At 38.2% G+C, this 140,446-nt stretch overlaps 2 protein-coding genes, 1 long non-coding RNA gene and 1 pseudogene across 3 annotated transcripts; 1 reads left to right on the forward strand and 3 right to left on the reverse strand.

The window, feature by feature from the left end:
* Nucleotides 1-13,905: 13,905 nt before the first annotated feature.
* NKX2-4 (NK2 homeobox 4) lies at nucleotides 13,906-15,282 on the forward strand. Its single transcript, XM_037812348.1, has 2 exons — nucleotides 13,906-14,368; nucleotides 14,660-15,282. The coding sequence occupies exons 1-2, from the start codon at nucleotides 13,906-13,908 to the stop codon at nucleotides 15,280-15,282; spliced, it is 1,086 nt and encodes a 361-aa protein (XP_037668276.1).
* A 6,056-nt stretch (nucleotides 15,283-21,338) lies between these two features.
* On the reverse strand, nucleotides 21,339-117,278 carry XRN2 (5'-3' exoribonuclease 2). The gene is made up of 30 exons (XM_037811376.1): nucleotides 117,102-117,278; nucleotides 98,629-98,756; nucleotides 98,434-98,545; nucleotides 97,348-97,459; nucleotides 95,832-95,890; nucleotides 95,666-95,755; nucleotides 94,767-94,839; nucleotides 94,578-94,628; nucleotides 93,963-94,120; nucleotides 92,963-93,037; nucleotides 92,743-92,876; nucleotides 92,586-92,643; nucleotides 92,395-92,502; nucleotides 87,995-88,039; nucleotides 79,060-79,191; nucleotides 75,431-75,549; nucleotides 69,461-69,596; nucleotides 67,995-68,102; nucleotides 67,815-67,904; nucleotides 67,078-67,150; nucleotides 53,051-53,134; nucleotides 52,004-52,101; nucleotides 51,842-51,921; nucleotides 49,835-49,891; nucleotides 42,569-42,637; nucleotides 42,348-42,479; nucleotides 40,594-40,721; nucleotides 29,149-29,212; nucleotides 24,202-24,340; nucleotides 21,339-21,905 (listed from the first exon to the last, which is right to left on the reverse strand). The coding sequence occupies exons 1-30, from the start codon at nucleotides 117,174-117,176 to the stop codon at nucleotides 21,840-21,842; spliced, it is 2,853 nt and encodes a 950-aa protein (XP_037667304.1). The 5' UTR covers nucleotides 117,177-117,278; the 3' UTR covers nucleotides 21,339-21,839.
* Nucleotides 117,279-131,895: 14,617 nt separating this feature from the next.
* On the reverse strand, nucleotides 131,896-132,229 carry LOC119515425 (annotated as a pseudogene).
* A 2,090-nt stretch (nucleotides 132,230-134,319) lies between these two features.
* Nucleotides 134,320-137,433, reverse strand: LOC119515426. Its single transcript, XR_005213034.1, has 3 exons — nucleotides 136,321-137,433; nucleotides 136,135-136,219; nucleotides 134,320-135,627 (listed from the first exon to the last, which is right to left on the reverse strand). It is a non-coding gene; the product is annotated as an uncharacterized LOC119515426 (long non-coding RNA).
* Nucleotides 137,434-140,446: the final 3,013 nt, after the last annotated feature.

A 140,446-nucleotide genomic window follows, 5' to 3' on the forward strand; every position in this document is an offset into this window, starting at 1 on the left:
AAAGATACAGATGAATTTTGGCAGTTAAGGGAAGTGTTCTAGATCTTGATTGTGGTGGTGGTTACATGACTGTATGCATTTGTCAAAACTCACAGAATTGAACACTGAAAAGGGTGAATTTTAATATATGTAAATTAAACCTTGATTTAAAAATTTAAAATTATGTGTTAAGAAAGGATCAGTTTTCACAAACCCCATCAACTCTGCCACTAACCATAAAATGTGACTTTGGCAAAGCCTAACTTTTCTGTGCTTAACTCTTTAACAAGCAAACTGAAGTCAAATAATGGTTCCCGGAATGTATAAAAATATATTCATGACCATTATCTTGGAGTGCTTAGAATAATGAAAACTCTGAATTGCATAAAATTCAGAAACATTATTTCAAAATGTTATTTCCTAGCCCTTGAAAACAACTTTTAAAAGATTTTTTAACCTTTGGAATATAAATGTTACTTCAAAATAAAACAGTAAGATGTAAAATAACCAACCAAGGTCTTTTCCTTTTCTTTTATCATTAACAATAAAACTTTTAGTGCAAAAGCAAGGCAAAGTAACCATATTGCACACAGGGTTTGTGTTTTCAGCAAGCTTGCTATATACAGCAGTTTCCTGGCAATGGATGTGAATTCTAAGACATCCTGAGCCTTTCTTTACCCTGCACTAAAGTTCCTACAGAAAGGGGAAGTCAGCCTCACAGGAGCTCGTGCACAGGCATATCCTCTCCCCTGCACCCCACAGGCATACCTGTGAGCAATGCCACTATGGCCCAGCACTACACATTTACACATCCTGCTCTAAGGGAGTTCCATGCCTCCCCCTTAGCTGCAGACCTAAAATGGGGTTCAGGACACTGTAAGTCAGTCTCCTCAAAGGCCATTACCATTATAAATGGGTAAATGAATTTAAACTTTATTAGATAAAATTCAGAAGACAAGGACTTTATATTTTTCTGGAGATTTAAAAGACACACTGTGAGAGTCAAAGAATCTCCACATTGGAAGTTATATAATCCCACCTATCATCCAAAGTAGCTTATCCTTTGTCATAAATACCTGAGGAGTTGTCTTTTAGATATACTCACTCAAGGGAACACACTACTTCAGATGTTCATGAAAAACTTAGTGGCATTCTTAGGCCAACTTCCAATTAAGAATGGATTTTCAAATTCATAGAGTACTACCTATACATCCAACAATGTTCAATAATTTTGCTTGAAGGTTCTTACTTTACATAAAGATCTGCCCACATATAATTTTCATTGATGGATCTTTTGATGCCATAGCAAATTCAATCTTTCACATGATAATTCTCTATTTGAAAACAACTTTAATTTTCCACTTAAACTGTTTTTTAATAAACTGACAATTCCCAAAACAAAAAAAATGAAGTTCTTGAACAAATACACAAAATTCTGTCTAATCAATAGTTTATTCAATGGCTACAAAATGCTCAGCACATTTCAGCTGCACCATGCAAAGAGCTTGGAAGTTGTTGCTCTCATCCTTACAACAAGAAAAAGCTGAAAAATCAAGACTTTTCTTGGACCCATTAGAGAACTGAGGAGACAAGGCAAACTAGCACCCTGAAATCTGGAGAGATGAACCCAGAAAATTATAGCTAAGATCTCCTCAATAGGAGCAGTTACTGCTAGAACCATAGACTAGTAGGAACATTTAAATGGTAAATTTAATGAATTGCTGGAGGCTTAGTGTGGAATAGTATCAGAGTAAGAATCTCCTGGAGGGTCACCCACACTTTTGTGGGTTTTTCTTCCAGAATCTCACAGTAAAGAGCCAAGAAAGGTCTCCTCAAGGAGACCTGGCAAGGGAAGGGGAATAGTAACCACTGTGAAATATACCCAGTGAAGTGTATATGTGTGGAGGTGGGGGTGGGGGTGCATATGTTGGAGTTCTCTGTATGGGTTTATATTATTTTTGTAACTGTCCTGTAAGCTTGAAATTATTTCAAAATAAAAAGTTTAAAAATGGGAATTAAAAGAAAGAAAAGGATAACATACTACCCCATATACTTCTTAGGGTTGAAATTCAAACAAAATAACAGTACTAAAAGTGTTAAAGGGGGATAAGGGAAAGATGATGACTCCTAGTTTTCCAGACCTGTCAGTCTATCTCACCTCTTGAATATCTTTCACATCTGTCCTTTCTTCTCCATTCCTGTAGCTGCTGCTTTAGCTCAGGCCCTCATCATTTCTTGCGTGGATTTTAATAAAAGCATCCTAATTGGATGTCATGCCTCCAGCACTAGTATTCCTAAATTCATTCTCTATTTTGATGTCAGTATGATTTTCTGAAATGTAAATCCAGTCTTGTTGCTCTCAATAGAGAAAGTCCAAATTATTTAGCAGGGTATACAGGTCCTCCCTGATCTGAATCCTGCCTAACTTTCCAGTCTCACCTCCCACTGATTCCCAATTTGTATCTCATGCTGCAGTCACATGTAACAACTTGCCATTCTCTAAACATTCCTTGCTTTCTTGGGATTGACACACAGTAGACATTCACTAAATACTCATTGACTTAAAATGCTTCTGTGCCCTTGAGCAGGCTCTTTGGTCTGGAATACCATTCCCACCTTCCATCTCCCTGATCTATAAAATTCATCCCAAATACTGCATCAGCCAGGTCACCTTCTTTGATGCTCCACAACCCACTTCCTCTCCTCAGACTGGGTCCCTCCTTTGTACTTCAAGAGCCCCTCATGCATAACTGTCATAGCATTTTGAAAATACATTGTAAATATCAATTTACTTATCTTTCTCTCCCTCCCCTCTCCCTGATTCTACTAAGGGGACTTCATTGAGGTGGGAGCCTGTCTTTTTCTCCGTATCCCTCATTGCTATGCTTTGTATATGGTGAGCAATCCACAAATGCTTATTGGATGAGTGACTGAATTAGAGTACATATTCATGTAGTGTTTTCTCCAAAGGTTAAAAACCATCCTATGTCTAGACATACATTCTGCACTTGTTAGTTTAGTAACCAAAAGGTACTGGATAAACCTATATGCAAAATATTGTGCAGCTTACAAAGATATCCTTAAGAAGCATACATTAATATTGTGGAGTCCCCATTTAGGGTTTTCCAAGACATTACCCTCAAAGTGTTTCTACCTTGGCATAGAACTTCCCTAAGACAGACTATCTGTGTAAGAAGCTTTTCTGTTGGTCACCACTTTTCTGCTGTGGCAAATTCCAGGGTTATCCGGTTGATTTTCTTCCAGAGAGGAAAGAGAAAGGTATTCCTTTTGCCTGAAATTCATGTTTTCCCAACAAAGAGGATAATATTATTTAACAGTTAGCTTTAGAATGCCATGTGACAAGAGGAGGTTAACAGAAGGGGAGCTATGAGATGGTGAGAAGAAGACTCAGCCCTCAAAGGAATAAATGTTTCTCTCTCCAGGTCCAGATTCATTATTCACTTAAGTCACTTCTCAGATATCTCCTTTGACATATTGTAGTTTGCCAACTTCTGCAATAAAACATGGTTAATTTAGGAAATATGCCTTTTTCTTGTTCTGGTAAAGAAAAGAGTGAGTGAGAGCAAAAGGAAGGAAGAAATAAATAAAGCTAATATTTATGAAACTGCTATGACAAGTGCTTTCACCTATCACTTAAACCTATTTAATCCAAACTTCACAATTTTTACAGGTGAGAAAACAGATTCAGAAGGGTTAAATAAAACTTGCCACCAAATTTTGTAGTTTGGTAGAGTGGGTTTCAATTGAGGTCTGTCTAATTCTAGAGCATAACTGCTTTTTACTATGCCATACTCCTCTCGAAGAAAAAAGGATGAAAATGCAAATAGATTAGATTCCTAGGCCAAATTTTTTAGCTTGAATACTTATTTAAGAATGTTATTTCAGGGGACTCCCCCTTCATACTTTGTGTATTTGTGCATGGTTAATTTTCTCTTCATTTTGGTTTTTTAAAGAGCACATAGTAATTTTGTAAATAGAACATTAGAGAGATACTAAAGTATTTATGTAATACCAAACTAGACTTAGACTAGTAAAACATGTATTTTTAATGAATATATAATGTTGGTGAGATATGTGGGGAGAAAAGGTCGCATAGTATACTGGTGATGTGTAAGTTGATATGGCCTTTTTGGGGGGCAATTTGGCAACCTCTGCCAAAATGTATACTATATTTACCTTCTGGTTCACTAATTTTACTTCTAGAAGTCTATCTAATGGAAATACTTGTACCAAAACACAAAGATCTGCATGTATATTCACTGCAGCAATATTTGTAATAGAAAAAAAGAAAAAAGAAACAATCTAAACATTTCATTAATAAGGGACTGGTTAAATAACTTACAGTAAAACCACATTATGGAATACAATATGGTCATTAGAAAGAAAGAAGATCTATATTTACTGCCATGAAAACATATAGTTGTACTGATAGGGAACATATGTATAGGACTGATGTGGAAATGGAAACTGAATGAAGAAAGGAAATCCAAGTATATATATATATATATATATATATATATAGTAATGCCTTCATGAAAAAACAACCCTGTGAATATATGTTCTAGATCAATAAAGAATAAACTGATACAAAATATTTATATATGTAGACATAAATAGAAAAACAGAATTGGAAAGGCACACAGAAAACACTTAATCATGATTACTTCTGGCGACCCGTATGGATTGGGTGCGTGTGAAGGCAACTTTCATTTTTACTCTAGTAGGGGTCAACAAACATTTTCCGTAAAGTGAGTAATATTTTAGGCTGTGGGCCATAGAGTCTCTGCTAAAACTACTCAACTCTGTGGCTATAGTGTGAAAGCAGCCATTGACAAAGGAGTGCTTCTGTGTCTCATAACATTTTATTTATGAACACTGAAATTTGAATTTCACATCCTTCTTATGTGTTCCAAAATAGTAATAATTATTTGAACTTTTCCAATCATTTCAAAATGTAAAAACCATTCTCAGCTCTTGAGCTGTACAAAAACAGGACAGGATTTGGCCTGTAGGCCATAGTTTCCTGACCCCTGCTCTGGAGCTACCCTGCTTAATATAATAACCATAAGCTACATATTATTACTAACCATAAGAAATGTGGCTAATCCAAATTGAAATGTGCAGGGAATGTAAAATTACAAAGATTTAATATTTTTAAAACAGTGTGAAATATCTCCTTAATAAATTTTATGTTGTTTCCATATTGAAATGGTAATATTTGGGATATATGAGGTTAAAGAAAATACATTAAAATTAATTTCACTTGTTTCTTTTTACTTTTTTAAATGTGGCTACTAGAAAACTTAAAATTATATATGTGGCCCACATATTTCTATTGGACAGCACTGCTCTGTATACTGCCATATTACATGACTTGCTTTGCAACAAGCTTCTGTTTATTACTTCTGTAATTTTAATAAAATTGAGCTGATATCACTAATTAATGCCAATGGTTTAAAAATAAAATAGTTAAAACTCACTGTAATCTGAAAAGTTTTATTTTCCCTAAGGAAATTATTTTATTACTGTAGTTAACTACTATGGGAAAGAAACCCTTTTATCACTGCTCCATTAGCTCTTCTTACAGCCACTTGAAACTTCCAAACTTCTTGGTGTGCTTATAAAGAAAATGTATACAAAACAAATATGCAGTTGATTAGTAAGTTTGCAAACTTTGTCTAGATAGCCACCAAAAGAGTCTGACCATATAAGAATAGTCTATTAACAAAAGCTACTCAAAGATCATGTAAATCTTGATCTATCATCCTTGTAGAGATGCAGGAAAGCATCATAAACAAGTTTCTGAGATCTCTTTTCCACTCCTATTTTCCCATATTTTTTCATTTGAATTCACTGTCAGTGTCAATCACACTTTAAGTTCCTTTCAATTGTACCAATTAAATGAGATAAACACATAAAGCTCATAAAAGTGCCTTCCAGATTAGAAGACCAATAAATATCAGTGGTTTGTTAACATTTTAGCCTAATCTCCACCTTACAAATTGGATGTGTTCGAAAAAGTTCATTTGTAAATCGTTTAGAACCTAGCAAGCCTTTTCTTTAAGACAAATGTATTTACAGAAGTATATGCGTATACATTTGCACGCATATGTATAGATGTATGTAGACATGCATACATACAAATAATTTAATTTCAAAGTACTTTTTCAACGTCAGGATATGGATGCCAAGAGTAAGGTGCCTCTCTGTTAGTAGAAGAGGGGCTCCCTTCCCAGTTTTCTAAAGCAAACACACACTTAGTAACTTGATAAATTCTTGGTTAACACAATTGTATATCTTCACTCCAGATCTTTTTGCTCTGGGAGATTATTAATATGAAAAGGAAAAAACACCCAGGACTGAACTAGGATCAATATCTGCAAATTACAGGTAACATATTCTGCCTCAGTACAAGGACTTTCAATAACTAAACTATTCAAGAATGCTGTGGTTTTTATTCAGTTCATTCCTGGACTATCAGAAAGCTATATACCTGCTTCTTCCTCCCAAGAACTGCATTAATTATTGGTTTGGTGTTGAAGTCTCAAAATTGTTCTGAAGAATCGCTACTATATAACAAGCCTACTTTAAAAAGTAAGAACTCGATTTGCTATAGAATTTTATTAAGATTTTATTGATTTTATTAGGAACTTTATATCTAGTGGCCATGATATGAAGCCATCCTCCCACGGGAAATTTCTTTTAGAGCTAAGTTGTCAGGAAATGCTTAGCTTTGTGGGAACTGATTTTTTTTTCTTCCTAAAAATAAGGAAAATGTAACCGGCTTTTTCAGTTGGCCAATAGGAATCTTACAGCCAAGTTTGAGGTTCAACTATAGTAAGTTGGTAAGTTTTATAGCCTGTAACAATGATAAATTTTTAACCCATGTTAAATTTTTTTTACCTTCCTACTCTTTTATTAGTTCCTGATCTATGAGGTCCTGACTCTTACTAAATGTTTAAATTAAACAAATATATATGAAAACTGCCTCACATCCTTTAAGAATCAAGGCAGAGAAAGAACGAATGTATAATTACAATTTTTTTGCTTCACATAATTCCTTCTGAGTCTCTTATCTCCAAAACCTATGTGACACAGTTACAACTTAACTTGCTTAAAAATATGGAAATGTGGCAATCTATGTAGAGAAAGCTAAGGACAATTCATGATTAGACTAAGGTATGAGAAGTGCTTGATTTTCATGAGTGTTTACTTTTATTCATTTATTGCCTATGCAGTTAAATGCAACCACATATATGTTGAATATGCAAAATATTCTCCATTTCTCCTCTTGAGATGGGTATTCAATAGACATCTTAATTTATTCCTTTATGATACAGAACCAATTAATCTCGTTATGCCACATAAACATATATATATATATATATATATATATTTTTTTTTTTTTTTCCCTGAGCAGAGCACTTAAGACACACTTGTAACTACTAAGCCTGGGTTTTATGTGAAAATAATTTCAGAGGGCACTGGAAACCCCAGGTTTCTCTTCAAACCTCCAATGTCTTTAGAAAGCAATTTCAAAGCCACCATTTCCACTACCTTTTTAATCTCTGCAAATTGTTGGTAAGAGCTGCAAAAGGCAGTCTGCCATCAATTATCTTCATCAATTATGCTCAATCACATATACACAACCACTGATTATCCTAAAGAAATGCTGCATTTAAGAGAATGAGCTTCAGAAATATGATATATACCAGACTATTGGTAGAAAAATGAAACTTCAGATGTGAAACACTTTTATCATTCAGATCTTTCAGAGTATTTTATATATTTATAATGGTAAGCATATAAGAAATCACAAAATATTAAGACAATTATAAATTATTACATTACCTAAATCCTAGAACAACTTATGTACAACATTCAACCTTAATATACCCTTCATGGTTCAAGGTTTATATATCCCACTGAAAAGTGAAATTTAAATAATTATAAATAAGATCTATTTTTAACTGTATAATTTTTAAAAAGCATTCACCTGTTGCAGTTCACCATTTATTCTTATGGTTAAGTTAGTTTTGCTTTGTTTTTTTTTTTTTTTGGAAGAGACAATCTAGCCCAAATGTTACATACTTCTTCTATTAGATAATTTTTAAAGGCATACTGCATACCAATGATAAGTTGCTTTCATTTAACTAATTTTCTCAAGTAATTCTCAGTTCTCTAACTTGGTATTTTTGGTCAAATTCCAACCTTGTGAAATTTCCATTATTTCTAAAAGCGCAAAAACAGTTTGAATCATCTTTTCAGTATTATCCCTACATAATTCTCTCCACAGTGACAAGGTCAAAAACGTAAATCTAGTGTTTACTAGATTTATTGAAGAGCCTGATCCCATTATTAATTTGCTTTATAAGCTAGATATTTGAGGGGAAACAATTAATAATTTTCAAGACCATATAACAGGGTTGTTGTGATTTAAGATTCTCATTTTACTTTTTTTTTTTTTTTTTTTAAGGAAATCTTATGAGGCAACTTTTATCCATCTAGTACTCCTTATGGCACTCATTGCCTGAATAAAGTAGATTACTAAAACTACTTTGCATTAAGCTTTTTAATGCAAATTATTGAACCAATAAACAAATTGCTTAAAATCTACCAAAACTGGTAATGGTTCATGAGGTGAACACTAGCCTATTTCTTCCTTCTAAGCACAATTCTCTACCTAGAACTCAGATAGATACATACAAATATCTGTTAAATATCTCCTTGACATGAGAGTACACAGAACAAAAAAGGACCAAATTGGGCAAATAATTCTCTAGTCACATTAGTCATAGTTATTTCCTCTGCAATATGTATTAGAAGTAAAACTTTATTAACAAATGCAACAGTCTAATAATTAATTTAGCAAAATGTCAAAAATTGGAGTTTCTACTTCAGGAAAGTGGTGGCAACATATAACCCAATAACCTGGCTCAGGTGTAAGACTGATACCTTCTTTGATAATTAACAATCGGTAATTTTAAATGTAAGGTTTACAAATCTTCAATGGGATTTGCAGGAGAGAAAAAGAATACATTAAATTCACTGAAAATCTTAGCTTTGGAAAAACTGAGGTCATGTGAGAAAAAAGTTTTAAAAGCATAGCATTTTACTTAAAATAAAAAAGCTGGCTGTATTCAATCTAATCAGGTATGTGCAAAGACTTGGTAGACCCTTTAGAATGACTAGCTCCTCACACAAAATAATAAATGGAAATATACTTTTGCTCAAAATTCAAAGGATTCTTTTTTCCTATAAAAGTGCCATTTAATGGCCTTCCAAAACATGAAAAATAATCTAAAAATGTCAGAGATGTTGTTCAATGGAAATGCCATTATAGTGTAAAGGTTTAAATTTTCTATATTAAAAGTAAACTTGATTTTCAGAATTAAAAGTCATATTTTTAATATTGCCATTGTTTTCCACATATCATACTATCTAAAATTTTAATTTTAAAAAACAGAAAAATTTAAATTTCTAGCTCAAGCTCACCACCATAGGTTGAGAAAATTGCAACATATCAGTTGATTTTCATATTTTTACTCCACTGTTGTAGCCTAATGTTATTCTCTACAGTAACTGTAAAAACTGGTGTTATAACTAGGCCCTAGAAGGCAAGGCTTCTTGTTAAATCTTTTTATAGGAAGCACTCAACTGGACTTTATTATTATGATGATTTCAACAACAACATTTCAACACCTATTATCCATTCTCACATTTTACTAATAGTCATTTTAACATAAAAGGTATCTCTGAGCTGATTTCTTTGGTCAGAATTAGCATTGGTCAGAAAACTATTTTCAATCTTAACTGAATTTCAAGGAAGGGTGAGTTAAAGACATTTAAGACTGTAGTTTTCTGCATTTTTGTGCAAAAAATGTTTATGAAAGGATTTCAGTGTCACATAGAAATAACGAAGTCACATAAATATAAGTACACAAGTATCATAAGAGATTTAAAACATCTGAAATGAACATTTAAAACAAAAAGCTTTTAGGAGGACTAGAAGAACAATAAAATGAACCAGATTTCAGGATCTGATGAAATCAATAAAATTTTAAAAATTAAAATAAACTTCAACTTTCATCTCTATAGCAGTTTTTTTCTTTATAATCTCGAATTTTGCTGCAAAATATTAGTACCCATGACATATCTCTTTATTCCTTCCCAACTGCAATGATGGTATTTTAAAGCTACTTCCATAAATGAGAATTTATTAATCAAATTCTTTCACAAGTATTCTAAACTAACCACAAAGGTAGGAAGCATCTCATTCCTGAAAACTTAAGTGCCCAAGCATAAAGCAGGAAGTTACATTTTCAAACACAGCTTGTTTTTATGAGGAGATCCAGGGCACATTAGAAATCTGTCACCCTAGAAAAACAACAAAATTTCCCTCTAAGCACTGACTGGAACCCCACTTCAACCTGGGTATTCCAGAAAAGGTTTCTCTATATCTCTCAGTTCCCTGTCTCTGAGGCTGTCTGACAAGAGCAAATCCCAACTCTGGGAAAGACTGCTAGTCCAGAATTTTTTTGCTAAATATTTTTGGCCCTAAGGTTAACTAACACATCAGAGATTTTCAGTGAATATCACAATTTTGTCAGAACGCCAAGAGATCCTACTGGAAAGCTCCATATACCTGGCATCTACGAATCATTTGTCTAGGAAAATTTTCTGTCCACCAGTCTATTCGTTAAGTTTTCAATATTAAGTCTGATGTGTGAAACTAAAAAAACAAAAAAACAAAAAAACATTAAACTATGAAAAAAGCAAGATTCAGAACACCATATACAGCATGTACCCCTAGTGTGTTAAATGGCAGACACTTCAAGATCACTATCCCAGATGAACAGGTAACAGTGATTGCCTCAGAGGAAGCGAGCTGAGAGGCTGCAGGATGGGAGTGGGAGTGACATCTCTTCACCGTATTCCCTTTGACAGCATTTGCATTTTTGGTGGAGTGTCAGCATTGTTTTTAAGGAAAACAAAAGCCCAACGATAAAACATTCCTGAGAAATACATTTCCTGTGAAACCCAATTTACTCAAAATTATTTAAGAATCTACTGAGTATAAATTCCCACACATAATTTGGGCAGACAACAATCTGATGGCATGAATTTGATGACAAGCTTCAATGGAATATCAGCTGGATAATTTTAATTTGTGCATGTACATAAATGTAGATAACCACCCTCCAGATTACACCTATTTTCAGAAGCTTCTATACACATCCACACAGTATTTTCAGCATTTGAACATGTGATTTCTAGAATGTGTTGCAAACAATTGATAGGAGAAACATGGAAGATTGTGGGTTTTTTTTCAGAACTGTTCACTCCTAAGCAGTCAGAAAATGACTCTCTGCAGACAACCTCCAGATATGATTAAGTGCTCTTTTATTTAAAGATAGGAGCCTTCCAGATGTAAATGCACTTGTAGCAGGATCCAATACAATTGAAAAACAAAATAAGCAACAATTCATAGTATAACCACTTGATCTGAATTGCTGTACAAAGTTCTGTGGACAAAATTAGACAAGATGACATGTATAGCTTGAAAACAGGGCAAATAATCATCAGGAAAAAAATTACTATATTTTCAGTTTGGACAACATATCAACATGGTTTCATTTCTGAAATATGTTTGAACTTGAAAAATAAAATGTAATTATTCACAACTGACTTCTATAACCAAAGATATTATAACGCAACTGTTATCACTTACCCTGTTGTCTGAGGAAAGTTTGAAATGCCAAGGCTTTCTACTATTTTCATATATGCTAATAAGTACATTTAACAATACAATTTGAAATTGAACAAAAACCTTAAAAGCCAAACTGCAGTTCTGAGAAAGATCCCAGCAACTATTTAAACGCATATATAAATGCTCCTTTGTACTGTTAATTTAAAATAAAATAAAATAAAATAAAAAAGAGTAGGCAATTCCAGTGCAGGTGAAGATGAAGACCTAGCCCAAGTGTTTCAAGTTCAGAAGAGACCTGTAAAAGTAGCATCATTAAAATTATAGCAATACTAGTCTTGCTAAGTAAAAAACTAATGTCTGCAAACAATTCCTTTAACCTTGCATTTTATTCTTTCAGTATTTAAAAATGCTACTCTACAAACTTGCCTGTTTCTCACTTTCTCCCCATGCTGCCCCTATTTTCCCCCAAAAAGGGGGCAGATTCTTTAGAAAATTACACTGAGATGTACAAAACCATGATTTAAAAAGTAAGAGCAAAACCACAGAGGAATTTCCAACCAAAGAACTGAGCCAAGCAGGAAAAGGAATAGGTAATACTGTTCTCACTTTCAAGACATTTTTTAACACACTCTTTTCCTCCTTTAAAAAAAAATCTTGCTTAAGAAAGTACCCTCATTTTTCTTTCTTCTGCCACCAGTCTCCAGGAAAACCTAAATATTGTTGTATCGTCATTTCTAGTTATCATTTTTTTCTTAACTGCAAGATTGTTTTCAAAATTTAGTCCGTATGCTTTACACACTACTTTTGTCTTATTCTTTGTCCTGTTCAGCATTTGGTGGAGGATTTACCATGTCTAAATTATTCTTGGCTATGAAGGGAAATTTGCAAATCAAAAGATGACCAACTTTTAAAAACATCAGTTTATCGATGGTTTTGTATTTTTCAAGAGGAAGCTACCATTTTCTCTTGATTTCTGCATCAATTTCATATTCCTTGAACAGATTAGATTAGTCTGACAACAAAAAGACCCATGGCAAACAGCTAGAAATATTTTGGGTTTTCAAGGCTTTCTTCTCTCTCTTCTTTTTGACCAGGATAGTGATAGGAGAATGAACCCTAAGTTGATTTTTAATTAGGAAAGGAAAGAGAAAGAAGAGAAAGAGAGGGAGAGGGAGAAATGGAGAAAGAGGGGTAAAGAAGGAAAGAAAGCGGAAGGAAGGAAAGGAAGGAGGGAGGGAGGGGAAGGAAGGGAAAGGAAAAACAAAGGAAAAGGAGAGCAGTAAATAATTTTACAGGTGCAAATTGAACAAGAAACATTTTAGCAAATAAAAATGCACCCTCTATCCCGTTTCCAATTTCCATTCCCACAGAGTAAAAGCAGAATACTTACGAGTTAGCATCTGAGTATTTGAGAGTGTCTCCCTGTGTGTTTTCTCTCTTCTTTGGATTTGGATACTTTGAGCTAATTTGGAAGTGCCCGTTAGGTTGCCCACAAAATGATTCTTAAGGGTCTAAAGATGCATAAATTAGGGAGCGCTACAATGGCAGAGGACGGTCATTGTACCTCCTCTCTTTAGGCGCTCTTAGGACCCAAGAGCCTTTTTTTTTTTTTTTCCTTTTTAACACTTTAGATGATGGACCGAATGAGGGGCTTGTAGCTGGAGAGGATAAGGCGAGCCCTGCAAACCAACCCCCCAACTTAGTAGCACTGCCGGATATCTACAGCACTGGACTTTGCTACGGGGTCACTGCAGGAAAACGGGTGTAGGGATGGGGAGAAGCGCGGAGTCCTTCACTCCAAGCCTAGACGCCCTCCTCCTGGTTTCTATTTCTGGGGCTAGAGGGCTGGGGTGAATGCCTGGGCTAAAGGCGAGAAGGATGGAGTAAGCAAAGGAGAGTAGTCTTTTCACGAAAAACCCAACTGCCCCCTTTACCGTTTTTGCCTCCATTACGGGAAGGGGGTGGCGGGGAGTAGAGGGAAAAAGATGTCAATGACCATTGTTTGCTCGTTTGGGATGTTGCTCCGCCCCTCGAGTCTGTCGTAAATCTGGCGCGGGACTAAAATAAACCCCAGATCCCGCAGCTCCGGGGGCTCGCCGCGCCGCCGCCGCCTAGTCACAAGCGCTGCCGCCGCGGCCGAGGTGGCGGCGACGGGCGCCCGCCCCGGGCCCCCCTACCTGGCCGTCCGCCGAGCCATGTCGTTGAGCCCCAAGCACACGACGCCCTTCTCCGTGTCCGACATCCTGAGCCCCATCGAGGAGACCTACAAGAAGTTCGGCGGCGCCATGGACGGCGCGCCGCCCGGCCTGGGGGCGCCCCTGGGGGCCGCGGCCGCAGCCGCCGCCGCCGCCTACCGCGCGCCGCCGCCCGGCCCCTCCTCGCAGGCCGCGGCCGTGGCGGGCATGCAGCCACCCCACGCCATGGCGGGCCACAACGCGGCGGCGGCTGCGGCGGCGGCAGCGGCAGCGGCGGCGGCAGCCGCCACCTACCACATGCCACCAGGCGTCTCGCAGTTCCCGCACGGCGCCATGGGCGGCTACTGCAACGGCGGCTTGGGCAACATGGGCGAGCTGCCGGCGTACTCGGACGGCATGCGGGGCGGCGCGGCCGCGGCTACCGGATGGTACGGCGCCAACCCGGACCCGCGCTACTCGTCAAGTGAGCGGGGCCGGCGGGCGGCGCAGGCTTTTCCCGCCACAACCCGAAGCACGCGAGGGGAGGGGGTGGGCCCGGCCCGGGGCGCGCGGGGCGTGTCGGGTCCCAGGGCGCGCGGTGGGTGCCGGGCCCGGGGCGCGCGGGGTGTCCTGGGACCCGGCCCATGGGGCGCAGGGGTTGCTGGGGCCAGGCCCGGGCGCTGCCCGTCGCGGGTGTGAGGAAAGCGGAGCGGCGGGAGCGGGCTCCCAGCACCCTGGCGCTCACCGGCCGCCCCCCTTCGGGCCCCCTCCCCAGTCTCCAGGTTCATGGGGCCGTCGGCGGGCGTGAACATGGCCGGCATGGGGTCATTGACGGGCATCGCCGACGCCGCCAAGTCGCTGGCGCCGCTGCACGCGGCGGCGGCGGTGGCAGCGCCACGAAGGAAGCGCCGCGTGCTCTTCTCGCAGGCGCAGGTCTACGAGCTGGAGCGGCGCTTCAAGCAGCAGAAGTACCTGTCGGCACCCGAGCGCGAGCACCTGGCCAGCATGATTCACCTGACGCCGACGCAGGTCAAGATCTGGTTCCAGAACCATCGCTATAAGATGAAGCGGCAGGCCAAGGACAAGGCGGCGCAGCAGCTGCAGCAGGAGGGCGGCCTGGGCCCGCCGCCGCCGCCGCCGTCGCCGCGCCGCGTGGCCGTGCCGGTGCTGGTCAAGGACGGCAAGCCGTGCCAGAACGGCGCGGGCACCCCGACGCCCGGCCCCGCCGGCCCGCAGCCGCCCGCCTCGACGCCGGCGCCCGAGCTCGAGGAGCTGTCGCCCAGCCCGCCCGCGCTGCACGGCCCGGGGGGCGGCCTGGCGGCCTTGGATGCAGCCGCCGGAGACTACGGCGGCGGCGGCGTGCTCGGCGCCAACCTGCTCTATGGCAGGACTTGGTGACCGTGCGGGTCCCCCGGGGCGAGGTCCTGCCTGCGGCCTGATGGTGTGCGAGGAACTGCGAGAACAGATAAGGAAACGTGCGGTAACCGACTTGTGTACCTGGCGATCTAAAACGAACCGGCCATGGAGAGGCGCGTGCTCCGAACCTGAACCCGGGGGTAGGGCTCAGCGACAGTCCCAGGGACCGAACCTCACGCCACGGGGCTTTCAGTTGCAGAGTCCTTGTTCCAGAATTTCTTAAATTATGCGAAGAGCTGGCTGAGTCCACGTCCACCACGTTCCTAACCAAAGCTCTTAGAGTTTTAAAAGTTGGAAACTTTGTTGGTGTTTGTAGCTCTAAATATCAACCCAGCTTTAACAATGAATCCTTTTGCAAGTGGAACTTATCTCGGAAGACTGATTTTCGAAGCACTGCCCCCCACCAAGTGCAATTTCATTAATGTTTGATTGAAAGTAAATTGAATTGTAGCTCAAGGTGGATCATGCACATAGCACCATTATTGCAGAAGAATTATTGCCGTTTAGGTAATAGAAAAATAGAGTAAAATAATCAAAAATACCGATTTTATTGATTGACATAGCTTTTTAAATGTAATGCAGATTACAAAATGTTTTGATCATTATTGGGCAAATGAGTGTTTGTTTATTACCCTCAAAGAGAATTTTTTTTCCTAAGATGCTGTTCATTATAAGGAAAATGAGTTGTAAACTCTTTATACGGAATCGGGTCTCCCCAAAATCAACCAAGAAATAAATACACCCCATCCTTCTGTAGACATGTTATTTACACTGCTGAAATATTTTCTTGTTTGAATTTGAATACCTTGATAAAGTACTAGAGCAAGCAAATAAAATGGATACCAGTTAATGAATTTATATTTGAAAGCACAGTCAAGACGAAGAGAGATGATTTATTGAATTGTAATCATGATGTAAAGAATAAGTAACTAAAATGTTCATAATTTTCCATCATATTTAGAACTTAATGGAGGGTGCACACCGATTTTGTTGGTGTTTTATTGTACAATGTATTTACTCTTTATTATGCCAATTTATATTTCTTATGTTTCAAATCGATCTTTAAATGTGACTTAACAGAACCTTAAGTACTTTTTTCCCAAAAGTCAAGTGGCCATTTCTTTATCATTATAGGGGTGTGTGTGTGTTTTATTACACCAGGTGGCATGATGTGACACAGCCCAGTTTACTCGTAATTTAAATAATCGGCATTGGAGTAAAAAAACTTAAAAGGAACTCTAGAACTTGAGCTCATAAAATTATGTAGTTAAAGAAATCGGCTGGATAAAAGGTGATTTATAAATGATCATAACTAGTTACTAGAAACCCCAAGCCTCTTTTACATTTGAGGTTTTAGAATTACAGCTCTAGCTGAAACATTTTATTTTACTTTGTTGTTGCAGTGTTTTTTTGAAAGTGCAAAGTGAATCCTTAGGAAGTTAAACTATCATTTTCTCTAAGCTGTATTTTTAAATGGTAAATGTTTTATAAAAATAACTCCAGTCCCCTTAAAGAATCAAGGGTTTGCCCTTTCTCAAGGGGGCTATAAATGCATTTTTGGGAAATGAGGTCTAATTTTTAAAACATTTCACATAAGAAGAAATAATATGGACAGAAAAATCGAATGATGTAATACTTCTACAGACTATTCTTCCAACTTGGATTTTTGCATATAAATGGGATTGACATTAGAAATGTTATCCAAGCCAGCAAACTATTACTAGTGCCACATTTAAAAATGCTTGTTTATGTCGATTTGATTCCCTTGTGTTAGTACCAGAATTCTGAAACTTTACTTCTAGAAAATGTGTTCTAAAAGTACACTTGGATTGCAGTAAGTTTTTTGTTTGTTTGTTTTTTGTTTTTACAGCCCAACACCTACAAAAACAATAATAGCTCATGGACCAAGGGCTCCAGGTAACATATTTAAAGAAAATGAATCTTCGTGGACAGGTTTTCCTTGATAATTTATTTGCAGAATGAAGAACTACTAGACTGATGAATGCTATTAAAAATAAATGTTGATCATTAAATAGAAATGATCTTTTTTTATACATTATTTTCTCAAAGTGTATTTGGTATAGGCATATCTTCCCCTTGCAACATTAATAGCAGTAAAAGACCCAAGCCAAAAGTAATTGCTGCAGAGGGCTTAACATTCTGCACTCAGAGAAGTACTGAGTTTGTATATGTACATCCCAAAATTAGGAAAAGGTTTGTATTCCTGCAACATGAAAATAGAAGATGTTTTTACTGTAGAATTCCAGAATTACTGCAAAATGAGAGCTTTTTTCTTTTTTTCTTGTTTTGCAATTAGTGCTTTGCAGATCTTTTATAAAAACACAAATAGTCAGACTAGGTGAAACTCATTAACTGAAGAGGATGATAAGTGTCTTCACAACCAAAAAGGACTGGCCACAGGGTCTGAGTGGAACAAAGCCCCCTCAAAGTTTAGCAGAGGCCACAGCAAAACTCGGCTTCAGAAATGCTAACTCTGCAGATGTGACATTTTCCTAAGGGTTTTGAGGTTTTGCAACAATCTAATTTATCTTTTCCATTGAGGAGCGGAAACCAAAACCCAGACTCAAAGTTGCAGTGAGGAACGGCAGGGATCGCAGGTACTTTTCTGTAATCTGTGTTGGGATGTGAATTGAAGTAAAGTGTGTGTGTGTGTGTGTGTGTGTGTGTGATTTTGAAGGACACAAGGGTGCCTTTGTATATGAAAGGGTGGGGGTGTAACCCAGTTGTCTTCTATTTAAGGCTTTGCTTAGAACTAAAACCTAATGGCCAGTACAAGTAGTCAATCTGACTTCTCTCAACACAGATGTTGTGCTCAAACTCCATTCCACTAGCAACTGTTTACTTTCAATTTAAAGCGAGTACCTTCCCTAGGCTTGCTTTGTTAACTGCATTGAAGTCTGATTATTTAGAAAGACTTTCAGAATACATTTGGGAACTAAAATTATACATTGAAGTCTGATTATTTAGAAAGGCTTTCAGAATACATTTGGGAACCAAAATTATACATCGATTGGATTTTTAGGTATGAATTTTTGCATTGGAAAAAGTCATGCATTATGTGGTGGCAACATAAATTTCAGATGCCATTGGCTGTTTAGCATAACACTGAAATGTTTGGATGAAACGCTGTATGTTAATTGAGTCCAGTGTTTCAAAACACTTCTACTTTCCATCCCCAAATGCAGTGGGACAGGAACTGAGATACATTTTATGAAAATAAATTAATAGCCTTTTGCTATTAGTGAGAACTGGTGATCATCTGGGGAAGATTTAAAGAAGATGCCCAGGCATGGGAATACCATCCATTCAGGAATTCACTCTATCCAGTAAGTATTGAGATAATTTTGTAATGTTAAGATCTCTTATTATTTTCAAGTTTAGAGGTAATAGAAGCTTCTGGGAGAGGTTTTTGTTTTTTTATTGTTTTGTTTTGTTTTTGCTTTAGAATGCTTACTGCAATTGTATGAAATGCCTTTTATTTCCGCTTAAAAAAAAAAAAACTCCATGTAACCTATTTCAGTGATTATTTCAGTGACTGCTAATAAAAGTTTATCCACTAAAATTGCCTAAATCTAAATTGTGCAGACTGCTTCGCAGTAATGACTTCCCATTTCACACACGAAAACCAAAGCTTTTTTTTTTTTTTTTTTGGCCCTCATTCCATAAAAAAGCTATGGGGAAAACAAGCAACACAGACATTCAGCTTCACCCAGAATGGAGGAATAATCCATCGAGAATGGGGCATTTGTTATTTTATGAGTTCATCGGCCTTTCTCCTGGAGAAATAGGAATGCTCTCAGCTCCATTACCCTTTTAAGGTGGGTAGGAGGAGACGTCGGACCAGTGGCTTGGGACTAGACTGCCACTCCGCCGTCTGGGAATAGGGAATCCGAGTTGACTTCTAACAATGTCCAGCTATTAGATGTCTAAGCATAGCTAAACTTGATTGCAATCAGAGCTCAGAACGTAAAACAGCAGCCTCGGAAAAAGGAACCTTTCCGCAATTTTTTCAGGTTCGGCTTTTGCAGGCGTTGAGATGAGCCTGGGCAGGTGGAGAAGCTGCAGCACGGCACCCCGGGGCCCGGGCGTGATGACACGGGACTGCAGGCTGGGTCTGGTGGCCCCGCGGCGTGCAGCCATCCGAGGGCCGGAGGTCGGCGACTCCCGCTCGCTGGGCTCCCGGGTCCGCACGCGGGCGCTCAGGGTTGAGCGCTTCCGGACCCCGCAGAGGAGATGGTGGCCGGGGACCCAGGACCTTGAATCTGTCCCCGGCGCGCTGCCTTAGGCCCGCGGCTCCCGCCCTCCGCCCTCGCCCCCAGCTGCGAAGTCACCGCGCGGGGGTCCCGGCCAGGCCGGGCGGAGGCGCACCCGAACTCCAAGGCGGTCGCGAAGAAACGCGAGCTCGGGACCGCCAGTCCCGCCCCGCGTCATCGCGCGAAAACATTAACTTACCGGTCATTACACCTAATTTGCTTCTGTAAAGCTAAATGGCAATCTAATACCGGTTTGTGGGCGGCTATGTGGTTAACCAAGTGCTTTAACACACAATACCTCATTTGATCTTTAAAAGGAAGACAACGGCTCATTAGGGGCCATTAGCGCCACCATAAAGTCAGGCTGTTTTCAGGTGCTGAGATTTTTAAATATCTTAGTAGGATACCCCGAAAATCTGTGCCCTATTTCAAGATAACATAATGGAAAACAATTACTTAAAATTGGCCCGTTGATTTTATTTTTACATCAGAATAGGAGAGAACATTTTATAAAGCAGTACATGTTGAAGTAACAGGGCATTTCTTTGAAAGTTCCAAGTGGGGGCAAGTTGAAAAAGCAATGGAAAAGGAATGATGAAAGAAGCAAGGGTGAAGGAACCGAGCAGCCCTGAAGTGAGGGTGCAGGCCCAGAAGGGCAGGCAGCTAGCTGGCAGTCAGAATTTCAAAACATCACTTTAAACATTCATGGGATTGTGGAAAAGCCAAGCCAAAAAATGAATTTATTTTAGGCAGTCTTATAATAGTTTAAAACAAAACAAAACAAAACCAAAACTAAAGACTGAGAAAATATAAAGGGTAGAAGTGTCAATTTGGGGTACCTATGAAGCAATGCACAGAAAGACATTTATGTCTTTGGAATTTACAATACTTTATTTAGGTGGCTATCCATTAATACTTGGGAGATAAACTACAGAGAAATTTTAACAGCAGAAGGCATTTATCACTTTAATGTGAGGTTAAAGTAATACATAATGCTGTGTTGTTAATTTCTAGTGGAGAAACGGTGTCAACAATAAAGGATCCTGCTCTACTCACCCATCACTTGCAATGAACTCAACAGCTTCAAAATAACTTCCTCTTTAAGGTTAATGATAGGATTTTTTCCATGTAACCAAGATTAGCAATTGTGCCTTAGCTGATAATTAAAGGAAAAATGTCCTACACTAGATCAAAGAGAAACCTTTACTTACAATCTTAGGCTAAGATGGAAAAATGGAAACAAAGCAGTGTGTCTGAATTTGTTTTGACAATCAAATGAGAATGCATATCAAATTGCTGTATGTGAACTCCAAACATAAATTTAAGGAATCATGGAATGCTTGGGGTGGGGGTGAGGGGTGGGAGTACAAATTGAAGTCTATTATGAAATAATGCAAAAAATAGGGTAAACAACATGGACCATTAAGCTATGAGTTAAAATTTTCAACTTTTTCTTAAAGATTTAAAACAAGTGCTTAAACTGGAGTACAAGTATACATGAAATATGTAAAAACGTAAATAACTTATTATCACAAAGATGATACAGTTAGCCAAATCATTAGCTGACATACTAATATATATAAAAAAAGCTTTTGTCGGGTTGTCTTACTAACTACATCCTCTTAAAATCTACCTCTTCATTTATCTGCTTTTGACATCCAATTGTAGAAATGAATTGTTTTCTGCAAAAGTTGATTTAACAAACATACTTGGCCAAGATTTTTAAAGTTTAAATGCTACTAAAAAAATAACACGAGACCAGGGTTAAAAGTTTAAATTTTTTTTTTTTTTACTAAAGTCCAGAAAGTTTCATGAGACAAGTACATTAATGAAATGTTTCCAAAGAAATACTGAACAAGTTTGTCTTAAACATATACAGTCCAGCTGGCTGAGGACTCCAGCTCAAGAGTTCATACCTAATTCTTGTGCATTAAAAATAACCATGGATCTTAGACGATCTAGAATACACTGTGTTTTGAAATCCACAGCTGGTTTGATTTTTAACCATAATGAAAAGCCAGTACTCCAACTTCATCAAATGTCTTTTACAAGCAATATTTCAGATCCACTGTATTATGCAGCACACATCTTTGGAAATAAACATAAAACAGTGAGATCAGATCAGTAGAAATATACACATTTAAAAGAAATACACAAAGTACTGTGATTTTATTAAAAACTACTACTTGAGAAAGAACTCTCCTTTCCACAAATAGCATAAAACTGTAGAACGATGAAAAGGATTTGGGAAAGCTTTACAAAAGCCTAATTCCAATTGTATCTTCCTGAGGGAGGTGGCAAAGGGTATTTCCTTCCTTCTCTGGGATATCCCTGAAAATAAACAAAACAAAGAGTTTATTTTCTGGATTAACACACTTGCAAAGAAATTGATTTTCTCTATGGAAAAACACATGAGAAAGAAGCTAACTATGTCTTAAAAGTACAGCACATGGAAGGTCTCCATAAGGAAGCACTTTTGATCCAAAGCTTTTACAACACTTGATTCAAAGTTGGACACCAGCACAAATGCCATCACTGGAAACTGACCAAACAAAACAATTTTAAACCACCATTCAAGAAATTTCCAAAAATGCACACACATGAAATAGTTGAATGCTTTGTGCCAACAACATATATAGACAGCAGTGGTTCTAATCCTCCCCACCACTCCCAGCAGTAATTCAAGTCATATGATGGTAAGGTACCCATATCCTATTTAGACATTATATACGGAAAGTCACTCTGCTTAACCAAGGCAAGAGCTTGCTAATAAATAAGTTAGGGCCTTACGAGCAATTAGTTGTAGGGGTTTTTTATTTAGCAATATACAGTAACACACTAGGTTATTACATAATCAATTACTGGTGATATTCATAACATATCCCAGTATGTTGGCAAATAATATTTTTGTACAACACAATATCAGTGCATCAGCCCTCCCATCATAATTTCCTTCCTAGGCCACTAGGGTTCTACAATGAGCACCCTGCAAACACCCCCCCTCCCCTCATTTTGCCACTCAGAGTACTGAAATAGTTTAAATTATAATATGAATATGTGCAGACCTCAAGGCCACAAAGTAGGCTAAGGCCTTATTTATTCATATAAACTTCACTAAAAATATAGTGAAGTCATAATTCTGTTTTTAACCATGCACGTTTGCAATTTAACAGTGCTTCCAACATTGTGATTTAATACAAAGTATTTCAGTAGAAAAGACACAGAAAAAAAGAAATACATTTTCAAAAGGTCCTGAAAGAATTAAATATTTACCAGTTGGTTTATATCTTCTAAGTAAATAAGGATTTTACTTCCCATCACAGCAGAGTTCCTTTAAGGGAAGCTTTCTTCCTCCGAAAGAGGCAGTAAAGCACAACGAGCTGGGCTAGCATCCAGGGCAGTCAAAGCCCCTCCCCAGCACTGCTGCCAAACTGGATGAAGGTGAGGGTTTCAGTTCCTGACTTAGAAAATGCAGTGGCTGGATTCATATTCTCCAAGGTTTCTTCCAGACATGAAATGTCATCATTTCAAAAAATATATATATATATTCTATTTAAATTGCCTAGTCTCATCTCAACTCTAGTGGCAAAAACAGTCTTGACCTAGTGACAGGATTTTTTGAGGTCTTAGGCTGACAGTATTGAAACCAAAATTCTATGAACTTATTTTAAAGAAATGTAACAAAATCCTCTTAAAAGGTATTAACTAGTTGCAACTAAGGTGACTATTTTCTTGTAAGGTGGACAGAGACTTGCAAGAATACACCAAAAGGTATAGGTCTTTAACTACTAGAAGAGAGGAACAGAATTAGAGGTCTTACACAGAGGCAAGAACTCAAAATTAGCATGCAAAGAGGCCTGTAGGCAATACCAGGTAAGTGATTTAAAAAACACTTCACCATCACTGCAGGTGCCAAACTCCACAGAAACACACACACTGAATCACAGCAATCCAATCCTGTTCTCTGGCAAGTATTCAATTAAAGAGGACACAAATAGTGGCCAGGGTGTCAAGCTGCTGGGGACATTCAGGCAAACAGATCTCGGTTTTAAATGTTGTTGGATGCTACAAAGGGAGGGAAATGAACTAAACAGCAAAGCTCAATTCAGCTACATTTACCTAGGAAATATTATGCTCATTCAATGGTACAAGCTGTTTAAATATGGTAGAGAAATATGTGAAAAATTATCAAGGAGACAGTTCTTTCTATGAGGGATGTCAGCTGAATCAAGGAGAGTTCAAAGATGAATAAAGACAACAGCTGAAAAGGTATTCTTACTTTCAGCTTCCACAAAATCATCAACTATTTTGGGGGATCTATTAAAACAACAATATCCTTAAAGGGAAAAAAAAAACGTGTTTGGGAGACTGACCATGTTTGTGCTAAATTATCACTGACTGCCATGATGAAAAGAGCTTTTGGGGTGGAAACTCTCCAGATCTTCAAGGTATACCCTATTTTGTGAGGCGGGTATTCACCCTATATACATTTTTAATAATGGACCCAAGTTCAGCTGAGCTACTCTATCAGTATCTTATCCATAAATGTTTGTAAGGAAATCCAGGATCCTGAGAGGCATGTTTAATTACAAAATGAGCTTTTCATTCCATGATTACAATTTATTACCTGTCTTCCTCCACGATCATCACGTCTGGGTGGATAGCCACCAGGCCCAGCTAGAAGCTGGTACTGGTTTGGCGGGAAGGCTGCGTTTTGAGCTTGGAGCATACGATTCCACGGGAGCAGAGGTTCAGCCCCGGGACCTCTGTGGAAAAACATCATGTTTGCATTAGAAGTCAAACCTGCTATACAGCAAGAAGCCTGAAATTGGCAGGCATCATCTCCAAATTTTAGGACAATGTAATTTGCCCAGAATTGTTGTAGGGGTTATACAGTAACAAAATGGCCTTTATGTCTCTCATATCCAGTGTAATGTCTCCTACATCCAGGAATGTGACATGTTTTGTAAAGTATCAGCATTTGTTTAAAAAGGGTATTTAAACTCAGCTGAACCGAAGGTCTGACTTTTAACAATTTTGTTCATTTTCAATTATGAAATTTCCTTTTTAAGCCACTTAAAGATTTGGACCCAAGATCACCAAGTGGGCTACATTTAAGGTGCTGTCTATACAAAGAGTAAACATGTCCAACGCAGGAGAATGAGGCTTTATGTTCTAAAATGTCCAGACTTGTTCTTGGAGTCCATTCTTTCTAGTTAATTGCAGGTTGCAAATGAATTCTTACTGCTGAGTATTTTGAATCCAGGGTAGGGGACTTGGCTGTTTTTTCCCATCCATTATTCTGCTCAATATGTCGGAAGGTCTGATAGGGAGGAAACCTTTTCAAGTTCTATTGATGCAGCTTTCAATTGACCACGGTGACCTAGCAACACGAGCACTAATTGGCATGGGCTGACTGGCATTTGGTGTACAGTTTACATGGGAACACAGATTCAACAGCTATTGTAACCCAGTTTGCTGTCCCAGATTACTCATCCAAAGAAATGTTTTAATTGTCTTCAAGTGCCTATTTTAACTTTGCAGATACAAAGCAACAGGTATAATGTATTAAATCATAACTTAATTAAAAATCATACCATAAACAATGTAGCAAAGACATTATCTTCTAAAGGCAATGACTTAAGATACAACTTTTTCCTAGAGGCATTTTCCTTCATTTCCATATTATAAAACAATCATTACAAAGAATAAACAGGGAAAATTTTCTCCAGTATATTTTAACATTAGAAGCTTGAGGCCATTAAAAGATGTTAGGAGAGACTGTAATAATACTTAAAATCTGCTAAAGTACTGACCAGTTGCTATTAGCTACAACCATATCAGCATACAAATTTCACTTCCTAGGTCTTAGGGTAAAAAAAGCCCGAAAGTTGGGCTCATTGGGTAATGCATTCTTCTCAAAGCTATTCAACAAGCCCGAATCCATCTTCTCTATCCCCCACTCTCCTCTCTTCATTGGAGCTCGCCCTTTTTCTAAAACCACCAAAGATAATTATTTCTGTGTGATGGTGTTTAAAGATATGAACAATTCTCTGAAGCACTCTGGAAAGGCCAATGCTGTTCTTCACAGTTAGTGGCTGAAACCAGAGCTCTAATAATATAATTTACTGTTAAGTGATTTAAAATAAAATTAAATATATGTCTGTATCTCAGAAAGCAAATCCATACATTTAAGTCTTCTGGTATTAATACAAATACATTTTAGCAAAAATGCTTCATCTGTTTTAGCCAGACATGAGGAGACAGGAATGGTCTCTTCCAGTCCCTGAAGAAGCCAGGGGTAAAGGCTGTGCTGTGACCAAGGAGGCACATCAAACTGGGGCCATTAATGCAAAACTGACAAGCCAAAGATGCAAATCACACGTGGTATTAGCCGATCAGTTTCTCTTTTTGATTTTACAATGATCAAACTCACTCAACTGAGTTTCAGGAAAATCTGCTAGTATAAATAATACACATTATAAATGTGATCTGAAAATGTTTTATGTTTTAACAATAAGTTAGGAACAAAGCTGCAGTTTAAAAACATGGTTCTTTTCATTTGAAATTACTTAGGTTTTTGGCAAAGATAATTTTTATGATAAAAATTATTAATAATTAAAACTAAACAGAAAGACTGAGATAAGAAGGATGTGTACTACCTCTTCGTCTTTATTTTCCACAAGTTTATCATATTTCTATACTAATTACATTAATTTGCAAATAATTACAAAATGAAATTTGCCTAGGAAAATACATTTTAAAATTTTGGATGGAAACACTGAGGTTGACTCATCTGAACTTAATAAAAATTAATATACCTACTTATTATTTGAGGCATTTGGTATCAAGGATGCCAACAATATTCTTAAGTCTCCAATTCACTGTTTTGGAAAGCAGCTGGCAAGGTGAAAAAACTACTACTAATGTAGATTACTTTTAATTTTACATATGGCAAATTGGAGGTTTTAAAAGATTTTCCAAGACTAACTAAGCATAACACCTATAAATTAAAAAAATATGGTTCCCTTGCATATGGCTGGAAAAGAGAAGCCTCCACTGGCAGAAACAAGACAATGGAACAGAACTCAAGTGACCCAGGGGACTCAAAACCGGCCACCTCTGCTTAGTATCACCAACACTTTTCATACTAGGGTGACTTTGTGTGGGGGTGAGGGAGGGAGCAAAAGGTGTTTCTTTTGTATTTTTAAATCAAATGAATACATGGGTTATAAATACTATCACAAAGTAGGAAATAATTTTAAAAACACACTGTAGCTTAAGAAAAAAGCACACTTGAGATTCTCTTTTCTAACCAAGTTTTCAACCAAATACTCAAGATGGCACACCAGAAAAGTACTGAACTGAGACTCGGTAAAACCTGGTTCTAGTAAGAATGCCACTACTTACGAGCTGTGACATCTCAGCAGAGTCAAAATGACTTACTGCAAGCTTATATTTTCTCCTCTGTTTCCTTAAGGTCTGAATGGTTGGACTGACAAGTGGTACACATCTGAGTGATGTAATAATTTCCTTGGCAGACTACTGGAAAATTTTAGGATGGGTGCATTCAAAATTTGTTTTTTCTTAGAAATAAAATGGTATATTTCTTAAATAACCATGATTCAAGACTAACTGGTTAGAATTCTGCTATGCTCCACATTTAATTTTTGCTTAAAGGCCTGATTTTAAGTATCTAACTAAAACTAAATCTAAACCCCGTCCCACCCCCCAACTTGTCCCTATTCTGCTGGGTTCACAAAGTCAGTCAGGTTAATACCAGTGCTCGGCTAGGGCAGAATAAGAACAAAATGACGGGCGCCAGGGCAAGGGAAGGGACAATGACAATGATCCTAGAAAAACTTTTTATGTGTACAGAGGGAAGCAAGGAAAATAGCTGTTGGGACTGAAGAAAAAGAGTGCTGCAGAAGCAGGAAGTAGATCCTTCGCTGCCTTTGTTTTCCCTCTGGCTTTATGATATTATGCTCAGAATAAGTATTAAGAATGGTGTGGAAGAGTGACCTCAGGGAAGCTACTGAACTTCCGTGTGTCTCTCCATTTCCTCATCTGTAAAAATGCAAAGTAACAGCATCTACTTCAAAGGGCCGAAGGGAGGATAAATGAAGGACTGTTGGTAAGAGCACATTAGCCCAGTGCTGACACTTCATAAGCAAACAATAAATATCAGCTATTATTAATATGGGAAAGAAATGAGCAAGATGGGGAAAGCAAGTCTTACAACCACACTTGACAAAAGCAATGCAGTACAACAGTTATTTAAAATGCATCACTAATCTGGTAGTATATAATTTAGAAAAAAGTTAGCTCTTACTCATTTAATTGCTATTTCAAAAAAGGGATACTGTGAAGATGATGAAATAACTTCAGGGCTCTGAGCAGTTTTATTGAAAACAAAACATAAACACAGGCAATGCCAGTCATATTACATTCAAAAACACAGATTGCACTAAATAGCTGATATTATTAATGAACATTTAAACAAAATGATTCATCTTCTTGGAGAAAACAAAATGAAGTTTTGCAGTCTGAAGAATTTCAGAATTTTCTTAAAAGAGTAGTAGTATTTATAACCCTGTTTTTTTTTTTTTTAAAGTTATTCATTTTCATTTCAGATATGAACATATCAGAGATTGCTAAAATGGCAGAGGAGAGAAGAACAGAACAGATTAGAACTGAGAAGGCAAAAAAGGAAGTCTTACTCTGATGGGGTTCAATTCATTTTAGCATTTACTGATACCGGCAAAACCAGCATGAAATGATACATTTTAAAGCCGTCCTTTAAAAATTAGTCTACAGATATTAATGTGATTATTCATAACATGCCTAGCAGTATTGTCGTGTCGAGTCCATCTGACTAAGAAGCACACAACTTATCAATGAAGGAACACATGTAAAACATCCCTTATTATTAAACCATGTCACATTCTTTCTATTCCATGATACTTATTAGACTGCAGATCCCATAATCCTCTTCTGAGTCCCTTCTGCATTTAATTCAGTTCAGTCTTAAGTAGTTAAAGAAACTGTTTTCAGTGGCAACTAATAACTACTGACCTACAGTGACACTGCCCTACAATAGGCTTGTCAGCCCTGAAAAAGTTGTACCAAAGAAGCTGATTAGGACTTCAAGAGGTCTGTAGCAAGAATCAATGGTTGGTCTGTACTAATGCTGCATTGCCAGCACAGAAATGATAAAAGTGGAACACCATTAGTTATGCCTCATTAATCTGCACAACTCTTCTAAAAAGAAATTTGTTTAGCCTGTCCAAAACCTAATACAGTTTTAAGCTCTCTGTGTTGCATTTTTCAGGGTATCTCAAAAGCTTTAACAAAACAAAGGCCAAGAACCAAGAAAAGTAGGAAAGTATATAAACATGAGTCTCTTAATTCCAAGTGTTAACCATCTATTTTCTTAAAGGATAGATGCAAGAGAAATTTAGGGGGGGGGAGGGAGAATATCTCAAACTATGGAGATTTTTGTTTCTTAAAAGTCCTTAAACCCCAAATGTTAAAGTGTGGAAATATTTAAAAATCAGGTTTGCTTTAAAATTACCTGTCGAATCTTTGCTGCTGGAAAAGGGGAGGAGGGCCGCGCCAGGATTCCTGGGGCCTCATATCTGGAAAAGAAACAGGGAAGGAGTAAACAGGAGATTTTAAAAAGTAATCACTATTCAGCTACTACCACCCCCCCCCATTTTTTATAATTAGAAGGTCTTGGGGGAAAAACAAAAACTGAGGCAGAATGTAAACCAAATAAACTAGCAACATAACTATCCACACCCCAAATGAAACAAGATAAAACCATGAATTTTTTTTAGTTTTATTATTTTCCCTTTGATAACAAAACATGGTTTTGGTACCCTTAGCCATTACATTTTCACATTCTTGTGCGTGTCTGTGTGCATGGTGAGGTACACACATATTTTACATTTATATTTTAAATGCTATGCAAAAGGAAGGGATTTAGGTTTTTTCATCAACACAAACGGAATGAATATTATTAACCTTAATAAAGATGCTGAAATTTTTCTTTGAACCATGTAAACTGGAAAGGAGCACCGACTTCTCCAGCTCTCCTGCCATCGAGTGGAGAGCGCACACTTTCCAACACAGGCCAGGAAGACATGTTAATAAAGGGACCACCCACTTTTCTATTGTTCTCTGATGGTCAAACCACCCCTTAACGCAGAGCTGAACCAGCAACATCATCTAACTACAAGAAACAATTACATGGCTGTTGTTTTTCTAAATAAATGAATGGGTGAACAGGATGAAAGGAACACCCAACCAAGAGCAGTGCCAGTATGGTCAGCGCCCCCAGCAAGTCCGGCCCACTCCACCCTCCCATCACCTCGGACGCCATTCAGTGGGGGCTGAGTGTGACCTCATCTCAACAGCTGGTTCCAGAAGTTGTCTAATGAGGACACTGCGAACCGACAGCAACCTCCTTCCAGACTTCTGAGATCCAAGGACATATATTCTGAGATCCATACATATACTACCATAATGTATTCAGGCTCACATTTTAATGGAAACCCAAACTAGAAACATCCTTTCCAAAATTACTTTCTTAAAGGACAGAAGAAACAAAAGCTTATCACTGGTTAGAAACAACAACAAAAAAGGCAATCTGGGTTTACCCACAAATTTTTTTTCTAAAAGCAGAATTGTGCTTTTACTGCCACCCCCTCCCTGCCCCCGGAGACCTTGGAAAAGTGAGGTTGCAGGGTGCTCACACATCTGCCTCCTCACAATGGCTCCTGGGGAAACGCCTGGCTCCCACTCTGGGGTTCCTTTCCATTGCCACTGCGGGAAGGGCAGGCTGGCCCCAAGAAAGCTTTCCAAACATGGACAAGCCATCCACGCTGCAGCTGTGTGGCCAGCCCAGCCCACCACACTGCTCTCTGGCTCCCAGTCTGCCCCCAGCCCATCCCCACACTCCTCCCTTCCTCCATCTACAGGAGCACACCGAGTTACGGAAGCCCTTCCCGGGAAGAAGTGGAAAGCCCTTTGTAGACCATCACTTCCAAGCAGAATCCAATTTTGAAGTGAAGATGGGGGGTACCTCTAGTCTATTCAAATTAATTCTTTATCTTTTAAAAACTGAACTACAAGTGGTCAAACTAAGTAACAATACTGAGGAGGTTTCACATGCCTGCGGACCTGCAATGAGTATCTGAAACCTGAATGGAATGGCAGGAAGCCAGCTACCACACAATCCACAAACAACGGGAAAGAAAATTCCCTACTCTAGGCTAGAGTAACTTTTGAATATACAACTATACACTATCAGAAAATCACAATTAGAAGAGGTAAAACCAGAGATGCTTATAAGAATATCAATCATTTATTTCATCACTTAGTTCATTTCTACTGAAAAATTTAAGATACATTTATAACACATTATTTTCAATGAGTTATCGCTTATGAGAATGTAATCTACTGACAAAATCAGCATTTAAGTCATTTTTTTCTGATCATTTGGTTTGTTAAACTTGAAGTTCAATGGTTTATTTGGACAATGTAAAAATATTTTAGAAAGGATTGATAAAAATGTTCCCAGAAGTTTTTCATTTTAGTGCCTTTCTATATACAAAATTAGCTAATATAACAAAAGTCAAAAGAAATACACAAATTTCACTCAGACCTCCATCTAGTTCTGTACTTCACATGCCCCAGAATCACAGTGATCACCCTGGAAACATACCCCTTTCACCACAAAGACTTAATTCTGTGATTCTGGTTCCATGTTGTCTCTTTATACATGGTATTATCACAGAATACACACTCTCCTTGGTACTTACAAAAGCTTCCACACTGGATCCCTACTAAATTTAAAATCGAATGAAGATGATAAAATATAAAGACACAGCTACATTAAGAAAATCCTCCAGAAGCACTTTTTCCAACGCTTCTCGAACAATAAAGGCGGAAAAAGTGTTTGTCTCTTTTTTCCTAGAAACAGTACAAAAGGAGGGAAATTTCCTATCACCACCAGTAATGCATATTCATGAGACTCAAATATGCTGTGTTAGATTAAGCACAACAATCATTCTAAGTAGAACTTGAACATAAAGTTCATTAAGTATAAATGCGTTTGTTAGCGAGGGGGGAGCCTATTCAATAAGCTACCTATACACCTCAAAGCGTCATGGAAAAACGGCAAAAGTTCCTATTCCATGACTTCCAGATCGCCAAGTGCATCACCTCTTTATTGTACTTTTACTATTTCTTCTCTGGAACAATTTTTTTTTCACATATACTCAGTACATACAACGAACTATAATTTTGCATTAAAACCTAAGCAAATTTTCTAAGGCTTAAAAAAAAAAAAATTCTGTCACACAATTATTTAAATATACCTTGCCTTCAAAAGTGAAGGAAACAAACAAACAAAAAGGTCAAAGAAAAAATTCCAGGCCACCTTTCAACAAATCTCTTCATGTACCTCTGAGCAATATATAGATAGCCCTTAAGTAGTCATAAAGCAGAAATGTTTCCTAGCTTTGTAAGTAATGAAGTAGAAGGTAAAACAAACTTATTATCATTCATTTGTACGGCTCTAACAGCAGATGTATTTGAGAGAGAGGAAAAAATTCTGAGATAGTGAATTGCACTTCAGAAAGGTACAGGAGAGAAGAAAAAAAATGAGCTATTTTTTTCCTTTGGTCTTTAAAAACTTAGTCCTTTTCTAGAACGCTAAGGCCATGTAAACCAAGGCTTCTCCAATAGTTCCTTGAGTGACAATTTACCTAATCAGCGTGGCAATCACAGCAAAGACTTTATGTTTATTGATTGCATTAATCAAAAATCACTTTTCAAATGCAGCTAAATGACAAGTTTATTGAATGAAATGAAGAGAAGTCACATATCAGGTTCTCTGGGTTACAGAAACCAAATGCTTTATTCACAGTGAGTACTCTAGGGCTGCACTTGACTCCATCAAGTTATCAGTACATGGACAATTACTCATCAGCCAAAAATGGACATATCAAAGACAAATCAAAGACCAACAGTAAGGAACACCCACAGCAGACGCTTGACAGAGAGCTGACAGTTTGACCAAATGGTCCTTCTTGAGTATAATTTTATACTGCATGAAGAAACTAGGTATGACATTAAAGACATTTTAAAAGACTGATTAAATGGATTAGATCTCAATTTTACTAAAACACAACTGTATTTCTGACCAAATCTTTAAGTTCAAAATTCTGTAAAGAGGAAAGCTGATTTTTTATCCTTTATTTAATGCTTTAATACTACTTACTATGTGGCAGGTACTGTTCTAAGTGCTTAACAACTTAAACTCATATAATCTGGTAACAGTCCTGTGAGGTAGGTGTTCTTGGTACCATTTTAGAGATAAGGAAACTGAGGCACTGATATAAACCTTGCCCAAGCAATTCCACTCCTAGGTATATAACCCAAAGAACTGGAAACAGGGACTCACACAGATACCTGTATGCAAATGTTCATAGCAGTATTATTACCAAAAGCCAATAGACAGAAACAACCAAATGTCAATTGATAGAAGAATGAGCAAACAAAATGTGGTATATACATACAAAGGAATATAATTCAGCCATCAAAAGAAATGATGACCTGATACAAGCAAAAACACGGGTGAACCTTGAAAACACAATGCTGAGTGAAATAAGCCTGACACAAAAGGACAGATATTGTATGCTTCCACTCAAATGAAATATTTAGAATAAGCAAATTAATATCATAGAGACAGAAAGTAGATTAGAAGTAACCAGGGGCTGGTGGGGAAAGGAAGTGGAAACTTATTGCTTAATGCAGACAAGAGTTTCTTTTTGGGTGATGAAAGTTTTGGTAATGGATGACATTATTGGTAGCAGAACACTGTAAATGGAATCAAGGCCGGTGAACTGTACAGTTAAAAAATGGTTAAAATGGCAAATCGAAGTTACCTCAAAAAAACAAAAAACAAAACCTGCCTGAAGTCATGCGGCTGTGAGGGGCAGAGTGAAAGCCAGGCAGCCATGTGCTCTTAACCACTACAGTGCACTTTCTCCAAGTTTTACACGCACGTGTGCTTTTGGCTGAGGTGACACTTCATGTTATTTTATTTCAGAAGGACCAGAGGAGAACCACCAATGATATCTGTGTTTCTCAATCAGGAGGCTCTGCAAATTCAGGGGTTCAAGAGGGCAAGATTAGGGATTTGAAAACTTACTTTCAACATTTTTAGAAAGATTAGGATTGACATTGTTACACGCATCTAATTAGGACAGGGAGGAAAAATAAACAGTACTTAACACATGCCCTTTGAGAGTAAGTATCTTTACAAACATGGCACTCATAGGGAGAAAATAAGAAAAGGGCTTGGTTAAAATATGTGTACCGCACTATGGCTCTTTTTAAAAGGATACCATTACCCAAAAAGATTTAATATTCAAAAGAAATTATAAACAGAAGGGGTCAGATAAAAATTAGAAGACAATATAGCTATATGGAGAGATAGAAAGGAAAGAAAGAATGAAGCAGTCTAAAAGTAGAGCTCTCAAAGAAATAATTTCTCCAATACAAAATGGCAGGATTAGTTTCTAAATAAATATGAAATCTAGAGGTCACAAGAGACCACAAAATAAATATGCCAGAAAAATCTTAATAGTAAACTAAAATAAAGTGAAAACCAAATCAAATGCTGAGTTATGTGTAAAGAGTACTGGGGAAAACATTACAGAACATGAGATTTCCTTTGCTGGGCTTATCCTACAACTGTGATCAAATTACTATTCTTCAATGAACACTCTAGACTGGGCCAACTTTTTACCCTACACATCTCTTACAAAAGGATCACGGAATGATTTACGAAATGACATGGCTGCCTTCTAGGATGTCCAACCTCACAACCACAAGCTTCTCTAGGTTCTCTTATAACCAAGGACAAACAAAACTCACTAACCTATCCAAATCCTTCTTAAACTTTTACATTTCCGGCTTAACTGCTGATGATTCCCAATTTTTCTCTCCAACTCGGTCCTCTCTCTCTTGGGCAAGTACCAGGCCTATATTTCTAACTACCAACAGATGACTTCAAAGTCTTTCAGGCACTTGAACCTCGACAAAAATCAGACTCATTATGTTATTCTACATTCCTCCACTCCCTTGGGTTTCCAAATTCTGTTAAGGGCCTCATTAGTCACCCGGGTGTCCACAGTAGCAACATGAAACTCATCTTGATTCTTCTCTCTCCTTCATTTTGCACATTCAATTATTCAGCCTTACAACCCCTTCCCATCTTCTCTACTTTAAATCTGCTTTGCCACAGACTAATTTAGACCTTCATCATCTCACCCCAAGTGTCTTCCACAATCAACAGAGCCCATGGTTCTAGAAAGAAGATGTAATTGGTTCACTCTTATGTTTAAGAAGAGCTTTCAAAAGTTCTTACAAAAAAAAGAGAAAGACTTGCACCCAAATTAATAAATCAGCAAGGGGCTAGAACAGCCAATTTATGAAAGAAACACTGGTCAGTAAAAGTATGGTCAAAAAGCAGTGATTTAAAAAAATATTAAAACAAAGATATATTATTTCTTGCTTATCAAATTGGAAAGAACTTTTACACAATGATAACACCTAGTATTGACAGGAGTTGGGATATCAGACTTTCTCAAATGCTGCTGCAAGAAGTGTGAATTGGTATCATCTTATCTGGTGGGTAATGTTGTGATATTAGCCAAAAGCCTAGGAATTCAGCAAACATTTTTTAACAATATCATTTTTAAAAATTCAGCCTAAAGTAGAAGTAAGTTAGAAATAAATTTTTAGAGGATTGGTAGAAAAGCTCTGCATGTCTGAAAAGCAAGCAATACACTTCTAAATAATCCATGAATACAAAATAAAATATAATGGCAATCAGAAAATATTATGAACTTGATAAGGAAATACAACACAAACATGGGATAAAGCTAAAGTTGTGATTAGAGGGAAATCTATAGCAGTGAAATAAATGCATATATTAAAAAAGGAAGACTACAAATAAATTACCTAAGTCTCCATCTCAAAAAAATTAGAAAAATACCAATTAACCTGAAGAAAGCAGAAATCAATTTAAAAAGCAGAAATCAATTAAACAGAAAATAAACATATAATGGGGGGGGGTCAATAAAGCCAGTAATTGGTTCATTCAAAAAAAAATAATAAAATTAAACAGGCCTCAGTAAGACTAATTGAGGAAAAAAAAGTGACACTATAAATGATAAATATCAGGAATTAATTTTGTTGTTAGTAATAACCAATGGAATTTTACTAGTGTAAAATTCGTTTTGAACTCTAAGTGACAAAACATTCAAAAGTACAAAAGGGTAAAACAATGAATAGTCGATCTTTCTCACCCCTTATCTACAGTTTCCCTCCCTTGAGGGCTATCACTTAATGTCTCTTGTGTTCTTCCACAAAACTTCTCTGTATTTAAGATCATATGTTTTCAAGTTAAAAAACTATCTATTAGGTTAGTCTTTATTTAGGAAGTTTCTTGTAAAATTAGATGAATCAGCGTTCTTATTTAAGCCCTGCATATTTTAAGGTTCAACTGATGACAATGCACAGATTGTAATACAACGAAAATAACTGAATTTAACACATAATTAAGTGAACTTTCTCCATATAAATTGTGAACCTAGACAAACTCAAGATAATCTAAGGCCTGGCTCCCCCTGTGCCACACCTCTGCAGGCCCGTCCTTCTGGGTAGCAGCAGAAGTGAACTGACAACCACATTGTGACTCCATGTGGCTGCTCCCCTGCTTCCGGGACTGTTTCATGCCCCCCTTTATCACCTCCTCTGTATGTCTTCTGTCACCTGTCCCCTAGCCTCATGCTATCCCTGAATTTCTTGGGTGCAAAGCCCCTATATCTCTAGGACTGGCACTCAATAGATGTGATAAATATGCTTTAATTTGAATACTGACATATTTTTCTGACCTTTTTTTTTTATTGTGGTGAAATATACAGAACATAAAAACCATTTAAAAGTGAACAATTCCGTGACATTAAGGACACTGACAATATTGTGTGACTTTAACTACTATCCATTTCCAGAACATTTTCATCATCTCAAACAGAAACTCATATCCATTAAGCAATAACTTCTTGTTTCTCCTCCAACCACCCCCGGTAATCACTATTCTGCTTTCAGTCTCTATACATTTGTTTATTCTAAGTATTCTATATAAGAGAAACCCATATAATATTTTTCTTTTTGTGCCTGGCTTATTTCTCACAACATGATGTCTTTGAAGTTCATCTATGTTGTGGTACATAATAGCACATCATTCTTTTTACGGCTGAATAATATTCCATTATTTGTATTTACTACATTTTGCTTATCCATTCATCTGTTCATGGATATTTAGGTTGCTTCCACTATCAGGAATTAATTTTATACTCTGATATTAAAAAGATAGTAAATGCCAGCATCCATAGTAGCATTATTTACAACAGCTAACAGGAAGAAACAACCCAAGGGTCCATCAAAAGAATTGATGAACAAAATATGGTATATACATACAATGGAATATCATTCAGCTGTAAAAAAAGAATGAAGTTCTGACACATGTTACAGCATGGATGAACCCTGAAGACATCATATTGAATGAAACAAGTCAGACACAAAAGGACAAATATTGTATGACATCAGTTATATGAAATACCTAAAATAAGCAAATTCATAGTCAGAAACTAGAATACAGGTTACCAGGGGCTGGGGAGAGTGTTGAGGGGCATGGAAAGTTACTGCTTAATGGATACAAAGTTTCTGTGATGAAAAAGTTTACGTAATGGATGGTGGTGATGGTAGCTTAACATTATGAATGTAATTGATATCATTGAATTGTACACTTAAAATGACAAATTTTATGTTATGTTACCACAATTTTTTTTAATTTAGGAAGATATTATGAATAATTTCTGGCAGTAAATCTGTAAATTCAGAATAAACGGATACAGTCCTACATAAAAAGCAGCAGCTTCCTCCCCTCTACATGGGATCTGACTCCCAGGGATGTAAATCTCCCTGGCAACATGGGAGGATCAACCAGAGGATCAATCAGGACCCAAGATTGTGGGATTGAGAACATCTTCTTGACCAAAAGGGGGAAGTGAAATGAAACAAAATAAAGTTTCAGTGGCTGAGAGATTCCAAATGAAGTTGAGAGGTCACTCTGGCAGGCATTCTTATGCACTATATAGATAAACTAAATGAAAAATAGGGTGGGAGGGGGATGTTTTGGCTGTTCTTTACTTTTATTTTTTATTCTTATTTTCAATTTTTCTGGTACAAGGAAAATGTTCAAAAAATAGACTGGGGTGATGAATGCACAACTGTATGATGGTACCGTGATTGTACTGATTGTACACTTCGGATGACTGTATGGCATTTGAATATATCTCAATAAAATTGAATAATAAAAAAAAAGAAGTAGCTGACCAAAACCAACACCAGAAGTGACAAAAAATCTGAATAACCTCCATCTACTAAAGAAGTTGAAATGTAATTAAAAACCTCATAAAGATAACTCTAGATCCAAATGGCTTCACCACTGAGTTCCTCTATACATTAAGAAATGACAGCAATCTTACAAAAAGTCTTACAAAGAACAGAAATGTAGGTAAGAAACACTTTTTAATTTGCTTCATGAGGTCAGAAAAACCTTATCTTAAAACCTGAAAAGAAAGTTAAACTACTTTTTTATTATACACAGATAAAAAAGTCCCCCATGAAATACTGGCAGACAGAAGGGACATACGAAAAGAATGTCATATCAGACTAAATTAAGCTTATCCCAGGAATTCTAGGTTGATTTAATAATTGAAAATCCATTGGCTTAATTCACCACATAACAGAAAAAAGTTAAAAACCATTACCATCTCAAAAGATGCAAGAAAAGCTTTTGATACAACTCAATACCTATTAGAAACAAGGAATAGAAGAGAACTTAATCTGTTAAAAGTTATCTACCCACCCCCTAAAACAAACTACAGCAAACATCTTATTTAATCGTGAACTATTAAACATTTCCCCACTGAGACCGGGAATGAAACAAGGATGCCCACTATAACTGTTTCTATTCAATTATGCTAGAGCCAGTGCAATAAAGAAAAAACACCAAAAGGCATTAAAATCAGAAAACGAAGAAATAAGACCGTCACTACTTACAGATGATATGCAAACCCCCCCCAAAAAAAACCCAATATGCAAAAAACCCAAAAGAATGTATCCAAAAAACCCAAAAAACTATACAGAGAAACTATTAGAATAAGTGAATTTAGTAAGGTTGACAGATATAAACAAAGTCAACATTCAAAGGGCCACTGTATTTCTATATACTATAAGCAAACAATCTGAAAATGAAATTTTAAATATTATTTTAAAAACATCAAATATCTAGGAATAGTTCATTTTGTCCTAAATTTTTTTACTGTGACAAATTCAGATCTACAGAAAAGTTACAAGAAGAGTACAAAGAATTCAGAGATGCCCTTTACTCAGATTTCTCCAAATATTAGTTTAAACCTCTGTTTCAATGCTTCCTTGTAAAAATCTCTGTTTTACAACACCAAAGAGTGAAAAGGCAAGCTACCAAGTAGAAAAAGATATTTCAGGACAAAAAAAAAAACTCACATCCCAATATAAAATAACTCATACAAGGCAGAAAGAAAAAGATCACCCAATAAAAAATGGACAAAAGACATGAACAGGTATATATGATACACAAAAAAAGATACCCAAATGGTCAATAAACATATGAAAAACTGCTCAACTTAGTCATCAAGAAAACGCTAATTAAAACCTCAGTGAGATACCACTGCCCACCTAGTAGAACGGCTAAAATTGACAAGACTGACAATACACCAAGAGTTGGGGAGAATGTAGAGCAACTGGAACTGTCATACACTGGTACGCTGATAGGAATGAAAACTGGTATGCACTAAATGTAATCTGGGAAACATGTCAGGCATTTTTATTTGCCAAAGCTGAACAAACACAGAAACCCATGACCTTGCAATTCCACTTTCTAGTATATACCCATCCGAAATTTTTATATTACATATGCGCACCAAAAATTGTTAAGTATGTTCACAGCAGCACTCTTCTAGGAGCCCCAAACCGATGACCAATCCAAATGCTATCCCTACAGAATAGATAAATAAACGATGATACAGTCATACAATGGAACACTATATACCAATGAAGTGACAGATTTTGCTACAAACCACAACATGGATCAATCTCAGAACAAAAAGTGGCAAAATCTTAAAAGGGTAATAAGTCAGAAGAAAGTGGTTTTGAGAACTTGGCATATGACTTACACTTCTTTGATAAACGGGCATAGCCATGGAGCTCAAAAGTAACGTTAAACAATGCAAAATCTAAGAAATCTAACATTCAATTATTTTCTCCCTTTGCCACTGCAATTCAAATGCCATGTAAATACCGTCACGGTTAAAATTTCTCAATGTCCACCAAAAGAGGTATAAGGGGGGTCAGGGAAAGGCTATGGGATCAAAGGTTCAATCCTACCCAAAGCAATGCCTGACTTTACCTTAGGTAATACTGAGATACAATTTGAATCCAAAAAGGGTAGTGATACATCTTCCAAGTAAAAAAGTGGGGGTAATGCTATATTTATTGCCACGGATGTAATTATCAAATTATTTGTATTAATGGAGGAAGCAGCAATTAATTCCCCATATCTCTTTCTGCATACACTTGACTGAGAAGCAGATTTTTAAGTGAAGATAAAGAAGAAACCCAATTCACCTTACTGAATTAATTATAAACAGTCAAGATAAAAACATTTGAAAGATTTTCGCATGAAGTATTCTTTTACAACTCTTCTAAATCCTTTTTAAGCCCACTACCTCTGCCACGGATACAATAAAATCTTTTTAAGCAATGAAGATTGGAAACCAACCTTTGTTGTAATACTTAATTCAGTATGTAAAATAACCAACTGGTAAAAACTTACTTGACATCAGTTTTGGAATCTGGGCTTGTCCTCTCAGCAATGGCCTGTATAAGTTCCCCTGGTATGTCGCAGGTGGTGGTGCAGCATTGCTATAAACACCAGTTCCTGAGCCTCTTGGCATAACGTGGCTGTAGCAGGACAATCCACCCCAGAAAAATATTATATATAGTTATATGCATCATAATACAACCGATACAAATTAAACAATGCTACTAGCTGTCTCTTTACTAGAAGACCTACTCAATATAACTGAAAAAGAAAAGTTATAATTAACAAAGTTCAAAACTATACACACAACAGTAATGGTGACAGAAACTGTTCACTGTCACACCAAGATTCCTAATTAATGACCATTTAAATATTTACGAATTATTTTATACAAAAATAATTTGAGTCTAATTTTATTTCTCTGCATTATATGAGCATTATATTTCACATTATAATATATTTTATATTCTATTTCAAACATACTTTATGCTTTCAAGGACCCTGCTGTTGCTATCACTACATGTCCTACTACCGTACATATTGTTATTTTCAAATTACTATACCCAAGATTTCCCTATAGCTTTCTTTAATTTCCATAATCATAATATATACATGAATAGACTACTTCACCATATTGGTATCTCACAGTTTACTAATCCAGTCCCCTCATTAAACACATTTAAAACATTTCATATTTTTTGCTATTACAGATTACTATGCACTACTTAAATTTGTATTTCTTTAAATATTACTAAGAATGAAGGCTTTCCAAAACAACAATAGCTAACATTTACACAGAGTTTAGGAACTATTCTAAGCCCTTCACACACATAAAGCTCACGAAGTTCTAACAACTTCTTGAGGTAGATGTAATTATTAACTCTATTTTACACTTAAGGAAACTGAAGCACAGAGTGGTCAGTAATTTGCATAAATTATTAAGTCGTAGACAAGGCATCTGAATCTATATGTTTACGTTCCAAAGCCCATGCTCTTATCCAGTATGCCACACTGTCCCTCTTACTGAGTGTGTAAAGTATATACCAACACTGATCTTCTGTCTACGTTGCTTTTTAGATCTTAAGATTTTTCTATGGCTTGAAAATACCTATGTATGAATTATCATTAATTTATCAACAATTCACAAATTTTTCCCTGAGTCTGCTGCTCTTTTGATCCCAGATTTACCTGTTATTGTTTCAAAGTGCCCTCTCTATATATATATTTCCCTCAATACCTAGGAAAAAGACAACTCAGTAGCTAATATGGGCAAAGGTTCAAAATCAGAAATTCACAGGAGAGAAAATACAATTGACCATAATAAACGATACTCAATCTTATTAACAAGCAAGGAAATACAAATTGAAGCAGCAATGAGATACCATGTTCAAGCACTCAGTAAACAAAATTTTAAGAGACTGTTGGTTTTGGGTATTTATGTATTGGTTAATTCTTTAAACAAATTTTTTGTCATACATCAATTCAGCAAAAACTTGAGGGGTAAAAAAATATTTTCTTCCTTGGAAATAACTGTCATCTCGTAAAGAGAGAAAAGAATGTAACTTTCTTTTAACCCACAAAGAAATACACAAACCAAAGAAGCAGAGAAGTGAATTTTAAAATAAAAAAAGTGCAAATAAGCATCAAAAACATTAAAATACCCAAAAAACCCAGTTGTCTTTTGGTCGTTTTCGTAGTATGCTCACTGCTTTGTGGGATGAATTAGTAAAAGCAAAGCATACAAAGGGAAAGAACCCAAGACTCACCCCAAAGTCCTGAAAGCCGCCTGATCCAGGTGGACAGGCCGCCGGTCGCGGTTGAAGCCAAGCTGCGGCTTCCATTGCCGCCCATTGCTGGATTTTTCCCAGTCACTAGGTTTCAGCACTGGTGCTGGTTTTCTGACCATTGAAAATACAACAATTTGGTTATAAGGGTCATGGAAAATAAGTCTAGACTGCTTATTGTTTTATAAGTATATTGCTGTTACCTTGCTCCTGGAAGCATTACGGCTTTAAAAATGTAATCGTCAGCAAATTGTGGGTCCTTAAAATTAATACTGGAAAAGAACAATAAACAACTTAATGATTTTTATTAGCTCTTATTAGCTTATTAGCTCTGCTTAACTAAATGTAAAGTGAGGTACTTTTCAGACTTAATCACAATAACTAAAATTCAAAAGACTTCTCCCAAAATTATTTTAGCCGATAGATTTTCCTAATTGCCTATATTACCTTTCCTCACAAAACTGCCGTTAATTCCTAGAACACAGCATTCATGGAACTTTCTCTGTGGGAAGAATCGTGTTCTAGCTCACTGCGGGTGATTACCGAGAAATAGAAGACATTGCTCCAGCTATTGACAAATTCCAATGTAATAATGGAGGCAGGTCAAAGATGTTTATAACAAGCACAACCTATTTGAAAATGCCTTTCATTTTGTTTTTTAATCCATGGCTTTTGTCTCTCCCTCTAATATCTTCGTGAGACTTAGTTTTTCTGGCAACAAGGAAAAGATTCACATGCGAACAGAGACATTGGTAAGATTAAAAAAAAAAAAATGCATACAAATGGCTAAGAATCTATGAAAACAAAAAACCAACCTAACTTCTCCGGGTAGAACCCTGTACCCTGGCTCTACTACTAAGTGCCTCTTGGATAATGAAACAAGTACCATCTGAAAACAATGCAAATGCCAATTTTAGAAGGTTGTACACTCAGAGTTTGAATATAAGTGGGATTAAACTGTCATCTGGCAGGTTGTGTTTGTGTGTGTGTGTGCAACTATTTCACAGCTTGATACGTATGTAAGTCTGACACAGCAATGCCTCTTTGAGGACTCTGGATGTCTGCCATATTTATACTTAATACATCATTATTCATAATACCAAAAAACTAAAAACTAAGTCTATTTAAAGTAGTGGACTGACTAAACAAACTATAGTTCTTCCTAAAAACAGAATCCTCAGATGACATTTTAAAAAATCTACTAACAGAATGCTTACCAACATGGGAAAAACATATATACAACAGACTAGATGTATCATCATCAAAATATTAGTGATTTTCTCTGTACGATCATTTTTACCTTTCCTTCTTTGTGCTCTTTTTATATTTTCCAAATTTCCTCCAATGATTACAGATTAGGGTTGCAATCAGTTAAAAAAGTTATTACTGAAAAGGTTTTACTGGAAGGTTGACATTTTTAGATAGCTAATTTTTTCTTCTCAAATACTTCCACTCTAAACAATTAGGGTCCCACTCAAATTTCACTGCAGTAGCATTTAACTGTATATCTGAAGTACAGAAAAACAGCTTCGCTTATTAAAAAATAATCACAAGCTCAAGAAGAGCTGAACAACGCTTCATTTACACAATCTCTTTCTCTTAAAACCCACTCTTCACCGGCAAAATCTCCTCTACGGGGCAAGGTGGCGCAGGGGAGGGCAAGATGGGACCACCAGTGATCAAAGGCTTAAGAGGATAACAGAGAAAACAATAATTAAGTATTGAGGCTTGTCAGGGCTTTGCAAATACAAAATAAACAGAAAAAAATTGGTAATAAAGCAATACTTTAAACTAAAGCATCTCAAAGCAAACATCTTTGTGTCAGCAGAGCTTTTCAAGATTTCCCAACAAACTTTGAGTGCTCACTGCATCCGTGGTATCATCGTGGGAGTGGGGTACAAGCACTGACCAGGCATCAAGCCTGCCTCCCCTTCTAATACGGGGAGTTAGTGTTTAATGACAGTTTTACGAGGAAGAAAGTGGGAAAAGCAACAAAAGGCACAGAAAAGATGCTGAATCAAAACTCTCCTGTTTTTATGAGTATAGATTAAAAGGAGGCATGTGTATGGGGACCAAGGAAAGCATCATCCAAGAGGCTGTAGTTCACAGCAGGCCTTGAAGGGCGGGATTGGTTTCAAGGCTGACAGAGGAAAACAATGGAACAAAGACACAGAAGAGGGTCCCAGGGACCAAGGAGTAGTTCGGTTTAATTGGAACAGCCCTTCTCAAGGAGAATCTGGGAGAGAGTTAAGACCTACAAAAAAAATGTTTTGAGTGACTATGTTCTCAGTTCTCCCAAGGAAAACAGAGAGGTAGAACCATTCTAGATGCACAGGAAACAAACTGATTCATTACATACAACAAACGTCTTAAGACTTCAAGCCTCAATTATCTTAATTTTCTCTTAATTTTCACCTTATCCTTCTGAGAAGAGCTGGGTTGGAAGGAAAAAAGTATGTGGACAGAAGTGGGGAGTGAGACAGGCTGGCTGAATTGGGTTACTATTGTGGAAAGCTTGCCTGACCACAGTGTGAAGCCATTCTGTATTGTCAACAGGGAAGTAAAGATATCAAAGCTGCATTTCAAAAGGCTCAATCTGGCAGCAGTGTGTAGGAGAGCAAAGGGGGAGACCCATAAGGAGGTTACCAAAATAGTCAGGGCAAGAGCCTTCCCTCATGAGTTTGAGGTGGGAACGTTGAGCAAGCAACTGGAATGGCAGGGCTAGAACTGGAACGAGATCAGATTCAGGACAGGGTTAGAGAGATGAAGGGCTGCAAGTCACACACATAAAAAGGTGAAACTATGGAAACGAAGGAGAGAACGGAAGTAATACTGCCATGGTGAAGAGAAAAGGGTCACAGGGATAATCTCTCCTGAAGGTAAATGGGTGTAACAAGAGATTTAAAAAGGAGAGCTGAAACTAATGTTTGGGGGGAAAGTCATTTTTTAAATGTGCAGTTTATTACATGTCAATTATTCGTCAATAACTATCTAAAAAATCCCTTATTCATGCTCATGCTCTGAAAGGGAAATTTCCAAGCCAATAGGGAAACAATCTCCAAGATCCCCCTTATGAACCACACTTAACAAAAATGGTACAAACCATTAGAAGACAGAAAAGCAGTATCTAAAAATAAGTTTCAAAGTCCCCAAAAAAAGGGGACAACTATACACTACAAAGTCAAAAGTTAAAGCATTCTTTTCCCTGGTTCTTTGGAAACAACTTGAAGACACACTCTCACAAAAAATGAGTTAAGCTTAGAGATGTTTAGTATTTTAATTTGTTCCCAAAAAGCTATACTAAAATCTATTATGTTTTCAGAAATTAAAGTACAAAAGAAGGCTAAAGCATAACTCAATGTTAAAAAACCAGCCATGTCTTAAAACAAACATCCCAAATGTGAAACAAGCCAAAAAAGAAGTAAACAGAGAGACAAGGCAGGAACCCATTATTCACCCCAAAGGGTAACTTTTATATCAATTATTTATTTGGATCCAAACTTCCCTTCACTTTTTTCTGGTTTACGTAATTTAAATTCTTACAGGTAAAGACTTAAAGGAAAAACAATACAAATTACCCTTTGACCGACTTCTCCCATCAGAAATAAAAAGGGATTAATTGTTCAGAGTTTGTCTGGGGAAGGAAAACTCTGAGATAAGGAGAGAAGCACTTTTGTCTCTGAGAAGTACAGGGAGAAAATGAGTTGACAGAGAGTCTATGGGCACAAGAGGCTGCTCAGCTGAGGGAAGAGAACTTATTTCCCTTTATAATGTCCCATCTAATTCTGTAAACAGAAGAGGTAGTTAATAAAAAAGACATTAATATTCTAAGGACATTACATATGAATGAATATAAATTTCATTCTTATATATATATTATATTTTTACATAAAATACAAAATTAAATGGCACACAACTCCTGCATCCGGGGCAGAAGTTGCCCACAGGGGTCTACTTCTGAGCCATGCAGCTCCCCCAGCAGAAGCTTCTACCCACCAGACCAGTTATGACCCACGAGTAGCAGGATGGATCCCCTATTATTATTCTAATCACCTGACTGTCTTTATAAACACTTCAAGGCCCAAATAACCTAAAATCTAAAACCCAAGCAGGGTTGAAAATAAGGAAACTGAACAGAGCTTTCATTTGTATCACAAGTGGCACTTTAACTACTATTAGTAAGAGTAAATACTATGGCAAAGTCTTAAAAGGAAAGGAATGGAATGTACACCACCTTTTACTGATTCAATTCACTTTAAGAATTACCCTTAGAAATGCTATTTTAAGTACTATTATTGTTTGAGAGTGCTAGCACACTTCACAAAGAAAGCCAAAATCTCCAAATATCGAGCTTCATTTTTACTCTACTTTTCACTGACACATTCCATAATAAATGCTAAATCAGCATACCAATGCCAACTGCTCTTGCAGGGGAAATTTTGATTCATATTACTGATATTTTAAAAACACTTAAAGAGTTTATAGGACTTACGATGTTTTTTCTGACATTCTATCAGAAGAAGATAACCAGTTCAGTGTCATGTAAAGCATTATAGGCGGCAAAAACTTACACCCTCAAGGGTTTTCTACCATCAAGTTTGTTACCGATTGCACATACTTCACTTCCTTCAGGCTTTCGAGTTCGAGTTATCTGCTTGCCAACCATAAGCCTTACAGACACTGCAGTAACAATTACATTAAACCATTGAGAAGTCCATCAGGACACACATTCACGTTTTAAAAAATCTCCTTGAAGAGATGAAACATTCTATCCCCTGCCTGATCCCAAAGGTGAATATGAAGTTCGAGAAACACTACTCTGGAGAAGATTTTGGCAAACACTGTTTCTATGAACAAATGAGCATTATATGGGTTTAGAACTATGCAGACTGCTGTGAGAGAAAAAGAAAAATCTAACAATGCCACTGCTAAAATAAAACACAAAAACTATATAAACTGTAAATTATGTTTTAGAGGCAAAGAAAAGCAATGAAGGGTAGGCCACAGGCAGGCAGAGAAAAGGGAAGAGCATTCCAAGCAGTGGGGAAGAATGTGTCGAGGTTAATAAAATCCTGAGGGGACCAGCCTGGACAGACAGGAGGACATGTCTTTGTCAAACTGGGGGTGATTTGGGCACAGAACTATGGCTCTGCCAAATTATGACAGGTCTTGAAAAAGCAAAGGAGTGTGATTCCACATACACCACAGAGTAACCAAAGATTTCTGAGGGGCAGTGGTATATAAGAAAGATTAGCCTTAGATCATATGCCAATGGACTCAGTGGGAAGTTAACTGGAATCAAAGATATCAACTGGGAGGACTACTACAGTAATCCAGGAGAAGAGACTACAGAAAAGTTCAGTGGAGAGAGCCAGAGATGAAAAAATATCTGAAGAGCAAAAAAATAAAAAAAATTCCAGAAAAGCAGAGGTAACAGGGAGTAATGGAGAGTGAGAGGCCAAAGCAAATAATGGGCTCTTAAACCCAAGGGACTGGAGAAACAGGAGGCCCAGAGTCAGAGAGGGGAGACAAGGAAGGAGAACTGGTGATAGGTGTAGGACAAACAAGTCTGCTTTGGAAGACTGAGTCTGAGGAGTGGGTATCTTGTGTGTACATATCTCTTCAGATGAATAGAAAATTGTACCGCTTCACTGGGGATAACTTTTCTTTAATTTTAAAATTGCATGCAGAAGGTTTTATATATTTAAAGTCAACAAAGAAGTACTCTAAGCTCTGTAATACACTTTCGCAGCACTACAGACAAGACCTAATGCAATGAGAACAACCCAATAAACTCAGCTTTTCTCAAATATGTAATGGAATACTGTATATATCCAAATAGACAAGAAAGAACAATGCCAGGAGTCAAAATAGAGTGAAATAACTAGGATGTGGCTCTCAAGACTGCATTTTCAGACCTTTGTCTATAAAGCAAATACAACACTAAGATGTACAACAAACACTAAAGCAAACAAATTGTCATAAACTAGATCTCAGCCTCCAGAGAAAACAATGATCTCCGTTTCAAGAGAAAACATTGAATATTACTTCATAATAAAGTAAAAGTAAACTCTGGTCTTCCACAAATCTCTAGGAAGTTAACTCAAATTTTATTCTGAATTTATTTTCAACATACACCTGAAAATGCACCTAGTTCTGGGATTCGTTTTTCTAATTTCATTAAAGTGTGAAGAGAGTAGATGCCAAATAATCGAAGGCTCCTTTGGGATCAGAAATAAACAAACCACATCATCAACATATAAACAAAAATTCCAGGATCAGTCAATTATGTAGTAACCTTCTCTAAAGAATCCTGAAAGAAATTAAAATCTCTAAAAATTAGAATTAATATTCTAGAGGGCTGGACAGGAAGGTCTTCAAAAAATTTAAGGAACACAAGAGCAAATACATGACAATCCAAATAGAGACCCAGTGGAATGAGGTGGCCTGGCATGCTACAGCAGGTCAAGGAGAGGGAGAGTTAACACATGCAGTGTCCTCACTGCTTGGGTCAGAATCCAGCTATGCCTTCAATTCTGTAATTCACCCTTAATAGAAGCGCAAAAGGCCAGTTCAAATAATGTGTAAAGATAAAACAAAAGCAACTAGGAAGATTTTCTGAACTCCCGACAGTTTTCTTTAAGTAAAAGCCTTTCCAGAATAGCACTCAGTTGCTATCTAAATCCATTAAAGACAGGAAAATAAGCATGCTTATACTTCACAACAATTAATCTAAGTAAAATCTCAGATACTTTCCGAGAGTGAGAGAAATAATAAAAATGGGTGGAAAGGGAGGATTCAAGAATGGCCTTCTCAAGCAGGCTTTTACCAAATTCTTGAATACCTGTATTTGTTTTAGTCTTATCTGAAGATTGAAGAAACTCTGTCATCAAGACTGGTAATTATATACAACTATTATTTTTATTCTAAACAGATTACATCTTGTATTACTTATACCCAATAGAAAATGCTGTCGTTACTGAAGAAATTAATAAATTTTCCAGATAACAGAAATTAGCCCTTTTATGTTTATAATAATAGTTGATAAAAACTTCCACATATTCATTCCATGTATCTCATCTTAACTAAAACACATTATATTATATAATATTTATTTTTGAACTCTACAGGGCAAAAATTATAAATATAATTAAAATAATCTGTTATAATACAGTGAACCTGTGTGGGCCTCTGGGGTACAGAGGTCTTATATATATTCCTACACAGAAAACTGCTCCTAGAAACTCCTACTTTACTAATCCAGGAAGAATGAGAGATTGTTGGAGGAAACCAGAAAATAGATAAGTAAGCTTGTTACATCAGAACCCTTAACAATATATGTAATCCAAAATCAAGAGACTGCTCTGAGTTCTGTAATATCAGGGTTCTCCAATCTCAAAGCACTTTTGGAATAACAGCGGCCATTTCCTTGTGAACTGAAGCAATGCCATGAATTTTGGAAAACTTACCTGATTGCAAGGTTCTGCGTCAGATCCCGTAACATGGGAACAGGAGAACAAACTATTCTAAAGGGAAAAAAAAGGATCATGTATTTGTAAACTGTATCCTTTTATGTAAGTCAAAGTGAAGATGCTGCTATATTAGGCTTTAGAGCAGCAACAAGTCTCTCATAAACTGTCACTGGGTTTAGAATAGTATAACCACTTTGGAAAACCACCTGATATTGTTTGGAAAAGTTGAGGATATACATCCTTTATGATCAGCAATCCTATTTCTGGATATACACCGATGAGCAGTAGTTCTCAAACACTAGTCTCAGGAACCCTTTACACTCTTGAAAATTACTGAGGACTCCAAAGAACTTTCGTTTATGTTGGCTATACCTAACAATATTTACTTAATTAATATTACCTATTAATACTTAATTAAAACAAAAATTTTTGAAACACTAATTTAAAGATAACAAACCGATTACATGCTAACATCAATAATGTTTTTACAAAAAATTTAATTTTCCAAAAAAGAGAGAGAGAGGAGTGTCACGGTTTTATATTTTTGCATCTCTTTAATAGCTGGCTTAGTATCTATTCAAGTAACTGGATTCTGATTTGATCTCTTGAAATATCATCCTTCATTTACTCTCTGGAAGACCCCACTGAATGCTCAAAGAGAAAGAGAATGAAAAATGCAAATAACATCTTAACATTATTATGATAATAATTTTGATCTCGTGGATCCCCTGGAAGGTTTTTAGGGACCCCTTCTCCCAGAACTCCCCAGATCATACTTTGAGAACCACTGCCCTGGAGAAACCCCTTCTTATGTGCACCAGCAAACTCATTCAAGAATGTCCATAGCAACATTTTTCACAATAACCCTAACATGGAAATAACCTAACAGCCTTCAACAGGAGAATGATAATGAAAGATAATGATTAGTGATGAATCTATCCAACAGAATATTATACAGAAATGAAAATGAACAAACTACTACTTGCATCAACATTAATAAGTGTTATGAACATAAGATTAAGTCATAGAAGCCAGACACAGAAGAATATATTCAACATGATTCCATTTACATGAAGTTCAAAACCAGCGAAAACAAATCTATATTATTTAGGGACATATAACAAGTGAAAAAACCATAAAGAAAAGCAAAGAAACGGTTATCACAAAAATCAGGACACTGTTTAGCTCTGGGTGTACAAGGCCGGCCGTACTCTGCTTGCTGACCTGGGTGGAGGTTATATGATCATTCCAACTACTTGTGAAGTTTGTGTGTTTGTACCTATAAATTGTGTGTGCACATAATACACCCATAAATATGTCTTATTTGTGTATGAACAATACTTTTTCTGTAAGTATTTCGAAAGAAAAATGTTTTTAAAATAAAACATTTAATATGTGCTTTAAAATTCAGCCAACTTAAAATGCAGTAAAATTTGATAAATATATCTCTGAGTCTTGATAATTCAATTTACAAACTGAACCTTCTTAAACTACAATACCTAGAAGTCTACCTGAGGACAGCTGAATGTACTAGTCAATTTATCATACAAGCTTTTAATTCAAATTTTGTACTGCTGAATAGAAAGTGAGATGGATCACACTTTAGGATGGATGGATGTCATGAGATGGGATGGACAGATCTCAGGAAATTTCACATACAACATCTCATTTAACACTTACATTATCATTTCTATTGTGCAGGTAAGAAAGCTGATTTATAGTAGTACTATTAAAATAGTTTTGACTGCACAGATTGCCTGAAACAGTTTAGGGTCCCCCTACCCCCATCCCAGGGCTCTATGCAGGAGTAACACAACTACTATGTTGAAGAGCTGTGCTTTGAACACAAGCCTTTTTTAGTCCAGCATGTTGTTTGTCTTAATTATATAATTTTCTTACTAGTACTAGAAAATAAAACATTTAGAGAACAAGTGAAAAATGCTAAATAAACTTCTTCCAGGTCACCTCCGCTCATCCACAAACCACACACAAATGAATGCTTACTGATTTGGAAGAACAGCCTCTTCATCCAAGGAAAACTTGCCTTGAATCCCATGACATAGTTCAGGTGGTACATCCACTGGCTGTGTAAAAAAACATAGTTGATGAAATAATCAAATGATTCACACGGTCAGAAAACACTTCATGGTGGAAGAATAGCCATACCTCTGTGGAACCCGTCTGGTACAGCTCCAAAATGAAGTCATGGAGTGAGTGAGGCTTCCCCACAAACAAGACATCTCCTCCAAGACTGTTTCTTCTAGCTGGGAAAAAAGAAAGATAAGTGACCGATTTTTATGAGACAAGACCAACTTTTATGAGAATAAAACCAGAGGAAAAAAACCCAATTTTTAAAAATTGAATTACAACATCTACTAAAAACAACTTAAAAGTGACAGAACTAAAAGCATGATGTGCCTCTGTGGAAGAAAAAATATTCTGAAAATATGGTTTCAAAGATCAATGATTATCAAAAAATCATATCACTGAAATATCTGAATAAAGTATTATAAGGAGTATGTTTTTTATTATAACTAAATTTCTGAGTTTAAGAAATATATAAACACTCCCTGAGGAAACACAATCAATCATATGATGGCAAAGATTATTCTAAAAAGTTGACAGAGAAATTATTTCTATAGTTTTATTACACTGGTATTAAAGAAATTTTCCAAAGGAGTCCAGTTTTTCAATTTCCCAATATGTATAATTTAACTGTCAGTTCTAGTGACAAAATGCTACTTTTTGTGAAAAGTAACATTTCAAGTTAGCACTCTGAGGGCAAATGCTTTTGTTTCCCTCTAACCATTCAAGCAGTTATTTTTTGGGGGGTGGGAGAGAGGGGGTTGCATGGGGAGAAAGGAGATGGAGGATATGACTAATAACCTCCCAATATATAAACACACTTCTGTGAGTACATCATATATGAATCAAAAAAAAAAAGGATATTCTTGAAGTACGCTTTTTATTAAATTTGACAAACACTTTTCAAACAAATGTATTTAATTACTAACTGCTTAATTTACAGATAATCAATTAAGAAGTAAAGTTAACTTTTGATTTTATAAAGAAGTACAATCATCCGCCCCTGTCCCATTTATGGTAAATTTGATAAACGGGGAAAATGCAAAGAACCAGGTCTAATTTTATTCCAAAATGTAAAGTCTACATTAGTCAGACTCAAGATTGACCAAGTGGAAGCATAATTCTTACTCTCTTCTGGAGTGAGGTCGGGATATACCTCTTCTAGAGCAGCTCGCAGCCTCCGCTCATCCACAAACGGCAGCAGAGCAACACCTAGGGAAACACGCATCGATTGTCCTGGCTATTAGGATCATCTAATTCCAACTTGCTGATTCAAATACAAGTTTATAATAAATACCTCTGCTCATGTAAAACTATTTGGATCTGAACTCTACTGTGTCATTTAGCTAAAATGCAGATGTAAATATTTCCCACCTGGTAGCAGAAAAAATTGCACATATTTTCCATATTTAAAATGGCTCATATGGAAATTTTCTAAATTTTAGCTCTGATGAATTAAGTGAACACTAGCCACTGGACACTACTCTATGTTCTCATATAGTGTGCCCTCAGGCAAGTCAGTTAATCTTCCTAAGAACTGACTGTCTTCTTTTGTAAAATGAAGTTACTCGATGAAAATACCTGGAAAGTCTCTCCAAGCCCAAAACTTGCACAGTATTCTGTTCCCATTTAAAAATCTACAAATTTTTATTTATTTATTTATTTATTACAAAAAACTTTAGCATCTTGCTTAAATAACTCTGGGAAGGAGTAGAACAGAAGCTGTTCGTTCTCTAGCTGGCAATGCTTCTCTAGAGTGTGCTGGAAGTCAATGTAACTTTATCTTGGAAAAGTATGCTTTACTTAGGCCTAACATGCATAATTTTCAAAGAAATATGTCAGTAATACAATATCTCACTAGAAAAATGTACAAAGTTGTTGAAGCAGATATACATTCTGCTGTATACAGTATAAACTGCATGCTGGCTAAATAAAGATTTTAAGATCAATAGCAAAGAGAGCTATGCCAAAGAGAGCTAAATAATTTTCAAACTACTGCCACTCAAAATTACCATATTTGTGATTAATTCCTTAAAAATTATGAGAAATGAAAAGATTCCCAAAGTTGTCTTTCATTATTTAGCTACCATATTTTTACAGTTAGGAAGCATGTTCAATTTTACTACCTAGTAGAAGAATATATATATATTTTTAAAGTTAAAAAGAAATGAAGTTCTAGTATGAATTTGGAAGTGCCTAAAAATATGATTTCAAGGATGTCAGTATCTATCACCTGCGTCAGGCTACTTCAAGTACCGGTGAACACTTATATTGAAAAAACCAAGGGAGGTACTGAAGTTTGATTTAGTTACACACTTTAGAGAAATATGTCAATGAGAAACTACAGTATTATCTCGTTTTTGTTTTCCACCTACTACATTTAGGATCTAAGAAAATTATCTCCTACAATACCAGTTCCAGAAGCTAAATCACATTAATAAGCAACCTGCAGAGCTATAGACAGCAATAAATTTACAAATCAACCCTACTAGCCAGGGTAGAAAGGAATGCCTCAATGCAGATGTGACAATGGGGGTGTTTGCGAGTGACAATAAAACCAAAATTAGCAGCTACCCTTTTCTGAGCACTTAATATGTCACATGCATTACCTCCTTTACCCTTCTCAACAACACAGAGGTAGCCCAAGTAGAAATATTACTTAGGTAAACACCATCTTTTCAAATGTGAGCTCTCTGGATTCAGATCTTGGGTCTGTGACTGTGTGACTTTGATCAAATTAAATTCTCTGTTTATACATTTGAAATGACCGCTATATTACTTTCATACTCTAAGCAAATATTATATATACACATTACTATTATTAAATATATGGTTGAAAAGTGCAAACACACAATAAATATTGGAAAATACCTAGGTAAATTTTATCTTCTATCATTTTAAGATGTATTCAACCCAGGCAAGGACTTAACTAAGTATTATCATTACTTTCACTAGGTAAGGTTTAAAAAGATAAATGGGAACAACTGTATTTCCTAACAGTACTAAATTTTACCTTAAGAAAGATGTGCTCTTGCTACAGAGCCTAACAGATGAAAATACTAATATGAAATATTATATAAAGTTATTAAAAGGTCTGGCTTTAATTGACTGGTTTGTTCAAGGTGCGGCTAATGAATTACCTTACAATCTATATTATTAACAATCACCCAAATCAATGCTACAACCCAAACTACCAGAAGTGTTTAATATTACTATTTTCTCTGTATTATATGATGTCAAATATAAGGGTATTCATAGATTCACAGAGTCAGTGTAACTTTATCTTGGAAAAGTATTCTTAAAACACTGAAAATGATTCCCTTTTAAATTTATCTGTATGTCTTTTCACCTTAACTTCTGCCTATAATTTTATGAAGAAATACTCATACATTACTAAAGTGGAAAAAACAATCTACAAATTTTAATACAAGCTTTTGATTTTCATATTTCCACCTCCCTCCCCTGCTTATATGTACGGCCAGGCTGAATGATGTCCTGAAGGTAGTAGTCTCCTGTCTCAGCATGGACAGAGGCTGGCATCAGAATCCAGCATCCTGACTGCACTTCTATTATCATTTATCAAAGGGCTGGTCAACAATTCTATAGAGATACTTCACTTCAGAATGAGAGCAAATTTCAGTCTGCCTCCACTTTACGGTTATTTCTCCTTAAGTTATACCAAAAACATCCCTTAGTGTTAGAAACACATGAATGATTTACAGTACAATGATCTAGTTGGCAAGTCATCTGCATGTTACCCTTACATATTTTCTTATTAAACAGTTACATAAAGCTACAGTGTGCCAGATTCTAAGAACTTTAGAAACATTAACTTCTCAAGGCCTCCTATTAACACTGTAAGGATTATCTATTTTACAGAAGGGGAAACTGTGGCACACAAAGAAACTAAGGAGGTCAGCCAGGATCACATAGCCTCTAAGTGGCTAAGCCACAGCTGACAGCCTGGCCCCAGAACTGAGGCACTGGGCCATCTGCTGTGCTGTGGAGCCAGAGACAACGGAGGAGAGAGGGGCTGACCACAGCAGCTCAGCCTGTTTTGCCAGACAGAAAATGTTTTCTAAGTGAGCAGAACAGAGAAAGAGGGACAGCCACTCTCAGACACAGAACATTCACGAGGGAGAAAGGAATAGCAACCTTCTTAAAAATGTCCACAGAAGGCAACATCTGGCTCAGGTGACACTCAAGGCTACGTCCAGATGACTGAGAAACTCCTGGCCCCTCCTAGGCAGAAATCTGTCTTCCACTCTTGCCCATCCTGCCCACCCTGGAATTTTCCCGCTTTCTTCCTTTCTCACTCACTGGCCTGTGATGTATGCTAACTACAGAACAGCAAATGCCAGCTTCATTAAGTCCGTTCAGGTTCACAGAGCACTAGCTCCTGCTTAGACAATGTCTACAAACCACCTGCTTTCCAAGTTGACAGATGAACTTAGAGGGAAGAAGTCTGGTATGCTGATTAAGAAATGGTGATAAAGGCAAACAAACTAATTTAAAACTTGTGTCTAATTACACACAGTAAGGGCTAAATTAATAGGAGTTACTGTTTTCACATTTATAACTTAATCTGATGATAAGGCCATTTTCAAAAGGGTAAGTCAGCAACTAGTAGTAACATCTGTGATTTTAAAGTAGAATAAGATTGTATTTTAAAGAGTTTTAAATCAAATATAAGCAGAATTCCTTTTTCTAATTATATCAAATAATTGAGATACAATCCTGATATACAAATACACTGAAGAACAAAAATGCTGCTTAACTTTGAATAAACTCTTTAAAGGAAGGAAACAAAAAGCCGATGACAGTATCCCAGGATCCAGTGGAACCCCTGCATCTCTCAGTTTCTCATCGTAAGTATCAAATCATGTCTCCCAAAGGATGTAAACTCTGTATGAAGCCTGATAAAACCTGATTAATCTGTAAAATGTTGACCCATCCTCCAAAGAATTAGAAAACGCTTCTACTGTTTTAACCTTTAAAATAAAATATGAGATCACATTTTAAATAAAACCTCAAAAAGACTATCTCTGCTGCCTTACCTCTGGCAAATTCTCCTGTGTCTCCTTTGCGTGTGCTCTAATCAAAAACATCCTCCGCAAAGGACCTTCGAAAACAACCTAAGGCAGGAGGATTGTGGGAAGATGGCAGAGTAGGAGCTGCACGAATCAGTCCCTCCATCAAAACAACTATTGAACTGGCAGAAACTGTCTGAATCAACTATTTTGAAACAGTAGAACACTGTAGCATCCAGGGAAGAGATGGAGGAAGAGGCTGGTAAACAGCAGTGAATGAATACCAGTGAATTTTACCTCTGAGTGGCAGCTATCAATGCCCCCCCTCGCCCCCGTCCTCCATCTCCCACCCCCAGTCACATGGCAGCAGCAGTGGGAACTGCAGTTCAGGTGCCTAGTGCAGCTTCCAGGTACCAGGGTGGGATATAAAGATTCGGTCCTCCAAATCCCAGATGTGTGGTCTGGTATCTAATCACTGCTTCAGATCACCTACTTCAGACTGCTATGGGGCCAGCTCTCATTGTTGCACCCCCCTCAGGCAAAAGCCATAGAGGAGTCTTAAAGAGGCAGTACCTTTTCCTCCTCTTTTCTGTTTCCATTCCCCATTTGGGAGCAAACAGAGTTTGGGAAAGTCACAAGCTCTCACAATAACAACAACAATAAAACTTAGCAATCTCAGAGTAGTGGGAGCACTAGATTTCCAGAGTTACAACAACATAATACTCAAGACTGTCCAGTTCTCAACAAAAAATTGCAAAACAAACAAAGATACAGAAAGTATGGCCTATTCACAGGGGAAAAAAAAAGAATTTGCCAGAAACCTTCCCTGAGGAAACTCATACATTGCAAATATAAGCCAAAGACTTTAAATCAACTATCGTAAATGTGTTTAATAAGCTAAAGGAAGCAATATACGAAGACCTAAAGAAAATTTCTAGGAAAACATTCTCTGAATAAGAGACAGAAATTATAGAAAGGAACCAAACAAATTTTTAGAGCTGCAAAGAACAGCAATTGAAATGAAAAACTCATTAGATGGATTCAACAGCAGATGTGAACTGAAGGATCAATGAACTTGGAGACAAGAGCACTGCAATTACCCAGTACAAGGAGCAGAAAGAAAAAATAAAAGAAAAATGAACAGAGACTGACGGTCCTGTAAGATACCAACAAGCATACCAATATGGGCATATCTTGTTATTGTTATTGTGCTTCATTTTATTGCACTTTGCAGATATTGCATTTTTTGCTTGTTTGTTTGTTTTAACAAATTGAAGGTTTGTGGCAACCCTGTGTCGAGCAAGGCTATCAGTGCCATTTTCCCAACAGCAAGTGCTCACTTTGTGTGTCTGCCACATTTTGGTAATTCACACAATTTTCAAACATTTTCATTATTATTATTATTTCTGTTATGGTGATCTATGCTCTGTGATCTCTGATATTATAACTGTAAATGTTTTGGAGCACCACAAACCACATCCATGTAAGGCAGAGAACTTAATCCAATGCAGTGTATGTTCTGACTGCTCCTCCAACTGGCCATTCCTGTCTCTTTCCCTCTCCTCGGGCCTCACTATTCCCTAAGACACAACAATACTGAAATTAGGCCAATTAATAATCTTACAATGGCCTCTAAGTGTTCAAGTGAAAGGAAGAGTTGCACATCTCTTAATTTAAATCAAAAGCTAGAAATGATTAAGCTTAATGAGGAAGGCATATCGAAAACCAAAACAGGCTGAATGCTAACCTCTTGTGCCAAACAGCAAAGCTGTGAATACAAAAGAAAAGTTCTCGAAGGAAATTAAAGGTGCTACTCCAGTGAACAAACGAATGATAAAAAATAAAAGTGAAACTGCCATATTGCTGGTATGGAGAAAACTTTAATGGTCAGGATAGAAGATCAAATCAGCCACAACATTCCCTTAAGCCAAAACCTAATCCAGGGCAAGGTCCTATCTCAATTCTTCAAAGGATGAGAGAAGTGAGGAAGCTGCAGCAGAAAAGTTTGAAATTGGCACAGGTTGGTTCATGAGGTTTAAGGAAAGAAGCCGTTTCCATAAAATAAAGGTGCAAGTTGAAGCAGCAAGCGCTTGCTACAGCAAATTATCCAGATCTGGCTAAGATCATTGATGAAACTGTCTACACTTAACAGATTTTCAGTGTAGATGGAACAGCTTTACACTGGAAGAAGATGCCAGAAACTTTCACAACTACAGGAGAAGTCAATGTCTGGCTTCAAAGCTTCAAAGGACACGCCGACTGTCTTGTTAGTGGCTAATGCAGCTAGTGACTTTAAGTTGAAGCCAATGCTCATTTACCATTCAGAAAATCCTAGGGCCCTTAAGAATTACACTAAACCTACTCTGTTTGTGCTCTAAAAATGGAATAACCAAGCCTGGATGGCAGCAAATCTGTTTACAACATGGTTTACTGAATATTTTAAATCCACTGTTGAGATCTGCTTAGAAAATAGGATTCTGTTCAAAATATTATGGCTCCAATGCACCTGGTCACTAAAGGGCTCTGACGGAGATGTACAACAAGATTAATGTCGTATTCATGTCTGCTAACACAACATCCATTCCGCAGCCCGTTAATCAATGAGTCATTTCAACTTTCATGACTTATTATTTAAGAAATACAAAGAGATTCCTCTGAGGGATCTGAACAAAGTAATTTGAAAACCTGGGAAGGACTCAACATTCCAGATGCCATTAAGAACATTCATGATTCATCGGAGGAGGTCAAAATATCAACATTATCAGGAGTTTGGAAGAAGTTGATTCCAGCCCTCATGGATGACTTTGAGGAGTTCAAGACTTCAGTGGATGATGTAACTGCAGATATGGTAGAAAGAGCAAGAGAACTAGAATTATAAGTTGGGCCTGAAGAAGTGACTAAACTGCTGCCATTTCATGATAAAACTTTTAATGGACCAGGAGATGCTTCTTATGGTTGAGCAAAGAAGCTGATGTCTTGAGATGGACTCTACTCCTGATGAAGATGCTGTGAACATTGTTGAAACAACAACAAAGGATTTAGAACAGTCCATAAACTTAATTGATAAAGCAGTGGCAGAGTTTGAGAGGACTGACTCCAATTTTGAAAGAAGTTCTACTGTGGGTAAAATGCTATCAAACAGCATAACATGCTACAGAGAAATCTTTCATGCAGGATATGTGGCAAACTTCATTATCATCTTATTTTAGGAAATTGCCACAGTTTCCCCAATTTCAGCAACCACCACCCTGATCAGTCAATGGCAAAAACATTAAGACTCACTGAAGGCTCAGATGATAGGCAGCATTTTTTAGCAATAAAGTATTTCTTAATTAAGGCATGTACGTTGCTTTCTCAGACATAATGCTACTGCACACTTCATAGACTATAGTATAAACATAAATTTTATATGTACTGGGAAACCAAAAAATTAGTGTGATCACTTTACTGTGATGCTTTGGAACTGGACCTGTAATATATCTGAGGTATGCCAGTACACCCATCATTGGAGTCCAGAAGGACAAAAGAGAAAAAAAAGGCAGGAAAAAGTATTTGAAGAAATAATGCCGAAAACTTCCCAAATCTGATGAAAGACAAGAATATACACATTCAGAAGCTCAATGGAATCTAAGCAGGATAAACTAAAGATCCACTCCACAACACCTAAGAAAGAAACTGTCAAAATCCAAAGGCAAAGATGTAACTGAGAAGTTAGGATTTAAGGGATAATTATGATTACTGAATTATTATATAGATATTCCTTTTTACTTCCTGGTTTATTAAAGTAGACAGAGGGAAATACCTGAAATCTCTGAACTGTAATTCAACTGTCTTGATCTCTGATAATGAGATCTTGTGCCTTTGTGATTGTAAAACCTTGTGACTAATCTTCACTTTGTAATTGTAAAACCTTGCGACTAATCTTCACTTGTATACATTTATCCAGTTTTTCGACTTTGGAGTCTTGTGATCACCAAAGACAGCCCCTAATGGTTTACTGATGAAGGATCTTGGATCAACCCAGATCTAACCCACACCAAGTCCAAAGTTAACTTGATAACCAAGGCTGGATCTAAACAAAATGGGCCCACCTGACATGTGCAATAGCTTAGACTTCAACCTATAAGTGACCTATACTTCATTATAATACTAAAAATCATTCCCATCACCATATTAAGGCCACCATTTTCTTATGTACATTGTGTGACTAAGCATGTAATCAAGCTGTGCATACTCAATAATTAGATCACCTCTAATTACATCATCTGGGGCCACTGTGCTCATTACCCTAAAACCTGCCCATCTTTTAATACCATAAAACTATCAAAATTACTGTAGTTCAGGGAGAAAGATTTTGGGCCAACTGGCCATCTTCATGCCTAGCAATAAACGCCGTCTCTTTGAAACCCAGTGTCTCAGGAATTGGTAAATTGAGCACATGGGGCAAAGAATCCACAACCTTGGTCCAGTAACAAGTAGAGGATTCCAGAAAGCAGCAGCAGACAAGCGCCTTGTCATATAAAAGGGATCCCTAATAAGGTCAACAGCAGAGAGGACTTCTGGGAAAGATGGAGTAGGGAGCTTCAGGACTCAGTCATTCCACCAAAACATCTATTAAACAGAAAGGAACAGACTGAAACAACTATTTTGCAACCTCAGAGGCTAGAAGAACTCTGTACAGCCTTCAAGGAAGAGCAGAAGGAAGAGGCTGATAAATTATGGTAAAAAACAAAACAAAAAAACTGTAAGTTGTTCTCTCCGTGCTTACTGGCACCTGTCCCCCACCCTCACCACAGGCTGCAGTGGAGTACAGTCTCTGGCTAGCTTGCTGGTGACAGAAAGAGAAGTAAAATTTGTCCTCCCCAAGAATAGTGGTGGGCATGGCAGATCATTGATCACAGCCTTTGATAAGTGAATTCGGATGGCTGGTTCCTGACTCTGAGAGTAGCCACTGTTTCAATCCCACTCCAACAAAGGCAGTGGCAGCCACTGTCTCAACCCTCCCCAGACAGAGGTAGAGGCAGCGGAGATTTAAAGACACAGCGCTTCCCTGGGGCTGCAGGAGACAGTTAGCTAAAGGGCTGCATTTGCAGGGCACACCAGCAAAGCTCAGCTTTGGAGAAGACTTTGGTGCCCTTCCTGAACCCCTCCCCAGGGCACTGTGGGGCCAGTCTGCACCCTCCTCATGGATCCCTGGCCCTGTGTTGTCTGGAAAAGACCAAATTTGGAAAGTCCTCCCAAGGGGGACTCTCCTCCCAGAATTTGCCCTCCAGGCAAAAGCAGCATGGGACATATAGGGACAGTTTGGGACAAAGGCCTGCTGGTTTCACACCTGGGAGAGGGGTCTGTCTCCTGGAAAGCAGAGGGTACAACCAAACTTTTGTAAACAGGGAAACTACAAAACCATTAACAAGCAAATGCCCAGGGCAAAACAAAGAACCAGAAAGACAGGGAAAACCCTGCACACTGCATTCGCCTTCCTGATAGGAGGGCTGGAGCTCAAGAAAATTTCTGTCTTATAACCAGCTGGTTACAAAACCAAGAAACAGACATCCCAGGGAATATATCCCAGAGTTAACATTTTGAAATATTAAAATGTACAGGGTGCAACAGAAAAGTACAAGACAAAAAATGAAACAGGAAATGATGGCCCATCCAAGGAAAATAGATAAAGATACAAAAAACACCAATGAAGAAAATGAGAAGAATGTGGACACACCAAACAAAGACATTTAAAATATGATCTTAAAAATGCTCAAGGAGATGAAGGAAAATACAGAGAAAGAATAAAGGATATCAGGAAAACAAAAAATGAACAATATGAGAAACTTAGTAAAGAGACAGAAATTTTAAAAAGGAACCACAAAGAACAACTGGAGTTGAAGATCACAATAACTAAAATGAAAAAATGCCCAAGATGGTTTCAAGAGCAAACTAGAGCTGGCAGAAGAACTAGTGAACTTGAAGACAAGCCACCTGAAATGAGTCAGGGTGAGGAGCAGAAAGAAAACAGAAATATTAAAAGCAAAAATAGCCTAAGACAGCTATGGGACACCATCAAGCGCACCAATATATACGTTATAGGAGTCCCAGAAAGAGAAGAAAGAGACAAAGGGGCAGAAGAAACAGTCAAAGAAATAATGACAGAAAATTTTCCAAACTTAGCAAATGATGTGAAAAGGCCCATCATCCAAGCTCAGAAAACACCCAACAGGATAAACATGAAGAAAAATACACCCCATCATATACTGATTACACTATCAAATGCAAAGGACAAGGAAAGAGTTTGGAAAGCTGCAAGAGAAAAGCAATGTATTATGTCCAAGGGAGTCCCAATTAGATTGAGTGCCAATTTCTTATCAGAGACCACGGAGGCAAGAAGGCAGTGGAATTAAATACTTAAAGTGCTGAAGGAAAACAACTGCCAGACAAGAATTTTACATCTGGCAAGATCTCTTTCAAAAATGAGGGAGAGATTAAGACATTCCTAGATAAACGAAAGCTAAAGGAGTTCATCACCACTACAACTGCCCTACAAGCAATGTTAAGTTCTTCAGACAGAAAGGAAAGGACATTACACAGTGGTTCAAAGCAGGATAAAGAAAGATCTACGGTAAAGGTAACTATTTGGGTAGTAATAAATGCTAGTATCATTATATTGTATTCTTTGGTATGTAACTCCAGTTCTTATTTCCTACAGATGTGAAAATGCAAATGCATAAAAAGTAATGACAAATCTAGGTTTTTACACATACAATGAACAAAGATAAAAGTGATAACAAGTACAAAAATGTGGGAGACAAAGGGGCTTAGAAAAGTATATGTGCATGCTATTAAAATTAAGTTGTTATCAAACAAAACATTATTATTATATATTTAGGATGTTAAATTTTAACTCCATGGTAACCACAAGGAAAACATATGAAAAAAAATATCCAGATAGAACTGAGAAGGCACTCAATATGGTACACCACAAAAGAGCAAATGACATAAAAGTAGGCATTAAGGGAACTGAGGGACAAAAAAGGTGTAAGACTTTCAAAGGCTAACAGCAAAATGGCAGAAGTCCTGTATTATCAGTAGTGAATTAAATGCAAATGAATTAAACTTTCCAGTCAAAAGGCAGACACTGGCAGAATGGATAAAAAGCATTACCCAACTATATGCTTTCCAAAAGAGACTCATCTTAAAGTCAAAGATTCAAGTAGGTTGAGTGTCAAAGGATGGGAAAAAATATACCTTGCAAATAGTAACCAAAAGAGAGCTGGGGCGGCTACACAAATATTGGATAAAACAGACAAATATCAGATAAAATAGATAAAAGTCAAAAAGAGTTACGAGGGACAAAGGTGGTCATTACATACTGATAAAGGGACAATTCAACAAGGGAGATTTAACAGTTATAGACATGTATGCACCAACAGCACAGCCCGAAAATATATGAACCAAATATTGATAGACTTGGAGGGAGAAACTGACAGTTCTACATAAATAGCAGGACACAACACACCATTCTCAATAATGGATAGAACATCTAGTCAGAAGATCAATAAGGAAGCACAGGACTTGCATGATACACTAAACCAACTACACTTAACAGCCATATACGGAATATAGCACCCAATGAAAACAGAATACACATTTTTCTGTAATGCACAAGAATCACTCTCCAGGAAAGACCATATGTTTAGTCACAAAACAAGTCTCAATAAATTAAAAAATACTGAAATCATATAATATATATTCTCCAACCACAACAGAATGAAGCTAGGAATCAGTAACAGAAGGAGAAATGGAAAATTCACAAATACATGGAAATTAAGTAGCATAATCTTAAACAACCAACGTGGGTAAAAAGGAAATCAGAAGAGAAATTAAGAAATATCTTGAAGCAAATGAAAATGAAAATGCAACATACCAAAACTTATGGGATGCAGAGAAGACAGTGCTCATACAGAGATCTATAGCTCTAAATGCCTACGTTAAAAAAGATCACAAATCAATAACCTTATTTCACATCTAAAAAATCTAGAACAAGGAAAGTAAACTAATTGTGGAACAGTAAACTTCCAAAGTTAGCAGACAGAAGGGAATAGTAAAGGTTAGAGCAGAGCAGAGATAGCAGAAATAGAGAAGAGAAAAACAGAATCAACAAAACTACAAGTTGGTTTCTTGAACAGGGCAATAAAATCAACAAACCTTTAGCCAGACTGTCAAAGAAAAAGGAAGGACAACAAATAACACAACTAAAATCAGAAATGAAAGTGGGAATATTACTACTGACCCTGCAAAAATAAAATAGATTATATGAACAGGTATATGCCACAAATTACAAAACTTGGATGAAAAGGTCAAATTCCTTGAAACATACAAATTACCTAATACGATATAAGAAATAGAAAATCTCAACAGACCCATAAAAACTAAAGAGATTGAATCAATATTTTAACATGTCCCAATGAAGAAAAGTCCAGGACTGGATGGTTTCACTGCTGAATTCTACCAAACACTTAAAGAAGACTTAGCACCAATCCCTCTCAAATTCTCCCAAAACATAGAAGAGAGATTGCTTCCTAATTCATTCTATGATGACAGTATTAACCTGATACCAAAGCAAGATAAAGACACCACAAGAAAAGAACATTAGAGATCAATATCCGTACTGAATATAGATGCAAAAATCCAAGTCTTAGCAAGGATGCAGAGAAATAGGAATCCTTGTACATTGTTGGTAGCAATGTAATATGGTACAGCTGCTATGGAAAACAGTTTAGCAGTTTCCTCAACTTTAAAGAATTACATACGACCCTGCAATTCCATTCCTAAGTATACCAAAAGTATTGAAAGCAGGAACGTAAGATATTTGTACACCAATGTTCACTGGAGCATTAGTCACAATAACCAAAAGGTGAAAGCAGCCCAAATGCCCATCAACAGCTGAGTGGGTAAACAAAACGTGATGTATCCATGCAACGGAATATTATTAAGCCACAAAAAAGTGAAGTGCTGGTGCATGTTACAACATAGACAAACCTTGAAGACATTACGTAGAGTGAAATAATCAGACACAAAAAGACAAATATTGTATGATTTCTCTTATATGAAATACTTAGAATAAGCAAATTCATACAGAAAGAAAGCAGAAGGGTGGTTCCCATGGGTTGGGGGAGAGCAAGAATGGACAGTTTTTGCTAAATGAGTACGGGTTTTGGTTTGGATATTGAAAACAGTCTAGAAACAGACAGTGAGGAAAGTTACACAGTATTGTCAGTGTACTCTGTCAAAGAACTGTCCACTTAAAACCATTAAAATGATTTTTATGTTATGTATATTTTACTACAATTAACAATAATGCTTAAAAATTTAGAAAAAAATAAGACAGTACTGTTAAGTTAAAAAAAAACTTGATACCCTAATCCCATGGACACGTATATAACCCCAATCCACGGCATGCATTCCCATTATCACTCCATGAAAATCGTATGAAATTTCTGTTATTACATATACTGAAAGTCAACCCAAAAATCTTATGAAATAATGATTTTCCATTTGTGGATTATTACTAATACCCCTTTACCCCACACTTCAAGTTGTTTTATTGATCATCTGTGCCACAGGGAACAATCAAGGAAAACAATGGTTTTACGAAATGTGATTAGCCTAGGAAAATATATGGTGGAAGAAAATGATTTGTTGAATGGGGGCTTTCGTGTGAAACAACAGTTAGCTTACTGTGTTTTATATTTAATCATTACTACAAATTTATTGAATGGTGAATAATAGCTTAAATTTAGCACTAATTTTATATTGCCATTCAGCACCCTAAAAGGAGTTAATGAGCTACTGACTGAACAGAGTAAGACCCATTAAATAATCACAAAGGAGACAAAAGACATAATGGTTAATCTGTTTCAACCCAAATTACTGTTCATCAGACTATTACTATTAAAATTATTATAAATCATTGCTAATCCCAGGCCAGTGGGAAATAACAATTTTTCTCATATAATTCTGAAAATATTTATCTTTCAGAGAAAATCTTTCATCTCATAAATCATATTTGCTCACTGTTTTAAAAAATGAGAAAGTAATTTTAAACAAAAAGAAATCACATCTAAATTTTACCTTGCCATGCATATTTTTTCCCATTCAAATCAATAGCAAAATCTTCAGGGTAGAAGTCAATTATACTAGAATCCTACATCAGGGAGAAAAATAAGAATGAAAACAAATAAAAGCTACACACATCTGCATTACAAAGGATTTCATATAGTTTTCATGCAAGGCTTGATGAGAAAAAGAGGTGCACTCCTCTTATGAGTTATTGGATATGAGGTCATTAATCCCAGCACTAGTAAAATAAGATCCACAATTTTATTTTAAAAAATGAAAAAAATAAGGCATAATTATAGAATTTTAGAACAGGCAACTGCGGGCCTAAGGTGGGTGGCCAGCGAAGAATCCCCTGACTCTATTAATTCCTACTTCCCAGCTGGGTCTCATGTCTTCCAGCCAACACAAATAAGCTCAGAGGTGCTCTTGAGTAAGCCAGTTTTCTGTGCTCTGGTAGCCACCATCGGTGGATGAAACAAATAAAAGAAAGATGTACCAGTAGGCTAAGAACAAAGTGACTAGTAAGGAATTTCTCTAAAACACAGATCAATTTCATTTACAGGGTAGGGTAAATATAAAATAAAATTTTAAAAAGGATGCAGTGAAAAATACACAGAACTCAAATAACTTTAACTGTTTCTGCACTTCACTGTTTCACCTATGAGATGCAAAAGCAACTGCGACTAATGTTTGTAAAACATACAACAAAAACCCAGTTATCAACACACTGGAAAGACTAAAAGACTCACTGGATCACTCATGAGCTTCCGCCATGAGGGAGGTAGAAAATTACCACTTGCAGCTGGAAAAACTCCCATAAGTTGTTCCAACGGTTTAAACTACAAGAAAGAAAAAAAAGTTAAAGATAAAATGTAATTTTTATCCAGGCCAAAATTCTATGAATTTTATGAGTAAATAATCAGGCTTACTGGTTTTGTGCCCCTCTCAAAATCTGAAGGCATATCTGCAATACCTTCAAAGTCTGAAGCAAATGGTGCATAATGGAATGGATAATACCACTTCCAAGAAGCGCAGCCCTAGAATCATTAAAAACAAACAAACAACAAAAATAAATAAAACATGGTGCTAATGATGGACACAGAGGGGGAAAAAAACAAAAATCAGGGAAAAAAACAAAAATTAGATTATTAAACTGTAACTAAAATTTCATTTTTAAAACACATGACCTCTGGTGTGTCTTCGGTATGTTAAATTTCTTCTATGAGTCCTAAAAGTAGCTTTGATTAAATCTGAACTCTTTATTTCAAACCAATGGCTCCTGATTTAAAAAATACCAAAAGCATCTTTAATAATCAGTACTTAATGCCAAATGCTTTACGCTCACAAACACAATTTTGCAAAGATTTTTATCCTTAAAGTGTATCTGATGACATTTCTTTCCCAACTTCACAGCTGCCATCATCAAATAAACCCAAGAGCAGCTGCAGATGACACTGAGCATGCAGGTGGTTAGGGACATAAGTGGAACAGTAGGTGACAGTAAAGAGCTAAAACTTTTTTTTTTTTACAATTCCCTATTATATTTTCTCTTGACTCTAAATAGTTTTGAGCAAACTTACCAAAAAGAAAACAAAAGCAAGTTCTATTCATAGAAAAGAGAAAGTATTCATGACACTGATTTGACTCTGTGTCTGGTGAATTAAAATCTTGAAAGTAGTAGCAAAACTTGCAAATAGAGACTTTACAAATGATACTTAATGCATTACATTACTTTCTACTTAACAGACAGACTCCATCTATTCCCAGGTCACACAAAACTTTCCTTGCTTTGCTCTCAGAGTACGAAACTAGATTTTAACTATCAGTGTTACAATCCCCAATATGTCTACCTAATCTCACACTAATCTGACATCTCAATTATCACAAGGTTTAAGTCAGATACAGATTACTCCAATTACAATGCACTTAATGTAACATCACTACATTATATATGGAGGAGACTGGCATAATTCAAATTCCTTTCAAATTCTTACTAGTACTTCACAGACTTTGTTCTTTGTTGAGCCACTTAGTGAATATCAATTAGTTACCTGGCTATTTTTTATTGCAATTCAAAAAACACTAAACACAATCATCCTAAAGACAAAGTACAGTCAACCACACTACTCAATACTGAAATCCTTTAACACAACAAAATTATCTTTGTTTATATATTATTACTACCTTTGTTTATATATTAATACCCAAAGAACATCAAAAGCTTTACAAACATATTTTTTTTAAGGTAATGAATTTCCGAATAGGAAGTCTAAAAAAAAAAAAACAAGTCTGGGTTTTATTTCAAGATATAACGCAATAATACACAGTATTATAGAAATTATTATCTTTCTAAAATGATTAGCTAGAGATTTAGAGGAAAATATTCTTTTTGTACCTGGTAATAATATCGAAGAACCCAACAGAGCCCTTCAACGTAAGACTGCACAACTTTACGACGGAATTTCTCATCAGCTGCATCAACATCAAATTTGTTTTTGTAGTATCGCTGCTTCCAACCAGCTTCCCATAATCTAAAAACCAGGCAAAACAAGTTTATGTTCAATTAACATACTTTCATTAATTGTATATCTACTGATTTATCACCCAAAGCAACTTATAGTTAATATTCAGGTGCAATGTGAATGAGTTCAACAGTAATGCTAAAGCAGACTCATTTAATTATTTCTAAAAAGTCTACTTTCATAGGATTTATTATCAACTTCACGATAAACATCACAAATTCAAACACCGATTCCAGTAAGAACATTCTAAAACTACATTTAAAAAAAGAGAAGGAATAACAAACACCTGTTTGCTCAAATTCTAATAATGTTTTACATGTTTTCTGACTGTGGAACAATTCTAAAACTACACTTTAAGATTCAAATACTAAAGATGTTTTATATAGCTCATGGCCCTCAGCTTAAAAACTATACAAAGCAAGTCAATTAAAGAAAACAAGACTTGCACAGGTAATTTTTTTTTTTTAAAGGCAAGAAATGACATAAAAGAATAAAAAAATAAAACAATGATCTAGGAACCAGGCAGAAATTCTTAGTACACCTTCTTTCCCTATTCTTGGGCCTTATTTCTCTTTCATTTTAGGAGCTATTGTTTGCTTAAAGGAAGGGGGTGTACATATGTGTATGTATATGTGTGTATATGTTATATTCTGGAAAAATCTAGAAGCAGGTGAATTCATTTATTAAACTATCATTGAAAATACAATGTGGAGGGAGAACCCAAGATGGCGGCTAGGTAACACGGGAAAAAAACACCTCCATGAAAAATACTAGATAAAAGCCAGAAAGTGACCCAGAACACCAGTTCCAGCGATGCACCAATCGGACAAGGTCTGCTAAATCCACAGGGACGGTGCATTTGGTGAAACCGGGAGTCCGCATTCTGAAACGAGTGAGCGAGCTGGCTGAAAGTCCAGCGGCCACACTGTGGCGTGGGGAAACTGCAGGTTGGCATTTGGAGACGGACTAGTTCTTTAAAAAAAAAAAAAACAAAAAAAAAAACCTGGGACTGACTGTGGATATAACGGTGAGAACTGCGCAGTGAAGCACGGCGGGAGCGAGCTCTCCCAATGCCTTGGAATCTGGCGTGGAGGATAGCCCTTCCCATACCCTCTGCTGATTGTCTCAGGGCCCTGGGGGCAGAGGGAAGCCAAAAGGAGAAAGAAACAGCGCCACTTGCAACCATCTCCCCGGCAGGCTGGGGTCGCTCCCGCCCGGGGCGGGTCCCACAGCCCCGAGCCACGCCAGGAAACCCAGTGTGATGGGGAGTGCTTCCCATAGCACCGCGCACATGCCACAATATCAGCCGTGGGAGTGGCCTTTAGGGCACCCACAGCTAATTGTCCCAGAGCTGGGAAGGCGGAGTTGTGCGAAGAGGGGGAAATTAACACACCCCATTCAACCTTCTTTATAGCAGGCTGGGAACATCCCTGCAAGGCCTGGTGGCCCAGGGCTTCCCTGGTGGGCTGGCGCACACTTCTGATATGGCGCAGCCTTCCCTCGGCAGGGGTCCTGGAAGAGCATGGCTGAGAACGGGGACCTGCTCGGATATCCCAGGGACCCTACGCCAGTGCCAGTGACTTGTGGGTCAGTGGCAGAGACGATCTGTGGCGGGACTGAGGTGAAGGCTTGGACTCTTGCAACAGCCTTAAATCTCCAGGAATACCAGGGAGGTTTGACTATTAAAGCTGCCCTGCCTTCCTAACCGCTCAGACACCCCATAATCAGGGCGGGCAGCACCAACAACACACCCAAATTTGGTGCACCAGTTGAACCCCACAAGAATCAGACCCCCACACACCACAAAGACAAAGTTTGGGAGAACTAACTTGAGGGGAATAGGTGACTTGAGGATGCCATCTGCTGGTGAGTTACAGAAAGTGTACACTACCAACCTGTAGATCTGACAAATTAGAGATTGGTATTTTATAGACCCTGAAAGAACCCTATCAAGTAAAGCAAATGCCAAGGGGCCAAAAACAACAGAAAATCTTAAAGCATATGATAAAACCAGGCGATATGGAGAACCCAAACCCAAACACCCAAATCAAAAGATCAGAAGAAACACAGTACTTGGCACAATTAATCAAAGAACTAAGGTCAAACAATGAGAGCAAGGACATGAAAAACAGCATGGCACAGGATATAAAGGACATAAAGAAGACCCTAGAGGAGCATAAAGGAATTGCAAGAGTAAATAAAAAAAAATAGAAGCTCTTACAGAAATAAAAGAAACTGTTAGCCAAATTAAAAAGACTCTGGATACTCGTAATACAAGATTAGAGGAAGTTGAACAACAACTCAGCGTCCTTGAGGACCACAGAACAGCAAACAAAACAACAAAAGAAAGAATAGGGAAACATATCAAAAAACTCGAAAGGATCTCAGGGATACGATAGATAAAATAAAACATCCAAATTTAAGACTCATTGGTGTCCCAGAAGGGGAAGAGAAGAGTAAAGGTCTAGAAAGAGTATTCAAAGAAATTGTTGGGGAAAACTTCCCCAACCTTCTACACAATATAAATACACAAAGCATAAATGCCCAGCAAACTCCAAATAGAATAAATCCAAATAAACCCACTCCAAGACATATTCTGATCACACTGTCAAATACTGAAGAGAAGGAGCAAGTTCTGAAAGCAGCAAGAGAAAAGCAACTCACCACATACAAAGGAAACAACATAAGACTAAGTAGTGACTACTCAGCGGCCACCATGGAGGCAAGAAGGCAGTGGTATGACATTTAAAATTCTGAGAGAGAAAAATTTCCAACCAAGAATACTTTATCCAGCAAAACTCTCCTTCAAATTTGAGGGAGAGCTTAAATCTTTCAGACAAACAAATGCTGAGAGATTTTGCTAATAAAAGACCTGCCCTACTTCAGATACTAAAAGGGAGCCCTATCGACAGAGAAACAAAGAAAGAAGAGACAGATACAGAGAAATTTAACAGACATATATGGAACATTACATCCCAAATCACCAGGACACACATTCTTCTCTAGTGATCACAGATCTTTCTCCAAAATAGACCATATACTGGGACATAAAACACGCCTCAATAAATTAAAAAAAAAAATTGAATTTATTCAAAGCACATTCTCTGACCACAATGGAATACAAATAGAAGTCAATAACCATCAGAGACTTAGAAAATTCACAAACACCTGGAGGGTATAAATGAGAGGGAGATGAAAACATTCCCAGATAATCAAAAGCTGAGGGACTTCATCACCAGTAGATCAGTCCTATAAGAAATGCTAAAGGGAACTGAGAAGGCTGAAAGGAAGGGACACTAAACAATTGACTGAAACCACATGAAGCAATAAAGATTTCCAGTAAAGATCACATGGTAAATATAAATACCAATACTACTGTATTTTTGATTTGTAACTCCACTATTAACTTCCTACAGGATCTAAAATACATAAAATGTAATGATAAATCAGTGGTTTTGGACTCAATGTAAAATATGTAATTTTTGGCAAGAACTACATAAAGGTGGGGGAATGGAGGAGTAAAGGAACATAGTTTGTGTGTCCTACTGAAGTTAAGTTGGTATCAAAGAAAAACAAGATTGTTATAGACTTAAGAGGTTAAATTTAAGCCCCCCGGTAAACACAAAGAAAGTATCAGAGAATAAGACCATAGAGATGAAAAGTGGAGTATGGGTTATGAAAAGTGGGGGAAGGAGCAATGGGGAGTTAAGAAAGGAGCGTAGGGTTTCTGTTTGGGGTGAAGGGAAATTTCTAGTAATGGATGGTGGGAAGGGGATAGCATTGAAACATTCTAAATGTGATTAATTCCACTAATGGAATGCTAGGGAGGGGTTGGAATGGGAAGATTAAGCCTGTATATATGTTTCCACAAGTGAAACAAACAAACAAAAAAGTCTAAATAGACAATGACAATCAAATGCCAAGGATGATTCTGGATGGGATCTGAGGATGGAGGAGAGGAGGCTCAAAGGGACACAGTTGGGACATAAGAAAAAAAAAAAGGAAATATAGAATGTAAGCTTTATATCAATGTTGAATTTCTTGAACTTCTTAGCTGCGCTTAATGGGAATGCATAAAAGAATGTTCTTTTCATGGGAAGTGTATATGTGAATTATATTGTTTGTTCAAGGATGCGTGCAGCCTGCTCTCATATTTCAGAAGACAGCGCAATAGATGATGCATGATAGTGAGGGAGGGAGGGAGGGAGGGAAAGAAAGAAATGGTGGTGTGACAGGATGTTAAAGTTGGTGGGTCGGGGTATCGGAGGAGGGAGGAGGCGTATGCTGGAGTTCTGTGTGTGGGGTTTGTACTGGTTTTGCAACTGTTCCTGTAAGTCTGAATTTATTTCAAAATAAAATTTAAAAAATAAATAAATAAATAAAAAGAAAATACAATGTGAACAAACACATTTTTACCCACAGTATAACTTTTTTTTCAAGTACCCATTTCTCATTCTTTAAAAAATAAAAATATTTTATTTAAGGAACACAAAGAAGCCAACAACACTTAAAAAAACAAATCAGGAGAAATCAAGAAAATGAAAGTGATTTTCCATTAAGGATTATTTCTACCATGTGCCAGATCTCACAAATTAATTGGCATCATGTTTCAGAACACATAATTCCAATTTCAATTTATTCCCTACACAAAGGATTCTTGGAATATCTATTAGAAGAAATAGCCTCTACCCACTAAACTGGACTATCACGGTTTTATAGAACATTTTCATGAAATACATGCTAAGAGTCCCAAGCAGGTCTCGGTTGAAACACTTCTACCTTGATTATCCTCAGCACCAAGATCAAACAATAAAATACTAAACAAATCAAATCATCTATTAAGCTACTCTTGATCATGACGGCTACATAAAAAACCAAAACAAAGAAAACAACATGCTCAAAGAGGCAAATCCAGAAGTAGAGAAGCTGAGGATAAAAATTCAAAATAGATCAGGTAAATGTTAAATCAGTAAGTCAATTATCTCAGAACCTGACATCAAAGAATGCTAGAAAAATGCAGAACTGTGCAAGGCATTTGTGTAATTTCTAATCACAAATACAAACCATACACCTTCCACATTCTATAAAAGAATGAGCTGTGGTCAACTATTTTTTTCTACTTAACTCTGAAATATGACATTTTCCTACATTCTTAATGAATTACAACAATTGAGCCTGTTTGCTTTTTGCACTGGGAACCCAGGGTTCAAATGTGGATTTAATTACATGAGAGGCTGTTAATCTTATTATAAAATGAATGACCCTACACTTCTGGGTCAATTAAGAATCAAAGTTTCCTCTTAAAATTTTAAGCATACAACTAAACGGAAACTCACTGTCATGAAAAATAATTGCGTATATGCAAGTTTGTGGGTTTTGAAAATATACATATTTATCTCTTACAGAATGACTTGCATATTTCGTTTTTAGGAAGAACCTTTTCAAGTGAGAGAATTAGAGCAAACTCTATTAAGTGTCCAAGTGTAACTGAACTTTCTGAGTTAAGCAGCTTGAAAATGTACTCTCAAAACAGTAACATTCAGATCACATGGAGCTAAACACCTCATGTCTAGTCAATCTAGTGCTTGGTCTCACAGGGAAAAATGGCTTGGAGGATGAAAACCTGCACGCATACTAATCTAGATATTTAGGTTTAACAGTTATAGCTCACACATCTCACTGGAATTTACTGACTACTCTAACCCTCCACATTAATTACTGGTGGATAAAAAGATCACAGGGAAGCATCTGAAGGCACTGCTGCTCTAAGTTAAATAGCATTAATCAGATTGTATCTATTTCAGCAATTCCCTAACAAAGTGCTTCCAAAAAAATGGCTTTACCTGACGTTATCCTCTGGCTCAGGTTCACTGTCACTGTCTTCTGCTTTTCGCTTAATTCCTCCTATTGGAGACGGGGAGCCATCAGAAGTGAAACTCGTATTAGGAGATACTGAAGGACTCTGCAGACAATTATGACATTATCGGAGAAGGATTTCATTATTCATTTTACATCAGACACATACCCAACTGCCATTACCTACCATGCTTCACAGAAACACTTTTTGTTAAAGATATTAAATAGATATGATAAATATATTTAGGAGGTACAGAGACTGATCTTGCCCCACTTCATACTCCTCAAGAGTAATAAAGTCCCAAACTTCCTATGCTTAAACTCAAGAATTTCAACACTATTATGGTAAAACTTACATTAGGGAAAAAGAAAAGAAAAATTTAATTTTGTAGATATTTTAAATTATAGGACTCAAATACTTCTCTCTCCCTCATGTTATGAATTCACAATCCCTTTCCACCTATCAAATAACAAGGTTGTCACGGGAAAAAAAAATATGCTGGTAAGAATGCAGTTAAATGGTTAGTGCTCATCCTAGTACAACCCCCGTGGAAAGCAACAGTTTAATGAGACTCTGCAGATAACTGTTAAATCATTTTCTATGTACTGTTTTAAAATTAAATGTACAAATAAAAATCCATTAGTTAGTTTTAGAAAATTGCAGATTTTATCATTATTTCAAAGACTTGGACAATACTCTAAATTCAGTTATTTTCTCCTCTTAGTACCTAACTGAACACAGCAATGCCCTGAAGTATTTTAATATTTAATAAAAATCAAAAAAAAAAATCTTCTGCAACAGAAGCTAAATGACCAAAAACATTGCAAAAGGGGCAGAAAACATTTTCACAATGTTTTCCTTCAATTATGCAATGGTATATTAGATATTTCAAGTAAACAGAATTATTTTGAAATTGAGAACTCAGTGATTTTCTTAAAATTATTATTTCTCTTACTGCCAAAGGCTATTTTAATGACACTGTAACTAGAACCTTAACATGAAAGTAGTTCATAAAATAGGCCAAGAAAAGTTAAAAACAAAAGCAAAATCATATTTATAGTGCTTATTCTCCTTTTAAAAATGTATAGTGCCAATTTTATTCATAAAAATGTATACAGTTAATACTGTCAAAACAAACAAACAAAACCACCCAATAAATACAAAGCACAGCTGCACTTGGAAAATGACATAGGTATTTTTTAATCAGATGTTTGAAATACCAACTCCAACCTTTCCTGGACATGTGGCCTTGGGCAACTATTTAACATCCTGAGCCTTATAATGAGGATGGGAATGCTCCATCTCCTCCAGGTTATTGCAAAGATCAAATGAGACAATGTATGGGAAAGATGAAACCTGCCCATGTGGTTAAACACCTGACAAGTCATCACTAGTATTTTTTAAAGCCTACAGTAATCCATTTGGATTAAATATGATGTGACATTCCTAATTCCTAACAATCATCAAAGCACAGAGAAGTTGTATAAAAAACCTTCCCAAACTGATTCTTTACTAACAAGATACAAACTCCATCTTTAGATAAAAAAATAATCCACTTTCAAGGAAAAAAGGTTGTTTATCCTGTAATGCTAAGTCTTTCCCTGCTATTTCTTTTATTTTTTTAAATTCAATTTTATTGAAATACATTCACATACCATACAATCATCCACAGTGTACAATCAGTTGTTCACAGTATCATTACACAGTTGTGCATTCATCACCACAATCAATTTTTGTCTCTATTTCTTTATAAAAAACTCTTTTCCCAATCAGACATAGTCTACTAAATTGAGGATGGCCCCAGATATAATGAAACCACACTTCAGAATGCAAAATTCAAAGTATGTTTATGAGTAAACAGAAGCAATCTATCAACCATCACCAATGGTGACCAGCAGTAGAAACTAGTCTGGTACTGGAGATGCACATGCTGGAACAGTTCAGAAAAGATAAAATAGCAAAAATCCAAAACTTCATAGGCTCCCTTTAAATGAACTGGTAATTTGGCTTCATGAATTTCTTAACTTCAGAACATACTTAAGGCAAAAATCCCACTATACTAAGCTTCCAATCCCATACTCTTGCCTATATATAAATAATGACATCATGAAGGATTAAGATGGGATCAAATAAGGAACTTAATCACACTCTCTCTCTATTCCTACTCCCAGGCAGGCATTATGCATCAACAGTAGGTCTGGTCTAGTGGAGCCTGAATATAATCTTAGAATCCTTCTCACAGTAATCACAGCCAGCAACATTTAGACCTGTCTGCCTCCTTGAGATTAAGGAAAAAGCATTCTATCATCAGCGGGGTGTTTGAGAATACTAGCCACTCTCAGTTCTACTTTGTGGGGACTATAGATGCTATAATCTTGGATGATGGATATCAGCTGTTTCTCTTCTACGCAGGTGTCTCATTGCAACCCCTTTTCCTGACACTCCACATCCCACTCTGTTAGGAGTGTAAGGAACAAGACAAGAAAACAAAAATCAGAGGGAAAAAAATATAACAGACATCCAGCCTGCTTCTCTCAGGAGATTCAACACTGCAGTTTCCAAATTCCAAATCTAAAGGCCTAAAACGTCTAGGTGTGGATTACTGCAAATACAAATTTAATCAGTTTCCTGATGTGGCAAAAATTCCACATACAGGGTTTCCCTGTAATAATGGGTATGCACACCAACAGGGTAAGTATTAAAATAAAGATATTTAAATATCCAAGCTTACACAATTTCCTTCGATATACCATAGCAAAAGTTTACAAAAGAAGTTTACAGTCTTACTTAATATCTTTCTGCCCTGTACGACACATACTTATGTCTACTAGCCTGAAATAAGCAATGGCTTCTCTTATCTGCTGTCTGTGCATATTAGTGATCTATTCTCTCAACCCTCTCTCCTGCCATGTGCTGAGTTCATGTCAGGGTACACTCTTGCTGGCTGAGTTGACTTGTTTCTGGAATTTGGATTGCAATGTTCACAAGGAATGATACAACACGAGACATCCAGTTCCTGAGTTTCACATCGGGAGCAACTTTTGGATAGACACAGCTATCTTAGTATATTTATTTGTATCTATTCCAAGCCTGAGTCAGAGAGCGAGGATTTAGGCAGTAAGATACACCTATATTTGATAGACCGAGGAATACTATTCTGCAAAATGCCCCGACTGACCCCTGAAAGGCAAGGGAAAACAGGGCAGCAAAAACCACCCTCCTCCCTTGCTCCAGCTATGAGCTATATGGATGTCCCTGTCATGCTTCCAGTACCATCCATCACCCAATATCTGTGGGTGAAGGAGGAAGCAGAGATAGCCACTGTGGCCTATCAGCACTCGAGAAACACTGCAGCCACTTAGCTAGCTCTTTATATTCACATGCAGCTAGATATCTGGATACACTTTTCTTTCACATCTTTTAGATATTTTCATATTGATAAAGATGGCTACAACAGTTATACACAGCTCAAGACAAAAGAAACTGAGAAAAACTATAGAATAAAATCACTTCAGGCTAAAGTGATAAAATTCATGCACACACACACACACAAACTCCAAGAGACATCTAATATTTACCACTTTCTTCAAAGTCACACAAAGGTAAACCACTTACAGAGTTATTCTGCATTCTCATTTCATAGGCTGCTTGTCTTGGATTACTGGCTACTTGAGAACCTGGTGAATTTCTTGAACCCAAGGCTTGAGGGGTTAATATTCCACCAGGAGTGAAAGCTGGTTGATCTCTCTAACAGAAATGGAAATGAATATAGAAATTGAAATAAAATTACAACAACACAGGTGACATGAGGAAAAGAGGGCAATGAAATGCAGTCCTCCCTTTAAGTACTTAACTTCCAAACGCATTAAAGACCAAATGGATTTCCATTAACATTACAGGGCTGCTAACACATTTTGATCTGACTGTAACTTACACTCTCTAAAAACAGTGTGTAACATTCAGTAACTCCGCCTTAAACATACAAATCATACACTGTTCTGATACACAGAGAGACTTTTCAAGTCTCATTAGGCTAATCATTATATTTACATCAGTTTCAGAAAACATTCAAGACACAATTTTAGGGAAATAAAATACAACTTTTATTTACCCTTCACCTTGCTAAAATTTAATTCTTTTTTCCAAATAATTAGAACTATGGTTATGGCTATAACATGGCTGACTGATTAAATAGACAGCGACTAAAAAAAAGTAGTAATATATAAGACAAAAATCAAATTTGTCACTCTCGATCTCAGTGGTTCTTAATCTACCTGCGACAATAAATAACTCTACTTTTCTCCCGTCTAGTTCATGAAACTGCTAGATTCTAATAAACAATAATGATAAAAGGCAGTCATGGTTTAAAAACCAGTAGGGAACAATAAAATATTGCTGAAAGAAATTAAGTGGAAAGATATATTATTTTCAGGGATCAGAAAACCTAACATTGTTAAGATGACAATACTACCAAAAGCAAAAGACAGACTGAATACAATCCTTTTAAAAACCCCAACAGCATTTTTGGCAGAAATGTGAAAACCTATCCTAAAATTCAGACGGAATTCCAAGCAACTACGAATAGACAGAACATTCTTGAAAAATAAAAAAGTTGGAGGACTCATACTTCCTAACTTCAAAACATATTACAAAGCATACAGTAATCAAAACAGTGTGGTACTTGCATAAAGACATAGACAAGTGGAATAGAATTGAGAGTCGAGAAATAAACCCTTATATCTACGGTCAACTGATTTTTGACAAGGGTACCAAGACCATTCAATGGGGAAAAAACAAGTCTCTTCAAGAAACAGTGCCGGGAAAACTGGATATCCATATGCAAAAGAATGAAACTGGAGCCTTAACTCACACCATATACAAAAATTAACTCATCGCGGATCAAAAATCTAAATATAAGAATTCAAACTATGAAACACTTAGGAAGAAAACACAGAGTAAATCTTCATAACCTTGGATTTGGCAATGGTTTCTTAAATATAACAAAAACACAGGCAAAAAAGGAAAACACAGACAAACTGGACTTCATTAAAATTAAAAACTACTGGACTCGGAAGAAGATGGCGGCAGAGAGAGGAGTAGAAGTTAGTTAGTTCCCCTGGAACCACTAATAAAAAACGAGGAGCAACCAGTAAACAATCTGGAAAAACTTCTGGGGGACAACCATGACTGCCCACACATCATATAACAACCTGGACTGGTAGGAATGCCTGAGACTGCAGCATAAAATCTGTAAGTAAAAACTGCAGACCCGAGCTGGGAACCCCTCCCCCCACAGCAGCCCGAACTGCACACCAATGTTCAAAGCAGCAATTTTCATAATTGCCAACAGAGGGTAACAATGTCCTTCAACAGATGAGTGGATAAAAATGTGGTATATACACATGATGGAATACTACGTGGCAGTAAGAAGTAACAATGTCATGAAACATATGACGACAAGGATGAACCCTGAAGACACAATGCTGAGCAAAATAAGCCAGGCACAAAAAGAGAAAAATTATATGCTACCACTAATGTGAACACTGAAAAACGTAAAATAAATGGTTTATAATGTAGAACGCAGGGGACCTAGTGATAGACAGCAATTAGTGAAGGGGGAATGATAACCTAACAAGAACAGATAAGCAATCACTGGTAAATTTAATGTTCTGGGAAGCCCAGGTATGAATATGGCTTGTTAATTTCTGGTGGCTATGACAGGAACAAGTTCACAGAAATGTTGCTATATTAGGTTGTTTTCTTGGGGTAGAGTAAGAACATGTTGGAAGTAAAGCAGTTATTTTAGGTTAGTTGTCTTTTTCTTTTTCCCTTGTTTTGTTTTGTTTGAAATTTTTTTTATTGTATGTTTTTTATTTATTTTTTTATATAGTTAATAGTTAACTTAAAAAAGAAAAAAAAAAATGAAAAAAATATGCAGAGCCCTGCTGAGGAGCTGGGGGAGAATGCAAGGGTGCTGGGCTTCCACACCTCGATGGTTGCTGATGTGCTCATAGACATTGGGGACTGGCAGTTTCATGGGCTGAGCCCTCTATCATGGGACTTGCCCTTGGGAAGACTGTTACTGCAAAGGAGAGGTTACGCCTGCTTATAATTGTGCCAAAGTGTCTCCTCCTGAAAGCCTCTTTGTTGCTCAGATGTGGCCCTCCCTCTCTAGCTAAGCCAACTTGGCAGGTGAAATCACTGCCCTCCCCTCTATGTGGGATCTGACACCCAGGGGTGTAAATCTCCCTGGCAACATGGAACACGACTCCCGGGGAGGAATATGGACCCGGCATCGTGGGATGGAGAACATCCTCTTGACCAAAAGGGGGATGTGAAATGAAATGAAATAAGTTTCAGTGGCTGAGAGACTCCAAAAGGAGCCAAGAGGTCACTCTGGCGGACACTCTTATGCACAATATAGATAACCCTTGTTAGGTTCTAATGAATTGGAATAGCTAGCAGTAAATACCTGAAACTATCGAACTACAACCCAGAATCCTTGAATCTTGAAGATGATTGTGTAACAATGTAGCTTATGAGGGGTGACAATGTGATCGGGAAAGCCATGGGGACCACACTCCCCTCTGTCCAGTGTATGGATGGATGAGTAGAAAAACGGGGGCAAAAAAAAAAAAAACTAAAGAAAGAACGGGGGGCAATTTTTTTTATTCTTGCATTCACTTCTTCTCGTACAAGGAAAATGCTAAAAAAAAAATTGATCGGGGTGATGAATGAACAACTATATGATAGTAATGTGATCAATGGATTATATACTTTGGGTGACTGTATGGCATGTGAATAAATCTTGATTAAAAAAAAAAAACCTCGCTGTAGCAGAAAGCAGCACTCGCTGAACAAGTGAATAAACCGCATGCCAGCTTTAACTGGGGTTTTAATTAACAAATGAAGACTGCTCAATACAAGCTACAAATTCCCAACAAGCAGACAGGTTTTTAGTGACAGAAAACCTTAAAGAGACAGAAGACTTCTCTGCCCTGACAGGGGAAGCCCAGAAGACCAGGTGCTATCTCTGGCCAACGGATGAAACTGGGGGGACCATGGACTGGCCCTGAAAGGGGGCTTTCTGTCCCTTTTTCTCCCTCTCAACCTGAGCAGCTCAGTGGAGAAAGCCTCAGCCATTTTCGATTCGCAGCGCTCTGACCCAGACAAGGGTGGAGATAGCAGTCAGGAGACAAAGGACCTATTTAAATGCAGATGATAACTCCCTATGGGGTATATCTTCCCTAAGAGGAAGGAGGTGGTGCCCAGCTCTACTACTGGCCTTCCATTCAGAACCAGACCCCAGAGCCTGGGGGAAAATGGCCAAAACAGAAACTAAGCGGGCCCCACACCTCCTTGCACCAGTCAGGAGCAAAAGGCTGACAGGTGCCACCTGCTGGGCAGGTTAGGAAAAGCACAGCAGCTAGAGGCTTCACAGGGTGTGTCAATCTTCTAAGACACACCCTCAGGGAAACCTGATACTGAATATTGCCTCCTTCTGAGACCTGAGACCGTTCTGGTCTGAGAAAACCTGATTGGGTAACCCTGATGGGGTAACCAAGGAAACCAGATGCCTAGACAACAAAAAATTACAATCTACACTAAGAAAAACGAAGTTATGGCCCAGTCTAAGGAACAAACTTACACTTCAACTGAGATACAGGAATTGAACCAATTAATGCTAAAAAAATTCAAAAAGTTTAGGGAAGATATGGCAAAAGAGATGTAGCAAATAATGAAAGCACTGGGCAAACATAAGGTAGAAATCAAAAGTTTGAAAAAATAACTGGCATAATCTATGGAAATGAAAGGCACAACACAAGAGATGAAAGACACAACAGAGACATACAAGAGCAGATCCCAAGAGGCAGAAGAAAACACTTAGGAACTGGAGAACAAGACACCAGAAATCCTACACACAAGAGAACAGATAGGGAAAAGAACGAAAAAATATAAGCAATGTCTCAGGGAATTGAATGCCAACATGAAAAGCACGAATGTGTATGTCATGAGTGTCCCAGAAAGAGAAGAGAAGGAAAAAGGGGCAGAAGCAATAATAGAGGAAATAATCAATGAAAATTTCCCATCCCTTATGAACGACATAAAATTACAGATTCAAGAAGCGCAGTGTACCCCACAGAATAGATCTGAATAGGCCTACACCAAGACAGTTAATAATCAGATTATCACACGACAAACACAAAGAGAGAATCCTGAAAGGAGCAGGAGAAAAGCGATCCATCACATATAAAAGAAGCTTGATAAGACTATATGCAGATTTTTCAGTAGAAACCATGGAGGCAAGAAGGAAGTGGGGTGACATATTTAAGATACTGAAAGAGACAAACTGCCAACCAAGAATTCTATATCCGGCAAAAGTGTCTTTTAAATATGAGGGAGAGTTCAAAATATTCTCTGACAAACAGACAATGACAGAGTTTGTGAACAAGATACCTGCTCTACAGGAAATACTAAAGGGAGCACTACAGACAGATAGGAAAAGACAGGAATGAGAGGTTTGGAACACAATTTTGGGTGATGGTGGCACAGCAATGTAAGTAGACTGAACAAAGATGACTGTGAGTATGGTTGAAAGAGGAAGGTTAGGAGCATGTGGGACACCAGAAGGAAACAGGAAAGATAAAGACTGGGACTGTATAACTCAGTGAAACCTAGGGTACTCAACAATCGTGATAAAATGTACAAACATGTTTTTACATGAGGGAGAACAAATGAATGTCAACCTTGCAAGATGTTAAAAACAGGGTGGTATAGAGGGAAAAATACAATTAATGCAAACTAGAGACTTTAATTAACAGAAACATTGTATTATGCTCCCTTCAATGTTAACAAAGGCAATATACCAAAGCTAAATGCATGTAAGAGGGGGACATAAGGGACAGGTATGGGACTTTTGGTACTGGTGATGTTATCTGACTCTTTATTCTACTTTAGTGTAAAGCTATCTTTCCATTTGTTGATTCCTGGCTGTCGTGTTTCTTTTTTTCTCTTTCTTTTTTCTTTTTCTTTTGTCTCTCTACATTCTTGGACTCTTCCTTCTCCTTTGTGGAAAAAATGGAGATGTCCTTATATAGATGGTGGTGATTGTGGTGAATACATAAATACGTGACTATACAGGGGACCATCAATTGTTTACTTAGGATGCAATGTATGGTGTGTGAACAAAACCGTCTTTAAAAAATGGGTTGATGAAGAAACCTTAAGGGCACTATATTGAGTGAAGTAAGTCAGACACATAAGGACAAATATTGCAGGGTCTCAATGATATGAACTAATCAGAATACGTAAACTCACAGACATGAAATATGTTACCAGGATATAGAACGAGGCTAAAGAATGGGGAGTGGTTGCTTATTATGAGCCAAATGTTCAACTAGGTTGAACATTTGAAAATGAACAAAGGTGACGGTAGCACATTGTGAGAATAACTAACAGTGCTGAATGGTGTGCGAATGTGGTGGAAAGGGAAAGCTCAGAGTCATATATGTTACCAGAAGGAAAGCTAGAGGTTAAAAGATGGGAAGGTATAAAACAGTGCTTCTTGTAGTGGGCAACATCTGTGATTAACTGTATAAATATTAGAAATCTCTCTCATGAACTAGAACAAATGTATGGCACTATAACTAGAAGTTAATAATAGAGGGGCATATAGGAAAAAAAATACCTATTTCAACTATATACTACGATTAGTAGTATTATAACTTTCTTTCATCAACAGTAACAAATGTACTATACCAATACTATGAATCAATAATGGAGGGGGGGTGGTAAAGGTATGGGAGGATTTGAGTTTCCTTTTTTTGTCTTTATGTCTTTTCTGGAGTAGTGAAAAATGTTCTAAAAATTAAAAAAAAATCAATTGTAGTAATGAATGCACAGGTGTATGATGGTACCATGGGCAACTGCTTGTATAGTTTGGACCTTTGGATAACTGTATGATATGTGAACAATCTCAAATAAAAAAAATAAAGAAAAAAATACAATGGTAAACCATAAAACATTAATAATTACTTACATGGGGAAGGAGAGAATGTTGTTAAGAGCAAAGAGGCTAGACTTTTCTTAACTTCCATTAAAAAAAAAATTTTAAAATCTACTGTGCATCAAAGGACATAATGAAGAGAGTGAAAAGACAACCCACAGAATGGGAGATGATAGCTGGAAATCACATATCTGATAAGGGTTTAATAGCCACAACCTAAAAAGAATTCCTACAGCTCAACAATAAAAAGATAACCTGATTTAAAAATGGGCAAAGGCTCCCCCCTACGTGGGATCAGACACCCAGGGGAGTGAATCTCCCTGGCAACGTGGAATATGACTCCCGGGGAGGAATGTAGACCCGGCATCGTGGGACGGAGAACATCTTCTTGACCAAAAGGGGGATGTGAAAGGAAATGAAATAAGCTTCAGCGGCAGAGAGATTCCAAAACGAGCCGAGAGGTCACTCTGGTGGGCACTCTTACGCACACTTTAGACAACCCTTTTTAGGTTCTAAAGAATTGGGGTAGCTGGTGGTGGATACCTGAAACTATCAAACTACAACCCAGAACCCATGAATCTCGAAGACAGTTGTATAAAAATGTAGCTTATGAGGGGTGACAATGGGATTGGGAAAGCCATAAGGACCACACTCCACTCTGTCTAGTTTATGGATGGATGAGTAGAAAAATAGGGGAAGGAAACAAACAGACAAAGGTACCCAGTGTTCTTTTTTACTTCAATTGCTCTTTTTCACTCTAATTATTATTCTTGTTATTTTTGTGTGTGTGCTAATGAAGGTGTCAGGGATTGATTTAGGTGATGAATGTACAACTATGTAATGGTACTGTAAACAATCGAAAGTACGATTTGTTTTGTATGACTGCATGGTATGTGAATATATCTCAATAAAATGATGATTTAAAAAAAAATAAATAAATAAAAATGGGCAAAGGATTTGAATTGACATTTCTCCACAGAAGATATGCAAATGGCTCATAAACAGATGAAAAGATGCTCAACATCATCAGCCACTGGAGAACCACCAATCAAAGCCATCATGAGATACCACTTCATACCCACTAGGATGGCTATACTCAAAATAAATAAATAAACCACACAAATTAAAAAAAAAAAAAAAAAAAAAAGAAAATATCATGTGTTGGTAAAGATGTGGAGGAACTGGAACCCCTGCACATACTAGTATGAATGTAAAATAGCAAAACCAGTGGGAAAAACAGTGGCAGTTCCTCAAAAAGTTACACTTGAGGAAGAATTGCCATATGACCCAGCCAATTCCACTCCTAGGTATATATCCAAAAGAAATGAAAAGAGGGACTCAAACAGATGCTTATAAGCAAATATTCATAACAGCATTATTCACAATAGCCAAAAGGCAGAAACAACACAAGAGTCCATCCACAGGCGAATGGATACATAAACTGTGTTACATAATATATGGAATATTATTCTGCCATAAATAGGAGTAAAGTTCTATTACAAGCTACAACACAGATGAACTTTGAAAACATTATGCTAAGTGAATTGAGCCAGATACAAAGGACAAATATCATATGATTCCACTTATGTGAGAGAGCTAGAAAAAGCAAATTTATAAAGACTGAAAGGAAATTAGAGGTTACCAGGGGAAGGGGAGAGGACACTGGTGAGTTACTACTTAAGGGGTATAGAGTTTCTACTTGGGACAATAAAAAAGTTCTGGAAATAGACAGTGGTGATGGTTGTGCAACACTGTGAGCGTAATTAATGTCACTGACATTTTTTGCAATAAAGGGATAGGTGAGTAATCAGCTTGGGCAAAACCCAGTAAGGAAAACAAGAAAAAAAAAAGAACTAAAGCTTGTAAGTGACTATTAAGCATATGCAATTAAGTAAGAAAACAAAGAGCAAGAGCAAGAAGCCCATGATTAAGAGAAAGGATCATCCAACCTGGACCATGAGCAGAAGCAACAAGGGAGGCCTTGTGGAAAAGGTAAGATGTGAGGTGAACTATAAAGACTGAGGGTACCAAATGAAGGCAACACTGAGTCAGGGGGGCCATGGTATATTTAGAAGACAGCAGAGAAAAAGCTGGATGACTAGAATTGGACCAGATCATGAGCTCGAAATGCCAAGCTAAGGAATGACAGCTGGATTCCAAGGGGAACTAGAGTCAGCAGTGATTTCGGAGCAGAGAAACAAGAGTTTACAGTGTATCATGTCCTAGGAATATTCATCTGACAAAGACGTAGGAATAAGACAGAGTGAAGTAACTTCCAAGAGGATACAAAAAGTTGACTGGTTTTATTACAAAACAGTACCTAATTGTTGTAAAAAATTCACATAGCGAAGGGTCCCGTCCCACCCCCACCCCCCCCTCTCCGCCGGCCAATGTATCCCTCCAGACCCCAGAGCTTAGAGAGGACTTCAAAACCAACACTGGCACTGCTTCTTACTGGATAAGGAATAAAGCTGCTGTAATGAGCATCTTCCTCCCAAACTGTAAACTTACACTACAGCCAATTTTATGAAATTAATGACTCACCTTCATTCTTTTTCTTTTTTCTTTCTGTCGTCTTCTAAAACTGTCCTAAAAGTATAAAATCCACACATTCTGTCAAATAATTACACAAAAATGTCAGAGTTAAACATTACCAGGCATGATTTGAGAGATAATTTAAGTTTCAAAGGCAGACCCCAGAAAACTAGGTACACATCACCGAACTAGGCAACAGACTGTTTGTTCAAAGTGCTGCTTATCAGAACTTGAAATGGGTAGAGAACATTCCATATTGGGCTTAGGCAGAATTTAATCTTTCCTCTCAATTTTTTTTCAGACTGTTTTTGACATTTCAGGAAAGAATGCAAGAGCCATGACAGAGACCCTTATTTTACCATGGAGCAAATCTAACAGGCTACTAATATGGAAAAGATCAAAATAAGAAAAGAAAACTAACAATTTTTTAGTTTTAGCTGAACACAGTTAATAACTAAGATGTCAATCTTTCACAAAATCAACATAGTTTAATAACGATAAAAAGGGCTTAGGCAGTCCTTAACTCTGTAGCATGCGTGGGACAACAGGGAAAAGAGAGAAGCGGCGCTCTCTGCAAACACTCCCTCCAATTTCTAAAAACACAATCTAATGGGAAGAAAGGAAGGAAACTCAGATGGGTGCACCACTTATTCTGGGCCAATTTAATGCACAGGCATGGGTCCATTGAACATCAACTGACTGATTCTTCCCTCTACTCATTTTAAAATTGCAGCCATGATTTCAACTGGACAGGCCTTTAGATGGATTTTGCTCACAACTAACTGGGTTATTTTAAGGCCTCCCTTGCAGCAGAACATACCACCTACCACCCACCTCCATGTCCAAGTTTCCCCAGAGTATCCAGGGAGCTAGGGTGGCCATGGCTGCTGCGGTGGGGACCAGAGGACACTGTACTGGCCATCACCTTACTCTAGCTGCACTTCTCTTCCTTCCTAGTCATACTGACAACTGAAATCTGTGCTTTCCTTCAGGAAAGGGGCTGAGTGTTGGATTGGTAAGCTTGCATCTCTATGGAGCCCAGGTGATGAACTACCTTGACCTCTTAAAATTTGGAAACCACCAATTTCTTTCATCAAGTTTTTGGTCCCACCTTGAGTGAAACTTCTCAGACTCAGGTCAACAATGGCCTCTAGACTGTGAAATCCTTTAGTCAGTTTTTGGTCCTTATCTGACCATGATTCTTTCCTCCTTGATATACTCTCTTCACTTGGCTTCCAAGACATGACACTCACCCGGTTCTCCTCCTCCCCTCCTGTGCCCTTGGTTCCTCAGCTCCCCAACCTCCTAACGTTGCTATGCTCTTGGACCCAGTACATGGATCCACCCACCTCTCTACTCCTGTGGCAGTAACCACCTAGTCTCATGGCTTTAAATATCACCCATCAGATAAGGATTCTCCTCATTCAACATCCCCACCAGAATGCCTCAAATTTAACATGACCAAAATGGAATTGCCACTCCCACCTTTGCATCTCCCAGAGTCTTCCTCCTCATCACAATTGCTCGGACTATTTTTCAGGTGCTTGAATAAAATACCTTGGAGTCATTCTCAACATCTTTCTTTCCCTTACTCCCCACATTTAATCTATTAGCCAATCCCAGTGGCTGTACTTTTAAAGTATGTCCAGAATCCAACTACTCTCACCATCTCCACAGCCACTGTTCTGGCTTCCTTGGATTATTGCAAACAAGCTTCCTAATTGAGCTCACTGCTTCATCTTTGCCTCTACACAGTTAAGTCTCAACAAGGCAACAAGTCATCTTTCTAAGATATATGTCAGATCATGTCACCCTTCTGCTCAAAATCCTTCACGGATGCAAAAGGAAAGCTAAAGTTGTTATAATGACCTACAGAGTCCTACTAGATCTGGCCCTTCATCATCCTTCTAACCTCATCTCCTACAACTTCTCCTCCTTTCTCTGCCCCTGCTCCTCTGGCCCCTGATTATTCTGAGAATATCCTCGGTATGCTTCTGCCTTTGAGTCTTCATACTGGCTATTCCTGCTGTCCTGCAAATATATGCATGGTTTACTTCCCCATGTCCTTCAGTTCTTTATTCAAATGGCTTCTGTTGGTGAGGCCTTCCCTGGTTGCCTCTTTTCTATCTGTAACCTCCCCAGACATTTCTTTACCTGCTTTCATTTTCTTCATGACACTTATCACTCTGTAATACATTGCACAGTCTACTTAGTTTATTGTCCACGTCCCCCACGAGAATGTAAACACCAGGGGGGATCTGTGTCTTTGTTTGGTGCTTTGCTGTATCATTAGCACTGAAAACATCAACCAGCACATGGTGAACACTTTATAAATATTTGCTAAATGAATGAACAGTTGTAAGAAAAAAGGCAAACATCAAAGCTCATAAAATAAAAAGCACATTTCTGGCCTTTATTTTCCACCCAGTTCCAATAATAAATATTGTGTATTCCTTTCCCTTTGTTCTGCTGGCCTGTTAATACCTATTTCCGAGAGTGGTAGTCACAAATAGACTAGAGGACATGTGGATGGACTTCACTAATCTTTTATCTTTTTTGGGTTATAAACTCCTTTCGAAACCTGTCGAAAGCCATAGACACACACTCTTCCCAGAAAAATGCATACACCCAGAAACTTTTATACGGAATTTCTGTGGGTTAGTTCAATAGATCTCCCCCAATGGCCAAACACACTAAAGAATATCACATGACTTCAGGGACACCAAAAAGGATCCTGACCTTAAAATGCCCTCTCCACCAGCCCAGCTGGAAACCATACTAATTAAATCAGGAACCCTATGAGCAGCTGTGGGATTGCATCTTCCCCTCCAGTGCAAGGATCACCAACAGTTAAAGGTACAGTCTGCTAAAGCCACATGAAAGGACTATGTTCTAACACGAGGTTTTTCCACCCAGTAGCACACAGCATGAATAATTTCTGGTTAAGCGTAACTGGCAGCAAGTAAAGTAAAGCCACTGTAATTGTTAAAAACGTAGTCAAAATGGCTATTATAGTAGACATTTCATACCCCAAAGCTAGTACTATAATTTGAATTTTAAATGTGAAGCATCTTACCACCACAGAAAAAGCTTACCAAATACCAAAGCTTGTGGAAAGAATGCTTACAATTTTAGGCACTGTGTTGAATAAAATGGGGCCCAAAGTTCTGAAAAAGAGATCACTAGCCATAGTGTAAGAAACTAACAAAAATATAAAATCTTGTCATAAATAATGACATGTTTTAATCTGTTAGCAGATCATGTAGCAATGTAACATTCTGTTATGTTGCATTTGCTCTAACTCCCCGCACAACTTTTTATTTGAAGCTACCTTAGGCTGCTGTCCCTCCACTCCAGCAGCAGCCCTGGGACCTGGGAACCCCTGGCCTGTCTATCTCACTCTGACAGTTCAGGCAGCACTGTGCATGGATGGCTTCTTGTCCAGTTGGGAATTCCCTCCCACCTTTCTAGAACCAGCTCCTTTTTCTCTAGTCCTTACATGTCCATGTCCTGAGGCTTCAGTTGAAGTGCCTTCATGCCACACAATCTCCCAGAGTCTTTGAGTTCACTCTCACAGCACCAAGTACCTCCCCTCTGCTAATGGTTCTCAAATCTCTTTTCAGAAGACCTCTGTCTTGAGCTTTGGACAAATCCATCCAATTGCTTAACAGGCATTTCTCCCCTCAGGTGTTCCAGAGCCCCTCAAACTCAACACCTCCAAAAGGAAACTCAATTTCTGTACCTTGCCCCCACCCCAACCTGTTCCTCCCTAGTGCTTGCTATCTCAGTGAATGACATCAGCAAAATCTCAACTGCCCAAGTCAGAAACCAGGGCTTCTCACCTAAGCATTCTCCCATCACATGTAAACAATTTCCAAGTACTTAGTCATTTTATTTTCTTCTTTTATGTTTGAATTTCTTTTCCAGAACTGTGACCCTTCATAGATCCTACATTCTTCTAAGCCTCTGCCCTGCCTGAAACAATTCAACCCAGATCCTCTACCCTCTACTAGAGATCTAGTTCCTAGGTCTTAACCTGTCTCCCAGAGCACAGGTATTTCCTAAAACACACAGCAGCCACTAGTTCAATCCCAGCACTCTTCTAGCTTTGGCACCCTCATTTAATATCCTACTTGTTAGACGGGTGTTTGGGTTTAACCCTAATTAAGATTATGAAGAGAGAAAACAATTACAAAGCAACTCAAACAGTGGGCAACAGATAATTCCACACAGCAAGCATCATAACCTTTAAAAAATCATCAAAGCGCTGACCACTCACAATTACATTAGTGTTTGATACACAGTAATGGTATGATAATGCACTCAGAGAGGTTAAAGTATAATCACAGGATCATCATAGCCTATTAGAGACAGGAGCAATTTTAGCTACTGCAATAGAAACACTTTACCTCATCATCCTTTCTCTTTTTAAAAATGCTATCCTCAACTTCACCAACTGCTAACATGATCATCTGTACTCTTTGCAGATTGACATAACCACTTTCTGTAAGGTAACCCTGTAAGTGATAAAATACATGTAAAATGACCTTCTTATAAAAGCAAATACTTCTGTTTTGAAATTATTCAAGAGTGAACTTACCCCAGTTTTGTGTACCACATTTTTGTATATATTAACCAAACGGTCAATTGCACCTTCCCTGTCACCAGGAAACAAATATTATGCATTAGGACCAGTATGCACTGTAAAGTCAAGAAGGCTGAAACAACAGTTTAGACAACCACCAGAATATACATACCTAATCTCTAAAGATGGCAAATGAGGAAGGAAGTCATTTCCCACAAAAAAGCACATGAAGACCCAGTCATCGATGCTCCTCTCGACATCAAATGTGAATGGTAGGCTGGCCATGGTAAGTTCTCTTTCCAAATACTATAAACAAAAAAGAGTGCTGCTGTTAAAGCTATCCAAAGGCACTCTACTTTACAGGGTCCGTTCCAATGATTATTTCTGCATACCTCACGAAGAACACTGAGCCGAAGGAAGATAAACTCTCCTTCTGCACAAGGGAGACTATCGGCAAGTTCATCATGCTGCAAGAAATGGAGTGAAGATTAAACATGTTGACATCAAACTCTCCTAATTTTTTCCAACAAAACAAATTTGAAAGGTTTTGTACTAAAGCACTACTCATTTTACAAGTATTAAATTAAAAGAAGTCCTCAAACTACTTTAAATTTAAAATTACCCATAATGCCAATCACATCTAGACTAGGGGTCAGCAAACATTTTCTGTAAAGAGCCAGATAGTAAATATTTTAACCTTTGGGTGTCACATGCTCTCTGTTGCCATGTTCTTTCTTTAAAAAAAAAAGGAAAAAAAAATGCAAAAAAACCATTCTTTAAAGCTTATGAGCCAAATCTGAAGGGCCATTATTTGCCACCTCCTGACCTAGAACCCAATTAATATTAACATTTTGATGTATATGCTTCTACACCCTTCTCTGTGAATATATCTGCATAGATACAAGTATATCACCTTTATTTTATTGCAAAGCTGAAACTGTATATTATATTTCTTATCTGCTTTACTCACTTAACAATGTCTTTTTAAAGAGACATGTTATTCATAAATAACTGCTTTTAAGGAGTTTGGATACAATAAAGTGAACCCAAAATACATAGAAACTGAGAGTAACTTAAGTATGAAGGAATTTAATATATTTGATGCGCAATTCCTTTTAATAAGAGTAATCATTTAAGTAACTACAAAGAAACTGCTAGTAATGGGGATTACCCATGAGACCTAAGCTTCACATAGATACAGACTATATGAGAAAAAGTGGAAACTGGAAAAAGCGTGGGCACGCTTTTGAATGCAGTTTAACTTTAAAGTGCTTTAAAAGAAATATTTCTGCGAGGCATTAACAAAGCAAGCAGGCAAAAAAGGTCTGATCAACCATAATCTTCTCTTTTTCCATTTTAAAAACCAGACAACTGCCATCTCAGAGTTCTTACCTTTCCTTTCTTTTCTCTTGGCAAACCTTCACAGTCCTTGACTTCATGTCCAAATTGATTACAAAGACCACATGGTTTGGGTTTGTTTGGTTTGAATTCTTCTCTAATAATGGTAAAGTTGGGTTCGTGTGTAGCAAGGCCAAGCATAATGAGATCAGCTATCAATCAACAATGACAAAAACACTGAGCAGTGAGCACTCTGAGAGGATCCTTACAGAACCACATACTACAGGACACCAACACAGAGAGAGGCCCACATGAGCACACAGAGTCAGCAAAGCCCAAAGGCCTAATACTTCCTAGCAGTTCTTGGACAAGAGAAGTCCTTCAGATATGTGAACCTAGAGCAGACTACCACTCAGGATTAAACGCCTGAGAAATTCTCCATTTTAAAGATAAACGTAGGTATACTTAAATGTCAAGAGTGTAATAAAAATTTAAAGATGGGGACATGAGTCACAAACAGCTACTTAAATTTAACTGTTACTTTTCAAACATAAAATAAGCAAGGCATTTTAGAATTCTCAATTCATGAATAATCCATTCCTATACATCAACCCATCAACTTACTATGGTTTAATCCCAGAGAATCAAATCCCCAAAGAAGAAACTTACCATCTGCTCCACATAAACAATGATGAGTATTTGGATCATGGTTAGGCTGGGCTATAGAAGGAAGAAAAAAAATTTTTCATTTTATTTTATACCACAGGAATATCACATCTTACCAAATACATTTTCTATTTAAAGACTTTTCTTCTTTATACTAGAACACATAATCAAATATTTATAACTGAGTTTTACCTCTTTGTCTTCTGATATAATCCATGATTTTATGCTCTCCTTCACCAGGAGCACTAGCATCAGATAAAATAACCTACAAAAAAAGTTTAACACTTTCAATTTAACCCCCATTTTCTATAGGCACAAAAACTCACAGAACTGAAAATCATAATAAATTAATGACATAATTCTATTAAGACAGTGTTAAATTTTTTTGAATAAAGGGTGTATGTGTGTTAAACACCAAAACTATTTCACTGATTAACTTACTACATGGTAAGGAAAAGAATGAGATGCCTGGGTCAGGCTTAGCCATTAGAAAAACTGATCAGTTCACAACTTTCTACCTTTCTCACTATTACCTAAGGATATGGCTCCAAACAAAAGCCTTGAGAGTAACTGATAAAAGAAACGATTAAATACAATTTACCATATCTACTTAATAGGGAAACAGGAAATTAAAATTACAATAAAAGTTCATTTAAATTTTACTTAAATATTTATGAAAGTGTGGTTACTTCTAAAAGGTAACTATAAGACTTTAATCTTGCTCTTTTTAATACCAGAAATTTTCATTAAAAAATTGTGTGTGTATATATATATATATATATGTATATATATGTGTGTATATATATATATATATATGTATATATATGTGTATATATATATATATATATAAATTATGATCCCATTTTATGGCTTCATAGTGATAGATAAGAGGAAAAAATTGGCATTGACAGAAAATTCAGCTGTCACTGATACTTAAATCCTGACCATGCTCTGGAAGCTTCTCTCTCCTCTGACAGATAGCATTTTATAGGGGGGTGGGGGGGTGGGGGATAAATACTGATCAGTCATATCAAAGTACAGCCTCAAATGATCACCCTAATTTTCATGAAGTATCAAAATGTGAAACTTACTGTCAAATTTTTCCACCCAGGGTCATTATTTAAACGATCAGCTATGTAATAGCGAAGGCATTTAGCAAGATTGTCCATGAACTCAGTTCCCTAAAATGATAGAAGGAAATAAATTAACCTATCACTTAAGAGTGAGCAATAGCTAGAATAGTGTGAGACTACTTACAGGTGTAATACAGTTGCTGTCAAATCTTTCTTTTATTTCTTCTGGAGGAAGAAAGCCACCTAGAGAAAAGAGGCAATGTTTTGCTCTCTCCATAAACAGAGAAGTAGATTACTCAATATTAAACCAGAACAACAACAAAAGGTTCAAATACAAAAGACAGAAAAGTGTTGTCACTTAAGGAACCATGTTCCACTTTCTGGAAGGAAATAAGATCCTTCCCCCCAAATTTAAATTAAGATTGGTGAATCTTTCAAAATAATAGATGATACACAATAGACACTATGTTGCTATACAGAAAATATAAAAATTATGAAGTTCTTCCTAAGGCCCTCTGTAGCAGGAGAACACACACACATACAGGTTAGGGGTTTTAATTTTTATAATCGTTAAGATAAATGTACCTTACCAATGTGAAATTAAAACACTGAATTTATCACAGATTTATATAAGACACAAAATTATCAGCTAGAATGATACAGAAATACTATTTTTCCCTCTATTATCACTGAGTGGTTTCTACTCAAGAAACAAATACATCTCATAAAACATTCAAGAAAGATGACATCTTTGAAACCAAAAGCATTGTGTTACAAATACAGCCAGGTTTGAGAGTCTTAAGAATAAGCTGAGGCTAAAGGAACTACATAAGTACACACTTTCAGCAAATTAAAACAACATAAAATAAAGCAATTTGTGTACCTGCAGACCTGAACTGACCACTCTGTGGTATCTCTTTTTCAATTGCCAAGGGCAATTATCCTGAGCCAATAAAATTGGGGCTTTCACGGTCTATTATATTGCCTACGTAGCAGAAGACCAAACAAATCACCTTGCTACACTCGCGGCCCACCTCACAATAAGGGGTATAGGGGGAGAACTTAGTTCCAGGCAGCACCCCTGTCCTCTTCTTGAGACTTAATTGGCTCCTACCTGTGTGCCCATGGGGAACTGAAAACATGACCCACCATTCCCCTCAAAACTGAAGGAGCCCTGGGTACAGTGCCTGTTGCATCAACCTATACTGAAAGTGTGAGACTGCCTTGGCGAAATCCTGTAAATATGGATAAAATCATCCGTGGCCTGTATAGATGGACTGTGGAGTTCTAAGGGGAAGCAATAAACCATTGCACCAAGACTGATCTGAGGAAAATGTTTAGACTATAAACAGAAATAAGAAGCACCCTTCATGTATTTCTTTTTTATAGATATATAAAAGTTAGCTAAAGAGCTGCACTTTCCCTCAAGGGGGTTAACAGTCTGTTCTCCCTCCCAGAATCCCCTCCTTTGATTCCCAAGTTTCTCATCTACTGTAGACTTTGGAAATCAATGAGCTTTCTTAACGGAAGTGAAGGATTCCATGAACTACTTATCCTTAACAGAGAACATAAATTTTCCTTGAATAATCTGGGATTCTCATTAAAGTAAAAACTTACGTGTCTGTAAGAAAAAACTGCCACCCACCACTTCCGAACAAGTCTTTAAAAAAGTCCAACCCTTCAAGAAGGATGTTTTTTACCTTTTGCCAATATTTCTTCCCTGACTCGCTCCTTCTCAACTGCTGCTTCCATTCCTTCTTTTGATGCTCTGAACCTCCTCGAACGCTGCTGGTTCATTTTAGCACGTGGTGCCTGAAAACATGGATTTCATATTCACATACTGCTACTCAAAACGTTCGACATACTCCCGTTCTCTTTATTCTCTATTCCCCTGTAAACGCAACTCCGCAAGTCATCAGTAGCTAGTATTTTTCACTGAGTAAATACAACCTCATAGACAAGTTAATCTTCTTGGGCACAAAGTTGCCTGGATTTTCAAAATCATTTCATTAACTGCTAGGATAAACCGAATGTAAGAGAAAGAGAATCTATTTTCATATGGCTAAATAAATATAGGGTTATGATTTACCTTAATTTTCCCTAAACCCTGATATATAGTTTGCTGGTCATTTATAACCTAAACTACTGGATATTATCAAGGCCAAGTAACTTACTGACCCTCTTAAGTCATGTTGATGACTACTCCTCCAAACTCCTGAGGGTGACAGGTAAGGCCCTCTTCAAGCTGTCATTTTAGTCCCTTTCTAATCCAAACCACCTGCTATTGCCCAAAAGTATCTGTGGGTCAGAGGTATGGAAGAGGCATTTACCTGGCACACTTGAAAAACTGTTGAAGGTCCCCCTTTCCCCCACCTGTCCACCCATGCCACACCACTCCCCAACTATCTCCAATCATCCCTCATGCTTCAAGAAATGCAACAGAAGTCACCTTCACCCCACCTCTTAACTCTCCTGGTAGTGCTAATCTTCTGTTCCCTAAACACCCTGCATGTGTTATCTAGTGTCTATAAAGTCCATAGCTGACTAAATTCACTTACTTATCTCTGTCTCCCTCCCTTTGGAGGCACTAACGTACCCAGCATTTCACAGTGCCTGGAACAAAATAAGCACTAAACAAAAATCACTGACCAAATAAAAGATGAAGCTTTTTTCTTCAAATTCACCAAAGTGAATTTGATGTCATTATCTAGCTGATTTCAATCTAGATCCTGGGAACACAGCAAAAACAAAATGCAGGTTTCTAAGTTAGTTATTTTAGCACTTACCACTCCATCTATTGCCATGTAGAGAAGTCGTCTTGGTCTTACAATATTGAAAAGCCTGTCGATGTACTCAAAAATTGCAACCATCATTTCATCCTCATTTTTTGGTGCTGGTCTGTAATGCAGAGGAAAGGATGTAACGCAATACAGTATTCCCTCTGTAAATTGTGGTATCAATGACAAAAAAGGGTTACGTACTTGTCTTCAGGATGAGTACAGGGATGGATGATTCCATTCATATCCAAATACAGATTATCAAACTCCACATCATTTGGATTAGGTTTACTGGCATCAACTGGAACCTTTACACCATTGCATTCTTTTGGCTATGAGGAAGTGATAATAATAGTTTGTTCAGGTCTAAAAATGACAGATCCTAGGCTCAGTATGAAAGTGTGTTTCATTTCTGAACTTCAAATAAAACACTTTAAGTAATCTTTAATTTAAAAAGTAAGAAGTTACTTTATTCCTTAAAAAAAAAAAAAAAACTGATGCAGATATTTCATCTGTATAAAGTGAACAGCTTCCAACCCAACAAGTTAATCTTAATTATGAGAGGGATATTTATAAAATTCCCAAGCCATTCTATTGTACAAGTGAGAAACCATGGGGCTCTTCTTAGAAGTCTTTTCCTCACACCCACATCAATAAGTCCTGCCAATTTAACCTTTAAAAAACACCCTCCATTCATCTCCTCTTATTCCCACTACCATACCAAGCTCAGGTCATCATCTCTCACCTACAAGATCTAAAGAGCCTTCTCATGGACTATCTCACTTCCAGCCCACCCTCCATATGGTCAGAGTTATCTTTCTAAAACACAAATGTGGCTGCACCTTGATCTTGCCTCAGTTTTCCAACAGTTCTCACAGGGTCCAATGAGAAGAGAAGGGAAAATGGGCAGAAAGAATATGTGAGGAAATAACAGCCCCAAATTCCCCAACTCTTATGAAAGATATAAATGAACATTACATGTCCAACATACTCCAAACAGAATAAATCCTAATAGACCTACTCCAAGATACATACTTATCAGAATGTCAATGGCCAGAAACACAGAGAATTCTGAAAACAGCAAGAGAAGATCAATTCATCATATACAAGGGAAGCTCAATAAGATCAAACGCTGATTTCTCGTCAGAAACCATGGAGGTGAGAAGGCAGTAGTAGAATATATTCAAGATACTGAAAGAGAAAAACTGCCAGCCAAGAATTTTTTATCCAGCAAAACTATCCTTCAAAAATGAGGGAGAGTTTATAATATTCACAGATAAACAGAAACTGAGAAAGCTCATCAACAAGAGACCTTCCCTACAAAAGTACTAAAGAGAGTTCTCTAGGCTGAAAGGAAAAGACAGGAGAGAGAGGCTTGGTGGAGAGGGTAGTAATGAAGATTTTTGGTAAGGGTAACTGTGTTGGTTTGAAGCTGTTATGTACCCCAGAAAAGGCCATATTCTTTTAATCAACTCCTGTGGGTGCACATCTATTGTGGGTGGGACCTTCTGATTAGGATATTTCAATTGAGATGTGGCCCGCCTCATTCAGGGTGGGTCTTGATACTCTTGCTGGAATCCTTTATAAGAGGATAAAACAGAAGCTGAGAGAGATGAAATTCAGAGAATCTCATGGAGAAAAACCCCAGAGAAGCTAAGAGAGGACCCACAGAAGCTCAGAGAGGAGGCCACTGAAGCCAGAAACTGAAAACAATGAAACTCAGGCATGAAGGACCAGCAGACACCAGCCATGTGCCTTCCCATGTGACAGAGGTGTCCCAATACCCTGTCTTCAGAGCCCAGGTATTGTCCTGCTGATGTCTTGAGTTGGACATTTTCATGGCCTAAATACTGCAAATTGTGTTAATAAACTTCCGTTGTAAAAACCAACCCATTTATGGTATATAGCATTTAGCAAACCAAAAAGAAACTGAGGATAAAAACAGAGAAAAAAATAAGATACGGCATATAAAACCCAAAGGATAAAATGGCTGAAGTAAGTACTATCTTTACAGTAAAAACACTGAATGTTAATGGATTAAACTCCCCAGTCAAAAGAAACAGACTGGCAGAAGGGATAAAAAAATATATATGAACCACCTAAATGCTTTCTACAAGAGACGCACCTTAGACCCAAGGACACAAATAGGTTGAAAATCAGAGGTTGGAAAAAGATATTCCATGCAAACAGTAACCAAAGAGCTGGGGTAGCTATACTAGTATTGGACAAAAGACTTTAAATGCAAAAATATTATAAAAGACAAAGAAGGACACTATATGTTAATAAAGGGCAATTCAGCAAGAAGGAAAAAAAAATCATGTATATTAATGCACCTAATCAAGGTGCCCCAAGTACATGAGGCAAACAATGGCAAAACTGAAGGGATTAATGAACCTCTCTACAACAGTGGGAGACTTCAACACACCACACACAGAGAGAACCTAAATAATATGATAAAAGAACTAGATCTAGCAGACACATATGGAACACTGTGCCCCAAAACAGCAGGATATACACTCTTCTCAAGTGCTTATAGAACATTCTCCAAGCCAGACCACGTGCCAGGGAACAAAACAGATGTTGATAAATTTAAAAAGATTGAAATTACACAAACCACTTTCTCTGATCATAATGGAACAAAGCCAGAAATCAGTAACAGCCAGAGAACCAGAAATTTCACAAAAATATGGAGGTTAAACAACATGCTCTTCAACAATCAGTGGGTCACAGAAGACACTGCAAGAGAAATCAGTAAATATCTTGAGACGAATGAAAATGAGAACACAACATAGCAAAATTTATGGGATGCAGTGAAAGCAGTGCTGAGAGGGAAATTTACAGCCCTAAATGCCTACATTAAAAAGGAAGAAAGAGTTAAAAGCAATGACCTAACTGAACAACTAGAGAGACTAGAGAAAGAATAGTAAACTAATCCAAAAGCAAACAGAAGAAAAGAAGTAACAAAGATTAGAGTGGAAATAAATGAAATGAAGAACAAAAAACAAAAGAGAAAATCAATAAAAACAAAAATTGGTTCTTTGAAGGAGATCAATAAAATGGACAAAACCCTTTGCTAGACTAACAAAGACCAAAAGAGACAAGATGCATATAAAATCAGATATGAGAGGAGGGGTCATTACCACTGACCCCAAAGAAATAAAAAAGATAATAAGGGGATACTATAAACAACTGTATGTCAACAAACTAAAGTTATATGAAATGGACAATTTCCTAGAAACATACAAATAACCTACACCAACGTGAGAAGAATTAGAAGACTCAACAAACCAATCACAAGTAAAGGTATTAAATCAGTCATCAAAAATCTTCCAACATCGCTAGAAGTAAATACCTGAAACTACCAAACTCCAATCCAGTAGCCTTGACTCTTGCAGATTACAAGGGGTGACAGTGTGATGATGAAAACCTTGAGGATCGCACTCCTTTTATCCAGTGTATGGATGGATGAGTACAAAAATGGGGACAAAACCTAAATCAAAAATAGGGTGGGATGGGGGGTGATTTGGGGGTTCTTTTTTTATTTTTATTTTTTATTCTTATTCTGATTCTTTCTGGTGTAAGGAAAATGTTCAAAAATAGATTGGGGTGATGAATGCACAACTATAAGATGGTACTGTGAACAGTTGATTGTACACCATGGATGACTGTATGGTATGTGAATACATCTCAATAAAACTGAATTAAAAAAAAAATCTTCCAAAAAAGAAAAGCCCAGGACCAGATGGCTTCACAGGTCAATTTTACCAAGCATTCTAAGAAGAATTAACAGACCAATTTCTCTTACGAATATAGATGCAAAAACCCTCAAAAAAAAAAAACCAACAAATTGAATACAACAGCATAGTAAAATTATACACCATGATCACGTGGGTTTTATCATAAGTATGCAAGGGTGGTTCAACACAAGAAAAGCAATTCGTGTAATATACCACACTAACTTGCATTGGTGTAGAAAATTTGTTACAATCAATAACACTTTTTTGTAATTCTGTTTTTACAACAGTGGTTACATTCGTTACAAATGAAAGATTACTAAAGTTGCACTATTACAATTGTCCACAGTTTACATAAGAGATATTTTTCCCCATATTCCTGACCTATTATTTTTTTTCATGCATATCTTTATTATTCATCTACCCTGTGATGGTTAGGTTCATGTGTCAACTTGGCCAGGTGATAGTGTCCAGGTGTCTGGTCAAGCAAGCATTGGCCTAACGGTCACTGCAAGGACATTTGTGGCTGGTTAATAAACCAGAAGGCTGGTTTATTAAATCGTTGGTCAATTGGCTGCAGCTATGATTGATTATATCAACAAACGGCGTGTCTTCACAGTAAGAATGCAATCAGCTGGATTTAATCCAATCAGTTGAAGACTTTCAAGCAAGACAGATAGAGGACCTTCACTTCAGCTAACCAGCGAAGCGTTTCCTGAGGAGTTTCCTGAGGAGTTCATTGAAGTTGCCAGTTTGCTGCCTGCCCTCCAGAATTGGAAATCGTGCATACCACAGTTAAATGAGACACTTTTATAAATTCTCATGTTTACAGATATCTCTTGTTGATTCTGTTTCTCTAGAGAACCCTAACTAATACATACTCACACACTGGATAAAGGGAGTGTCAGTCACAAGGTTTTTATAATCACATGATATAAGCTATATAGTTATAAAATCATTAACAAAGATCAAGTTTGCTGGATTACAGTTCAGGTATTTCCTTTTGGCTATTCTGATGAGCTAGAAACTAAAAAGAAATATCTATATAATTGTATTAGTTAGGGTTCTCTAGGGAAACAGAATCAACGAGAGATATCTACGACTACAAAATTTATAGAAGTGACTCATGCAGCTGTGGGTATGCAAGTCCAAATTCTGTAGGGCAGTCAGCAAACTGTCAACTCCAAGGAAGATGTGCGATGAACTCCTCAGGAAACGAACCGGCAACTTTGATGAATTCCTCAGGAAATGAACTGGGATCCTTGACGAACGTGTTCGATGAACTCCTCAGGAAACGAACTGGCAACTTCGACGAACTCCTCAGGAAACGCTTTGCTGGGCAGCCGAAGAAGTAGTGAAGGTCCTCTATCGGTCTCACTTGTAAGTCTTCAACTAATTAATTGGATTAAATCCAGCCAATTGCATCTTCTCATTGTGGAAGACGCCCTTCGGTGAGTCATCAGTCACAACTGAAGACAAATGACTGATGATCTAATAAACCAAGCACAAACCTCCCTGCAGCAACTGTTAGGCCAGTGCTTGCTTCAGACAGCTGAGTACTATCACCTGGCCAAGTTGACACATGAACATAATCATTACAATAACGATTCAGTAGCCCTAATCGTCTGTCAAATCCTAATTTCTGAGTTACACTCCCTCCTCTCATTTGATCATTCTCTCAATCTTCAGGGATATGTGAGCAATGACTATTTTAGGTTCTTTGAGCTGGAAACGGGTGTTGGCCTTATGGGAGAAAGGAATGAAACTGGATGTTTTTGGAGAGACTGGTACCTCTGGGTTTCAGGGCTTATCTGGCATAGGAACAACCTGGAGGCCTTACGTTTCTGGGGAAAAAAAAAAAAAAAAAAAAAAAACTTACTAAGTAACACATTTGCAGAGTCTTAGAGCCCAGGGTATTCTTTAGGGTTTTCAGGAATCCTGTTGGTTAGGGCTTGGCGCTGTGGCAATCAACAATATTTGACTGCTTGCATAAGAGTAACCTCCAGAATGACCTCTTGTCTATCAAAAGGACTTTAAGGACAGAATGACAAGGAAGAAGCTGCTAGACTGTGTTCTGTATATTCACGCTGTAAATCGAGGAGGAGGAGCTTGATCAGAAGCAGTAAGTGGGATAAGTGGCAAGGAGAGCAGGAGGGTCAATTCTTGGGGGTCTATTTAAGAATAAATTTGATAACCCACCCTCAAATAAAAATGAGAGCAAACTCTATGAAAGCAGGAGGCTCGGCCTCTCTGTCACCTCTACAACCCAAAGTCTACATTTACCAAGCAGCCCCCACACTCAGGAGAATCTAACTGACTTTCTTTGTGCCTCCTGGAGCCAGACTGTAAATATTGTTGACTTGTGGGCCATAAGAAAGTGGCCATAAACAATATATAAATGAATGAGTGTTGCTTTCCTCCAATAAAAGGTGCAGCTCTTCAATGAATGCTAAATGTAGTTGAACGAAGATTCTGACTTTTAGTATGCAGAAAAGGATAGCATGACTGCCCCCATTCAAGATGGCAAAGAGACATTTCAGGGCTCCATTACCCCAGAGAAGATCTGAACAACCAGCAAGAAGTGCAAGAAACATTTTTCTCAAAGCTCCAGAAAACAGTTGAAGGATTTCAGCAACAGGACACAAACTGAGTCAAAAAAAAAAAAAAAAAGTCTACTTAAAGCAGTAGGATCTTGTGGACCCGATTGGCCTCTCACCAACTTGGTGGGGAGCCAATCCACACTCCCAGTGCAGATCCCTGGGATCTGCAAAGTAACTCTCTTGCACACCTGGGAACATGTATTTCTGATCAATCTGTCTGGTGACGGCTTGAAGGACTAGCCTCCCAGAACTTGTCCTGCATAAAGGAGGCACACTGAGCTCTCCTACAGAACACTATGGGAGAGAAGCAAATCATGCTGCCTTGGGGATTGCTGGCTGTAGGACATACAGTGCAGTGCCCAGGATGGTGGGAAACTGTTTCCTAGGGAAAACGGGACATTTGAAACTGTGTAAATGGGGGAATTCCTAGGGCCACCATATGCTCAAGACAAGAGACACAGGTAGAAAGGATCAGGGAGGCCGTGACCTGGAGCTCTTCTCCAAACTCACTGTACGGATAAACCCTGAAGGAGAGCACTCCCACAGGTCAATCTGCAGATTGGGAAACGTGTTTTGTTTTGTTTTCCTTTTTTTTTGCTAGCTCCTGGCAGTTAAGGAAAGTTCTGTCATAAGACTAGCTGGATACAAGCTTAAGGAACAGACACTTCTAGAGTGGAATTTCCACTCTGAGGTGGAATTTCAAAATGGCCGAGTTTCAACAAATATCAAAACAGGAAACAATGGCCCAGGTAAAGAAGAATAAAGCATTAGAAATGATCAGTGAGGAGGACCAGACCTGGGATGAACCAGACAGACTTAGAGAAAGAAGAAAGAATAAAGAAAAGTCAACAGACCCCGAGGAGCCTGTGGGAAATCATCAAGCGTACTGATATTTACATGTAGGAGCCCCAGAAGGAAAAAAAAAACAGAGAAAGGAGCAGAGAGAACATTCAAAGAAATAATGGCTGTAAACTTCCCAAATTTAACAATACATGAATATACACATACAAGACACTCAACGAACTCCAAACAGGATAAACCCAAATAGACCCAAGCTAAGACAAAGTATAATCAAACTGACCAATGCCAAAGACAAAGACAGAATCCTGAAAGCCTTAAGAGCGAAGCAACGTATCACATACAAGGGAGTCCCACTCATTAAGATTAAGTGCGAATTTCTCATCGGGAACCATGGAGGCAAGAAAGCAGTGGGATAACAGATCTAAAGTGCTGAAGGCCAAAAACTGCCACCTAAGACTTCTATATCTAGCAAAACTGTCTTTCAAAAATGAGGGAGAATGAGGCTAGAGAATGGAGAGCAGTTGCTTAATATGTCCAGAATGTTCAGCTTGAACTTAAACGTCTGGAAACGGATAGAGGTGATGGTGGCACGTTACTGTGAGTATAATTAACAGTGCTGAACTGTGAGTGAATGTGACTGAAAGGGATAGTTTAGAGTTACATATGTCACCAGAAGGAAAGCTTAGAGGTGAAAACATGGGAATGTATAACACAATGAATCTTGTGTGAGCGATGACTGTGATTCACAGTACCACGATACAAAAGTTCTTTCATGAATTAGAACAAGGAGTTAATAATAAAGTGGTATATGGGAGGGGAAAAAAAAAAAAAAAAGAGGGAGAGATTAAGACATTCCCAAATAAATAAAAAAAAAAACTAAGGGACTTAATCACCACTAAACCAGCTCTAACTGAGATGCTAATCAAATTTCTGCAGGTTGAAAGCAAAGAACAATAGACAATAGATGGAAGCCACATAAAGAATTAAAAATCTCCAGTGAAAGTAATGACATAGATAAATAGAAATGTCAGTAGTACTGTATTTTTCAGTTGTAACTCTCCTTTACTTCCTATAGGATCTCAAAGGCAAAAGCACAAAATGTAATGATACATCAGTGGTTTGGGAGTCATATACATGTGTATATCCATGTAATTTGTGACAAGAACTACATGAAGATGGGGGTTGGAAAGATATAGGAATATAGTTTGCGTACACTACTGAAGTTAAGTTGGTATCAAAGCAAACAAGACTGTTACAGTTTAGAATGTTAAATTTAAGCCCCATAGTAACAATAAAGAAAATATTGGAGAATATGCAAGCTCACAGAGATAGAAATTCAAGCACAGGTTGCAAGAGGAGGGAGACAGGGAAAAGGGAAGTTAATATATAATGGGTGTAGGGTTGCTGTTTGGGAAGATGAAAAAGCTTTAGTAATGGAAGGTGGTGAGGGTACCTCAATATTGTTAATGTGATTAATTCCTTGAATGATATGCTTAGAGTGGTTCAGATGGGAAAGTTTACATTGTGTATATGTTCCCACAATTTAACAAAGAAAACAAAAGAATGAGCAACTAAAGAGACAACAATATTTAAATACAATACACCATTCTGGATGCGATACAGCAAAAGAGGAGAAAAAGCTCAAAGGGACATTACTGGGTGTCCTAGTTTGCTAATGCTGCAGAATGCAAAACACCAGAGATGGATTGGCTTTTGTGAAAGGGGGTTTATTTGGTTACACAGTTACAGTCTTAAGGCCATCAAGTGTCCAAGGTAACACAACAGCAATCAGGTACCTACACTGGAGGATGGCCAATGGTGACTGGAAAACCTCTGTTAGCTGGGAAGGCATGTCGCTGGCGTCTGCTCCCAAGTTCTGGTTTCAGAATGGCTTTCTCCCAGGATGTTCCTCTCTAGGCTGCAGTTCCTCAAAAATGTCACTCTCAGTTGCTCTGGGGGTGTTTGTCCTCTCTTAGCTTCTCTGGAGCAAGAGTTTACTTTCAACGGCCGTCTTCAAACTGTCTCTCACCTGCAGTTACTCTCTCAGCTTCTGTGCATTCTTCAAAGTGTCCCTCTTGGCTGTAGCAAGCTCGCTCCTTCTGTCTGAGCTTCTATAGTGCTCCAGTAAACTAATCAAGGCCCACGCTGAATGGACAGGGCCACACCTCCATGGAAGCTATCCAGAGTCATCACTCACAGCTGGGTGGGGCACATCTCCAAAGAAACACTCAAAGATTTACAATCTAATCAACACTAATATGTCTGCCCACACAAGATTACATCAAAGATAATGGCATTTGGGGGGATATAATATATTCAAACCAGCACACTGGGACATACAAAAAAAGTGTAATATTGACTATAAGCTTTCTATCAGTTAAATTTCTTGAACTTGGTAACTACACTTAAGGTGGCTACCTAAGTGAATATCTTTGTTCTTAGGAAATGTTTTAGTGTTCAGTATTAAGTGTTCAAGGAGCATGATGTATATACAACCTATACCCAAGAGTTCAGAAAATGGATGGACTGATAGACACACAGATAGACAAATGGATAGATAGATAGAATGATATGGCAAATGTAGCAAAAAGTTAAAATTGATGGATCTAGGTATCTGGAGGGATAGGGGTATACTGGAGTTCTCTGTATGGGGTTTGTATTACTTTTGTAACTGCCCTGTAAGTTTGAAAAGTATTTAAAAAAAAAAAAGTTGGGGGGGAAGATAGTATGTGTCAGGGGGGGAAAGGTAGGTTGTAATTTTGAGAAACGAATTCTAGACATTCCCAGTACAAAAACTGAACATATTTTCCTCTCAGAAGTACTGCAGATGTGTTCATCTAGAATTCTTGAAGAGAAGATTTTGCTCAACAAAGGAACTACACCTCACTTCTCAAGAGCCTTGCCAAATACAGTGCCTGTTGGGTTAGAGAGAGAGAGGGTAGCTAAAACAAGAATCACTCTGAACCTTAAAACCAATTTATTTCAAATAACTTCTCATTATCTTTCTGATTCTCAATATAACCGACTGAGCACACACTGCAATCTCCCCTTCCTATCCTGAAACCACACACACACACACACACACACACACACACACACACAAAGAAACCCTAATGAACAAAAACCCACAACTGCCTAACTGTGCTGGAAAACCTGCGGAAGTACGCTCTCTGTGGCTGAGAAATCATGAAGGATGCCTGAATTGTGGAAAAGGGGTGGATCTGACGGAAGATGGAGCCCAGAGCCTAAAGCATGGAGATGAACACTGCTGTTGAAGCTGGGAGAACACAAGAGGGCTGCAGGCCCAGACTGGGGACTCAAGGGAGAGGCCACAGATGATCCATCAGCCCAGGAGCGGGTTCAGCCAGGGAGGTGTCAACTCGGCACTCTCCTCTTCCCTCAGTGCCCTCCTCGGGCCCCACTTGGGCCAGGCAACTTGCAACAGGCATTTCCAGAAAGCGTAGGACCCTGGCTAACTGGCAATTCCCCAGAGGACAGGGAGCACCCCTGAACAGAAGGCCAGGAGTCAAAGGAACTCAGCCAGCAGGAAGCCCACTCCTCCTTCATCTCCTGGAAAACAGGAGAGCATTTATGTAACCTAAAAAGGCAGTTGGGGAAATATCCTATTTGTGCACACGATGCCAAAACATCAAGATAAAGAAGATATTTTAAAAAGTAGAGATAATACAAATATACAAATAGTGATGTCCGTACAAAAATACACTCCACAGATTTTGAAGTACACAAGTAAAACGAATTCCACACCAATCTACTGTTCCAGCCAAGTTTATAAAGTTTTCTGGCTCCTCAAATGTAAGCCAGAAACCACTAATATCAAGTCTTCTGTATCCCTTCAACCAATATGATGACATTTATAGAACACTGCACCCAGAAACAACAGAACATGAATCCTTTTCAAGTCTACTAGAAACATTTACTAAGAAAGACCATTCTCTGGGCCATAAACAAGTCTCAATGAATTTAAAAGGTTCCAAGTTATGCAAAATATATTCCCTTATACCAGGGCAATTAAATTAGAAATAATAACAGAAAAAGATCTGGAAAATCCCTCCCAAATATGTGAAAATGAAATAGCAAATCTTCTAAATAATCAACGGGCCAAAGAAGGAACCAAAAGGAAAATTAGAAAGTATTTTGAATAGAAAGAAAATGAAAATACAACACGTCAAAATCTGTGGGATGCAGACCCGACTCCCAGGGGTGTAAATCTCCCTGGCAATGCAGGCTATGACTCTCAAGGATGAATTTGGACCCGACATAGTGGAATTGAGAACATCTTCTTGACCAAAAGGGGGATGCAAAATGAAACAAAATAGTTTCAGTGGCTGAGAGATTCCAAAAGCAGTCGAGAGGTCACTCTGGTGGGCACTCTTACACACTATGTAGATAACATTTTTTAGGTTTTAATGTATTGGAATAGCTAGAAGTAAATACCTGAAACTGTCAAATTGCAACCCAGTGGCCTTGACTCTTGGAGACGATTGTATAACAATGTAGCTTACAAGGGGTGACAGTGTGACTGTGAAAGTCTTGCGAATCACACTCCCTGTATCCAGAGTATGGATGGATGAGTAGAAAAATGGAGACAAAAACTAAATGAAAATAGGGTGGTGGGGGATGATTTGGGTGTTGTTATTTACTTTTATTTTTTATTCTTATTTTTACTTTTCCTGGTATAAGGAAAATGTTCAAAAAATAGATTGAGGTGATGAATGCACAACTATGTGATGGTACTATGAACAGCTGATTGTACACCATGGATGATTATATGATATGTGAATATATCTCAATAAAACTGAATTAAAAAAAATCTGTGGGATGCATCTTAAGCAGTACCTAGAGGGAAATTTATAGCACTCAATGCCTCTATTGGAAAAAACAGGAATGTCTCAAACCAATAACCTTAAAGAAAAGCAAATTAAACCCCAAGTGAGCATAAGAAAGAAAATAATAAAAAGAAGAGCAGAAATCAATGAAACAGAAAACAGAAAGACAAGAGAGAAATATCAATAAAACTAAAAGCTAGTTTTTGAGATCAGTCTAGCCAGACTGATCAAGATTAAATAAAAACAGAGAAAACACAAAATTACCAGTATCAGGAATGAGAGAGATGACATCACTATAGATTCTAAAGTTATTAAAAGGATAATAAGGAAATACTATGAACAACTTTATGCCAACAAATTAAACTATCTAGATGAAACACACAAAATCTTTGACAGAAATGACAAAAACTCATTTAAAAGGAAATAGAACAACTGTACACTGTGGATGATTGTATGGCATGTGAATATATCACAATAACACTGAATTAAAAACACACACACACAAAAAAGAAATAGAAGTGGTGAAAGCATTCAGAGGTTGATTGTGGCGATGGATGCACAACCATGTGGTGATGCCGTGAGCCACTGATTGTGTGGTGTGTGGGTGTAACTCAATGGAACTGCATTTTAAAAAAAAGAGAGAGAACCTGAATTTTCTACTGAAGAAAATTAAAATGTGGCTAAAAATCATCCCACAAAGAAAATTCCAGATCAAGAAGCCTTCATTGGCGAATTCTACCAAACATTTAAGGAAGAAATAATACTAATTCTACTCAAATTCTTTCAGAAACTGAAAAGGAGGGTATATTCATTCTATGATTCAACACTGCCCTGATACTGAAGTTATGCAAACACATTTTAAGAAAACTAAAAACAAATATCTCTCTGAGATACACAGATGCAAAAATTCTCAAGAAAACTTTAGCAAATTGAATCCAACAATGTATACCAAGTAGAGTTTATCCCAGGAAAGCAAGGTGGGGTTGACATTTAAAAATAAATGCAAAGTGCTACACTGAAAGACTAAAACAGAAACCACAGGAGGAATTAAAGCTATAAAACATCCAGAAGAAAACAAAGGAGAAAATCTTAGTGACTCTGGCTTTGGCAAAAATTTCATAAATACAACACAAAAAGCAAAAACACATTAAAAAAAAATCAAACTTGCTCTTCAACATACTTAAGGAATTAAAAAGTGAAGCCACAGATTAAGAGAAAATATTTGCAAAAGATATATCCAACTAAGGACTTCTATTTAGAATATATAAAAAAATCTCTACAACTCAGTAAGACAAAACCAAAGTTTAAAAACAGGCAAAAAATCTGAACAAACACTTCAACAAAGAAGATATATGGAAGTAAGCACTAAAAAGATGGTCAATATCACCTATCTTTAGAGAAAATCAAACCTAAACTACAATGAGATAACACTGCACTAGAATTGTTCCAACTAAAAAGACTAACAAAACCAAACCCACTGGTGATGAAATGGAGCAACTGGAACTTGTACACTGCTGGAAGGAAGAGAAAATGACCTGACCACTCTGGAAAAACAGTCCAAAATTGTTTTACTTTTTTAAGTAATCACACACTTACCATACAATACAACCATTTTACTCCTAGGTATTGTCCCTAAAGAAATGAAAGCAGGTATCCACACAAACACTTGTACTCAAATTTCCCAAAAGCTTTTTTGTAATAGCCAAAACCAAAAACAATCCAAACACCCATCAATCAGGAGAATGGATGAACAAAATGTACCATATCCAGACCATAGAATCCTATTCAAAAATAAAAAGTGAACTACTGGTACATGCAACAACATACATCCCAATTCAAAATAATTAAGTTGTGTGAAAGTAGCCAAGTTAAAAAAAGTATATGCTGTACAATTTCATTTACATGAAATTCTAGACAATGAGAAGTAATCCATAGGATCAGAAAGCACATCAGTGGTTGACTAAGGATGGCGGTAGGGAGGGACAGAAGGAATGTTTTAGGTATAATGTTTATTGACTGTGACAATGATTTTATGGATGTTTACAGATGCCAAAACATTTTAAATATTTAAGAGCATATTAAACACTTCAAATTTGTGCAGTTTATTGTAGATTAATTATACCTCAATCAAGCTGCAAAACAGGGAAAATAGAGCGAAGAGAGCAACAAATCAATCTAGGACAATCAGTATCAAGATATCCAGATAAAGAGAAGAATTCAAACACGAATTTTAAGCCTAGCTAATGATCATTCATGTGTACAAGGGTTGAATGGAAACATTTTGGTGCCTGCAATGACACAGAAAACTAAATTCTTAAGAATTCAATTGAGAATAAAAATCAAAGAAAATTTTAAGCCATGAAAGATGATGATTCAGAAAACAGTCTTTCCCACTGAAAAAAGGAATAAAAAATTCTCAGGTAAAAGTTTTGCAGCAAGCCTACAGAAGGGCCAGGGGTGACTAGAACAGAAATAAAGGAGGAGTCTCCAAAGGGGAGGCCTTGATAAAGTACATGGAGCGATGGAGAGTTGGGGGAAGGGGGATCAAAACATCTAAAAAGGGGAAAAAAGAATGGCAATACCAGGAAAAAAAAAAGAAAGCAGCACAAGAAAAGAAACAATCACAGTTGGCAACTGAATCTGCACACTGACAACCACCAACAAAACCACTTGATTTTTCAGCTTTTAAAACAAACCTGTATAGCCAAAGCCCTGAAAACGTGATTACGAATGCCAACAATACAAAAGTACAGATGACAAGCTTGGGGTGGAAAGTAAAGGCAGCTGGGGTAGAAAAGCTAATACCAAACCTTAGGAAGTAAGATGTCAGGATACTTTATACAGGTGATGGAAGTAAAGGCATATTATTTAAAAGTTATAAACTTTACCAACAGAAAAAATGAAGATAGTGACTTACTGTATCAGGAGAATAATGGGGGTGAGGGCTGAGTAAGTGACTGAATACTCTCCCATAATATCTAGAATTCAACAGAAAGGTCTAAAACCACCAGACCAAGCCTAAGCATGAAAATTCAGAGATAGAACCAAGACAATTAAAAGTGGTTCTCTGCGTTATGTTGAGCAAAACTAGCCAGAAACAAAAGGACAAATACCGTATGGTCTCACTAATATGAACTAACATTAATGAGGAAACTCTGAGAGTTAAAGTTGAGAACACAGATTATCAGGAGATAAAAAGAGGGCAGAGATGGGGCATTTGATGTTAAAGGAGTATAGAATGTTCAACAGAATTGATTGTTAAGGATCCAGAAATGGATAGCACAATATTACCTGATGGTAGCACAATATTACAAGTATAATGAACAAAGCTGAGTGTGAATATAGTTGAAAGAGGAAGGCTAGGGACATGCATGACACCATAAGGAAAGATAGAAGATAAAACTGGGACTGAATAACTTAGCAAAAACTAAAGTGATCAATGATGGTGGTTAAACGTAGAAATACAGGAAAGTTTTTGCTTGAGGGAGAACAAGTGAATGTCAACCTTGCAAGGTGCTGACAGTGAGATACTATTGGGGAAAAAAATACAATCAAGGCAAACTAGAGTCTACAGTAACACTGTAATATGCCTCTACTAGTATAATAAAGGCAATATACCAAAGCTAAACATCTATAAGACGGGGCTATAAGGCAGGGGTATGGGATTCTTGGTGGTGCTGTTGTCTGAACTTTTTATTGTATTTTACTTTTTTTCTTTTATTTTTTATTCATCAATTTTTTTTCTTTTGTCTCCTCTTCCTCTTTCTTTGTGGAAGAAATGGAAATGTCCTCATATAGATTGTGGTGGTGAATGCATAACTATATGATTATACCAGGAACCACTGATTGTTTACTTAGGATGGAATGTTTAAAAAATAAACATAAGGATACAAATGCTGGAGAAAATATGGAGCAAGGGATGTACCTAATCACTGTTGGTGAGGAAATAGCTTCCACAGGAAGCTAAGTATGGGGTTGCCATATGGTCCTGCAACCCCATTTTTGGGTATATACATGGAAGAACTGAGAACAGGGACACGAATGGACATTTGCACACTGGTGTTTATGGCAGCAGTATTCATGATTAGCAATGGATGGAGGTGGTGAACTGTGGCGTATACATACAATGGAATATTGAGCAGCTGCAAGAAGGAATGAAGTTGTGAGGTATGCCACTAGGTAAATGAATCCTGAGGACAGTACGTTGAGTGAAATAAGCCAGAAATGAAAAACATACACTATCACACCTCACTAATATGGACTAACTATAATGTGCAAACTCTGAAAATTGAATCTGAGAGCACAGATTATCAGGGGAAGGCTTACTGCAATGGTTCCTAGACTGTAAGATCTTATAGCAGTTACATCTATTCCTGACTTTCAACAGTTATTTCTAAATTCTGAGATGCTGAGTTCTTTGTGTATAGCCTGGTCAATCCCTGGAACTTCCGGTATCTATGTGACACCTGAAACTCAGAGCCAACTGGCAGCTATACCAGCATTACCCCATACAGCAAATATTAAAGAAGCTGAGGAAGAGATCACTCTTCAATTAGAGATATGAATAAAATGGACTTAGTTAGGACTAGGTAAATCAGACTAAACAGTAAAGGACGATAGTGACTGTGTTTTAAAACTTCAACTTCTGTGTGAAACCAAAGGAACAGATGTGAATTTGGAGGAAAATCAATATTTTCTGTAGCACATTATATAATTTAACTTGTATAGTCAGTTTATACAAACACCATAATTACATGGAACCCTGAATAGGGAGTGAGATCTGGTTTGTTTGCACAGGTTAGTGTGAAGCCCCATTACATCCCAGAGTAACTCAGGCGGAGAATAAAAAAGCATCTGAAAAGCCCTTCTTGAGGGATTGGGAAAAAATGTGGCAATATTAAACTTACCCAACTGGGGAATTCCTTAAATTCTCACAAGCATGGGGACTACCAATTTAGTAGTCTGAGCCCTCTATCTCGGGGCTTGCCCTTATGAAGCCTGTTACCCCAAAGAAAGGATAAGCCTACTTATAATTGTGCCTAAGAGTCACCCCCAGAGAACCTCTTTTGTTGCTCACGTGTGGCCTCTCTCTCGAAGCCAACTCAGCAGGTGGACTTGCTGGAGGGACATGACTCCCAGAGGTGTAAACCTCCCTGGCAACGTGGGACATGAGTCCTGGGGATGATTCTGGATCCAGCATCATGAGACTGAGAAAGCCTTCTTGACCAAAAGGGGGTAGAGAAATGAAACAAAATAAAGCTTCAATGGCTGAGACATTTCAAATGGAGTCAAGAAGTCATTCTGGACGTTATTCTTTTGCATTATATAGATCTCCCTTGTTAGTTTTTAGTGTATTAGAATAGCTATAAGTAAATACCTTAAACTACTGAATTGCAATCCAGTAGCCTTGGTTCTTGGAGATGACTGTTTAACTATAAATCTTACACGGTGTGACTGCATGACTGTGAAAACCTGTGGCTCATGCTCCCTTTACCCAGTGTATGGATAGATGAGTAGAAAAACGGGAACAAAAAGTAAATGACTAATAGGGAGGGTGGGAGGAGAAGGGATGTTTTGGGTGTGGTAGGAGCATATCGGAAGAAACGAAGTTATTTCAGGATATTTGTTTTTCCCATTGCTTTGTTTTGTTTCCTTTGGAAACGTTTTTTTTTTTTTTAATTTGATATATAAAGTTAATTTATAAAAGAAAAAAGAAAAGTTATAAAGGTATTTTAATAAAAATTGATTTTGGTGATGAATGCACAACTATATGATGATACTGTGAACAACCGATTGTACACTTTTGATAACTATATGGTATATGACTATATCTCAAGAAAATTGCAGAAAAAAAGTGGTTTTCTCTGGAGAGTAGAACTGGGAGTAGAATGGGAAAGGGAGCAAGGAACTGCTGCTTTTTATTTTAAGTGCAAGTTGCAAGTAAAGTTTAATAAAATTTGGTGGACGTTAAAAAAAAGTTAAAGAAAGTAAACATTTAGTTTGGCAGTTCCACAAGAAATACTGGGAATGTCACCAAAACAAGCCTTTGGTTCCCCCTCAGGTAAGAGGTAAGAAAGTAAAAATCAAGACCTTACCAACTAGACAAAATCAGTTCACACTGAAGGACAAATACTTCCTTCAAAAACGAAGAGAAGGGAGAACATGATTTGCCCCAGTATCTTCCCAATCCAGAAATTCCAAATAATGGTACAACAAGAGCAACAAACGGCCTCTCGCACTGGGAGAAAACCTTCAGGCATGGATAGTCAACAACAAAAAGCTCGCCGCCAGCGATCACTTTAGAAGATTGTTAAAGGCTGGCATCAACATCAGCGCATCCCTAACCCGCTCACTCAGCGGACCGGGAGGCGTGGCTTCACATCCTAGAAGCCTCTTCCCAAACCCAAACTGCGCGATCCCGGGAGGAAACAAAGCCGTGGGCGGGCCTTCCGGTCCCGAGAAAAAGCCGGGAGGGGAGGAAGCCTTGCTGACCCCGCTGTGCTCTCAACTCGCGCGCCCGGCCCTCCCGGGACCCTATTGCGAGTGCCGGCGCTCCACCACGCGTCGGATCGCGGCTCCCCGCGGAGCCAAAGGGGCGCCCCAGAGGCAGGCGGGGGACGCCGAGACTCGAGGGCCGGGGCCTCGGCGCGCTGGGGCCCCTGCTCCAGGGTGGCGTCCGCCCGGCGCCTCCTCACCTTCTCCTCCACGCAGTTGACAATGATAGACGGGTACTTGCGACTGAGCCAGCGGAAGAAGGCTGGGACTCCCATAGCGGTAGGTCAGCTGGAGGCGGCGGCCCGGCCCGCGGACGAACGTAACCAGAGAGACAGGCAGCAGCGGCAGCCGCGGGCACCCGCGCTTCCTCCCACGTGCTCGCCGGCGGCCGGAAGTGATGTCACGGCGCCGCCGCCGGGGAAGCCGGGAAAGGGGTGCGGCTGGTAGGGAGGTGTCGTGGTTGGGTGAAGGAACTCCGGCTCCCTGCCGGGCTGTTGGTGGCGGGGTCCCGGCCGGCTGGATAGCGAGAGCTAGGGCGGCGGTCCTCGCTGGGCGCGCTCGCTCTCTGTGGTCCAGTCCGGGAGGCCTAGGGGTCTGAGACACGGGATTCCTCGGGACCTCCCATCCCGAATGCTCGGGCTCTCTTGGAGTGGAATCCCCGCGCTCTGCAGGCCCCCGGTGATCAACTCCTTGCCTGTTTAGTCACCTCCTCCTTGGAAGAACCTATCTTATTTCACTCTCCTTCCTTCTCATCCATCTCACTCCAGAGTAGAATGAAAACATCCAACTCAGTCGTTGTTGTCTCTACTTCCTGGTTCTTCTTGTTTACGTGCCACATTATCTACCCTCCTATCCAAGGGAGCATTTTTAAGGATTTTACAATAATGATGGCTGGTTTGCATGAGTAACTCATTTTTAATAGTTACAAATTGAAATCTTAGCATTCAGTACTACCTTCCAGCTACACTTGTGGTTATAAAATAATTGCTAATAGCACTCTCCAGCATTTATTGAGCACTTACGGTATGGTAAGGGATTATAAATCTCAATCGTCACTTGAACCTTCTGAGGATACTGTTACCTTCGTGTAACATGACAAAGCCAAATTCTAGAGGGGTTAAGTCACTTCCTTGTTCACGCAGCTTGTGTTTCACTCCATGTAAAGGTAATTTAATCTACTGTCTTTGCACTGACAGGATACTTTTATCCTTTGTTTTCTGGTGGCTTCAAATGTACTTTGCTCAGCACATATAAGGAGAGGTGGGAAAAAGGAGGTATTTATGTCCATTTGCTTAAGCCTGGAAGTTTCCACCTGGAATCCCCTCTTGGCTTCACAAATCCTAGTCAATCCTAACGGCTTACCTCAAGAAGCCTCTGAAAGTATTTCCCTGTGCTACTTGGCAAGCAATATTCATTACCCCCTTCTTTGGTGGTCTGATGTCACTTTCTGTAAACTATTGGTATGGAGATTAGAGAGGTGGTTATCCCACCTTTTACTTAAGTCAAAACTATTCCAGAGTATTATGTTACGTTTCTCCTGGAAACTGGCCCTCCTTATCAATTATTTGGTTCCCTTGGGAGGTGCTGTGTTCTTGCAGGAACACACATGTGCACATGCATCATAGTGGACTGGGGCAGGGGTGGCAGCTGGCTCAGTTAGGCCATCAGAGAGACCTTGTCCAGCATTTTTGAACTTTGAACCAAAGTTGAAGGTAAGAAAGCCGCTCCCAGATAGTTGAAAGCTGAAAGATAAGAACTGGGATTTGTTGCCACTCTGCAATGAGAGAGAAACAGATGTAAGTCCCTGATTCAGGTGATTTTTGAAGGCCAACTAAATCTCTCTCTTACAGCAGTTAGATTGGTAAACCTGTCCTTTGATTCCATGAAAAAAATTCTCCTTTCAACTTAAGCTGTGGTCTGGGCTAAGTTCCTATGTCTTACAAAGGACAGAGTCCGAACAAATACACCAGTATCTGAATTTGGGAAGTGCACAACTAATTTACTTTCTCTTTGTAGTTCCCTTCTCCTACGGATCACATGCACAGTCAGGGAGAGGGCAGAATTTCACCCTTCTCTGGTCATCTACTTCCATGATGCCCTGTGTTCCAGTTTGCTAATGCTGCCATTATGCAAAATACCAGATATGGATTGGTTTTTATAAAGGGGGTTTATTTGGTTACAAATTTACAGTCATAAGGCCATGAAAGTGTCCAAACCATAACACTTCTTAATTAGGTTGCAAATCAAATCACTAAATACATATTTAAGATCCAATTTGTGCACAGTCTTTGCTACATACCTTGGGAACCAGATGCAAAATAAGTTATTGCCCTCAAAGAGCTTACCTCAAGGAGCAAGAACACAGATAACCTCAAAGGAAAAAAAAAAGGAAATATCAATCAAATAATTAAGCCATAGTTTGACAAACAATAAATAAGTCTCACACTGCAGCGTGTGATTAAAATCTCAAATGAACTTCATGGATAATAATTGCTACAGATGTTTAGAAAAGAGAGAATTCTTGTATTCTAATGAAGTCATCAGAAAGGATAAGGATGAAGTAGGAATGGAACTGAGTCTTGAAATAATGTTAAGATTTGGTTGGAAATACAATGTGAAAGGAGACACTAAAAGATCCTTGGAGGCAGGGACTGTGTTGTCTTTTTAATAAACTTTTTATTTTGAAATAATTTCAAACTTATTGGACAGTTGCAAAAATAATACAAAACCCATACAGAAAACTCCAACAGACCCCCCCATTCAGATACCCAGTTTCACCAACTTTTAACATTTTGTTGCATTTGCCATATCAATCTATGTATCCCTCTGTTCTGGTTTGCTAATGCTGCCTTTTTGCAAAAAACCAGAAATGGATTGGTTTTTAGAAAGGGGGTTTATTTGGTTACAAAGTCACAGTCTGAAAGCCATGAAAATGTCCAAATGAAGGCATCAACACAAGTATACCTTCACTGAAGGAACGCCAATGGCATCTGGAAAACCTCTGTTAGCTGGGAAGGCATATGGCTAGCATCTGCTGTTCCCAGGTTGTGTTCTAGCTCCACTCTCAGCTACTGTGCATTTCTTCAAAGTGTCTGTCTTGACTGCAGCACCTTCTTCTGTCTGTGAACGCTTTTATAGGACTCCAGTGATTCAGTTAAGACCCATCCTGAATGGGTGGGGTAACACATCCATGGGAATTATCCAATCAAAGATCTCGCCCCCAGCTGATTGAGTCACATCTCCATGGAAACACTCAATCAAAGAATTCCAACCTAATCAACACTAATATGTCTGCCCTCATAAGATTGCATCCTAGAACATGGCATTTTAGGGGACATAATACATTCAAATTGGCACACCCTCCATCCCTCCATCCATCTGTCCACCCACCCATCCACCATCTACCACCTATCTCTTTCTTCTTTCTTTTTCTCCCCCCTTGCACCTCCATCTCCCTCTTTCCCTCTCTCCCTCTCTCCCTCTCTCCCTCTCTTCTCTCTCTCTCTTTCTCTTTCTCTCTCTCCCCCTCTCTCTCCCTCCCTCTCTCTCTCTCTCTCCCTCTCTCTCTCTCTTCCTCTCCCTCTCCCTCTCCCCCTCGCCCCACCCCTCTCTCTGGCTTAGGACACTCCCCTCCATTGCAGTTGAGGTATTTGCTGAAATAGACTAAATTCAAATTTAAAATGAATGATGGTCTGTTAGGGAGCTTTGTGGTTTTAGAACTACAGAAATTCAGGGTGTAATCCTGGGGTCTTGGGCAAGATCCTCAACCTCTCTAAGCTTCAGTTTCTTCATCTGTAAGGATTATTGGCTTTGTGGGGTTTCTGCGAAGATTCAATGATATAATAATACTCAGAGCACAGCCCAAAATATGCCAAGCACCCAGCAAGTGTCAGCCATTGTCTGGTTATCTGCTGGGTTCCACACTGTTTGCTTTGAACAAGCTGCACACTCTTATTCACTTGTTCCACTTTAAAGATTTCAGACAATTTATTAATCTGGTGGAGTCTTGTCTTTCCTGCTTCCATCTAGTGTTAACTTTCTAATATCAAGTCCAGTTCTGTATTATATTTCCTGCTTGTTCCCAGCTGGTGAATTTACACTGCTAGGCTCCCCACTGTCTTTCTGAAAATGCAAATTCTACTGCTTCTCTGTTCCCCTCTCCATAAAGCCTCACCCAGCATGAGTCCTAGGGGCTCCTGTGGACACTCATCTTCCATAGCACTCCCCAACTCTCCTGCACATGGTGTTGTGTCTTATATTAGTTCCTACTTCATCTGCGGACATTCTCTCTTCTGGAATACAGCTAAGTTTTGCTGCAGTAACAAGTAGTCCCTGAAAGCCTTTAGCTTACTCTCTAGGGCCGTCCTCCATGTGGTGACTTGGGGGCCCTGCTGCTTTCATCCTGTGGCTCATGCCCTCCCCAGCTGCTACCCAAAGGGCAAGAGGGCTGCACCAGCTGGTTTCAAGGGCCAGGTGTGGGGATGGCTTCCATCATGTCTAATAGCATCCCATGGATTCAGCCCATCTGCAGAGGAGACTGGGAAATACAGGAAATAGGATTGGGGAACACATAGCACTGTCGATACCACACACTCCTCTTCTTTGTTTCCTGGGGCTGCTGTAACAAAGAACCACAGAACTGGGTGGCTTAAAACTGCAGAAATGTATTGTCTCTCAGTTCTGGAGGTAAGAAATCTTGGTGGCAGCAGTACCATGCTCTCTCTTTTAAAAGGGAAAATCCAGTGGGTGGTTGGCAATCCATGGTGCTCTTTGATTTATGGCAGCATAACTCAACCTCTGCTTCTGTGGCATGACCAAGACATCTCTCTCTGTCTGTCTGTCCATGTCCAAATTTGCTGTCCTCATAAGGACACTAGTCTTATCGGATTCGGGCCCAACCCAGGTTGGCCTCATTTTAACTAATAATACCTTCAAATATCTAATATCACCTTAACTAATAATAGTCACAGGACCAGAGGTTAGGACTTGAACATGTCTTTTTTTGGGGGGGCACAATCCAATCCATAACACTTCTTAATTAAGTTGCAAATCAAATCACTAAATATCTATTTAAGATCCAATTTGTGCACAGTCTTTGCAACGTGTCTTGGGGACCAGATGCAAAATAAGTTATTGCCCTTAAAGAGCTTACCTCAAGTACACAAGAACACAGATAACCTCAAAGGAAAAGAAAAAAAGGAAATATCAATCAAATAATTAAGCCATAGTTTGACAAACAATAAATAAGTCTCACACTGCAGCATATAAAATCCCAAATAACTTCACAGGTAATAATTGCTACCGATGTTTAGAAAAGATAGGATTCTTGTATTCTAATAAAGTCATCAGAAAGGATAAGGAGGAAGTAGGAATGGAATTGAGTCTTAAAATAATGTTAAGATTTGGTTGGAAATACAATGTGGAAGGAGACACTAAAAGTTTCTTGGAGACAGGGACTGTGTTGTCTTTTTAATAAACTTTTTATTTTGAAGTAATTTCAAACTTACTGGACAGTTACAAAAATAATACGAAACTCAAACAGAAAACTCCAACATACCCCTACCCGGATACCCGGTTTCACCAACTTTTAATATTTTGTCACATTTGCCATATCAATCTGTCTATCTCTCCATCCCTCCCTCCATCCATCTACCCATCTGTTCTAGTTTGCTAATGCTGCCTTTTTGCAAAATACCAGAAATGGATTGGCTTTTTTAAAATGGAGTTTATTTGGTTACACAGTTAACAGTCTTAAGGCCATAAAGTGTCCAAGGTAATGCATCAACAATTGGGTACCTTCTCTGGAGGATGGCCAATGGTGTCTGGAAAACCTCTTTTAGCTGGGAAGGCACATGACTGGCATCTGCTCCAAGTTCTGGTTTCACAATGGCCTCCTCCCAGGACGTTCCTGGGCCATAAAGTGTCCAAGGTAACACATGAGCAATTGGGTACCTTCACTGGAGGATGGCCAATGGTGTCCGGAAAACCTCTGTTAGCTGGGAAGGCACAAGGCTGGCGTCTGCTACAGAGTTCTGGGTTCAAAATGGCTTTCTCCCAGGATGTTCCTCTCTAGGCTGCAGCTTCTCTTCAAAATGTCACTCTCAGTTGCTCTTGGGGCGTTTGTCCTCTCTTAGCTTCTCCAGAGCAAAAGTCTGCTTTCAACGGCCATCGTCAAACTGTTTCACATCTGCAGCTCCTCTCTCAGCTCCTATGCATTCTTCAAAGTGTCCTTCTTGGCTGTAGCAAGAGTCTGGGCCTGGGTGGCTCTTTTAAAGTACTCCAGTGATCCAATTAACACCCACCTTGAATGGGTGGGGTAACATCTACATGGAAATTATCCAATCAAACGTTGCACTCACAGTTGATTAAGTCACATCTCCATGGAAACAATCAAAGGATTCCAATCTAATCAACACTAAATACATCTTCTCCCACAAGATTGCATCAAAGATAATGGTGTTTTGGGGAACACAATACATTCAAACTGGCACACCATCTATCCACCTATCTCTTTCTTTCCTTCTTTCTTCCTTCTTTCCTTCTTCCCTCCCTTTCCTTTCTTCCTTCCTTTCATCTATCTGTGTCTCTGTTTTCTAAACATTTGAGACTAGGTTGTATACATCATGCTCCTTGGACACTTAATTCTTCCATGTACTTTTGGACTGTGTCTTTTTATATATCTTGTGCTGGACATTAGTAGATTCTCAATAAATATCTTTATTACATTGAATTATTAGAGCAGTAGTTTTTCAAAGTATGGTCCAGGGACACCTAGGGTCCCAGAGACCTTTTAAGGGAGTCCATGAGGTCAAAACTATTTTCCTAATAATAATAATATGTTATTTACCCTCTTTGCTCTCATTCTCTCACAAGTGTACAGTGGAATTCTTCAGAGACTACATGACATATCTCAACAAAACTGAAACAGAAGCAAATCTGAGATTCTAGTTGTCTTCTATTAATCCAGATAGTAAAGAGATGTCAAAAAATCTAAAACAATGTCAGTCTTCTACAGTTTTTTTAAATGTGGCTATTTTCATAAAAATAAGTTATTTACCTTAACATGGTTAGGATTTCTTATCATTTTTCAGTGAATTAATAAATAAATATTTTAAAAGTTTCTCAGTTTTGATTTTTTAACATGGTAACATGGTAAAAAAAAAAAAAGCTCCTTGGAATTCTCAATAATTTTTAAGAGTTTAGAGGAGTACTGAGACCCCCAAATTTGAGAACCTCTGTCTTAGAACATGAAAATGAACATGGAATCTAGAAGTTTCTGCTCTCGGGACCCATCCAAAGCAAATTCTTCAAATTTCTAGAGTTTTGGTATATTTGGATCTTGTCTCAAATGTTCCATGCTACCTAAAATAATCTACTATCGTTGTGCTGGTTTGAATGTATTATGTCCCACAAAACGCCATTATCTTTGATGCAATCTGTGTGGGCAGACATAGTAGTGTTGATTAGATTGTAATTCTTTGATTGTTTCCATGGAGATGTGACCCACCCAACTGTAGATGATAACTCTGATTGGATAATTTCCATGGACATTTCCATGGACATTTTGGAGAACGCCATTTTGAAACGTAACCTGGGAGCAAGCAGATGCCAGCCATGAGCCTTCCGAGCTAACAGAGGTTTTCCAGACACCAATGGCCATCCTTCAGTGAAGGTACCCCTTACTTTGGACACTTTATGGCCTCAAGACTGTAACTTTGTAACCAAATAAACCCCCTTTGTAAAAGCTGATCCATTTCTGGTGTTTTGCAAACAGGCAGCGTTAGCAAACTGGAACAATTGTCAAGTATAATTCACAAGCACAAGTAAACATGACATTGGTGAGCAAAGATACAAAGCATGTTTGTTTATATGCAGTCTTATCCTCTTTGAGCTTGAGAATGTAGCTCAGAAATGTTGGTAAGGGAAATGTAATATAGAAATGTAGATAGCTGAAAGATGCATTGTTAAGGCCTCAATACATACATGCTGACAAATATTTTCAGAAAGATAATTTAACTGTTAACTTTCTCAATGTATACCCACAACTTAAGTTAAGCTGAAGATGTGTAACAATGAGCAATGTACCCCAAAGTGTGAGAGAAGGGGTTCTATGGTCAAATAGTTTAGGGAGCTCTGGATTAAAATCATGTCAAATGAACTGCATTTCTGTGGCCAACTTAGTAGGCTCTATCTCTAAATTTCTTTAACCATGAAAACACATTTTTGCAAGGCATTAAGTGTGCCTCCTTTCCCTCAGATACTTTGGGAAATTATGCTGTGTACATATTGGTTGGTACATGTTGCTAGTGATCATATTTTAGCAAGCTTTGGCTGCATGTACTGGGATTTCAGAGAATAGGATTTGACCGAAGCCCCAAATTGAAATCCACACTTTGTATTACATGGATTTGGATGACAAATTCCATGCTCTAAAACATAACCCCAAACTATCAAAGCCCACTAGAACATGATTCGCTTGTAAAGCAGGCACAAGATGTCCTAGATCCCATGCTATGAAAGAGTTCTAATATGACATTTGAGAACATTCTGGCAGATTTCTGTTTAAGGCCACAGGTTGTATTGTCTTGTAAAGGAAAAGACAGGGGGTTGACAGAAGCCACATATTTCAAAGAGATAAACAGTAATAATTCCCTCTGGGGGTATAAATGGAGGAGGCTGGATGGAAAAGCCTTCATTTAAAGGATAATAAAGTGTAAAGCACTCTGAGAATTGTTGAAGGTAAGACCTCAACCCTACAAGCTGATAAGCAAGCCCAGACTTTTACTTATAGTGACATGAGTGACATTTATCTGCCTTTCACTAGAACATCTAATCCACTTGTCAAGGTGTGCCTTACATGGAGACCGATTGTGGTCAGAGTTGGCAGGCTTTGAATACAAATGTGACTGCCCTGGCTGAAATACTGCATTGGAAAAAGTCATTGAGATAGGAAATCATTGGGTAACAATATCAATTCAATTTCAATTGGCCTTGGAGAGGACTTTGCTTGAAGAGGGTCTTGGCTTTGTGATAGAAATTATGGTCTGTCAATTAAAGTAGGAGTCAAGACAAATTGCTGAGGGGTTCCCAAACCTCAATATCTCTCTACTTGTCCTTAAGTACACAGTAGAATCACAGATATTTCTTCCTTCCCCCAAATTAACGCAGTCCAGTTTCAGCGACTGAAAATGAGGATGAAGCAAGAACGTCTACAAAAATGGGAGATCCAGGCTACGGGACTCTCTTAGTAACTTGTGTTCTAGAAGATGACAAAAGGCATAAACACATTTAAAATTAAGTAACAATAAGCAATTTGAATAACAGTTCAAGAAAAAAAAGGCCATGGTCATTTACAAATAAATTAATCAAGCAGAGCTTACTGTAAGTGTTCAGAGGAGGGAGAGAAGAAAAGATTGATGAAGTAAGACTTTATGGTGGAAGTGGGATTTGAACCAAGTCTTGATGGAAGTGTGAAATAAATAAGATCTTCACTAAAAATGATGTATCATTAATTAACTCCAGGCCTTGGTCACTGCCTCTCCCACGGCCCCTACAGTCTCCCCTTCTCTGGGTTATTATTACTTCACCATATGCTTCTATAGCCACTTAATTCATTCTGCCATGCATTGTTCTTAAATGCAGGGTCTTTATGTCATAGGTATGTACTTCATCTTCATACCTTCTGTTTCCTCTTCTTTGTCTTGTATAGAGCTGTGCCCAAATACAGTTCTGTTTTTTTTTTCAATCAACTTATTAGAGCACAATTTACATACATTAAAATGTACCCATTTGAAGTGTACAGCTCAGTGACTTGTAACAAGTGTATACTCTTGAGTAGCCACCCCTATAATCAAGATATGGAACAATTCCATCACACCCAAAAGTTCCCTGTGCTCCTTTGCAGGTTAAACTCCCCACCCCTGGCCTCAGGCAACCATTGATCTGCTTTTTGTCCCCATAGGTTAGATTAGTTTTTTTCTAGAATCTCATATAAATGAAAGCATAGCATTTATAGTCTTTTGCCTGGCTTCTTTTGCTCAGTATAATATTTTCAAAATTCATCCAAGTTGTAGTATGAATCAGTGGTTTGGTTCCTTTTAATCACCATGTAGTCTGTCATTGTATAGATGTACTGCAATCTGTTTGTCCATTCTCCTGTTCATGGATATCTGGGTTGTTACTGCTTTTTAGAATAAATCTTCTATGAACATTTGTGTATAAGTCTTTTTATGGAAATACATTTTCTTTTCTTTGGGGCAAATACCAAGGAATAAATGTTATATGATAGGTATATGTTTAACTTTGTAAAAAACGGTCAAACTGTTTTCCAAAGTAGTACCGTCTTACCTAAATATATGATTGGTGATTATAGGAATGGCCTCCATTAGCATTATTCCCGTTCCCAAAAACCTTGCAAGGCTCTCTGATTTCTAGAGAATGGAATTCACACTTTAGTCTAGCACTCTTGGCTCTCTACCCCTACCCTGATTTTACTTTTCAGTCTTAGCATCCATTGCTCCAGTATATGCATCCTTCATTTACTCACACCACATTGAACTACTTGCTGGCCCACAATTGAGGCAGACATAAATGGCAGTACCCCGGGTCTGCAAATGGATTTGCACTAGTTCAGCTCCTCTCTTTGGCTGGTTGCCTATGTGCCCAAATGGTCAAGGTTAGAGCTCAGAATTGTGATTCACCACATTCCAAAGACAAATTGCAAGGGGATTATTAATCTTGAATTTTTATTTGATTCTAGGGAAGGACACGCCTACTTACTATGAACATGTTTCTACGATTTCAGAAATCCTGATTTTGAAGGGAGTGCAGAGGGCATTTGTCTCTTCACAGACTCAGTCGACAAATATTTAGTGAGCATCTACTATGAGCAAAGCTTTGCGGGAGATACAAACACATACTGTCTCCATAGAACAGATGCGAGCCACTGCGGCAGTCTGAAAGAGAGAGAGAAAAAAGCAGATGGCTCTTAGAGAGCCTGAATTAACTAACTGGGCTGATGCAATTTTAACTGAAGCACAAACTGGAAAATTGGAATCTACGATTCGGGACAATTACAAAGAGGAATAAAAAAGAAAAAGAAAAATGCAACTCACTCATTCTCATTATTCATTCACTGCTTAAGCAAAGAAAGTAAAATCATCCAACAGGTGATGCTGAATTTGAATGAAGCCAGTAGCTTGTCATGGTCAAGATTTGGTACCATAACTTGTCCTAGGCTCAGCTTGTGGTTTCTTCCAGGTACTGCTCATTGTGGAAATGAAAACAAAGGTTGGAGGAGAGAAGAATTGTGTATTTCTCAAATCACCAATGGCCAACATTGTTTTGTAAGACGATGAGATCAACGCGGAGGAGAAAATACATTAATTTAGTGTAGAAAGTGTGAAGGTAACATTTTGCTTTTCTTCTCTCTCTCTCTTTAAAACCTGGTTCACAGCTGTGCTGCAAGTCAGTGTCCTACATTCTTTTCTGAAATGAATCTTTCCCCTGGACTAGTGCGTTTCTTTGCCTTAACATATGTTACTTAAGTAGAATCGTTCCAAAAACTTGAATAAGAACTAAAGCACGGAGTTGGGCCTCTGTGCTATACAAAACTGAGTCATTATCTGACTTATAAGCACATAATGTGGTGGTTACTCATACTCCAGAATTTAGTACAACACAGTAGAAAGGGCCTTTGGTGAACTAGTGCTCCAAGTAATGTAATAAAGGTAAAGATCAAAAAGCTTTCCTTTAAGTGACTGGCAGTAAAATGTTTCTTCCTATAAAGTCACTTGCTTAAGGACAACTGGCTTAGAAATCTCTACCTTTTAAAGAGGGCACTTTAGCCAATGGTTGGAAAAAGGGGGTTTTATGATACCAGAAGACCAAAAATATTTTTCATGGCTGACCTAACCATCAAAGGTAAATCAAATGTCCTAAAACTCTAAAAAAAAAAAATGCATTTCCCTTCTGTTTAGTACAAAAAGAAGCCACAAAGGGTGAGCCTGACTTTTCCTGTGCAATTCATAGAGTCAATCTCATTCTGCAATTTTATTCGATTTATGGCCAACTAATAATGTGAGGCTAGGAACATGCCTTACCTGAAACAGCGAGAGGGCGCAGCACTTCTTGGGAGGGGTAAGGCGCCTAGAGGCCTAACTTGAGTTAGTGACTCAAGTCCTGCTGCCCGGCACAGAAACCTACTGCTGGAGCCACTTCCACCCTCTGGATGCACCATCCTTACCCATAAAACGAGATGCTAAACCAGGACTCGCACAGGATCCTTCCAGCTCTGATCAGGACTAGAAACTCACTCCCCTCTCTGAACTCCAGTGACATCTGTGATCTGTATTTAATACACTGATACACACGGTCTTACTGGCAGTTTTTCTCAGCTGTGTGGGTCTTCATTTCCCTTCCAGAAGTCATCCAGTTTATGCAATAACATTGACAAATATTGCTCGAGCAACTACGGGTGTGAGGCACTGTTTGACAGTCTTGTTTGGGGTCGGAGTGGGGTAGGAGAGAGAGGCAGCCAACAAGTGAGGAACCAGGCTGTAATACATCAGGTTGTGACAGGTGCGATGAGGTAAAATAAAACAGGGCAAAGGGACAGGGCATGGCCGTGGTGTGGAAGAGTGAATCACCGGCCCCAACAAAAGGCATGTTCTTAACCTTAATCCATGTTCTTGGGGGTGTGAACCCATTTGTAAACTTCACCTGAATTGAAGTTAAAGTGTGGACTCAACTTGTGTATAGATCTTCTAAACTCCTTGTTCTGGTGTGCTAATGCTGCCATTATGCAACATAACAGAAATGGATTGGCTTTTATAAAGGGAGGTTTATTTGGTTACAAACGTACAGTCTGAAGGCCATGAAAATGTCCAAATGAAGGCATCAACGCAAGTATACCTTCACCAAAGAAAGGCCAATGGCGTCTGGTAAACCTCTGTTAGCCGGGAAGGCACGTGGCTAGCATCTACTGATCCCGGGTTATATTCTAGCTCCTTTCTCATCTCCTGCACATTCTTCAAAATGTTGCTCTTGGGGCGTTTGTCCTCTCTTAGCTTCTCCAGAGTGAAGTGTCAGCAAAAGTCTGCTTTCAAAGGCCGTCTCTAAAATGTCTCTCTAAGCTGCAGCAGCGAGCTCCTTCTGTCTGAGCTCTTTTATAGGACTCCGGTGATTAAATCAAGACCCACCCTGAATGGGCAGAGTCCATATCCCCATGGAAATAATTCAATCAAAGTTTCATCCACAGTTGATTGAGTCACATCTCCATGGTAACACTCAATGAAAGGATTCCAACCCAATCAACACTAATATGTCTGCTACCACAAGATTGCATTAAAGAACATGGTGTTTTGGGGGACATAATACATCCAAACCAGCACACTCCTATTTACGGGTGGCCAGGCTCCATAAGGGGGGCCTTATAAAGAGGAAGCCACAGGCTTGCGCCAGAAGCCAAAGGCCAGGGGAAACCTACAGTGCAGGCAAAGGAGAGAGAGCAAGATGGCCTGTGGCTGGAGGCAGACCTGCCTCTACAAACCAAAGAAAAGCACTACAGACTTCGGGGAGAAAGCATGGCCTTGCTAACATCTTGACTTTGGACCACTAGACTTTAAAACCATGAGCCAATAAATTTCTGCTGTTAAGCCAAGCCATTCTGTGGTATTTGTCTTAGCTTAGCAGATCTGGCAAAGTAAGACAGATGGGGTGGGTCTGCTATTTTTTTTTAATGGGATATAATTGACATACCATAAAATACACAGTTCTTAAGTGTTCAGTTGATGAGTTTGGACAACTGTATAAACCTGTGGTAGTTTTTTGGTTTGTTTTTTTTTTAGAGAAGTTGTAGGTTTACTGAAAAATCATGAGGAAAATACAGAGTCCCCATATACCAGCCCTCACACAGTTTTCGCTATTATAACTCTTTGCATTACTGTAGTACGTTTGTTATAACTGATGAAGCAATATTATTATAATTATACTGTTAACTACAGAGTTTGTGTTCTACAGTCCTATGTTGTTTTTAAATTTTTTTTCCAGTAACATATATACAACCTAAAATTTCCCCTTTGGACCACATTGTTCATTCATGTTTTCCTGATATCCTTTAGCTCTTTCTCTGTGTTTACCTTTATCTCCTTGAGCATACTGAGGATCGTTTTTTAAGTCTTTGCTCAGTATGTTCACAGTCTACTTCGTTGATGGTTTTTAAATTTTTATCTTGTTCCCTTGGGTGCCAGGAGCCAACAAAAATAAACAAAGCAGCACAAAAACACCTTTGGCAGTTTGCAAATTGGCTTGGTGTTGACTGGTGCTCTCCTTCGGAGTTTAGCCCTCCTATCGCGACAGATCAGCCTGAGGGGAGTGTGACATGCAGAGACCTCTTGGTTGTTTTGGATCCTGTGCCTTGCCTTCGGCTTCTGCTGGCTCCTGGACTCAAGAATCCCCTATTTATAGGAATTCGAATTCCCCCTCTCTTTCCTAGGAAACAGACTTTCTTTGACTTGCCCTGGGCACTTGATCCTAGGAATTTCCCCATTTACACAGAGACAAATGTCCCCTTTTACCTAGGAAAGTTTCCTCACAGTCCTGGGTACTATGTTGTTCAAAGCTTCTGCAGGGGACAAAACCCTGAAGCTTCTCACTCCAACATCTTGATCAGTGGGGCCCCATGCCATTTCATGATTTTCAAAAATCTTTTTGATTTATCCGTTACTGAAAACGGTGTGTTACAATTACCCACTAAATGGGTGAATTTGTTTATTTCTCTTTGTACATTTTTTCCTTTGGGGGTGGGGGGGGTGAAGAGATAATGATGGTAACCTGTGAGTACAAAAAATACTGGTGCCCTACACCAAGAGAAACTAAATCCCATACTTTTAGAAAACCTTTTTAATTTTGAAATAGTTTCAAACTCTCAAAAAAGTTGCAAGAACTCAATATACTTTTTTTAAATCTATAATTTTATTTATTTGCTTTTCGATCTTAAATCCTAGAGGAGTACAGCATCACATGGATTCTGCATTCAATGGCCTTAGCAGGAAAGTTGCTCCAGGATTTGGCATGTATCATACCATTGTTTTCCATGGACGTGAGTTACCTTTCCCCAGATTGCCCTGGTTTTGTTAGGTTTGCTACCAGGTGTCCCTGTGTTGTATTTTGCTCTGTACACATAAGCAAAGTTATTGCCCAAAAAGAATCCTGTTTCATCTCAGGCATAAACACCTTCAGTTTTAAGAAGAGCTCTGTGTTCCTTCTTATTCCAGAGACCCCACTTACAGCCAGCAAAAAAGACCTTGGACTACAGCCTTCGAGACATGTCCGCTGTTTTAGACACCCTGTTCCCAGCAGCCTCCATGGGCTCCAAGACGGCAGAAGGAGAAAGCTGCCATGTGCTAATCTTTATTCAGATTCAAGACTTGTAAACATTTGGCAACATATATTGTTCTCTATTCTCTTCTTTCTCTCTCTCTCTCATACACGTGCATTTTCTTTTGAACCATTTGAGCAAAATGGTGTACAATTATTTACCAATTTTTGCTGTTATATACCAATATTTACCCTGCAATATTGGAGTGCATTTTGAAAGAACAAAATGTGTTTCTTGCACAATCCCAGTTCAATTATTAAAATTAGGAAAAATATTGATACAATATTGTTATTAAACAATCCATATTCAACCTTTGCCTTTTGTCCCAATAATGTCCTTCATAGCAATTTTTTTTTCCAATTAGGATACAATCCAGGATCTTACCTGTGCACTTAGTTATCATGACTTTTTAGCCTTCTTCAATCTAGAACTGTGTGTCTTTCTTGATATTTTTACAAAACACAGGCCAGTTATTTTGTAAGATGTTCCTTAATGTGTGATTGTCTGATATTTCTTCATGATTAGATTTAGATTATGCATTTTGGGGAAAAATATCTCTGAAGTTATACTGTGTACTTATGGGAGAAACAAGCACTGTTCCTAAAAAGGAATAAACACTCACCCGATTGTGGAGAAGAAAAGAATTTATTCACAATCTTGCAAGAACAGGCACCCAACCAAAATGTGGGGGGTTGGTGCCCAGAACAATAGACCCAGCAGTATTTATTCCCTACTCCTAACTTGCAAGTCCCTCCCCTGTTTCTCTGGCGGCTGGATACTTCAGAGGTTACATTCTATTGGTCAAGCCTAACTAACTGCACAAATTTGAAACATGCAGCCTGCCCAAATAGGAAACATTTGAAAAAAAGTCTCCTGGGCAAACTTGAAACATTTGAAACAAGTCTCCACCCCTCTTTCCTTTGTTCTTTAACTGCAGAGCCCCTCTGCTCTAGTTTGGTAACAACTTAAGCTATTTTAGGAACCTCTAACCCCACCTCCCACCCTACCCCCTCAGTTTCCACCTTGCAAGGACAGTGGGTGGATAAACAGGGACTGGCCACCGAGTATAGCTTGGCTTCTTGACCCTCTGCCATTCCCCTGAGCTGCCCCCACCCTGTGTGAAAGCTAAACTTAATCTTATTCTCACACTTAGTATACCATATATCTCATTACTGGTGTGTCAACAATGATCTCTTGGTTAAGGTAGGTGTCTGCCAGGTTTCCCCTTAAGGAAACTATTTTTCTTTTGTAACTACTGTAACCAGTAATTAGAGAGTGCTTTCATGCACTCCACTGGTGATTCTTCCTGACTCAATTATTATAATGATGGTTGCAAAAGTGGTGATTCTCTAAGTACATCATTCCTTCTTCATTTATTAGTTGGCATTCTACTGTAAGGACGAGCTTTCCCTTCTCTCCCATTTAGGGAAAAAAAATGTATATATATATATATATATATATATATATATGTGCACACACACATATACACATACATACATACATATACACACACAGGCAGCTCATAATCATGGACTGATGGATTTTTATGGATTATATCCATTACTCTCATTATTTGATTCTCAAATTGTCCCAAATTTGGTTAGTGGCTACCCCTTCCTGCTTCCTTTTGAGATGTTCCCATAATTTTTTTTTAAATCCAGATCTAGATTTACTCACTGTTATAGAAGGACACAGGGCATGGTAATCACCATACGCAGCATCTTTAGTCTTATTATGGGTCCAGCAATGACCCAAGTATACTTTCCTTGATGCTTCCTTTTTTTAAATGCAATTTTATTGAGATATAGTCACACATCATATAATTCATCCAAAGTATACAATCAATGGCTTACAGTATCATTATATAGTTGTGCATTCATTGGCACAATTTTAGAATATTTTCATAATTCCAAAATGAAAAAAATAGAAGTAAAAAAGAACAACTAAAACATCCCATACCCCTTATCCCCCCTATTATATATATATATATATATATATATATATATATATATATACATATATATATATATTGTCTTAATTTTCTTGCTCATCTGCCTTTACACTGGGTAAAGGGAGTGTCCATCACAAGGTTTTCACAATCACATGGTCACATGATGAAAGCTATACAGTTATACAATCATGTTCCCATCATTTTTAAAGTATTTCCTTTCTTTCTGGTGCAATAAGATGTTCCAGGCTCATCTTGAACTTCCCTTGCCCTACTACTAGAATCAGTCATTTCTGGAAAATTCTCTGAAGGCCTGTATGTTCTGGAAGGAAATTAGGTCTAATAAAACACCAGACTCATCCGTATCTAAAGCTCTTGAAAGTACTCCAAATGTTCCACTGGAATATCCACTAAGCTACCTGTCTTAATACAATAAAAACTTTCCTTCAACACTAACATTCCATATAAAATTAAATCTGTATCTTCTTTAGTTTTATTTTGTCTTAATTATTTGAAGTATATCACATTGTAAAATGATAATTTGTCTATTAAAAATTTGATATACTCTATATGTTTAAATGTCTTAGGAAATTTAGAATAAAATGTAATATCCTACTTTGCATGTTTGTGCAAAATTTCGGGCACATTATGGGGTTCATAAACTTTCAGAGCTGATCTGTGCATTTACCTGGCCATCGTGTATAATACTGATTATATGGGGAAATGCTTTCTATGGGTAAAACAACCTATTTGTAGGTGGATTTTTGAAAGAGAGGAGTTTTGGTTTGCTAAAGCTGCTGGAATGCAATATACCAGAAATTGGTTGACTTTTTCAATATAGATTTGTTAGGTTACAAATTTATAATTCTAAGGCCCTGAAAATGTCCAAATTGAGGCATCAAGAGGAAGATACCTTCTCTGAGGGAAGGCTGCTGGCATCCAGGATTTCTGTGTCACATAGGAAGGCACATGGTGACGTCTGCTGATCCTTCTCTCCCGGCTTCTTGTTTCAATGGCAGTCTCCAAATGTCTCTGGGTATTTCTCTCTAGGCTTCTCTGAGCTCTCTGAGTTTCAACTCTCTTTTATCCTCTAATAGAGGACTCTAGCAAGGGGATTAAGACCTACCTTGAATGGGCTGGGTCACCTGTCCATGGAAACAACTTAACCAAAAGGTCCCACCCAACAACAGGTCTGTACCCACAAGAATGGACTAAAAGAACATAGTCTTTTCTGGGGTACATAAGAGCTCCAAAACAGGACAAGAGGTTATTCATAAGATGGGTTCAAGAGGTAGTTGAACTAGTCATTGAAGTTTAAATTCTCCTTTACTCCTGAAATTCTTTAGCTTCTGTTCATCTAGGATTACCTTTCTTTGGAAGGCGATTCAAAGCTGAACTCCTGCAATTGGTGGAAAGTGTTATTTGAGCACCCGACTCAGCACGGTACTCCTTTCAGTGTCCCACTAGGCGTCAGTTCAGTAAATACAGTACCTGTCACGTGAATTTCAAGGAGAAAAGGCTTTCTGACCCTATCACGTGACTTGGAGCAATGGTTTGCCCACATTGAAAGGACTTGCACAGAAAACAAGGTGAAAGAGGATAATTAGTTGATGCTGCAGAGATTGGAAGCGGCGGTTCTCAAAACATGGTCCCTGGGCCAGCAGCAACACTACCTCCTGAGATTTTATAAGACATGCAAATTCTCAGGCCCCACCCCAGACCTCTGAATGTGAATCTCTAGGTTTTTACCAACCTTCCAGGGGATTGCAAAGCTGCTCAACTTCAGGAACCTCGGCTCTAAGGAAAAGGGTAGGGGGGGTCAGAGCGGTGCCAACTACAAGCCAGTTAGTTAGTTGATTTCCTGATGAGCAGATGTCAAGGAGAAGGGGACAGGAAACATCTTTACCTCAGGGTGGCAGTGTTTCCTATGTCAGGGCTTGCACACAAAATCCCAGGTTTGCCCAGAGCCAGGTGTGCAGGTGAACTGGAACCTGCAGGAAAGTGCACCAAGCAGAGAGTCCCTGGAGTCACGGAAAATCCGCAGTGAGAAAGTCACAGTTGACAGTGAGAGCCAAGATATTTTTATACTCACTGTCTCCACTGGCTTCCCAGTCTACACCTGATTCTCTGTTTTCAGAGCAGTGTTCTTGGGATGCTGATTTTTCTCCTTGTGGAGTTTCATCTGACAGGTGAGGATGCAGACAGTCCAAGGAAAATAGCTGTGGGAAACACTGACAGAACAATCGTATGGGGAGAGTGTTGGGGGCCAGTGGCTTAGGGCCTCGACCTTGCCGTCAGTCCCTGCAGCAGGGATGTGGTCACTGCAGTTTCCATTTATAACCACTAAGGATGGGGGAAGATGGCCATGATCTCAAGCTGCAGCTCTAATATTTGACATCTAATTAAAAATCTCAGAATAAAGCTTTTTGCTGCCCTAGAAAAGGGACTGGTTGTGTTCCGCAAATGGAATGCAGAGTTAGAATGCAGGGATCAGGAATAGCCACAGCCAAGCCTTGTCAATGAGCTATGCAAACAGTGACCTGGCACGCTATTTTTGACTCATATGGGTCAACGTCATCTCCCGTTTCCTGAAAAGAGAGGCTCGGGGAGACTTAAAACCTGAGGCTCCTCCAGGAAATTATAAAGCTAGGAGCTGTGACTAATGGCTTGTTTGACCAGGGCAGCACGGGTCATGTAAAAATCCAAATGCTTCACATTTAATGATGAGCTCAGGCCAAGATCAGCCTTCAAGGGGAAATTGCTGAGTCTCTTTTCTGCCCACTCCAAAGTAGGGTTTGAGAGTCCTAGTGGGCTGAGAGGCTCTTCAGGAATCTCAAGTTTGCCCAGCAGGGACAACACTGACCTTCTGCTTTTAATCAGTGCTTCTTCCCTGGAGGCCACAACAGAAGATCAGACTGCAATCTGTCCTTTCGCCTTCGTGCCCTCTCTTCAAAGTCCTTTCTTAGCCTTTGCAGAGCTCTTTCCTTGGGATGAAATAAGTAAACATTTACATTTGCTTCCAGTGGTCCTAGAAGCCTGTAGGGTATCTCCAGCATTTGGTTTTCTCACAGTTTTGTGAGGGTACAGGACATGGAAGAGGAGAACTGTCCCACCCAGGGGTCATGGAATGGTCCCTCTCCATTCAGAGCAGAGGACATGTGTAAACCTTTGAAAGTACTTGTGAATCTTTTCACGTTTATTAAAATAAAATAATGACTCCCCCAAGTGCTGTAAAGGCAATGTAAGCTGACCAGACACCTTCCAGATCCTCCATGCAGTATCAATAAGAAACTTGTGAATTTATTTAACTTTGGGGCAGTTAATGCACAAACCGAGAATTATTTATGTACATGTTCCAGTTTGCTAATGCTGCCAGAATGCAAAATGCTAGAAATGGTTGGTTTTGATAAAGGGGGTGTATTTGGTTACACAGAGTCTTAAGGCCATAAAGTGTCCAAGGTAAGGCATCAACAATAGGGTACCTTCACTGGAGAAAGGCCACCGGCATCCCGTTAGCTGGGAAGGCATGTGTCTGGTGTCTCCTTGCTCCCAGGTTGTGTTTCAAAATGGTGCTCTCCAAAATGTCTCTGTGTCAGCTTCTCAGGGCAAACTCTGGGCTAGTACCTCCAAAGCATCAGCAAAACTCTGCTTTCAACAGCAGTCTTCAAAATGTCTCTGTAAGTTGCAGCAGCAAGTTCCTTTGGTCTGAGCTTATATAGTGCTCTAGTAAACTAATCATGGCCCACACTGAATGGGCAGGGACACACCTCCGTGGAAATTATCTAATCAGAGTTATCACCTACATTTGGGTGGGTCACATCTCCATGGAAACAACCCAATCGAAAGGTTCCAACTTAATCAACATTAATATGTCTGCCCCCACAAGATTGCATCAAAGAACATGGCCTTTTCTGGGGGACATAATACATACAAACTGGTATATACATAATATATACCCGGTTCTTCATCCAAAAACAAATATTTATTTGTAATGCCACAACCAGAGTTTATAGACTCTTGGGTTTACTTTCTCTCTTCAGACCACACTGCAAAAACTGTCTTACCTTCCTCTTCTCTTTCCACCCTCCATGTCTCACTAAGCTTCCTCCTCCAGAATGATTCATCTCAACTCAAAAGAGGTACACTGAAGTCAACATGGAGAAGCTAAACTTTTCCATACGGGAAATGCACAGCTTGGGATTACTCTACAGAGAAATAAATGATCCAGCAAGAAATAAAACAGGAACATGGATAAGACCCACGAAGAAGCCAATACACCAAACAGCAAGCACAGCAGGCACTTATGCATGACCATAAATGAAAATAACGGATGTGAAAGCAATTTGCAACCTAGAAAGGACTAGCTTAGAACAGCGCTCACCACAAACAAATGAAGGCTCTTACTGAAAGTTATAACCTGTGAAGTAGGTTGAACAGGTGGCGCTCCCAGTTTAGAGAGGAGTGCAAGTGTTGCGATGCGACTTCTAGTTATGATCTTTTTCTTCAGTGAAGTGCCTTTCAAGAATTCTTCATGTCCATAACAATCAAATGCAATAAATAAACCTTAAGGGGCTGCCAAATTAAAAAAAAAAATGCTATAGAAGAAAATTGTTGGCACAACTAGAGAAATTTATATAGGCTATATGTTGAATTAATGTTAATTTCCTTAAACATGTTAATAGTGTTGTGATTAGGTAAGAGACAGCCTTGTTCTTTGGAGATGTGGGCTGGAGGATTTGAGCCATCAAGAAAGAAGACCACAGAGGAAAGGAGAGTGAAGATGTCAAAGGACCCAGCTGGACTGCACAGGCCCTGCTCTGCCAGATGGAAAACATACATTTTTGAATATTTATTGCTGTGTAATAGATAAACCCAAAACATAGACTTAATTGTTTATTTGCTCCCGGTTCCTTCTATTTGGGCAGGCAGCTCATCTCTGCATCACATGGGGACATGGCCTGCAGCACTCATGTGGCTAGGGGCTGAATGGAATAACAACTTGAGGCACGTGACTGAGGCCTCAGTCCCTGCTCTTGGTGGCTTCGTGGGTTGTTGTCCACAGGTGCTTTCCAGGTGGTTGGTTTAGGCTTCCCCACAGCCTGGGGGTCTCAGAGCAGTCAGGGTTTTTACATGGCAGCTGGCTTCCCCCAAAGTGCAAAAGTGGAAGCTGCCAGACCTTGAGGCTTAGGCCTAAAACTGGGACTGTGTCAATTCTAACTGCAGGTCACAGGGCTGGGCCAGATTCAGGGAAGACAACCACACAAGCCCTTGACTGTCAAGAGGAAAGGCTCACTGCCACTAAAGGAACAGTTTGCCACTGTATTAGCATTCTGCAGAGAAACAATCAACAGGATACATATACTTACATAAATATTATGAGATTTACTATGGGTATTGGCTTATGTGACTGTGGGGATTGGCAAGTCTGAATTCCAGAGGGCAGGCTGCAAGCTGGGACCTTCAATGAAGGTTTCAATGGATTCCTCAGGAGAAGCTGACTAGCTGAAGCAGAGATAGAAATTCTTCTTTCTGACTGCTGAAATCATCAGTTCTCCCTTTAGGGTCTTCAACTGATTGGATGAGACTTCTCTCACTGCTGAAGCCAATCTCCTTTGTTGATTGTAGACGCAATCAGTCATAGATGCAATCAACTGACTAATGATTTAAATCCCTGAAATACCCTCACAGTAACAATAGGGACAGTTTTTGCTTGACTAAACAACTGGACATCATAACCTAGCAAGTTGATAAATGAAAATAACCCTCACAGCCACACATAGGGATGCAGAGCAGCTGTAGTTAGCAGAAATGTCCTGTAAGCCAGCAACCACAGGAACAGGGTACTCAAGAAGTAACTGAGTTTCAAAACTCTTCTGTTCCTTGGGCATACCAAGGCACCTCAGTTGAAAACAGTGACCAAACCATTCCATGGAAAAGGAAAAACAAGGGTTTCCTTACTGTAGACCCTCTCCAAGAATTTAAGAAGCTCATGAACATTGAAGGTATAACATGAAGTGTTTCCCCCAGTGATTTGATCATGGTGTGTGGTTTTTTTAAAGATCAAGATTTGGGATATTAAGTCTCTGAAGAGTCGAATATGGATTCTCATCCTCAACACATGGAGGGTAGTTTCTGTTCTCCAAAACCTCCCAAGGGGACTTGCTGAGGTTTAATGTCACAATAGGGTCAGAATGTAAGTGTCAAGAGTCTAAGATGGG

This window comes from Choloepus didactylus, chromosome 19, assembly GCF_015220235.1.
Source record: "Choloepus didactylus isolate mChoDid1 chromosome 19, mChoDid1.pri, whole genome shotgun sequence".
NCBI classification, from domain to species: domain Eukaryota; kingdom Metazoa; phylum Chordata; class Mammalia; order Pilosa; family Megalonychidae; genus Choloepus; species Choloepus didactylus.

Coding starts and splice junctions, on each gene's coding strand:
- NKX2-4 (XM_037812348.1), top strand. CDS start 13,906: ATGTCGTTGAGCCCCAAGCACACGACGCCCTTCTCCGTGTCCGACATC. Junction 14,369..14,659: donor GGACCCGCGCTACTCGTCAA/GTGAGCGGGGCC, acceptor CCCCCTCCCCAG/TCTCCAGGTTCATGGGGCCG.
- XRN2 (XM_037811376.1), bottom strand. CDS start 117,176: ATGGGAGTCCCAGCCTTCTTCCGCTGGCTCAGTCGCAAGTACCCGTCT. Junction 94,629..94,766: donor TTATATCAGAAGACAAAGAG/GTAAAACTCAGT, acceptor TTCCTTCTATAG/CCCAGCCTAACCATGATCCA. Junction 67,905..67,994: donor TTGAGAGGGGCACAAAACCA/GTAAGCCTGATT, acceptor TCTTTCTTGTAG/TTTAAACCGTTGGAACAACT.